At 42.8% G+C, this 144,179-nt stretch overlaps 1 long non-coding RNA gene across 1 annotated transcript; it reads right to left on the bottom strand.

Annotated features, from left to right (window-relative positions):
* Positions 1-46,093: 46,093 nt before the first annotated feature.
* Positions 46,094-111,571, bottom strand: LOC143793708 (uncharacterized). Its single transcript, XR_013220211.1, has 4 exons — positions 111,524-111,571; positions 65,506-65,667; positions 48,280-48,312; positions 46,094-46,187 (listed from the first exon to the last, which is right to left on the bottom strand). It is a non-coding gene; the product is annotated as an uncharacterized LOC143793708 (long non-coding RNA).
* Between the last annotated feature and the right edge of the window lie 32,608 nt (positions 111,572-144,179).

Genomic DNA, 144,179 nt, shown 5'->3' with positions numbered 1-144,179 from the left:
GAAGATGGCCCATATATAAAATTAATGTACATTTTCTAAAGTCGTACATAGGTTGGTATGCAGTATAGTGCAGGCAACTTGGTAGATTACGGAGCAGGATCTGTTTTATGATCAGTGTGGCCATATGTAAGTCCTGAAGTTGTGGCCAAGCAGCGCAAGTTTCGTGAGTGTAAGCCACAACCAATATGGCGATCTCGTATGCCTATGCACGTGTGCGCAGGCGCACTGCATTGGTATGGCGTCTCTATGCGCCTTTGCACGAGCACATTGCAATACACACCCCATGGCTTTTGATTGGTCGGCAATCCTCTACACTCATGACGCGCTTGGACATGCGCAGTCACTACTATCAGACGCTGAGCAAAGCTAATGGCGTCCGTCATGCAGTACATGAGCTCTCCACAATCAATATGTATGTAAGTGAAATATTAAGATGAATGATCGATTAGCATATTAAACAAGTGACCCGAACAAAGGGATAATTTTATAGAAAAATGTTTACAGGAGCACGGAGCACTTTACACTGATGCACCTTATGATATTGGTTTAGGATTATGAGTATAATAGGTAAAAAAACACACTATATGATATGTATATTCTCTATGGCTGTAATTATTGTTGGGATTACTATAAATTGGCACTGTATTGTAACACCCATTGCTTGAGAAAGGCTCAGTCTGAGCCGAAACGTGGCCCAGACAAGTGGGTTGATTAAAATCCTGCACGTCTAAACACTGCAATGAAGGAGTGCTGCCTCGTTTTTTCTAAATGTGTATATATATATATATATATATATATATATATATATATATATATATATATACAATATGTGCATCAATACTACTTTATTGTGTCAAAACATAATAATTGATTCATAATTATTATGTATAAATTTTAAACAAAATAGAAATAGACACAATATATAGTAATAAATTATTAGTCTTTTCCCTATGTAGCGGAATTGGAGGGAGTGCTGCATATAGTTATTTTAACCTTTCTCCATTCATAACATAATCTAATATGGTAACAGAAGAAAAAAAAAGCCTTAGAGAAAGCATTCTTATCCCAGCGTGAGCAAGATGACATTCATGGTTGAAGCAGCCCCTCTCAGCAAGATGTGTAATTGAAAAAGCCAAGGGAAGCGACCCTAATCCCAGTGCCCTGCTGGTGTCAAAATGCATTAATCTCACATGGACAAATGACCGGCTTCCGAGGTTCACCCTGTGTCACACTTTCAAGATCCCAATATACTATGTATACTGTACGTAACATTTACAACTATGAGTCATTTTGTTCAGAAGAGCTTTCTGTTTGTATGCAAATAAGACTTAAAGAGTAGCTAAACTTTCAAGCTGTTTCTTAAACTTTGGTAAGCTCTTTAATTGCCAGCAGATAGGTAAGGTCCAGGCCCTGAGACCATCCACTGATTACTCAATAGACATTGAACAGTGCACCGCTCAGCCGACTGGAGTCTACATATCTTGGTTAAGCTCGAAACATTATGGATTCAATAGCCAGCATTGACTTTTAAGCCCATAATTTACAGTGTTCATTTTTTTTTTTTTACAAATTTCTGAAATGTATTAAGCCAATAAATACCTAAATAAATTGTATGCATGTTTGGCATAACCATATCTGTCCTGACCTGGAGAAACATTTTTATAGATCATTTTTACTGCATTAATTTTTACTGCAAAAGTAAAACTGTAAAAATGAAACCCAATAACATTGGAAAAATTGTAGGATTTTGTTCACTTTTTTTCATTTTAAGGTACTTGGAATTTTTTTTGCTATTCTTTCTTACTCTATATGTTCAAATTAATGATGTCATTCAAAACTACAAAAAATGCTCTCAGTGAGAAAAACAATTTAATCTTGTAGTTATGATTAGTGAGGAGCGAGTATACTCGTTGCTCGAGTGATCTCCGAGTATTTATGACCGCTCAGAAATTTAGCTTTCCTTGCCTCAGCTGGATGATTTATGGCTACTAGCCAGCCTGAGTACATGTGGGGGTTGCCTGGTTGCTAGGGAATCCCCACATGTAATCAAGCTGTCTAGTAGCCGAAAATCACCCAGCTGGGGCAAGGAACACTAAATCTCCGAGCAGTTACAAATACTCGGAGACCACCCAAGCGTGCTTGGGAAAACGCGATCAAGGAGCACACTCGCTCATCACTAGTTATGATACCTTTTTTAAAATTGCAACTCATCCCGCAAAAAACAAGTGGCTATTTATTAAGGAGAGGAGAAAATTAAAACACAATAATGAAAATTGGCTGTTGAGGGAAGGGATTAAAAATGTTAATCTACGTGTGGTGGGATTTGCAAACCCAAATTCAGGAATAATAATAAAAATACTCCTTATAAGCTTTAGTGCTTTCTTCTTCCTAAACTAGGCTATATTTCTTTTTATTTGACATCAGATGCAGGAGCTGGCATTAACTCTTGTGTGTGTAGATGTGATGGAATCTTTTGAGATTCAGTTTCACCAGGTTCAGTGAATTTTTCAACATTTGATGCCAATCACAACTACTCTAATTGCCCTGAAAAAATGTGGATAATACTCCAAGGACTGCATCCAATCACTTTTAATTACATTAACGTAAACACAGTCTTGGAAATGTCAAAGTGACAATCATAGAAACATAGAAATGAATGGTAACATGATAATATTACCCATTGTTAAAAGCAGTGCACCACCAGAATTTTTATTTTTCTTTAAATTAACTATCCACAATTACTTTCTTAGTCATTTGTGATCAGGCACACTGTTCTGTGCAGAATACTAACTTATACTGCCGATGTCGCTGCCAGAGATAACATCATCCTACTTTGACATATCACACTCCTCTTCCTCTACACTAATATACTTGCAAGAGGCAAAGTAGACCTGTGTTTGGTATTACTACTGCCCAGTAGCGAGTGTGCTCTTTACTAAAGTTGTCCGAGCATGCTCGGGTGTTATTTGAGTATTTTGGGCGTGCTTGTAGATTATGTTTTTGTCTCCGCAGCTGAATGATTTGCAGCTGCTAGACAGCCTGAATACATGTGAGGATTCCCTAACACCCTCTGTGGAATATCTTTCAGAAATTCAAAATTTATTTAAGATGCAAAGGTCAATCAGATAACTTATGTACACCGGAAAATAATAATATGCAACACAGATTACTGACGTTTCGACCCCTCCCGGGTCTTAATCATAGGTCGCTGCAAAAAACAAAAGGAGCATATGTAAAATAAAATAAAACTGTTTTATTTTATTTTACATATGCTCCTTTTGTTTTTTGCAGCAACCTATGATTAAGACCTGGGAGGGGTCGAAACATCAGTAATCTGTATCGCATACTATCATTTTCCGGTGTAAATAAGTTATCTGATAGACCTTTGCATCTTGAATAAATTTTGCATTTCTGAAAGATATTCCACAACAAGTGTCATGATTCTCAATGGCGAGAGAACATAGCCCAGCATATATGAGAACTAGCTCTTGGAAGATGGAAACTATACTGACCATGAACTAAACCTGCCGCACAACTAGAAGTGGCCGGGTAGCATGCCTACGTTTTTTATCCCTAGATGCCCAGCGCCAGCCGGAGAACTACCTAATCCTAGCAGAGGAAAAGACAGTCCTGGCTCACCTCTAGAGAAATTTTCCCAAAAGGCAGACAGAGGCCCCCACATATATTGGCGGTGATTTTAGATGAAATGACAAACGTAGTATGAAAATAGGTTTAGCAAAAATCGAGGTCCGCTTACTAGATAGCAAGAAGACAGAAAGGGCACTTTCATGGTCAGCAGAAAACCCTATCAAAACACCATCCAGAAATTACTTTAAGACTCTAGCATTAACTCATAACACCAGAGTGGCAATTTCCGCTCACAAGAGCTTTCCAGACACAGTAACGAAACAGCAGCTGTGAACAGGAACAAGATGCAAAAACACACAAGGACAAAAGTCCAACTTAGCTGGGAGTTGTCTAGTAGCAGGAACATGCACAGAAAGGCTTCTGATTACATTGTTGACCGGCATGAAACTGACAGAGGAGCAAGGTTATATAGCGACTCCCACATCCTGATAGGAGCAGGTGAACAGAGGGGATGATGCACACAAGTACAATTCCACAAGTGGCCACCGGGGGAGCCCAGAATCCAATTTCACAACAGTACCCCCCCCCCTCAAGGAGGGGCACCGAACCCTCACCAGAACCACCAGGGCGATCAGGATGAGCCCTATGAAAGGCACGGACAAGATCGGAGGCATGAACATCAGAGGCAGTGACCCAAGAATTATCCTCCTGACCGTATCCCTTCCATTTGACCAGATACTGGAGTTTCCGTCTGGAAACACGAGAGTCCAAGATCTTTTCCACAACGTACTCCAACTCACCCTCAACCAACACCGGAGCAGGAGGCTCAACGGAAGGCACAGCCGGTACCTCATACCTGCGCAACAATGACCGATGAAAAACATTATGAATCGAAAAGGATGCAGGGAGGTCCAAACGGAAGGACACAGGGTTAAGAATCTCCAATATCTTGTACGGGCCGATGAACCGAGGCTTAAACTTAGGAGAAGAAACCCTCATAGGGACAAAACGAGAAGACAACCACACCAAGTCCCCAACACAAAGCCGAGGACCAACACGACGACGGCGGTTGGCAAAAAGCTGAGTCTTCTCCTGGGACAACTTCAAATTGTCCACCACCTGCCCCCAAATCTGATGCAACCTCTCCACCACAGCATCCACTCCAGGACAATCCGAAGATTCCACTTGACCGGAGGAAAATCGAGGATGAAACCCCGAATTACAGAAAAACGGGGACACCAAGGTGGCAGAGCTGGCCCGATTATTGAGGGCGAACTCCGCCAAAGGCAAAAAAGCAACCCAATCATCCTGATCCGCAGACACAAAACACCTCAAATATGTCTCCAAGGTCTGATTAGTCCGCTCGGTCTGGCCATTAGTCTGAGGATGGAAAGCAGACGAAAAAGACAAATCTATGCCCATCCTAGCACAGAATGCCCGCCAAAATCTAGACACGAATTGGGTCCCTCTGTCAGAAACGATATTCTCCGGAATACCATGCAAACGAACAACATTTTGAAAAAACAGAGGAACCAACTCGGAAGAAGAAGGCAACTTAGGCAAGGGAACCAGATGGACCATCTTAGAGAAACGGTCACACACCACCCAGATGACAGACATCTTATGAGAAACAGGCAGATCCGAAATAAAATCCATCGAGATGTGCGTCCAAGGCCTCTTCGGGATAGGCAAGGGTAACAACAATCCACTAGCCCGAGAACAACAAGGCTTGGCCCGAGCACAAACGTCACAAGACTGCACAAAGCCTCGCACATCTCGTGACAGGGAAGGCCACCAGAAGGACCTTGCCACCAAATCCCTGGTACCAAAGATTCCAGGATGACCTGCCAACGCAGAAGAATGAACCTCAGAGATGACTCTACTGGTCCAATCATCAGGAACAAACAGTCTACCAGGTGGGCAACGATCAGGTCTATCCGCCTGAAACTCCTGCAAGGCCCGCCGCAGGTCTGGAGAAACGGCAGACAATATCACTCCATCTTTAAGGATACCTGTGGGCTCAGAATTACCAGGGGAGTCAGGCTCAAAACTCCTAGAAAGGGCATCCGCCTTAACATTCTTAGAACCCGGTAGGTAAGACACCACAAAATTAAACCGAGAGAAAAACAACGACCAGCGCGCCTGTCTAGGATTCAGGCGCCTGGCAGACTCAAGGTAAATTAAATTTTTGTGGTCAGTCAATACCACCACCTGATGTCTGGCCCCCTCAAGCCAGTGACGCCACTCCTCAAAAGCCCACTTCATGGCCAAAAGCTCCCGATTCCCAATATCATAATTCCGCTCGGCGGGCGAAAATTTACGGGAAAAAAAAGCACAAGGTCTCATCACGGAGCAGTCGGAACTTCTCTGCGACAACACCGCCCCAGCTCCGATTTCAGAAGCGTCGACCTCAACCTGAAAAGGAAGAGCAACATCAGGCTGACGCAACACTGGGGCGGAAGAAAAGCGGTGCTTGAGCTCCCGAAAGGCCTCCACAGCATCAGGGGACCAATCAGCAACATCAGCACCCTTCTTAGTCAAATCAGTCAATGGTTTTACAACATCAGAAAAACCAGCAATAAATCGACGATAAAAGTTAGCAAAGCCCAAAAATTTCTGAAGACTCTTAAGAGAAGAGGGTTGCGTCCAATCACCAATAGCCTGAACCTTGACAGGATCCATCTCGATGGAAGAGGGGGAAAATAAGTATCCCAAGAAGGAAATCTTTTGAACCCCAAAAACACACTTAGAACCCTTCACACACAAGGAATTAGACCGCAAAACCTGAAAAACCCTCCTGACCTGCTGGACATGAGAGTCCCAGTCATCCGAAAAAATCAGAATATCATCCAGATACACAATCATAAATTTGTCCAAATAATCGCGGAAAATGTCATGCATAAAGGACTGGAAGACTGAAGGGGCATTTGAAAGACCAAAAGGCATCACCAAATACTCAAAATGGCCCTCGGGCGTATTAAATGCGGTTTTCCACTCATCCCCCTGCTTGATTCGCACCAAATTATACGCCCCACGGAGATCAATCTTAGAGAACCACTTGGCCCCCTTTATACGAGCAAACAAATCAGTAAGCAGTGGTAACGGATATTGATATTTAACCGTGATTTTATTCAAAAGTCGATAATCAATACACGGCCTCAAAGAGCCGTCTTTCTTAGACACAAAGAAAAAACCGGCTCCTAAGGGAGATGACGAAGGACGAATATGTCCCTTTTCCAAGGACTCCTTTATATATTCTCGCATAGCCGCGTGTTCAGGCACAGACAGATTAAATAAACGACCCTTAGGGTATTTACTACCCGGGATCAAGTCTATGGCACAATCGCACTCCCGGTGCGGAGGTAGTGAACCAACCTTGGGTTCTTCAAAAACGTCACGAAAGTCAGACAAGAATTCAGGAATCTCAGAGGGAATAGATGATGAAATGGAAACCAAAGGTACGTCCCCATGAGTTCCTTTACATCCCCAGCTTAACACAGACATAGCTCTCCAGTCGAGGACTGGGTTATGAGATTGCAGCCATGGCAATCCCAGCACCAAAACATCATGTAGATTATACAGCACCAGAAAGCGAATAACCTCCTGGTGATCCGGATTAACACGCATAGTCACTTGTGTCCAGTATTGTGGTTTATTACTAGCCAATGGGGTGGAGTCAATCCCTTTCAGAGGTATCGGAGCCTCCAATGGCTCCAAATCATACCCACAGCGTTTGGCAAAGGACCAATCCATAAGACTCAAAGCAGCGCCAGAGTCGACATAGGCGTCCGCGGTAATAGATGACAAAGAACAAATCAGGGTCACAGATAGAATAAACTTAGACTGTAAAGTGCTAATTGAAACAGACTTGTCAGGCTTCTTAGTACGCTTAAAGCATGCTGATATAACATGAGTTGAATCACCACAATAGAAGCACAACCCATTTTTTCGTCTAAAATTCTGCCGCTCGCTTCTGGACAGAATTCTATCACATTGCATATTTTCTGGCGTTTTCTCAGTAGACACCGCCAAATGGTGCACAGGTTTGCGCTCCCGCAGACGCCTATCGATCTGAATAGCCATCGTCATGGACTCATTCAGACTCGCAGGCACAGGGAACCCCACCATAACATCCTTAATGGCATCAGAGAGACCTTCTCTGAAAATCGCCGCCAGGGCGCACTCATTCCACTGAGTAAGCACAGACCATTTGCGGAATTTTTGGCAGTATATTTCAGCTTCATCTTGCCCCTGAGACAAGGACATCAAGGCCTTTTCCGCCTGAAGCTCTAAATGAGGTTCCTCATAAAGCAACCCCAAGGCCAGAAAAAACGCATCCACATTGAGCAACGCAGGATCCCCTGGTGCCAATGCAAAAGCCCAGTCTTGAGGGTCGCCCCGGAGCAAGGAAATTACAATCCTGACCTGCTGTGCAGGGTCTCCGGCAGAGCGAGACTTCAGGGACAAAAACAATTTGCAATTATTTTTAAAATTTTGAAAGTGAGATCTATTCCCCGAGAAGAATTCAGGCAAAGGAATTCTAGGCTCAGACATAGGTGCATGAACAACAAAATCTTGCAAATTTTGTACCTTTGTGGCGAGATTATTCAAACCTGTAGCTACACTCTGAAGATCCATTTGAAACAGGTGAACACAGAGCCATTCAAGGATAAGAAGGAGAGAAAGAGAGGAAGGCTGCAGTATAGGCAGACTAGCAAGTGATTCAATTAAGAGCACACTCAGAACTAGAGGAAAAAAAAAAAAAAAAAAAAAATTGTAGCAGACTTCTTTTTTCTCTCCTTTCTCAGCCAGTAATTTAACCCTTTTTTTTGGGCCGGTCAAACTGTCATGATTCTCAATGGCGAGAGAACATAGCCCAGCATATATGAGAACTAGCTCTTGGAAGATGGAAACTATACTGACCATGAACTAAACCTGCCGCACAACTAGAAGTGGCCGGGTAGCATGCCTACGTTTTTTATCCCTAGATGCCCAGCGCCAGCCGGAGAACTACCTAATCCTAGCAGAGGAAAAGACAGTCCTGGCTCACCTCTAGAGAAATTTTCCCAAAAGGCAGACAGAGGCCCCCACATATATTGGCGGTGATTTTAGATGAAATGACAAACGTAGTATGAAAATAGGTTTAGCAAAAATCGAGGTCCGCTTACTAGATAGCAAGAAGACAGAAAGGGCACTTTCATGGTCAGCAGAAAACCCTATCAAAACACCATCCAGAAATTACTTTAAGACTCTAGCATTAACTCATAACACCAGAGTGGCAATTTCCGCTCACAAGAGCTTTCCAGACACAGTAACGAAACAGCAGCTGTGAACAGGAACAAGATGCAAAAACACACAAGGACAAAAGTCCAACTTAGCTGGGAGTTGTCTAGTAGCAGGAACATGCACAGAAAGGCTTCTGATTACATTGTTGACCGGCATGAAACTGACAGAGGAGCAAGGTTATATAGCGACTCCCACATCCTGATAGGAGCAGGTGAACAGAGGGGATGATGCACACAAGTACAATTCCACAAGTGGCCACCGGGGGAGCCCAGAATCCAATTTCACAACAAACAAGTGTGTGGTGAATCTTAGTCTATTGATATTAGACCTTTATGGTCCATTACACTAGCACTCCGCATTATTACAGAGAGCAGGCCAAATTTTGTGTAGGATTACCTAACAAACAGGCAATCCCTGCATGTGTTCAGGCTGTCTAGCAGCCACAAATCATGCAGCTCTGGAGACAAAAACATAATCTACGAGCATGCCCAAGATACTCAGATAACACCTGAGCATGTTTGGAAAACTCGATTAACGATCACTCTCGCTCATCACTACTTCCCAGACGACTGATGCTAATGGTGATGGTGGTGCTTCTGCTGCTTTCCTGTTAATTGCCGCTTTTTGTTTTGTCATAAATTTTGAACAACACTATAATAAACATTGAACAAGCTTTTCAACCCTAATTATTTAATCCTTCCAAAAAAGGACAAAATAAGAAATGATAGATAGATAGGTAGGTTCATGCATGAAAAGCAAAATATGGTGGCATTCCACAGTATAGCTGAGGCATTTATGGTAAAATTGGACTATTGAAACAAGTGTGCAAAAAACAGACTTGCACAGTTAAATGTGAAAATAAAATTCAATACAATTCAACCTGTTTCCAAAAATGATGTCATAAGAAATTCTAAGTAGGTACATGATTAAAAAATGTCCACCTTTTAAAGGACCTTGCATTGGTGTAACCTTTATAGATGTAAAACTTGACTAGAAAGACAGAAAGTTGCAGTTAAATGTCAGGATTTTGGGGAATTTAATTCCCCCTTTACAAAAATGATTACAAGAAATGCAAAAACTAAGTACAGTTGCTGGTGACAAGCAAGAAAACCATCCAACACTGATTTCAGATAATTTTTTATTGTGCTGTCCTGCTTCTCCTTTTTAGTACATTAAAAAGTAAGAAAATATAAGTGCAGCAAGACAAGTGTTGGCTACTCCTTATCACTGGTAAATCACACTGAGTCTGGCCCTGCTTCTGGCATCCTCTCCTATTTCAATCTTTCCTATCAATTGAATCTTTTTATTTATTTCCAGACTTCTACACTCATATTTTTCAGCTGCATACAACTGTTGGGAGTATTTTTTCAATGTTTTAGTTTTTTTGGAATTCCTATTCGTATTGGTCCCTATTGATTGGTCCAGCTTTACCATTTGATATGATAGTTGCAAGGCATTATTGGGAAGCCTGCCCTTTGTGCCTAAAGTCATCTTTTAATGACCGATGAAGTTATCTGAAATGTGTAAAACGTCATCAGGAATTGTTTCAGTGTTTCATGTTAATTGAGTCAAGAATTGTTCAAATTTACCAAGACCTGCTAATTTTAAGACTTGAATTCGATTTGCACTGAATTAATTCAATCATCACTAGTTGTCAGGCAGATATATTAATAATAATAATAATAATAATAATGATATTAATTATATATATATAACATTCTTTTCATTCTAACATTTTAAGTATTTCATCCAAATGTGATGAACATTTGCTGAGATGTATTGTCTTAAGTGAAACACAAAAGGTTTTTACATGAAAAGCTACTACATTGCAAAAGTTTACATTGAATAGAGTTTACTGTATATACAAGTTCTGCATTGCATGATGTTGATGCACTGAGTAAATTTTCATGATATGATATTATTATCAGGACCCAGAATAATAAAGGCAATTAACCCTAGAACGCATACCTGGGGCCTCGCAGGCCTGCCAGGTTACTTGTTTTCTATTTTCTGTAAAAGTAATTTAGTTAGAATTTTGAAAATCTAGGTAATCCTCAGGTATATAGTTGTTAGTAATTTCCAGTTATTCATATATTTTTATGTTACAGACATTTCGGTATAACAACCTTTTTTGGGGACTACCCCATATTCACGCACCTGGGGCCTTTTAGGCCTGTACTAGGTTTACGTGTGATACACAGATTTGCTTATCAAGGCAAATTACGGAGGCAATGATCCGATGTGGAATACGCTTTCTGGAACATCCAGAGCAAAGAGAAAAAAAAAGAAAGCGCTGCTATATTTGTCCAGCAAAGAAGGAAGGAAAATCGGAGCGTTTCTATTCTACTTGCGGACAAAATGTATGCAAGGAACATTCAGCCGAAAAAATAATATGCGAGAATTGTCGGGGGAATATGTAAAGTTACAAACAGGAATATGTAAAGTTACAAATAAATATTCCTGCACCACGTTTGCTACAACCAAAAAATGTTTTCATAAAAAATTGCATATGGAATGCCTATATTTGGTGTGCCCATTTACTTACTTTTTTGTTGTTTTATGCACATAATTATGTTTTGAAATATACACATCTAAGGCTGTGTTCCCAGTAGCGCTGGGGTTCGCCAGAAGGGGATCCATAATGGATCTGACCTCCTGGGAACTCCAGCTAAGGCTGCCGGAATGGCGGGATTCCGCCAGCCTTAGCTGGGGTCACCAGGAGGTCAGATCCATTACGGAACCCCTCCTGGCGGACCCCAGCGCTAGTTGGAATGCATCCTTACCTTGCAATTGTAAAATAAATTTTGAAAAGTATTTTTATTTGAGTTATTCCATGATAATTGTAAACAGGCCTAAAAGGCCCCAGGTGCGTGAATGTGTAGATTTCTATGGGTATGCGTTCTAGGGTTGAACCCCCAAAATGTAAAATATATTTGTGTTGGACACAGACATTTGTCATTAACTTCAAACTTGTAATGATCTTCATTTTACTTCTGATATTGATAAATTCAAGTGACTGCAATTTATAAAAGAATATTGTCTGTCTTTTGGGATTAGATTTTCCTTCAGGTGCTCGAAACGGCTGCTCGACACATTATGTGGGGTTGGCAGAAGTATTTTCTGACTCCTGTCACTGTTCAAGGATCTTGATGCTTACTTGAGAAAGCAAAGCTGATGTAGAAAAAGTGAAAAGCAATAAATAAAAGATGGTAAAAGAGCAAAATTAGGTGCTGATATTATTGGTCTCTGCCCTCTAGTGGAAAGGTGGGAAATTCTGGCCCCAGTTTACGATTCCCGGGGACAGCAGTGCTCGTGCCATCAGCTCTATGTGTTGTATATACAGAAATCTCAGTGTCTACTATTTGATGCATATACAGTAGTCTTGGTGTCTCACGTGAAGTATTTACAGCAGCGTCTCTTGTTTGATGTGTACAGCAATTTAGGTGTCTCTTTCGTGATATATATACAGCAGTCTGGATATCCCTATGTGTCACGGGTGTGAAAGATGTAACACACTGTCGCTCTGCATCTGGCTGCAGAAGGTCTCTGCATTTGACATTACAGACACATACTTGTTCCTTCTGACTCTTGGACCTCCCTCTGGCTGTAGTTGACACACCTGGACCTGGCTGTTCATAAATCCCCAGTCTGCTTCAGGGAATCACTGGTGATATTCACATTTTTCCCTTGTGAAGGCTTGGAGCTATCGCAGTCAGCTAACTTCTCTGGAGCTGTTTGAGGACATTTGATGTTAACTCTCTATGTCTGCTCAAGCTACGTTTATTCTAGTTGTCTGTCTCTTTTTGTCTTTAGTTTACAGTGCGGACTGACTAGTGCTTATCCCACCCCCTGCCTATCCAGGGCTTAGCTCTAGAATCTTGAATCTAGAATCTAAAATCTTGAAAATCAGTTGTGAGTAGGAATATCATCACTACCACCTAACATCTCATGTCTCACCAGAGACAAGTAGTTTCAGCCACCACATTATGGGTGAGGTAATTAATTGTTTGACATAATATATCTTCATAATTTTCAAGATGATAATTTTGCACAGCCCCCAAATTATGGTATAAATATCCAAATGGTCCTTGGTAGAAAAAAGGTTAATCACCCCTTCTTAAGAGTAATAAAAATCAGCATTATCTACCAGGGTATTTTTCCCGTTTCAAGTGGCAATATACATAATGTTAAACCTTCTTGGTGAGGTTCATCCTCCAAAACCATGTTCTGGATGAGCTACTTTGAATAGCAAATACTCTTCAGTGGAATTTGGAATGGAAATTCAAACCCAACATTGCTCAATCTTTGCAATGTTCCTGAGCTTAAATTAATACAAGTCCACACACACTCATTCTATGATTCAGTGCAAATTGCTTCTAAACGTTAAATGACCTTATTACAGAAAAATAAACATAGTAAAGAAGCTGTCCATTACTTGGAAAATGTTTCCCATGCCTCTCGCTTGGCCCCCATAAAATAATAAAGACTATACTCACCTCCCATGACGATGTTGTACCCGCGGTGTCAGCACTCACTGTCCCCATGGCTCTTGTGCTGTGTTATGACTTGTGATACCATTGCCCTATTAGAGCTGGTGACACTGTTGCCGCCTACTGTCGAATTGAGCATGAGATTAGTTGTAGCCCAGACTTTATCTTCATGTTCAAGTTGTCTGAAGGTGGGGACAGTAACTCCAGACCTGATTGGGCACCAATGTCACAACACAAAACCATGGGATCCGTGCCAGCACATTAGGTTAGTATAGGATGTATTATTTTATGGGAGCCAAACATTTTGATCAAGAAGTAGTTGTCCTAGTAGTGGACAAACCCTTTAATGTGCAATAACTAGTATATACTTTAAGGTTTCTTCCTTTGGTCAAATGGCTGTCACAAATATATTTGGCATCTGTCTGATGCAGTACTGATTGCAGATGTATTGTGTTCCAAGGAAATAACTAACAGTGGGTTTGAACATGTGAATGTGCCAGGATATAACTGTCTCAGATGATTATTGATTTGTTTATAGAGTATACTGTACCACTCTATGGTCCATCTATCTATAAACTCAATTTGAATCATATGAATTTTGGTATGGCAGCTATAATTGAATTGAAACATAGTTTAAATTTGTTTTTTGTGACTACCATGCCTCCCTGCATTTCCCCTGGCTCAATCTCCAAATTTTATCCCATCACAGAAAAAGAAGTCTCCAAGCTCCTCTCTCCTTCTCATCAGACTACATGCACTATCAACCCCATTCCCTCTCATCTCCTCCAGTCTCTCCAGTCGTCACAACTCACCTATCTACAATCTTTAATCTCTCCCTCTCTGGCATTTTTCCCTCGTCTTTGAAAAACTCTATCAATACTCCATTACTAAAAAACCCGCCCTCGACCCATCCTGCACAAACAACTACAGACCAGTCTCCAATCTCCCCTTCATCTCTAAACTCTTGGAGCACCTAGTCTACTCCCGCCTTACCCGGTACCTCTCCACTCATTCCCTCCTAGACCCTTCACAGTCTGGTTTCCGCCTCCTACATTCAACAGAAATTGCACTCATCAAGGTGACCAACAACCTTCTGACAGCAAAATGTAATGGTGAACACTCTCTGCTCATTCTTCTTGACCTTTCTGCAGCTTTCGACACTGTTGACCACCATCTACTACTCTCTAGGCTCCAGTCACTAGGCATTAAGGGCACTGCTCACACCTGGTTCTCTTCCTATCTTTCTGACCGCTCCTTCAGTGTTCTGTTTGCTGTCTCCACTTCATCTCCTCTTCCTCTCACTGTTGGGGTACCTCAGGGCTCAGTCCTTGGCCCCCTCTCTTCTCCCTCTACACAGCCCCAATTGGTCAGACCATCAGCAGATTTGGCTTTCAGTACTATCTTTATGTTGATGACACACAACTATACACGTCATCCCCTGACCTTACCCCCGCTGTACTACAGAACGCCAGTGACTGTCCGCAGTCTCCAACATCATGTCCCCTCTCTATCTGAAACTCAACCTCTCTAAAACTGAACTTCTTCTGCTCCCACCATCTACTAAACTCTCTAAATCTGACATTTCCCTCAGAAGGCACTTTGTCTAGGTGTTATGTTTGACTCCAATCTCTCCTTCCCTTCCCATATACAATCTCTTGCCCACTCATGCCACTTACACCTAAAGAACATCTCTAGAATTCACCCTTTTCTCACCATGAAAAACAACAAAAACCCTCACTGTCGTCTTGATCCACTCGTGCCTGGATTACTGTAATGCTCTATTAATTGGCCTCCCCCTCACTCAACTTTCCCCTCTCCAGTCTATCCTTAATGCAGCAGCCATGGTTGTCCATCTAGTTAATCAGTATTCAGATGTGTTCGCTCTTCGCCAGTCGTTACAGTGGCTGCCCATTCATTATAGGATCCAGTTCAACATACTTGTTCTCACCCACAAAGCTCTCCACAGTGCGGCACCTGTTGTGAATTCTGTTCTCGGGCTCCCTCCTGTGGTTGTGAGTGGTACTTCGGCGAGTTCTGTTCATGGACTCCCTCTGGTGGCTGTGAGTGGAGCTGCTGGTTCTGAGATTCCTTCTCCAGCTGATCTCGTTCAGGTCTTGGCTGGCTGCACTATTTAACTCCACTCAGATCGTTACTTGATGCCAGCTGTCAATGTTCTAGTACTGGTTCAGTTCTTTTGGATCTTTCAGATGACCTGTCTACTTCAGCCAAAGCTAAGTCCCTGCTAGCTCATTTGTTACCACTGTGTTTTTGTCCAGCTTGCTATTATGATTTTATCTTGTTAGCTGGAAGCTCTGGGATGCAGAGTGGCACCACCGCGCTGTGAGTCGGTGCGGTGGTTTCTTTTGCACCCTCTGCGTGGTTTTTTGTTAGTTTTTATGCTGACCGCAAAGATACCTTTTCTATCCTCAGTCTTAGTTCAGTCTGGCCTCCTATGCTGAAACCTATTTCATTCCTGTGTTTGTGACTTCCATCTTAACTCACAGTCAATATATGTGGGGGCTGCCTATTTCTTTGGGGAATTTCTCTGAGGCAAGGTAGGCTGTATTTTCTATCTTTAGGGGTAGTTAGCTCTTAGGCTGTGAAGAGGCGTCTAGGCCGAGTCAGGAACGCTCCACAGCTATTTCTAGTTGTTGTGATAGGATTAGGGCTTGCGGTCAGCAGAGCTCCCACTTCCCAGAGCTCGTCCTGTATTGCTAGTTTGCTCAACTGGTCATTTCTAGTGCTCCTAACCACCAGCTCAACATAACAGGCACCCCCTTACATCTCATCCCTCATTTCGGTCTATCGGCCTAACCGACTGCTGCGCTCTGCAAACGACTTTCGACTAACCTCTGCACTAATCCGTACCTCCCACTCCCGACTCCAAGACTTCTTCCGTGCTGCGTCAATCCTAAAGAATGCACTACCCCAAGATATTAAGACCATCCTCAATTTGCATAGCTTTAGGCACTCCCTCAAAACACATTTGTTCAGAGCGGCCTATCACATTCACTAATCAAAGTCATTTTAAGTTTGTGTGTGTGTAGCCCATTCACTACTTCCATCTATCACCCACCCCCTGAAGATGGCTGGACCATCAATGTAAATACATCATTGTAAATACACACCTGTACTTTGTATCTCCCCCACCTCATTGTAGATTGTAAGCTCTCACCAGCAGGGTCGTCTTATTTTGCTTTAATTATTGAATTGTTAATGTTGTTACTTATGACTGTGGTGTTTGAAATTGTTAAACTGTAAAGCGCTGCGGAATATGTTGGTGCTATATAAATAAAGATTATTATTATTATTATACCTACTGGACAGTCGCTTTTTACATTAAGTAGTTCATTTTGTAAAATTAAATGTTGTATATATACATCCTTCATCAGCATTATTATTTTCCTTTTTTTGCACAAACTTTTGAAAAACAAAAAAAAGTGAGAACCCTGCACGCCAATAGCGTCCGCTAATGGCTGCAGGGCACATGTGGCATAACAATGTCATGCAAGTCTCAGAAGATCTAGAGTCAATATTGCTAGAATGGTTGCTGTCTAAGAGGTAAGTATATGTTATTTTTATTTTACAATGTGGACTACTTCACTAAAAAAGTGTTTTTTTATCAGTAGTGTACACATTTTATAAAGAGATTCTCCCAAAATCAAAGCTTATCATCAAACCATTGCAAAGTTCAAAATGTCTCATAAAGAGGTTTCACTGCTTCAAATGGAGCACAGATTTAGCATGAACTCAACAACCACAATCCATCAAACTCTTACTAGAGGAAAAATGCACTACTCCACCTCCAGGACTCTAGAACCTTCAGTGATCAAATACTTATAACCTATCCAGTGAATAGTTGAAAAATCTTGATTCTGGGAAACCTTATTTACTTCATACAAAGCATTGTAATTTTGGGAGGAAATCTCCTGAAATATTTTCAAAGACTAGGGTCAGATAGTGGATTTTTTACAGTGGCATGTGAAAGTTTGGACACTCCTGATCAAAATTACTGTTATTGTGAACAGTTAAGCAAGTTGAAGATGAAATCGTCTCTAAAAGGCTTAAAGTTAAATGATACATTTTCTTTGTATTTTAGACAAAGAAAGAAAAATATATAAAAAAAATATATTTAACTTTTTTACAACATTACAAAACTTAAAATGAGCCCATGCAATAATTTTGGAACCCTGCCTGTTTAGTACCTAGCAGCAACCCCTTTGAAAGTATCACAGCTTTAAAAGCTTTTTGTTGCTAGCCAAGAGTCTTTAATTCTTGTTTGAAGGATTTTGATCCATTCTTCCTTAGAAAATTCTTCCAGCTCTGTGAGATTACTGGGTCATCTTGCATGCACTACTATTTTGAGTTTTCGTCACAGATTTTGATTGATGTAGAGATCAGGGGACTGTGAGGGCCATACTAAAACCACCAGCCTGTGACTTTTGAGAAAATGTATTGTGGATTTTGACGTGTGTTAACAATCATCCATTTGTAGAAGCCATCCTTTTTTCAATTTCAGCTTTTTTACGGATGGTGTAATGTTTGCATCAAGAATTTTTTGAACTTTCATTGAATCCATTCTCTCTAACAACAAAATGTTTCCTTTATCATTGGCTGCAGCACAACTCCAAAGTATGATTTATTCACCCTATGCTTAATGGTTGGCGAGATGTTGGTTTCCTGAAATTCTGTGTCTTTTTTACTGCACACATACCTTTGATCATTGTGGCCAAAGAGTTCTATTTTAACCTCATTGGTCCACAGGACTTGTTTTCAAAATGGATCATGCTTGTTCAGAGGTTCTTTTGCAAACTTTTAAAGGTGATTTTTATGGGTATAAGGTGAGGTTTTCTTCTGATGAGTTTTCCATGAAGGCCATATTTGTGCAGATGCCTTTGAACAGTATAACAATGCACCACAACTCCAGTATGCTAAATCTTTCTAAATATCTTTTGTAGTCAAGTGGGGGTTCCGATTTGCCTCTCTAGCAATCCTACAAGCAGCACTCACTGACATTTTGCTTGGTCTTCAAGACCTTATCTTGACCTCCACTGTTTCTGTTGAAACGGTGGAGGTCAAGATAATTAATAATCAATGTATTACATTTCAAACTGAGGAAAGTGCAACTTGAAAACACTTTGCTATTTTCTTATAGCCTTCTCCTGCTTTGTGGTCTCCACCATTTTCAGTTTCAGAGTGCTGGGCAGCTGCTTAGAAGAAGCCATGGCTGTTGTTTTTTGGCACAAGGTTAAAGGAGGCTGGGTTTTCATAAAGCTGGTAAATTTGCATCACCTGGCCTTCCTAATGATGATAATAAACAAGCCATAACCATAACAGGCTAATTAAGGTCTGAAAACTTGCTCAAAGTTATCTGAGCACACAAATCTCCAACGGTGCCAAACTTTTGCATCAGCCCATATTTCTTTTTGCAATTGTTAAAATTACAACAGCTACAATATATATTTTTAGTACCTGCTTTTAGAGATAGAAACAGAAACATTACATCTTTTTTATTTTAAATGATTCTCTATCTGGATTAAAAGTTGGCTAGATATGCACCCTCAAAGAAGACTTCTCTATAAAACAATTATTACAAATAGAAAGAGATACAAGGAAACTGACCAATAAGACATTTCAATCATATGTTTCCCATTTTTAAACATAACCTGTTATTACGCTAAAATGATATAATTAAACCAAAATAAAAACCTCAAAAATGTGTTCAATTCCATAAAAAATAAATTAGTTTTAAAAAGTTTTAGTGCTCAACATTTTAGCGAACAACTAAAATGGTTGTTTAGAGACCAAAAGAGCAATTTTGAGTCTGATGTTGATTGGTTACATTTAAAGTGCATAAGACAGGAATCTTTCATTCTGTGATTTTATTACTTTCAATGAAAAATGAAAATCTTTCAGATTGCATCCAGTAGTTCCATTGCCTAAAGACACGGATGGCATTGCTTTACTTCAGGTTTCCTCATTTATGATGGCTAGACCGTCATTAGACACATTTATCTCACACATCACATCCTCAGATGAAATACAATTAATAGGACAGCAGAGAAATATATATTGAGCCTTAACCATCTTCTAAACTTCAGAGCGGATACATTGCAATGCACCACCAGGCATGTCTAGACTTCTGAATTTCATTTCACAATGGCAAATTTTATGTTCTTGTGATGACTTTGGTAAATGCATTTAAAAAGGTTAGAAATTGATCATAATTAGTCTAAAAAGGACCAGCATTTAATTCTACTTCGTGTACTCATTTGTTTTAATTTACAAGTATCCTTGATGCATTCTAAAAATGACAGCCATAAATATTTACACAAAAGTAACTGGATTTTCTATTGTGCAACCTTTATTTGTGGACTTTGAAACTTTTCAATATGAAATCAAATAGCCTAGTATGGCACTCAATCAAAAATATGCCTTACATTGTTTTATATGATGGCTAAGGTCCCCTTATAACTGTCAATTATGGTTGGACTGGCTAAGGGTATGTACTCAAAGTGTTTTTGGTACAGATTGTTCCCCACTAAGTAGTATGAGCAAAATATGCAACAAACATGCTGAATTTGACATGTGTTGCTGGTATCAGCAAACTCTTCAGGTTTTGTGCCAAATCTGTGCATGAAAAAACATGACAAATCACAATGTGTGCACAGGCCCTAACAAACTTACATAGATGTAGCAAAGGTTATCATGACCGATAACACTTCATATTGAACTTGCAGCAGAATGTAAATGTAATCTAACTTTATTAAGATGAAAATAACTCTACATTGCAGAAAACATTAACTGAGGTCGAGCTATATATTGAATTAAAACTTTTTGTTCTGTTATTTCCCAGCGTACTGTTATCTGAGTCATGGTAACTGTTGGTAAATCTCTATGGATGTGTTAGGCATTGGGATTCTTCCTTTGCACAGGATAGATCTCAAGCCTTATTTCCTCTGCGGTCTCCCATTCAGTCTTGACTGCAGTGAATGCTGTTCAGCAAAGACATCAGTCTCAGTGTCTTGCTCAGACTCGGGCTATGCACATTGATACCGCTGCCTCTCCAGGTTCAGCTTTGGTAACTAATAATAGACAGCAGCGAGCTGTCATTACTGAGAGTAAGTCCAGGATTCGCTCTGCTAAGCATGCTCGTGAGGTGGCGACCTCTCATTGGTGGTTGGTGGTCAGCTGGTCAGGTCCTGTGCCTGCTCTGGATTGGCCCGCAAGCAAGGTCCTGTCTGATTGGCACAATCTATGAAAGGATATTTGGCTTACCCATCAGTGCACTAAGATCATTTATGTTTTGTGAGTGTGTGAATCCTAATGGTAATGTGGACTTTTCTGCGTGTGCTCAGGGCATGCGTTAAGTATTTAGAGTTCCGGCACCTCTGGAGAGGAGTTTGTGTGTGGGCACATGCTGTGTTTGTGTCCACTACCTGTTCCCTTGCCCCAGTGAGGGTAGCGTCCCCCTGTGAAGTTAACAGGGTTCATTTTTAGAGCCTACCTGCTCTATTACTGTGTGAGAGTTGAGGGGAGGAAAAGGGAGACACAAAGCGCAAATAGGGTCTTATCTCACAAAAAGAATGGAGGAATCAACAAGAAAGTCGCTCACCTGGTGAAACTGAAAGCAGGCATGTGAAGATTTCAGCTGCTGCAGATCCACAGGCCGGTCACTGACCATATGAAGCAGTGTACTATAGGAACTGTGGATTAAATCCGCGCTGCCGCAATAATGATGATGAGGTTCCAGTTGATAGTAGAATTAAAGCAGTGGTTTATTCAATGCATTTCAGGACTCCTATGGCCCATTCTTCAGAAATTACCACATACAGCAACATGCAAGATGTTGTATGTGGTATTTCCTGAAGAAAGGGCCATAGGAGTCCTGAAACACGTTGAATAAACCACTGCTTTAATTCTACTATCAACTGGAACCTGATCATCATTATTGTGGCAGCACGGATTTAATGCACACTTCCTATAGTATACTGTGTGAGAGTGACACAGCTCTACTGCAGAGCATCTTTTCTGTTGCTATGTGCGATTGCAGCCTCATGTGCTATTCACTGAGTGACCGTTAACTTAGTGCGAGCTAACTTGCGTTCGCTGTCTTGTTCCGCCATTGTTCATATTAGCTGCAGTTTTCCATCCCTGCACGGTGGACTCCGGGTTGCGATCGCACTTCATCTTAATTTATATTTAGTGCGATCAGCCAATCCTAACAGTATGGGACCTTTAAATAATAAATAACCAGAAAAAATTAACACTACTACTACTACTACTACTACTACTACTACTACTACTAATAATAATAATAATAATAAGCAAACAGAAGTGTCTAGCAGAGACTTACTCTCCTTTCTTCATTGAAAAAACATGCATGTTCAGCGAACTAGACCTTGCATCTGTATGAGACAATTGGAAGGAATAGCTGTCAATTGATGACTATTGAAGGTAAATTGTCACCATTAGGCCAAAGCTGTCTGTTTCTCAGATTTTTAAAGCTTATAGCCCATTATAGCCCATTGAGGAATCTCTAGTCTCAACTCACTCAAAGGAATTTGAATTTGACAGCAGTGGAATTCCCATGGCATGGTCCTCAGATTATATTCCAAGTACTGGATGTTGAGGTAGGAATTAAATAATAATGCATCTATGGATTAACCAATTCCACAGTAGAAGGATAAAACTGAAAGTCCATCCATGAGAGCAGAACACAATTAAAGAGTCCTCAAGCCAGGAATTGGAAGCAAAGACAAAAGTCAAGTTGTGGGATAAAATAACATTTATTACAGGTTGGTAAACCAGAGAAACAATAGCAAAGTCATAGTATCATGAAGAGTATCAATGGGGAAAAGTTATATTGTATAAGACATGGCATAAATTGAAGAATGTGAGGTTTGGTAATATGGTTTGAGGACTACATATCTGCTTCTTTGCTGTGCTGGCAACCATATACAATAGCACAGATCCTCTTGGTGTAGATGTTTGTCCATGTTGAGTTATAAATATGATTATAAAACTTTTATTTACCTAAAAGGCTTTGGAGAACACTGGATAATATGCAAGAAGAACAAATATCCTTGGTGTTAACTGAGTAATGACAGTGGCGTATCCAGGGGGGGCAGCCGGGGCATGTGCCCCAGGCACAGCCGACAGGGGGGCGCCAGCAGGCCACCTGATGATGCGGCGGTCCAAGGAGGCTCCTCATCCTGTACTGAGCTGTCACATGGTACCGCTCATTACAGTAATGAATATGCGGCTCCACCTCCCATAGGGGTGCAGCCACATATTCATTACTCTAATGAGCGGTAACGGTGACCGCTCAGTACAGGAAGAAGCTGCCGGCGCCTGGGAAGCAGCGACTGCCCCGCGCCAGGAGCAAGTGAGTATAACGGGGAGGGGAGTGCAGCACGATATTCACCTGCTCCTCGTTCCAGCGCCGCTCCGTCTTCAGCAGTGATGTTGAGGTCAGAGGGCGCGGTGATGTAGTTAGGGCGCGCCCTCTGCCTGAATGTCAGTGCTAAAGATGGAGCGGTGGCTGGAACGAGGAGCAGGTGAATATTGAAAGTCCCTGGGGCCTGAGCGACGGAGAGGTGAGTATGTGATTTTTTTTATCGCAGCAACAGCAAATGGAGCAAGTGTCTGTATGGAGCATCTTATGGGGCCATAACGTTTGTGCAGCACTATGTGAGGCAAGTGTCTGTATGGAGCATCTTATGGGGCCATAACGTTTGTGCAGCACTATATGGGGCAAGTGTCTGTATAGAGAATCTTATGGGGCCATAACGTTTGTGCACCACTATATGGGGCAAGTGTCTGTATAGAGCATCTTTTGGGGCCATATCGTTTGTGCAGCACTATATCGGGGCAAGTGTCTGTATGGAGTATCTTATGGGGCCATAATCAACGTTTGTGCAGCACTATATGGGGCAAGTGTCTGTATGGAGTATCTTATGGGGCCATAATTAACATTTATGCGGCAATATATGGGGCAAGTGTCTATATGGAGCATCTTATGGGGCCATAATTAACGTTTGTGCAGCACTATATGGGGCAAATATCTTTATAGAGCATCTTATGGGGACATAATCAACATTTCTGCAGCACTATATTGGGCAAATGTGTCTATGGAGCATCTTATGGGGCCATTATTAACCTTTATGCAGGATTATATGGGGCTCCTGATATTCAATATGGATATTCAAAAACACTTAACCTACTGATGTCTCAATTAATTTTACTTTTATTGGTATCTATTTTAACATTATGGGCATTCAGGAATGTTCCTTGGCTTGGTCATACAGTTTCAATAGAGTTAAGGTTCAAATGGGGGAGGTTGGGGGGGGCGCCAAACTGATCCTTTGCCCCGGGTGCAGGAAAGGCTAGATACACCTCTGAGTAATGATTTATATCAAATATTTTTAATATTTAAATTGGTGGTGCAGCATGGTGGCACAGTGGTTAGCACCGCAGCCTTGCAACGCTGGAGTCTTGAATTTAAACCCCACCAAGGACAACATCTGCAAAGAGTTTGTATGTTCTCTCTGTGTTTGCGTGGGTTTCCTCCAGGTACTCCGGTTTCCACCCACATTCCAAAGACATACTGATAGGGAATTTAGATTGTGAGCCCCAATGGGGACAGTGATGATAACGTGTGCAAACTGTAAAGCGCTGCGGAATATGTTAGCGCTATGTAACAAGATTATTATTATTATTTTTCTTATCACCGTTAATTCAAGTCTTATACTGTTGATGTGATATACGTGATATATCTACTTATGAAATTGGTAAAATTATAAGTCACATACATGAATATGAATGTTTAAAGGGGATATCTGGGACTCAAAAAAAAGGCATTTTGTTACTAACAGAGGCAACTACCTGGCTGTTTTATCCGGCACCAGTCATTGACCGCTCCTGCTAGAGATTCAGCTACAAACTGTCAACAGAAAGAGTAAAAAAAGGAGAAAGGACAATAGACTAGTCCAACATAGGTGAGCAAAATATACTTTATTAATAAAATATTAACAACTTGCAAGGGGGAAAGGGATATGTATTGTAAGTCACAAATTACATGCTGTAACAACGGGAGCACCTCCACCTGTGCAGGTGACAAAGTGGAATTTAACACATCATCCTGTTTATAATATACCTAATATAATGATATACACTCACCGGCCACTTTATTAGGTACACCATGTTAGTAACGGGTTGGACCCCCTTTTGCCTTCAGAACTGCCTCAATTCTTCGTGGCATAGATTCAACAAGGTGCTGGAAGCATTCCTCAGAGATTTTGGTCCATATTGACATGATGGCATCACACAGTTGCCGCAGATTTGTCGGCTGCACATCCCAAAGATGCTCCATACAAGGCAGGATGGATCCATGCTTTCATGTTGTTTACGCCAAATTCTGACCCTACCATCCGAATGTCGCAGCAGAAATCGAGACTCATCAGACCAAGCAACGTTTTTCCAATCTTCTACTGTCCAATTTCGATGAGCTTGTACAAATTGTAGCCTCAGTTTCCTGTTCTTAGCTGAAAGGAGTGGTACCCGGTGTGGTCTTCTGCTGCTGTAGCCCATCTGCCTCAAAGTTCGACGCACTGTGCGTTCAGAGATGCTCTTAGGCCTACCTTGGTTGTAACGGGTGGCGATTTGAGTCACTGTTGCCTTTCTATCAGCTCGAACCAGTCTGCCCATTCTCCTCTGACCTCTGGCATCAACAAGGCATTTCCGCCCACAGAACTGCCGCTCACTGGATTTTTTTTCTTTTTCGGACCATTCTCTGTAAACCCTAGAGATGGTTGTGCGTGAAAATCCCAGTAGATCAGCAGTGTCTGAAATACTCAGACCAGCCCTTCTGGCACCAACAACCATGCCACGTTCAAAGGCACTCAAATCACCTTTCTTCCCCATACTGATGCTCGGTTTGAACTGCAGGAGATTGTCTTGACCATGTCTACATGCCTAAATGCACTGAGTTGCCGCCATGTGATTGGCTGATTAGAAATTAAGTGTTAACAAGAAGTTGGACAGGTGTACCTAATAAAGTGGCCAGTGAGTGTATATATATATATATATATATATATATATATATATATATATATATATATATCACAATTGACAGAAAATATTAGCAGAGGGTAAGTGACTGAAGGTAAAGTCCCTGCGTAGCATAAAGGTGCTGACCACTGTTGCAATGACCGCAGCATCCATACAATTAATTATCATATACTGTTCAAATGGAAACAGATACTGGAAAAATCAGTACCTATGCAGCTCACAGCCCAGAGAGATGCATGGGGTGGACAAAACTATACCCATCAAGGCATGTACATAGATATGTGGTGAGCATTAGTGATGAGCGAGTGTACTCAATGCTCAGGTTTTCCTGAGCACGCTCGGGTGACCTCCAAGTATTTATGACTGGTCAGAGATTTAGTTGACATCACAGCAGTGGAATGATTTACTGCTACTAGCCTGCTTGATTACATGTGGGGATTCCCTAGCAACCTGGCAAACCCCACATGTACTCAGCCTGGCTAGTAGCTGTAAATCATTCAGCTGCTGCGATGAAAACTAAATCTCCGAGCAGTTACAAATACTCGGAGGTCACCCGAGCGTGCTCAGGAAAACCCAAGCAATGAGTACACTCAATCATCACTAGTGAGCATCTCAAACCCCCAAGTGTTTCATCAAATTTTATAACATTCAGCTGTGAAATTTAAAAAAAATCACAATTTTACATAAAAAATGTTGCTTTATCCCAAGTTTTTTATTGCCACAAGGTTAACTCAAGAAAATGGACACCAAAATTAGTTGTGCAATTCTTCCTGAGTGTGTTGATATCCCGTATTTGGTAGGAAGCTACTGTTTGGACAAACTGCTGACCTCTAAAAGGAAGGAGTGACATTTTGGAATTCAGATGTTGATTGAATGGTCTACAGATGCCATGTCGCATTTGGAGAGACCATGACTGCGTATCCCAAGATTGGTCCTTCGAGATGCCGCATAATACCTACCCCCGACCACATACCCCCAAAGAATATACCTCTTACCCTCAATTAAGACATGACAATTATTTCTTTGGATAATTTGGCCACAGCGGCCATTTTTATTAACAAAACAAACATAAATAACACCATTTATACATTTGTATAAAAAACTTGAGGGGAGGGTTCTTGAAGCTAATAAATCTGGCACCCAATAGGCAATAGCCCAAACCAACTTTTTAAACGAAAATCTTCTTTACCCTCAGCCGTAACCGCCAGCTCGAGGGCACCATGTAACCCGTTTTCCGGGCAAGCAAGACCCAAAGCTCCCAAGGTAAACTCCCCGTCCAGAGCCAGTAAACCAAAGCCAGATCAGCCCCATAAAACACCAACTCCAAGAACCCCACCCCCCGCCAACCACAAGCAGCACTGAACACCTCTGGCTCGCGAGTGCCCCTCCACCACCATGGCTCTCTCAACACCTTCCTGTATGGCCAACATCCACAAATCCAGACCAATATCGTTCAAATGAACACCATCATTCCTCCAAAAATTTCCCACACCAGCCTCCAATTCAAAATGCCGAACTGCCACACCCCCATTCCGGGAGACAAAGCTTGCCACAGCCATGGTCAGCTTCACCCGGGCCCTATTGATCCCCTTAAGGGAACGTACCGCCCTCCAAGTTTTCCTAGGCACGATGTCAGACCAAACTGTCACCATCCCTGGAAAGGATACCCACAATCTCAAAAAATCAAAACGGATATCCCGAATCAACTCACACACCAGCTTAGACACCACAACAATGTCCGGGGAACGATCCAAACTAGCCACGTGGGCAAATTCTGATAGTATCCTGGACCACAACATGCACCAAACCCAAACCAGCAGCCTCAGATGCCACCCCAATCCGAAATGAGTGTGACCCAAAGGAACACGGGTCAAGGCCTAACGATGCCAGCCCTCTTCTCAATACCGCCGCGAACTGAAACCGAGACAAAAACTCACCCTGTCGGTGCCGTAAAAGTGGACCAGACCTGTCCGGCCACAATCCCCAATAATCCTCCAAACACCGATGAGTAGTGTTGAGCAATACCTTCCGATACTCAAAGGTATCAGTATCAGATGGTATCGGCCGATATCAAAAAAATATCGGATATCGCCGATACCGATACCCGATACCAATGCAAGTCAATGGGACACAAGTATCGAAGGTATCCTGGATGGTTCCCAGGGTCTGAAGGAGAGAAAACTCTCCTTCAGGCCCTGGGATCCATATTCATGTAAAAAATAAAGAACTAAAATAAAAAATATGGATATACTCACCCGTCCGGCGGCCCCTGGACCTGGGAACCATACACTGGGAACTTCCGATTCCGATTTCCGATATCACAAAAATATCGGAACTCGGTATCAGAATTCTGATACAGCAAATATCGGCCGATACCCGATACTTGCGGTATTGGAATGCTCAACACTACCGATGAAGGCATATCAAACCCCCAACCACCTTCCCCAAAACCACACGTTTTCCTTTACCCAACTGATCGGTCTTTGACCTGATCCAAAAGGCGATTCCCCCAGCCCAAAATTCCATATCCTCCGCTAACAAACCCCCACTTTAAACCTATTGGGGTACACCAACTCTCCGAGTCTTAAAGCCCCGAAAAAGGCCAATGAAAAAGCCAACCGAAACAAAACAGCCTCAAAGTGAGAACTACAAATTCCCCCCAGAGCCTCCCCCAAATGCTCCAATGTCCCAAAAGATATGGGCCTACGTGCATCGCAAGTTGACAAACCCTTCCGAAAACCTTTCAACGCCTGCCGAATCAAGAAATCCTTAGTAACATCCATGGAACACTGAAGCTTGAAACCAAAAGCCAAACCAGCTATAAATTTGTTCAGCTTTGACAATTACCAACCCCATTCCGCCACCGACCCAATCAAAAGCAAAATCGCCATCACTCTGTCACCATCCGATTCAACTGAGCCCAGCTGTTCCAACCACCCTTCCCAGATATGCCATGATGATTCTTAACCTGACCACGTTCTTCCCGACACCGAGGCCTGTATCAACCGACCTCCTCATCTGCAACAATCTGCCACAAATGAGAAGGGCATGCTGTTCCTGCATCGTCCGCTTCTGGAGCCAACTCCTGGAAGCGCTCCCACTGCAAACGAGACAAAGCATCGGCTATAGAGTTTTGAACGCCGGGAACATGAACAGCCAAAATCCAAGTATTCAACTCCAGGCACCGCAAGACTAACTCCCTAAACAGTCTGATTACCGGAGAAGAGGAAGAAGAAAGATTATTAATCACCGCCACCATGCTCAAATTATCGCAATGGAAACGTACCCGCCTATCCTGAAATGTACTACTCCAAATAAACACAGAAACCACAATTGGAAACAGCTCAAGCAACGCCAAATTTTTAGTTAAACCAGTTTCGCGCCACCAATCAGGCCATCCTCCAACACTCCATTGTCCTGCAAAATAGGCCCCATAGCCAACACCGCCAGCCGCGTCCGTAAAAATTTTGCAATCGAAATCATTCAAATCTTCCTGTTGAATCAATGCCCTGCCGTTATAATTATCCAAAAAACGCCGCCAGATGACTAAATCCTCCCTATGCTCTTTATTCAGTCGTATGAAATAATGTGCCGACCGCACTCCAGCAGTCGCCCTGGTCAATCTCCTGCAAAATATTCTACCCATAGGCATGATACGGCACGCAAAATTCAAACGCCCCAACAACGACTGCAACTCTTTTAACGTAACCTTGCGCAACTTTTCACATCTCAGCACCTCCTGCCGTAAAGCCAACAACTTCTCCTCAGGCAACCTGCACTCCATCCTCTCCGAGTCTATGAGAATACCCAAAAAACTCAAAACCGTGCAAGGGCCCTCCGTTTTTTCCCACGCCAAAGGCACACCAAACTGTCCCGCCACTCACTCCATGCTAGCCAACAAATTTCCACACAACAGAGAATCCGGCGGGCCGACAAAGAAAAAATCATCCAAATAGTGGATGACAGACGGAACCTGGGAAACATCCTGAACAACCCACTCAAGAAAAGTACTAAAGGACTCAAACAAAGAACATGAAATCGAACAACCCATCGGCAAACACCTATCCAAATAAAACCCCCCATTCCAAAAACAACCCAACAACGGGATACTATCAGGGTGAACCGGAAGCAATCGGAAAGCCGAATCAACATCCGTCATAGCCATTAACGCCCCAGCTTCATACTTACGCACCCATTGTACCGCAGCATCAAAAGAAGTATATACCACAGAACAAAGCTCTTCAGCGATGCCGTCATTAAATGACTGACCCTTTGGATATGATAGATGCTGAATCAGATGAAACTTATTAGGCTCTTTCTTAGGGACAACCCCCAGAGGCCTGACTGCCTTCCTTTGCCGAAACTGCTCATCATAGCCACGCCTGGCCCCTGTACGCCCTGTATGCCTCCCCTATAGCATCCTGGTAGCAAAACAGGCCAGAACAGTTCTCCGGAAACTTCTCCCCGATAACACTTGCCAAGATTGAAAACGCCTGCTGCAATTCACAAACGTCTGCGGAATTAATCGCCAGCGCCTCTTTTCTTCCTCCTCATTTTTAGTATCCTCCTTCTTACCCTTGTCTAAATTAAAGTTCTCCAAAGGCAGGAGAGAGAAAATCTCCACATATTCATCTTTCCAAATTTTTTCTTTTACATCTTTCTTTAAATGAGCCCCCAACAGCCCCTTAAAACACACATAAACCTCCCCCTTAGCTCTATCATCCAATTTAATCATAACCCTTTTTCCTTTTCCGTTTGAACTGACACCGACACCCCTGCCGCCGACGCTTGCTCTACACGACTCACTCGATTGGACCCCACTGCCACTGCTGCACCCTGGCAAGACGCCGACAACCATGCCCCTACTGGAGACGACCGCGCACTATCAAGGCCCCACCATCCATTCTCCTCAAAATCTGAGACATACCCACCAAAAGCTCCCTGACCCCCGGAACCCAAACAGTGCTAGCCCCTCCTCTCCCTGCCAAATCAACCCTCCCATGCCAGCTATCCCCAGACCGAACTCCACTATCCATCACCGCAAAAGAATCAGCCTCATACTCACAAAGCTGCGCAGGTGCTGTGTCCCCACCAGCCGTGCGATCACCGAATTCGCGTGGGTCACTCCCGGATCCGGAATCCTCCGCGCCGCTGTGTTGCTCCTGGCCCACGTCCCTGGCCTCCTCATCACCAGAGGGGACTGGAGCAGAAGAAATGGACCTCTCCCTCGACCTTCTGGGCAACCTGGACCTGGCAGCTGCCAGCCCGTCTCCAAGCCTGTCTTCCTGCTGGGCCCTGCCATGAGCCCCAGCCTCTGCCGAATTGCAACCCCTCCAAACTGGGCCAGGCTGAGGGGTTGAGAGACGCCTGCCCATCACCCTTCCTCTCGAAACGCTGCTCCTGCCAGGCACCCGGGGTGTGTCAGACCCCGGGTAACCCGCCGCCGAACCCCTGCTGCCATCACTGCTGAACCTCTGCGCCGCCGCTGCTCCCTGCAGGCTCCTCCTCGTCGCCGGAGCCACAGACCAGGCTGCTCCGCGCCGGGTAATGCTCCTGCTCACCGCCACCATGTTTGGTCCTTGAACCGGATCCACTGCAGGTACTTCCGGTGCGGTACGCACCTCACTTATGGCCTGCACCGCTGTTGCTCCCGATTGCCGCCCAGCACCAGCAGCGCCAGCCAGAGGATTCCTGCCGGAGGGCGGGCCGGGGTGGATTAGTGACCCGCGGCCTGCTCCCTCCGCAGGGTCCCGAGAGGGGCTCCGTCGCCGTTGTCTGCCGCGCGCTCCCAGCTCCGGGGACAAACGCTCTGGGGGACGGGTCCTCCTCAATCTGGTCCCCTGGACACCGGAACCACCCAATAAAGATGCCAGCTGGTCCTCCAGCCAGCCGCCATGCCGGGACCACGCCATCTCCCGAAGCTGCCCCAATATGGCATTCACAGAGGACATCATGCCCGTCTTCTCTCTTTGCTGGCTAAAAGGTAATGCCCCCCTTTCCCGCACTTTTCCCTACAGGCCCGCCCTACAATCTACAGACCACCCCTTTCCTCCTACCTCTTAAACCAATCCCCACTGTCCCTGCCTTATTTTAAACGATGCTCCCGAGTCCCCTTGGCAACGCAGTCATGGGGAGCTTTTGTTTAACTGCGTTCCTACAGCCCCCCACTTGATGTGCCTATTTAGTGGAAACCCCCACATGTGACCCTATTTTGGAAACTAATTTATCAAGACGTGTGGTGATCACCTTCAACCCAGGTGTTTTAGAGAATTTTACAATGTTGAACCGTGAAAAATGAAATTGAAAAAAAAAAGATTTTCCCACAAAAATGCTGCTTTAGCAGCATTTTTTTTCATTTTCACAAGGGTATCGGGAGAATATGGAACCTAAAATGTGTTGTGAAACTACTCCTGAGTATGTCCATGTCCCACATGTGCTGGGAAACTACTGTTTGGACACACTGTCTAAATCAGAAAGGGAGGAATAATGTTTTAGAAAGTAAACTTTGATGGAATGTTCTGCGGATGCCATGTGCCTAATCAGTGGAAACCTGTGACAAGTGACCCCAATTTTGGAAACATCCCTGAAGAAAATTATTTTGAGGCATAGTTATAGTAATGATAACAATGCTTTTAGCTTTACTTATGTATGAATTTATAATGTGGTGGCATGTGTAAGGTGTGCAGAGAACTACAGACTATAAAAGGGTGTTGTCTTAAACCAGGTTTTATTAATTTATGGACTCGTGGTACACTTTGAAGCAATCCTTCATGTAAAGACAAGGTTCTCAGACAAAGTTTTAAAATGATAAATTGTATCCTTTCGCATTCCTTTCTTGGATCTTATGCAACACCTTTTCTGTGTTCTTTCCTTCCTCGAAATTTGGGTAACCTCACTGGGAAAATGTTGCACAGGCGCAATACAGACGATACAGTTTTAGAAGTACTGGAACCCTCACCTTCTGACTGCCAACCCTTAGGGCCTTGATAACAACCTCCTGGAACTGAAGGAAGGTCCTCATATTGCCTGCACATTGAAATAGCACAAAACAATTGAACAGTGCCAACTGTACAATGTGCACAGCCAACTTTTTGTACCCTACTTTTGCTTTTGCATGGCACTGTATAGTTTAATGACCTGATCTGAGAGATATACACCCCCTATGAACTTATCATAATCCAGGTTACAATCTGGGTTGGGGATTTCTGTGGTAGAGCCTTGGACAGTCATTGGGAGGTGTGGACACAGTGTTTTGTGGTCAAGATTATTATTACTTTTTGTTATTATTTATTATTATAGGGCCATTTATATCATGTCGCTTTATATATGAAAAGGGGTATACATAATAAAAAACAAGTACAGTAATCTTAAACTAAAAGTAATCCTCCCTGCCCATGAGGGCTCACAATCTACAAGATAATGACATCCCTCTTGTCATTATACTTGATCACTGGCATATTGTTGCTACATTGGGCTCTGCTCTCATCCTTTCTCAGCAGTTTCCCATTCAGCGTCTTTGGGAGGCCTTTCTGATTTCTTTACATGGTGCTGCTTGCAACTGTTCCTCTGGCACAAAGGGTCTTAAAGAGTGAGATGCTGGTGTAAGATTATCTACGTAGAGATTATGATCCTTATCCAACAGTGGGTGCTCCAATTTCCCTACAATTTTCTCACTCACCCCTAGGACAAGAGGACATTCAGGGGGAACAACAAAACCAAAGGGAACAACGATGTTTAAAATATAACTTTTAATAGACAAAAGGTTACAAGCATGTTCAAATTTGTGGGAAGGAATGTTCGAAAAAAGGAGTAATCAACAGGGAAAAATTAAATGTATCCTAATAAACCTTAGTAAACCACTGAGCTGAAAGCAGCGAAAAAAACATTCAGGGGGATCAATATGAGTGTCCTTCTCTACATAAACACCAAAGCTTCTGTGTGTGTACCCTGAGGTACCCTTGCACAGCTTATACAGTTTAACTCCTTTCTGACCTCGGACGGGATAGTACGTCCAAGGTCAGATCACCTGTTTTGATGCTGGGCTCCGCGGTGAGCCCGCATCAAAGCCGGGACATGTCAGCTGTTTTGAACAGCTGACATGTGCCCGCAATAGCGGCGGGTGAAATCGCGATTCACCCGCCGCTATTAACTAGTTAAATGCCGCTGTCAAATGCAGACAGCGGCATTTAACCGGTGCTTCCGGCCGGGCGGCCGGAAATAAGCACATCGCCGACCCCCGTCACATGATCGGAGGTCGGCGATGCTTCAGAACAGTAACCATAGAGGTCCTTGAGACCCCTATGGTTACTGATCCCCGGCAGCTGTGAGTGCCACCCTGTGGTCGGCGCTCACAGCACACCTGCATTTCTGCTACATAGCAGCGAACATCAGATTGCTGCTATGTAGCAGAGCTGATCGTGTTGTGCCTGCTTCTAGCCTCCCATGGAGGCTATTGAAGCATGTCAAAAGTTAAAAAAAAAAAGTAAAAAAAAAGTGAAAAAAAAATATAAAAGTTTAAATCACCCTCCTTCCGCCTCAATCAAAATAAATCAATAAAAAAATCAAACCTACGCATATTTAGTATCGCCGCGTTCAGAATCGCCCCATCTATCAATGAAAAAAGCATTAACCTCATCGCTAAATGGCGTAGCGAGAAAAAAATTAAAAACGCCAGAACTACGTTTTTTGGGTCGCCGTGACATTGCATTAAAATGCAATAACGGGCGATCAAAAGAACATATCTGCACCAAAATGGTATCATTAAAAACGCCAGCTTGGCATGCAAAAAATAAGCCCTCACTCGACCCCAGATCATGAAAAATAGAGACGCTATGACTATCGGAAAATGGCGCATTTTTTTTTTTTAGCAATGTTTGGAATTTTTTTTCACCACTTAGATAAAAAGTAACCTAGTCATGTTAGGTGTCTATGAACTCTTACTGACCTGGAGAATCATAATGGTAGGTCAGATTTAGCATTTAGTGAACCTAGCAAAAGTGCCAAACAAAAAAAACAATTGTGGGATTGCACTTTTTTTGCAATTTCACCGCACTTGGAATTTTTTTCCCGTTTTCTAGTACATGTCATGGTAAAACCAATGATGTCATTCAAAAGTACAACTTGTCCTGCAAAAAATAAGCCCTCACATGGCCAAATTGATGGAAAAATAAAAAAAAGTTATGGCTCTGGGAAGGAGGGGAGCGAAAAACGAACACGGAAAAATGGAAAATCCCAAGGTCATGAAGGGGTTAATTTCATACCTTGCCCTCTTAAATGGCAAGTATTGTCGTAATTTTAGCCTCCCTTTGACAGCGACCGGAGATTAATCTATACAGGTATCCCTTTGGTGGATGTATGCCTCAGCAAATTTTCTGCTGTAGTGTTAAACTGCTGGCCAAATTTATAACGCAAACATTTTTGGATTGCTTAAAATTGTGTCCTTGTCTTGGCCATCAGGAATACTGGTGTGCTGCAGAGTATTTCAGTGATCCAATATTGCCATTGGATTTGCTCCATTTTTTCACTGTCCACATGCAGCACAATGCCACCAAATTGTCATAATTTCTGCTACATTTCCAGGGGTCGATCTGGCATATAATGATGTTGTATTTTTGGGGAAAAATTGATGGGCATATACATTTAGGTCACCATAATACTTAATAAATACTCACTGAAGAAGACTGAAAAAAGTCAATTTCAGTGAGACCTGCAGGGTCAAATTCGATTCCTGAGTTGCCCCTGAAATCCATAATAAGATCTTGAAAATTTTTGGGTGGTGGAATCTATATGGGATTAATTGCTGAACTTGCATGTACTGCCATACTTGTATTGGCCATCATTAAACTGCCAACACATCCCTGTTTTGTCCTTAGCCCCCTGTGACCCCTGTCCCCTGACTCCCTGTCCTGACTGCTGACCGCTACTCCCTCCCCCCATGAAAGGACTGCCCAAACCGTGTTGGAGCCATAACTTTCAACCACAACCCTATATCATTTTGATCCCATTTTATCTCCGGCCTGACCGCCTTCCTTTGCCGAAACTGCTCATCATAGCATAGCCACGCCTGGCCCCCGTACGCCCTGTATGCCTCCCCTAGAGCATCCTGGTAGCAAAACAGGCCAGAACTGTTCTCCGGAAACTTTTCCCCGATAACACTTGCCAAGATTGAAAACGCCTGCTGCCAATTCACAAACGTCTGCGGAATTAATCGCCAGCGCCTCTTTTCTTCCTCCTCATTTTTAGTATCCTCCTTCTTACCCTTGTCTAAATTAAAGTTCTCCAAAGGCAGGAGAGAGAAAATCTCCACATATTCATCTTTCCAAATTTTTTCTTTTACATCTTTCTTTAAATGAGCCCCCTACGGCCCCTCAAAACACACATAAACCTCCCCCTTAGCTCTATCATCCAATTTAATCATATCCCCTTTTTCCTTTTCCATTTGAACCGACACTGACACCCCTGCCGCCGACGCTTGCTCTACACCACTCGCTCAATTGGACCCCACTGCCACTCCTGCACCCTGGCCAGATGCCGGCAACCATGCCCCCTACTGGAGACGACCGCGCACTATCAAGGCCCCACCATCAATTCTCCTCAAAATCTGAGACGTACCCACCAAAAGCTCCCTGACCCCCGGAACCCAAACAGTGCTAGCCTCTCCTCTCCCTGCCAAATCAACCCTCCCATGCCAGCTATCCCCAGACCGAACTCCACTATCCATCACCGCAAAAGAATCAGCCTCATACTCACGAAGCTGCGCAGGTGCTGTGTCCCCACCAGCCGTGCGATCACCGAATTCGCGTGGGTCACTCCCGGATCCGGAATCCTCCGCGCCGCTGTGTTGCTCCTGGCCCGTGTCCCTGGCCTCCTCATCACCAGGGGGGACCAGAGCAGAAGAAATGGACCTCTCCCTCGACCTTCTGGGCAACCTGGACCTGGCAGCTGCCAGCCCGTCTCCAAGCCTGTCTTCCTGCTGGGCCCTGCCACGAGACCCACCCTCTGCCGAATTGCAACCCCTCCAAACTGGGCCAGGCTGAGGGGTTGAGAGACGCCTGCCCATCACCCTTCCTCTCGAAACACTGCTCCTGCCAGGCACCCGGGGTGTGTCAGACCCCGGGTAACCCGCCGCCGAACCCCTGCTGCCATCATTGCTGACCCTCTGTGCCGCCGCTGCTCCCTGCAGGCTCCACCTCGTCGCCGGCGCCGGAGCCACAGACCAGGCTGCTCCACGCCGGGTAATGCTCCTACTCACCGCCACCATGTTTGGCCCTTGAACCGGATCCACTGCAGGTACTTCCGGTGTGGTACGCACCTCACTTATGGCCTGCACCGCTGCTGCTCCTGATTGCCGCCCAGCACCAGCAGCGCCGGCCGGAGGATTCCTGCCGGAGGATTCCTGCCGGAGGGCGGGCCGGGGTGGATTAGTGACCCGCGGCCTGCTCCCTCCGCAGGGTCCCGAGAGGGGCTCCGTGGCCGTTGTCTGCCGCGCGCTCCCAGCTCCGGGGACAAACGCTCTGGGGGACGGGTCCTCCTCAATCTGGTCCCCTGGACACCGGAACCACCCAGTAAAGATGCCAGCTGGTCCTCCAGCCAAACGCCATGCTGGAACCACGCCATCTCCCGAAGCTGCCCCAATATGGCATCCACAGAGGACATAGTGCCCGTCTTCTCTCTTTGCTGACTAAAAGGTAATGCCCCCTATTCCCGTACTTTCCCTACAGGCCCGCCCTACAATCTACAGACCACCCCTTTCCTCCTACCTCTTAAACCAATCCCCACTGTCCCTGTCTTATTTTAAACGATGTTCCCAAGTCCCCTTGGCAACGCAGTCATGGGGAGCTTTTGTTTAACTGCGTTCCTACAGCCCCCCGCTTGATGTGCCTATTTAGTGGAAACCCCCACATGTGACCCTATTTTGGAAACTAATTTATCAAGACGTGTGGTGATCACCTTGAACCAACAGGTGCTTTAGAGAATTTTACAATGTTGAACCGTGAAAAATGAAAATGAAAAAAAAAAAGATTTTCCCACAAAAATGCTGCTTTAGCAGCATTTTTTTCATTTTCACAAGGGTATCGGGAGAATATGGAACCTAAAATGTGTTGTGAAACTACTCCTGAGTATGTCCATGTCCCACATGTGTTGGGAAACTACTGTTTGGACACACTGTCTAAATCAGAAAGGGAGGAATAATGTTTTAGAAAGTAAACTTTGATGGAATGTTCTGCGGATGCCATGTGCCTAATCAGTGGAAACCTGTGACAAGTGACCCCAATTTTGGAAACATCCCTGAAGAAAATTATTTTGAGGCATAGTTATAGTAATGATAACAATGCTTTTAGCTTTACTTATGTATGAATTTATAATGTGGTGGCATGTGTAAAGGCCCCGTCACACATAGCGATTTACCAACGATCACGACCAGCGATACGACCTGGCCGTGATCGTTGGTAAGTCGTTGTGTGGTCGCTGGGGAGCTGTCACACAGACAGCTCTCTCCAGCGACCAACGATCAGGGGAACGACTTCGGCATTGTTGAAACTGTCTTCAACGATGCCGAAGTCCCCCTGCAGCACCCGGGTAACCAGGGTAAACATTGGGTTACTAAGCGCAGGGCCGCGCTTAGTAACTCGATGTTTACCCTGGTTACCAGCGTAAATGTAAAAAAAACCAAACATAACATACTCACCATCTGATGTCCGTCAGGTCCCTTGCCGTCTACTTCCTGCTCTGACTGAGTGCCGCCGTACAGTGAGAGCAGAGCGCAGCGGTGACGTCACTGCTGTGCTGTGCTCTCACTGTACGGCCGGATCTCAGTCAGAGCAGGAAGCAGACGGCAAGGGACCTGACGGACATCAGATGGTGAGTATGTACGTTTTTTTTTTTTTTACATTTACGCTGGTAACCAGGGTAAACATCGGGTTACTAAGTGCGGCCCTGCGCTTAGTAACCCGATGTTTACACTGGTTACCAGTGAAGACATCGCTGGATCGGTGTCACACACACCGATTCAGCGATGTCAGCGGGACCTCAACGACCAAAAAACGGCCCATGCCATTCCGACACGACCAGCGATCTCACAGCAGGGGCCTGATTGCTGGTATGTGTCACACATAGCGAGATCGCTATGGAGGTCGCTGTTGCATCACAAAACTTGTGACTCAGCAGCGATCTCGCTAGCGATCTCGCTATGTGAGACGGGGCCTTAAGGTGTGCAGAGAACTACAGACTATAAAAGGGTGTTGTCTTAAACCAGGTTTTATTAATTTATGGACTCGTGGTACACTTTGATGCAATCCTTCATGTAAAGACAAGGTTCTCAGACAAAGTTTTAAAATGATAAATTGTATCCTTTCGCATTCCTTTCTTGGATCTTATGCAACACCTTTTCTGTGTTCTTTCCTTCCTCGAAATTTGGGTAACCTCACTGGGAAAATGTTGCACAGGCGCAATACAGACGATACAGTTTTAGAAGTACTGGAACCCTCACCTTCTGACTGCCAAACCTTAGGGCCTTGATAACAACCTCCTGGAACTGAAGGAAGGTCCTCATATTGCCTGCACATTGAAACAGCACAAAACAATTGAACAGTGCCAACTGTACAATGTGCACAGCCAACTTTTTGTACCCTACTTTTGCTTTTGCATGGCACTGTATAGTTTAATGACCTGATCTGAGAGATCTACACCCCCTATGAACTTATCATAATCCAGGTTACAATCTGGGTTGGGGATTTCTGTGGTAGAGCCTTGGACAGTCATTGGGAGGTGTGGACACAGTGTTTTGTGGTCAAGATTATTTAAAGCCAAAGCTTCTGTGTGTGTACCCTGAGGTACCCTTGTACAGCTTATACAGTTTAACCCCTTTCTGACCTCGGACGGGATAGTCCCCTGTTTTGATGCTGGGCTCCGTGGTGAGCCCGCATCAAAGCCGGGACATGTCAGCTGTTTTGAACAGCTGACATGTGCCTGCAATAGCGGCGGGTGAAATCGCGATTCACCCGCCGCTATTAACTAGTTAAATGCCGCTGTCAAACGCAGACAGCGGCATTTAACCGGCGCTGCCGGCTGGGCGGCCGGAAATGAGCGCATCGCCGACCCCGTCACATGATCGGAGGTCGGCGATGCTTCAGAACAGTAACCATAGAGGTCCTTGAGACCTCTATGGTTACTGATCCCCGGCAGCTGTGAGTGCCACCCTGTGGTCGGCGCTCACAGCACACCTGCATTTCTGCTACATAGCAGCGAACATCAGATCGCTGCTATGTAGCAGAGCCGATTGTGTTGTGCCTGCTTCTAGCCTCCCATGGAGGCTATTGAAGCATGGCAAAAGTTAAAAAAAAGTGAAAAAAAGTGAAAAAAATAAAAAAAATATAAAAGTTTAAATCACCCCCCCTTCCGCCCCAATCAAAATAAATCAATAAAAAAATCAAACCTACGCATATTTAGTATCGCCGGGTTCAGAATCGCCCGATCTATCAATAAAAAAGCATTAACCTGATCGCTAAATGGCGTAGCAAGAGAAAAATTCAAAACGCCAGAATTACGTTTTTTTGGTCGTGGCGACATTGAATTAAAATGCAATAACAGGTGATCAAAAGAACGTATCTGCACCAAAATTGTATTATTAAAAATGCCAGCTTGGCATGCAAAAATAAGCCCTCACCCGACCCCAGATCATGAAAAATGGAGGCGCTATGAGTATCAGAAAATGGCGCATTTTTTTTTTTTTAGCAAAGTTTGGAATTTTTTTCTCACCGCTTAGATAAAAAGTAACCTAGTCATGTTAGGTATCTATGAACTCATACTGACCTGGAGAATCATAATGGCAGGTCAGTTTTAGCATTTAGTGAACCTAGCAAAAGAGCCAAACAAAAAACAATTGTGGGATTGCACTTTTTTTGCAATTGCACCACGCTTAGAATTTTTTTCCAGTTCTCTAGTACATGTCATGGTAAAACCAATGATGTCATTCAAAAGAACAACTCGTCCTGCAAAAAATAAGCCCTCACATGGCCAAATTGACGGAAAAATAAAAAAAGTTGTGGCTCTGGGAAGGAGGGGAGCGAAAAACGAACACGGAAAAATGGAAAATCCCAAGGTCATGAAGGGGTTAATTTCATACCTTGCCCTCTTAAATGGCAAGTAATGTCGTAATTTTAGCCTCCCTTTGACAGCGACCGGAGATTAATCTATACAGGTATCCCTTTGGTGGATGTATGCCTCAGCAAATTTTCTGCTGTAGTGTTAACCCCTTTCTGACATCAGATGTACTATCCCATCGAGGTGGGGTGGGCCCGTATGACCACCGACGGGATAGTACGTCATACGCGATCGGTCGCGCTCACGGGGGGAGCGTGGCCGATCGCGGCCGGGTGTCAGCTGCATATCGCAGCTGACATCCGGCACTATGTGCCAGGAGCGGTCACGGACCGCCCCCGGCACATTAACCCCTGGCACACCGCGATCAAACATGATCGCGGTTTACCAGCAGTATAGGGAAGCATCGCGCAGGGAGGGGGCTCCCTGCGGGCTTCCCTGAAACCCCCGGAGCAACGCGATGTGATCGCGTTGCTCCGAGGGTCTCCTACCTCCCTCCTCGCCGCAGGTCCCGGATCCAAGATGGCCGCGGCATCCGGGTCCTGCAGGGAGGGAGGTGGCTTACCGAGTGCCTGCTCAGAGCAGGCGCTGGTAAGCCTGCAGCCCTGCACAGCAGATCGTCGATCTGAAAGAGTGCTGTGCACACTGTCAGATCAATGATCTGTAATGTCCCCCCCTGGGACAAAGTAAAAAAGTAAAAAAAAAATTCCCCACATGTGTGTAAAAAAAAAATAAAAAAAATATCCTAAATAAAGAAAAAAAAATATTATTCCCATAAATACATTTCTTTAGCTAAATAAAATAAAAAAAAACAATAAAAGTACACATATTTAGTATTGCCGCGTCCGTAACGACCCATCCTTCAGTAAACACCCTAAGAAAAAAAAAAAAAACGAGGCAAAAAACAACGCTTTATTATCATACCGCCGAACAAAAAGTGGAATAACACGCGATCAAAAAGACTGATATAAATAACCATGGTACCGCTGAAAACGTCATCTTGTCCCACAAAAAACGAGCCACCAAACAGCATCATCAGCAAAAAAATAAAAAAGTTATAGTCCTGAGAATAAAGCGATACCAAAATAATTATTTTTTCTATAAAATAGTTTTTATCGTATAAAAGCGCCAAAACATTAAGAAAATGATATAAATGAGATATCGCTGTAATCGTACTGACCCGACGAATAAAATTGCTTTATCAATTTTACCAAACGCGGAACGGTATAAACGCCTCCCCCAAAAGAAATTCATGAATAGCTGGTTTTTGATCACTCTGCCTCACAAAAATCGGAATAAAAAGCGATCAAAAAATGTCACGTGTCCAAAAATGTTACCAATAAAAACGTCAACTCGTCCCGCAAAAAACAAGATCTCACATGACTCTGTGGACTCAAATATGGAAAAATTATAGCTCTCAAAATGTGGTAACGCAAAAAATATTTTTTGCAATGAAAAGCGTCTTTCAGTGTGTGACAGCTGCCAATCATAAAAATCCACTAAAAAAGCCGCTATAAAAGTAAATCAAACCCCCGTTCATCACCCCCTTAGTTAGGGAAAAATAAAAAATTTAAAAAATGTATTTATTTCCATTTTCCCATTAGGGTAGGGTTAGGGTTAGGGCTAGAGTTAGGACTAGAGTTAGGGCTAGGGTTAGGGTTAGGGCAAGGGTTAGGGCTAGGGTTAGGGTTAGGGCTAGGGTTAGGGCTAGGGTTGGGGCTAGGGTTAGGGCTAGGGTTAGGGTCAGGGTTGGGGCTAGGGTTAGGGTTAGGGCTAGGGCTAGGGTTGGGGCTAGGGTTAGGGCTAGGGTTAGGGTTAGGGCTAGGGTTAGGGCTAGTGTTACGGCTAGTGTTAGGGCTAGTGATAGGGCTAGGGTTATTGCTAGGGTTAGGGCTAGGGTTAGGGCTAGGGTTGGGGCTAAGGTTGGGGCTACAGTTAGGGTTGGGGCTAAAGATAGGGTTAGGGTTTGGATTACATTTACGGTTGGGAATAGGGTTGGGTGTGTCTGGGTTAGAGGAGTAGTTAGGGTTACTGTTGGGATTAGGGTAAGGAGTGTGTTTGGATTAGGGTTTCAGTTATAATTGGGGGGTTTCCACTGTTTAGGCACATCAGGGGCTCTCCAAACGGGACATGGCATCCGATCTGAATTCCAGCCAATTCTGCGTTGAAAAAGGAAAACAGTGCTCCTTCCCTTCCGAGCTCTGCCATGTGCCCAAACAGGGGTTTACCCCAACATATGGGGTATCAGCATACTCAGGACAAATTGTACATCACCGTTTGGGGTCCAATTTCTCCTGCTACCCTTGGGAAAATACAAAACTGGGGGCCAAAAAATCATTTTTTTAAAAAAAAAAGGATTTTTTATTTTCACGGCTCTGCATTATAAACTGTAGTGAAACACTTGGGGGTTCAAAGTTCTCACAACACATCTAGATAAGTTCCTTTGGGGGTCTAGTTTCCAATATGGGGTCACTTGTGGGGGGTTTGTACTGTTTGGGTACATCAGGGGCTCTGCAAATGCAACGTGACGCCTGCAGACAAATCCATTTAAGTCTGCATTCCAAATGGCGCTCCTTCCCTTCCGAGCTCTGTCATGCGCCCATACAGTGGTTCCCCCCACATATGGGGTATCAGCGTACTCAGGACAAATTGGACAATATCTTTTGCGGTCCAATTTATCCTGATACCCTTGTGAAAATACAAAACTGGGGGCTAAAAAATCATTTTTGTTAAAAAAAAAGAATTTTTATTTTCACGGCTCTGCGTTATAAACTGTAGTGAAACACTTGGGGGTTCAAAGCTCTCAAAACACATCTAGATAAGTTCCTTAGGGGGTCTACTTTCCAAAATGGTGTCACTTGTGGGGGGTTTTAATGTTTAGGCACATCAGGGGCTCTCCAAATGCAACATGGCATCCCATTTTAATTCCAGTCAATTTTGCATTGAAAAGTAAAATAGCGCTCCTTCCCTTCCGAGCTCTGCTATGTGCCCACACAGTGGTTTACCCCCACATATGGGGTATCGTCGTACTCAGGACAAATTGTACAACAACTTTTGTGGTCTAATTTCTTCTCTTACCCTTGGGGAAATAAAAAAATGGGGGCGAAAATATCATTTTTGTGAAAAAATATGATTTTTTTATTTTTACGGCTCTGCATTCAACTTCTGTGAAGCACTTGTTGGGTCAAAGTGCTCACCACACATCTAGATAAGTTCCTTAAGGGGTCTACTTTCCAAAATTGGGTCACTTGTGGGGGGTTTCAATGTTTAGGCACATCAGGGGCTCTCCAAACGCAACATGGCGTCCCATCTCAATTACAGTCAATTTTGCATTGAAAAGTCAAATGGCGCTCCTTTCCTTCCGAGCTCTGCCATGCACCCAAACAGTGGTTTACCCCCACATATGGGGTATCAGCGTACTCAGGACAAATTGTACAAATTTTGGGGTCTATTTTCTCCTGTTACCCTTGGTAAAATAAAACAAATTGGAGCTGAAGTAAATTTTTTGTGAAAAAAGTTAAATGTTCATTTTTATTTAAACATTCCAAAAATTCCTGTGAAACACCTGAAGGGTTATTTAACTTCTTGAAAGTGGTTTTGAGTACCTTGAGGGGTGCAGTTTTTAGAATGGTGTCACACTTGGGTATTTTCTATCATATAGACCCCTCAAAATGACTTCAAATGAGATGTGGTCCCTAAAAAAAATGGTGTTGTAAAAATGAGAAATTGCTGGTCAACTTTTAACCCTTATAACTCCGTCACAAAAAAAAATTTTGGTTCCAAAATTGTGCTGATGTAAAGTAGACATGTGGGAAATGTTACTTATTAAGTATTTTGCGTGACATATGTCTGTGATTTAAGGGCATAAAAATTCAAAGTTGGAAAATTGTGAAATTTTAAAAATTTTCGCCAAATATTCGTTTTTTTCACAAATAAACGCAAATTATATCAAAGAAATTTTTACCACTATCATGAAGTACAATATGTCATGAGAAAACAGTGTCAGAATCGCCAAGATCCGTTGAAGCGTTCCAGAATTATAACCTCATAAAGGGACAGTGGTCAGAATTGTAAAAATTGGCCCGGTCATTAACGTGCAAACCACCCTTGGGGGTGAAGGGGTTAAACTGCTGGCCAAATTTTGTATAGGCAATCAAAGTTGGGATCGTCTCAGGAAAGATGAATATAATGCAAACATTTTTGGATTGCTTAAAATTGTGTCCTTGTCTTGGCCATCAGGAATACTGGTGTGCTGCAGAGTATTTCAGTGATCCAATATTGCCATTGGATTTGCTCCATTTTTTCACTGTCCACATGCAGCACAATGCCACCAAAATGTCATAATTTCTGCTACATTTCCAGGGGTCGATCTGGCATATAATGATGTTGTATTTTTGGGGAAAAATTGATGGGCATATACATTTAGGTCACCATAATACTTATTAAATACTCACTGAAGAAGACTGAAAAAAGTCAATTTCAGTGAGACCTGCAGGGTCAAATTTGATTCCTGAGTTGCCCCTGAAATCCATAATAAGATCTTGAAAATTTTTGGGTGGTGGAATCTATATGGGATTAATTGCTGAAGGGGTTTCACGGTCCCAGGGCACCTTGCTCTCTCTTCCTCCTCACTAGATGAGAGGAAAAAAAAAAAAGAGGATTGTGGGTTCTTCGTTACTGCCTCAACCTGCGTATGTGGCAAATAAAGTGAAGGCCATTTTTATTATATTTTTCTAACTAGTGGGGATAAATGTGTAAGTGGTGCTTCTACATGTGCATTCTGTAGGGAGTGTATAAATGGTACTATATATTATTAAATTTACTGGGAAAAAATAGAGAAAAAAAATCTCAGACAGCACCAATCACAGTCTGGCTTAAAATATTTTTTTTATGGTAAGGAAGAGTTAATGAGATAGAACAATCGGTCTTCATTGAGAACAAGGATGAACTACACACCGAACACTTTGGACTACTTTAATGAACATCAGCATTAATAGACAATATTATTGTCTGCTGATTCCAGCAAAACATATGCTGGTGGAAATAAGCAGATGCTATAGCCTAATCCTACAGGTTATCCTTAAATTGTAGAGATGCAAACTGTTTTTTTATTAAAAATGTAGTCATGTTATAGTGGGGTGGGGGCAAGCGCGCCAACATCTTCTCACAATAGTAGTTAATGCAGAAGACTTATGGATAAAATCATGTGGAGCTGGGAATTAGTCAACAGAGACCTCACAAAGTGCTTCCTACTCATGCTGTTCTGTCAGGCTGCACAGCGTCTTCTGCTTCAGAGGTAATTACATAGATTTTCTGTCTTGTACTTTCGAATACACAGCGCAGCACAGCACTTCACCAGTGCTCGTAGCTCTGGGCTCCAGATGTATGGTGCTGGTGGAGGTTTGCATATTGCATTTCAACATTTTCAAACCACCATAAAACATGAATCTGCAAATTCTCTTCCTTTCATTGTTTTATTCCAGGGAATGGATCCTTTATCCATACTTTGCGTTTAAACACTCATTTGTTTAGGATGTCGACTCCTCCGAGTCCACAGACCAGTACTGAAATGAATGCACATGTTTAATATGGTCGTCTCCAGACAGGTGTTTCATTATTCATGTTGCGCTGATAGCAGGGCACTTTTGTTTTCTTTAAAAAATAAAACATGCACAGTTTACAAACATTTTGCAGAGCAGTTACGTAATGTCAGAAGGAATTAAGAGATGAGTTTGGATAAATGTTGGCAACAATGTATCATACTGGATTATTACCCTTTATATTTTATGAATTCGGTAAGAATTTGTATTTTGAGATTATTTTTTTTTTGTTGACTTCGTAAAACCTTCTCACTTAGCAAGTGATGATGTCAGTGAGGTGACCGGGGTTCAATGGCTATGAACTCCGGTGACCTTTCTCATGTCAGTGCTAGACACTGCAGAAGAGTAGTTGCGCTCCTGTCTCAGTGTGTTCCTGCTGGCATCATGCCACCGCTCAACAAACCACCCAGATGTAGCAGAACTGGAATTCTACATGGGATCACATAGGGATTATCAGTTGATAGATGAGGAATATGGTGGTTTATTAGTTTTTATTTATGCTGTAATAAATGGGAAAAAGAACTCCAGAGAGTATTTATTTAAAACAAAGGACTTTGTGTGTTACTTTCAACTAATGTACTTTACTCTGTGTCTTTATTACGTTTCACTCTAGGGTTAGGAGTGGATATGTCTTATAGATACCTCTCCATTACTAACCCCTGGGCTTGATGTCAGCTTACAATACAAAGCTGACATCAATCCCAATACTATTACTCCCCACTTACCACAGCACCAGAGAAAATGATGAGCGGAGGCTAAGCAGCAAAATTGGCACATCTAAAGAATGTGCCATTTCTGGGGTGGCTGAGAGCTGATGTTCTTAGTCTGGAAGGGGGAAAATATCCATAGCCCCTTTCTAGGCTATTAGTATCAGTCTGCAGCTGTCTGCCTGATCTTTTCTGGTTATCATCTTTTTTGTGGAAAGATTTAGCATGGGAAGCTTCATGGGTATTACCCCCTTCCCATTCTATAAACATCAGCCCCCAGCTGTTGGCTTTCCCTCAGCTGGTTATTAAAAGTTAGGGGGGCCACACACATTTTTTCTTTTACGAATTTAATTATGAGCTAAGTACATGTATATTATATATCCCAATTACATCTATCCATTTATCTGTCTATCTATCTATCTATCTATCTATCTATCTATCTATCTATCTATCTATCTATCTCTCTATCTATCTATAATAATTAAAGAAAATTTGGCAGTACTACTAAAAAAAATGGGTGCAGTTAAACCTGTTAAGGTGATATTCAAACCTTCAAAGTAGAAAATCAGAAAAAAACAGGCAGCATTCCAAAAATCAAAATGAAAAACCGTGGCATTACTAATCCATTAGCAGCAATGTTTCAGCAGATTTATCTGCCTTTCTCAAGAAGTGGACAAACATCAAGTGAACATTTAAATAGTGTTTCCACGGTATACATCCATCAATTATGTAAAACAGTGTTAATTAACACTTCAGGTGCTCATACCAGCACATTCAGTGATACATGTGAACAAGTCACCCAGTTGATATACATCTGTTTCTAAAGTGCAGCAGAGTAATAAAGTGCTAGTGAGTTCATACAAAGAAAGATACCATATTCATATGGGGGTACTAAAAACAGTCACATTACAGAAAAAAATCTTACTATACATCTATGTTAAAGACACCTCCATCACCCACGCTGCTTATTCATTGCTGCACTGAGCATGTCTGTGACGTCTCCTCGAAACCAACCAATCGGTACAGTGTGCATGAGCATGCACAGTGTTCATCTTCCATGGCCACCATTTTGCTTATGGGCAAGTTTTCCCACAACATTCTGGCTCACAATACATGCATGCTTAAATATAAATCAATTAGACCACGTAGGTCATATTAAGAGCGCAACTAGTCCTTAGGAGCAGAGGATAGGACGTTATGGATGGATTACATCCACACTTCCTCCGCATCTCCTAGGAGCCTTATGCACAGTATAATCATATGAACAAAAGCCTCCAAAGCAAGAATACTCCACTCCATAGCATTCCATATATCATGGCCCTTTAGAGAACGCAACTGCAACCGCATAAGGCAGCACGGGAGTGTCCAAAAAATACTTCTTAATTAAACATTTTTTTTTCAATATTATTACATTATATACATAATAATAGTACTCACCATACTTCCATGGATATTTTCTTTTTCCCATATCTGAAAAAAGGCAAAAATAAAAACATGTGAATATATGTAATAAAATACATCGTAAAATATGTTACATAAAATATTCCACAAGCTCATATACAGAGAATCAAAGCATTCGGCTCCCATATCAAGGAGGGATTTATACTATTGAATGTAATTTAAAGTCAATATTAAGTCCTCCAGGCTTGAGAGTCTTAAGCTCATAAATCCACCTGAGTTCTAACTTTTTGAGAGTCTCCGTGCTGTTACCACCTCTCCTATGTATGGGCACATGGTCAATAATACGGAATCTCAATTCCTTTTCTGAATGACCTTTTTCACAAAAGTGCTTAGGCACATGTAGGTCATTTCTTTCTATACGAATATCACATCTATGTTGGTTGAGACGTATTTTAAGATCACAAGTCGTCTCGCCAACATAGTACTGTGGACAAGGGCATTGGCACATATAAATCACATACTCAGATGAGCATGTCAGGTAGTGTTTAATCTTAATTTCTTCTCCTGTTGCTGGATTGGGGAAGGAAGGGCCTTTTAGCATCTGTAAACAGTTGACACATGAGAGGCACGGAAAACACCCTCTCCTTTGTGTCCCTGCCATTGATGTTTGTATAACCTTTCTAAGAGGACCTACATCAGATTTCACCAGTTTATCACAAGGCATTTGCTTCTCTGCTACACCATAATTGGGGGATTTTGGATCTCACTTACCCCAGGATGTCCCCTACTCAGGGTTGGCCAATGTCATCTGATGATTTTTGAAATAGCGTCACTCTCTTCACAATACTCACTAACAAAAGGATTTCTTTTTGCACTATTTTGTTCCTTTTGTACAAATATATCCTTGCTCTCCACATTGTTAGCCTTAGCGCTTTGTCTATCCAGAATCTTTTTTGAATAACCATGCACTCTAAACTTAGTTTCCATTGCATTTAAGGTCATATCCCACAATTCTTTTTGCCCTTAAGGACTGTCCATAAAGTATCGCCTCTAACATCTTTTTAGCTAGGGTGATGACTTGAAAAATGTAAAACATTGTTCCTATCGTTTTTTTTTTTTAGAAAAAAGTCCTGTACTCATTTTTACCACTTCTGTGATCAGAAGCAAATCAATAAATTATAGTCCATTCTTAGAGCTTTCCATTGTGAAATTTACAGTTGCATTAATCATGTTCATATACTCCAAAAACATTTCAAGCTCGGTTACAGTACCACGGTTTTTCATTTTGATTTTTGGACTGCTGCCTGTTTTTATCTATATCTATATTTTTGATTATTTATCTACGGTACCTATCTATAGCTGTGTCTAACTTGGTGCTATCAGGGTTTCCACAAACACTAGTAAAAAATACATAGGAGGAGCATTGGGTTTACAGGTTATTACTAGAGATGTGCTAATATATTTGAAGTTAATTGAATTTGCCTTAACATTATCTCCGTCAAGATGGAGGTATTTTCGCTATTGCGTTTTTGTTTTTTGCTCCCCTTCTTCCCAGAGCCATAAGTTTTTTTATTTTCCCATAAATATGGCATGTGAGGGCTTGTTTTTGTGGGATGAGTTGTACTTTTGAATAACACCATTGGTTTTAACATATCGTGCACTGGAAAACATGAAAAAAATTCCAAGTGCGGTTAAATTGCAAAAAAAGTGCAATCCCACATTTGCTTTTTTTTATTTTTTTTACTATGTTCACTAAATGCTAAAACTGTAAAACTGACCTCTCTTTGTGATTCTTCAGGTCATTTCGAGTTCATAGTCAAGCAAATAAGGCAGCACACTGCAGCGCTGAAACATGCAAACATGAAACACGAAAATTGAACTGCATTACTGCACTAGAAATATGAAAAATGAGAGCGTTTAGCGCATAAAAATGGCCAATTTTATGTGTACCTGGTAGCCACTTTACGGCATCTCTCTTATACCAGGTCCTAAGCCTTCCTTTCCTCGCTGAGAATAAACGTCTCCATCTGAATGGGTACCTATGAAAACCTCTTCTTAGACTAACATTCTCACTTTCTGTGGAGGGGTAATGGACCTGTTGCACTTAAAACACCTGTGGCTAGGAGGCGGAGTGCTCGTTCAGAAGGCGAAATAATACATTTGAAAAAACTGACCGTCACATCCAAACATAGACTAAGTGTGAACAGGTGCTGAACATAGAGTCACCAACTCTTATATAGTCAAGCAAATAAGGCAGCACACTGCAGCGCTGAAACATGCAAACATGAAACACGAAAATTGAACTGCATTACTGCACTAGAAATATGAAAAATGAGAGCGTTTAGCACATAAAAATGGCCAATTTTATGTGTACCTGGTAGCCACTTTACGGCATCTCTCTTATACCAGGTCCTACGCCTTCCTTTCCTCGCTGAGAATAAACGTATCCATCTGAATGAGTACCTATGAAAACCTCTTCTTAGACTAACATTCTCACTTTCTGTGGAGGGGTAATTGACGTATTGCAATTAAAACAAATTTCGAGTTCATAGACACTAAACATGTATAGGTTCTTTTTGGTGGTGAAAATTAATTTCAAACTTTGAAAAAAAAAAAAATCACGCCATTTTCACATAAGCATAATTCTGTTATTTTGACTTTTTTTCTTTCTGCGCCTTTTAGCAATCAGGTTAATCCTTTTTTTATTGATACATTGGGCCATTCTGAAGGTGGCAATACCAAATATGTGTATGCTTGATTTTTTTATTGTTTTATTTTGAATGGGGCGAAAAGGGGTGATTTGAACTTTTATATTTTTAGAAACATTTATTTTACTTTTGGCACGCTTCAATAGTTTCCATGGGAGACTAGAAGCTGCCATAATCCAATCATCACTTCCACACACAGGCGATGATCATATCACCTGTATGTAGCAGAATTACTCACCTGCTATGAGCGCCGACCAACGGGCAGCGCTCATAGCAATCTAGTAGTGACAACCATAGAGGTCTGCACTAGAACTCTGGTTGTTATGCCAACCCATAGGTGACACGCGATGACGTGATGGAGGTTACCGATGGTCGGATTTCTGGCACACTTGCTGGAAGCGATTGTTAAATGCCACTGTCGGAGTTCATGGGTTAACAGATGAGGGAGTATCGCGACTCCTCCAACCACTGTTAGCAGCACATTTCAGCTGTTCAGAACAGCTGACATGTGCCTGAAAAGATGTGGGCTCACCGCCGGAGCCCACATCAATGGAGGGAGTCCAACATCGGTGTAATATTACGCCCGATGTTGGAAAGGGGTTTAAAAAAATGATTTCTCCAGAATCAATATTTCATTTTGCAATTTGCTTTGTGTGAATTCAGTGAAATGGTGATGACCATCAATGTTTTTATCTCCTTAACCCCTTAACGACCGCCGATACGCCTTTTAACGGCGGCCGCTAAGGGTACTTAAACCACAGCACCTTTAATTAACGGTGCTGTGGAAAAAGTGAATAGCGCCCCCCAGAGTTGGATTTTCTCTGGGGTCTCGGTTGCCGAGGGTAGCCGATACCCCAGAGAACATGATTCGGGGTTTTTTTACCGACCCCCGAGTTGCGATCACCGGTAATTAACCATTTACCGGCGGTCGCAACAAAAAAAAAAAACGTGATGTGCCGTTTAATTTCTCTGTCCTCCGATGTGATCGCACATCGGAGGACAGAGAAATAGGGTCCCCGATGGCCCCCAATAGCCCCCCGATACTTACCTACCTCCCCCGGTGCTCCTCGTGGGTCCCCATGGGCGCCGCCATCTTTTTTCCGGGAAAAAATGGCGGGCGCACGCGCAGTACGCCCGCCTCCCGGCACCCGGAAGATCTTTGGGGTCTCGGCTGCCGGGGGAAGCCAAGACCCCAAAGAACATGATCGGGGTCGGTTTGCACCAACCCCTGTTTTGCGATCGCCAGTAATTAACAGTTTACCGGCGACCGCAAAAAAAAAAAAAAAAAGCGATCTGTATTTCTCTGTCCTCTGATGTGATCACACATCAGAGGACAGAGAAATAGGGGGATTCGGGGACCCTAACATACTCACCCGGTGTCCCTGGGTCCTCTTCTGTCTTCTCCTGCCAGCCGGCTTTTTCCTTATGGCGGGCGCATGCGCAGTGCGCCCGACATCTGCTGCCATCTGCCGGCCGGCAGGAGAAGACGAGTTGGGGCTAAAATTAGGGTTAGGGTTAGGGTTAGAGTTAGGGTTAGAGTTAGGGTTGGAGTTAGGGTTAGAGTTAGGGTTAGGGTTAGGGTTAGAGTTAGGGTTAGAGTTAGGGTTAGGGTTAGGGTTAGGGTTAGGGCTAGGGTTAGGGCTAGAGTTAGGGTTAGGGCTAGGGTTAGGGTTGGGGCTAAATTTAGGGTTAGGGTTAGCGACGCATTGCGACGGATTGCCACATGTCGCATCCGTCGTGCGACGGATGCGTCGTGCTTTGGCGGACCGTCGGCACAAAAAAAGCTACATGTAACTTTTTTGTGCGACGTGTCTGCCATTTCCGACCACGCATGCGCGGCCGGAACTCCGCCCCCGCCTCCCCTCACAATGGGGCAGCGGATGAAAAAACAGCATCCGCTGCACCCGTTGTGCGGCGCTTACAACGCTAGCGTCGGTACGTCGGCCCGGCACACTGCGATGGGCCGAGTACGACGCTAGTGTGAAAGTAGCCTTAGGCTTCTATCACACTTGCGTCGGTATGGGGCGGTCGCAATGCGTCGGCCCGACGTACCGACGCACGTTGTGAAAATTGTGCACAACGTGGGCAGCGGATGCAGTTTTTCAACGCATCCGCTGCCAAGTCTATGTCCTGGGGAGGAGGGGGCAGAGATACGGCCACGCATGCGCGGAAATGGCGGACGCGACGTACAAAAAAAAGGTTACATTGAACTTTTTTTGTGACGACGGAGCTAAAGTTATGGTTAGGGTTGGGGCTAAAGTTAGGGTTAGGGTTGGGGCTAAAGTTAGGGTTAGAGTTGGGATTAGGGTTTGGATTAGGGTTGGGATTAGGGTTACGTTTGGGATTAGGGTTAGGGGTGTGTTGGATTTAGGGTTTTGATTAGGGTTATGGTTAGGGTTGAGATTAGGGCTGTTTTGGGGTTAGGGTTGTGATTATCGTTAGGGTTGTGATTAGGATTATGGATCGGGTTAAGATTAGGGTTAGGGGTGTGTTGGAGTTAGGGTTGGAGTTATAATTTGGGGGTTTCCACTGTTTAGGTACATCAGGGGGGTCTCCAAACACGACAGCCAATTTTGATCTAAAAAAGTCAAATGGTGCTCCCTCCCTTCTGAGCTCTGCCATGCGCCCAAACAGTGGTTTACCCCCACATATGGGGCATCAGCGTACTCGGGATAAATTGGACAACAACTTTTGGGGTCCAATTTCTCCTGTTACCCTTGTGAAAATAAAAACTTGGGGGCTAAAAATCTTTTTTGTGGGAAAAAAAATATTTTTTTATTTTCACTACTATGCATTATAAACTTCTGTGAAGCACTTGGGCATTCAAAGTTCTCACCACATATCTAGATAAGTTCCTTAGGGGGTCTAGTTTCCAAAATTTGGTCACTTGTGGGGGGTTTCTACTGTTTAGGAACATCAGGGGCTCTGCAAACGCAACATAACACCCACAGACAATTCTATCAAAGTCTGAATTCCAAAATGGCGCTCCTTCTCTTCCGAGCTCTGCCGTGCGCCCAAACAGTGGTTTACCCCCACATATTGGGTACCAGCATACTCAGGACAAATTGGACAACAACTTTTGGGGTTCAATTTCTCTTGTTACCCTTGTGAAAATAAAAATTTGGGGGCTAAAAAAATCTTTTTTGTGGGAAAAAAAAATATTTTTTATTTTCACTACTATGCATTATAAACTTCTGTGAAGCACTTGGGCATTCAAAATTCTCACCACATATCTAGATAAGTTCCTTAGGGGGTCTAGTTTCCAAAATTTGGTCACTTGTGGGGGGTTTCTACTGTTTAGGTACATCAGGGGCTCTGCAAACGCAACATAACACCCACAGACAATTCTATCAAAGTCTGAATTCCAAAATGGCGCTCCTTCTCTTCCGAGCTCTGCCGTGCGCTTAAACAGTGGTTTACCCCCACATATTGGGTACCAGCATACTCAGGACAAATTGGACAACAAATTTTGGGGTCCAATTTCTCTTGTTACCCTTGTGAAAATAAAAATTTGGGGGCTAAAAAAATCTTTTTTGTGGGAAAAAAAAATATTTTTTATTTTCACTACTATGCATTATAAACTTCTGTGAAGCACTTGGGCATTCAAAGTTCTCACCACATATCTAGATAAGTTCCTTGGGGGGTCTATTTTCCAAAATGGGGTCACTTGTTGGGAGTTTCTACTGTTTAGGTACATTAGGGGTCTGCAAACGCAACATAACGCCCGCAGACAATTCTATCAAAGTCTGCATTCCAAAATGGCGCTCCTTCCCTTCCGAGCTCTGCCGTGCGCCCAAGCAGTGGTTTACCCCCACATATGGGGTACCAGCATACTCAGGACAAATTGGACAACAACTTTTGGGGTCCAATTTCTCTTGTTACCCTTGTGAAAATAAAAACTTGGGGGCTAAAAAATCTTTATTGTTAAAAAAAAAATATTTTTTATTTTCACAACTCTGCATTATTAACTTCGGTGATGCACTTGGGCATTCAGAGTTCTCACTACACATCTAGATAAGTTCCATGGGGGGTCTAGTTTCCAAAATGGGGTCACTTGTGGGGGGTTTCTACTGTTTAGGCACATCAGGGGCTCTCCAAACGCGACATGGCGTCCGATCTCAATTCCAGTCAATTTTGCATTGAAAAGTCAAATGGCGTTCCTTTGCTTCCGAGCTCAGCCATGCACCCAAACAGTGGTTTACCCCCACATACGGGGTGTCGGCGTACTCAAGACAAATTGTATAACAACTTCTGGTGTCCATTTTCTCCTGTTACCCTTGGTAAAATAAAAATTTGGAGGCAAAAAGATCATTTTTGTAGAAAAAATGCGATTTTTTTATTTTCACGGCTCTACGTTATAAACTTCTGTGAAGCACCTGGGGGTTTAAAGTGCTCACCACACATCTAGATAAGTTCCTTAAGGGGTCTAGTTTCCAAAATGGTGTCATTTGTGGGGGGTCTCCACTGTTTAGGCACATCAGCGGCTCTCCAAACGTGACATGGCGTCCGATCTCAATTCCAGCCAATTCTACATTGAAAAAGTAAAACGACACTCCTTCTCTTCCAAGCTCTGTGGTGCGCCCAAACAGTGGTTTACCCCCACATATGGGGTATTGACGTACTCAGGAGAAATTGCACAACAACTTTTGTGGTCTAATTTCTCCTGTTACTCTTGTGAAAATAAAAATTTGGGGGCAAAAAGATCATTTTTGTAGAAAAAATGTGATTTTTTATTTTCACGGCTTTACGTTATAAACTTCTGTGAAGCACTTGGGGGTTCAAAGTGCTCACCGAATATCTAGATAAGTTCCTTAAGGGGTCTAGTTTCCAAAATGGTATCACTTGTGGGGGGTTTCCACTGTTTAGGCACATCAGGGGCTCTCCAAACGCGACATGGCATCCGATCTCAATTCCAGCCAATTCTGCATTGAAAAAGTCAAACGGTGCTCCTTCACTTCCAAGCTCTGCGGTGCGCCCAAACAGTGGTTTACCCCCACATATGGGGTATTGACGTACTCAGGAGAAATTGCACAACAACTTTTGTGGTCTAATTTCTCCTGTTACCCTTGTGAAAATAAGAATTTGTGGGCGAAAAAATCATTTTTGTGAAAACAAATGCGATTTTTTATTTTCACGGCTCTACGTTATAAACTTCTGTGAAGCACTTGGGGGTTCAAAGTGCTCACCACACATCTAGATAAGTTCCTTAAGGGGTCTAGTTTCCAAAATGGTATCACTTGTGGGGGGTTTCCACTGTTTAGGCACATTAGGGGCTCCCGAAACGCGACATGGCGTCTGATCTCAATTCCAGCCAATTCTGCATTGAAACAGTCAAACGGTGCTCCTTCACTTCCAAGCTCTGTGGTGCGCCCAAACAGTGGTTTACCTCCACATATGGGGTATCGGTGTACTCAGGAAAAATTGCACAACAAAATTTGTGGTTAAATTTCTGTTTTTACACTTGTGAAAATTAAAAAAATGGTTCTGAAGTAAAATGTTTGCAAAAAAAAGTTAAATGTTCATTTTTTTCTTCCATATTGTTTCAGTTCCTGTGAAGTACGTAAAGGGTTAATAAACTTCTTGAATGTGGTTTTGAGCAGCTTGAGGGGTGCAGTTTTTAGAATGGTGTCACACTTGGTTATTTTCTATCATATAGACCCCTCAAAATGACTTCAAATGAGATGTGGTCCCTAAAAAAAAATGGTGTTGTAAAAATGAGAAATTGCTGGTCAACTTTTAACCCTTATAACTCCCTAACAAAAAAAAAAATTGTTTCCAAAATTGTGCTAATGTAAAGTAGACATGTGGGAAATGTTATTTATTAACTATTTTTTGTGACATATCTCTCGGATTTAAGGGCATAAAAATAAAAATTTTGAAAATTGCAAAATTTTAAAAATTTTCGCCATATTTCCATTTTTTTCATAAATAATCGCAAGTAATATCGAAGAAATGTTACCACTAACTTGAAGTACAATATGTCACGAAAAAAGAATCTCAGAATCAGTGGGATCCGATAAAGCGTTCCAGAGTTATAACCTCTTAAAGTGACACTGGTCAGAATTGTAAAAATTGGCTCGGTCATTAAGTACCAAATTGGCTCTGTCACTAAGGGGTTAATATATTGCAATCATATTATAGAATAGCAAAAAGCGAGAAATAGAAAAAGGGCACCAAACTGTTGACTGCAGTCTAATCAGTCCTATGAAGCACACCACATAATTATGTGCAAGGTGGTACATGAAAATGTGTTAAGGACCAAGTGTGTTCAATATTGAAAAAAGAAACAGTACTCACTATTCTTAAAATAGTTAATGTCCTTTATTAAACGTGGTGGGACAATCCTTTAACATACAGCGGGAGCTGGGAAGTGAAGCTAAACGGCTGTTGCCCTTTTACACTTCCTCGCTCGCCCTCCATGTTGAAGGATTTTCCCACCACATGGAATAAAGGACATTAACCTTTTTTAAAAACCAATTGTGAGGGCTGTTTCTTTTCTCAATATTATATTATTGAGTACTTTGTACTTACAATTGCTCATTTTGCCTTTCTACCTAGCTAATTATTCTCTTTTCTCTGCTCTATGTACAAATAGGAAGTATCCTTTTCCTGCAAAAATCTGTCACAATCAATTTTTGGATATGTGGCAGTTCTGGTTCTACTATGATATAAATGTAGTTTTTTTTTCCTTTCAGGCCAGTAGGGGTTAATGTCAGTCTCCCTTGCTGGCAGCTTGCTGCAACTGCAGAGTTGCTAGGTCAGCTGATGTGGGTGGTGGTCATTCCCACCATCCTTTAACTGGTCACCTAATGCATCAGCTGACTGTTGGTGATAGAGTTATTCTATGGAGACCAGCATTGCAGTTACAGATCTCTGGTGTCAGCGCTGTATCAGTTATTTCTGGAGTTTAGGTTCTGCTTACGTGTCCTCTGTGGTGTGGAGCTTGTAGTGGAGTCTGGAAGATAATTGTTGTGTTGTTTCCTTGTCTGCCTTGTGCTTGTCACCCCCTTGTGCAGTACCATCTGCAGTGGTGATGCTAGCTCACTGTTATGATCTGGTGGCCTAAGAGCAGCATGAGACGTACTCTGGAGAAGGTGGTACCTGTACTGACCGCAGACCCTGAACTTAACACCGCAACTAGAAGTAGCCGTGGAATGTACCTATCACTCCCTAGACGTCTCGACACAGCCGGAGGACTAATTACTCCTAGAGATAGAAAAGGGAAAACTATCTTGCCTCAGGGAAGATCCCCAAAGGATAGACAGCCCCCCACAAATATTGACTGTGAGAGAAGAGGGAAAAAACATACACAGACTGAAATCAGAATTTAGCAAAGGAGGCCACTTCTAGCTAAATAGAAAGGATAGGACAGAGTACTATGCGGTCAGTATTAAAACACTAGAAAATATCCACCACAGAAAATACAAAATATCCACAGCTAACTAAAGATATGGAGGGTGCATATCGTGCACTGGAAAACATGAAAAAAATTCCAAGTGCAGTTAAATTGCAAAAAAAGTGCAATCCCACATTTGCTTTTTTTTATTTTTTTTACTATGTTCACTAAATGCTAAAACTCTAAAACTGACCTCTCTTTGCGATTCTTCAGGTCATTTCGAGTTCATAGTCAAGCAAATAAGGCAGCACACTGCAGCGCTGAAACATGCAAACATGAAACACGAAAATTGAACTGCATTACTGCACTAGAAATATGAAAAATGAGAGCGTTTAGCGCATAAAAATGGCCAATTTTATGTGTACCTGGTAGCCACTTTACGGCATCTCTCTTATACCAGGTCCTACGCCTTCCTTTCCTCGCTGAGAATAAACGTATCCATCTGAATGAGTACCTATGAAAACCTCTTCTTAGACTAACACTCTCACTTTCTGTGGAGGGGTAATGGACCTGTTGCAATTAAAACAAATTTCGAGTTCATAGACACCAAACATGTATAGGTTCTTTTTGGTGGTGAAAATTAATTCCAAACTTTAAAAAAAAAACCTTCATAGGAACATGACGGGAAGACAACCAGACCAAATCCCCAACCCGAAGCCAGGAACCAACACACCGACGACGGTTAGCAAAACGCTGAGCCCACTCCTGAGACAACACCAAATTGTCAACAACATGAGCCCAAATTTGCTGCAACCTGTCAACCACAGAGTCCACCCCAGGACAATCAGAAGGCTCAACCTGCCCCGAAGAAAAACGAGGATGAAAACCAGAGTTACAAAAGAAGGATGAAACCAAGGTAGCAGAACTAGCCCGATTATTAAGGGCAAACTCGGCCAATGGCAAGAAAGCCACCCAATCATCCTGATCACCAGACACAAAGCATCTCAAATAAGTTTCCAAAGTCTGATTAGTTTGCTCGGTTTGGCCATTTGTCTGAGGATGAAATGCGGAAGAAAAAGACAAATCAATGCCCAGCCTAGCACAAAAGGCCCGCCAAAACCTAGAAACAAACTGGGAACCTCTATCGGACACAATATTCTCCGGAATGCCATGCAAACAAACCACATGCTGAAAAAACAATGGAACCAAATCAGAAGAGGAAGGCAACTTAGGCAAAGGTACCAAATGAACCATCTTAGAAAACCGGTCACAAACCACCCAGATAACCGACATCCTCTGGGAAACCGGAAGATCCGAAATAGAATCCATAGAAATATGCGTCCAAGGCCTCTCAGGGACCGGCAAAGGCAAAAGCAACCCACTAGCGCGGGAACAGCAAGGCTTGGCCCGCGCACAAGTCCCACAGGACTGCACAAAAGAACACACATCCCGTGACAAAGAAGGCCACCAAAAGGACCTACCAACCAAATCTCTGGTACCAAAAATCCCAGGATGACCAGCCAACACAGAACAATGAACCTCCGAAAACACTTTACTAGTCCATCTGTCAGGAACAAACTGTTTCCCCACTGGACAGCGGTCAGGTTTATCAGCCTGAAATTCCTGAAGAACCCGTCGTAAATCAGGGGAGATGGCAGAAAGAATCACCCCTTCCTTCAGAATGCCGACCGGCTCAAGGACCCCAGAAGAATCAGGCAAAAAGCTCCTAGAGAGGGCATCAGCCTTAACATTCTTAGAACCCGGAAGATACGAGACCACAAAATCAAAACGGGAGAAAAACAGGGACCATCGGGCCTGTGTAGGATTCAGCCGTTTGGCAGACTCGAGGTAAATCAGATTCTTATGATCGGTCAAGACCAAAATACGGTGCTTGGCCCCCTCAAGCCAATGTTGCCACTCCTCAAATGCCCACTTCATAGCCAACAACTCACGATTGCCGACATCATAATTGCGTTCCGCAGGCGAAAACTTTTGAGAAAAGAAGGCACACGGTTTCATCAAGGAACCAGCAGAATTCCTCTGATACAAAACGGCCCCTGCCCCAATCTCAGAAGCGTCAACCTCAACCTGAAAATTAAGAGAAACATCCGGCTGATGCAACACAGGGGCAGAAGTAAATCGGCGTTTAAGCTCCTGAAAGGCAGAAACAGCCGCAGAGGACCAATTCGTCACATCAGCGCCTTTCTTCATCAAATCGGTCAGGGGTTTAACCACACTGGAGAAGTTGGCAATGAAACGGCAATAAAAATTAGCAAAGCCCAAAAATTTCTGAAGGCTCTTCATGGATGTGGGCTGGATCCAATCATGAATGGCCTGAACCTTAACCGGATCCATTTCTATAGATGAGGAAGAAAAAATGAAGCCCAAAAAAGAAATCTTCTGTACTCCAAAGAGGCACTTAGACCCCTTCACAAACAAGGCATTATCACGAAGGATCTGAAATACCATCCTGACTTGTTTCACATGAGACTCCCAATCATCTGAAAAAATCTAAATATCATCCAAATATACAATCATGAATTTATCAAGATAATTCCGAAATATATCATGCATGAAGGACTGAAACACAGATGGAGCATTAGAGAGTCCGAATGGCATCACAAGGTATTCAAAATGGCCTTCAGGCGTATTAAACGCAGTTTTCCATTCGTCACCCTGCTTAATACGAACAAGATTATATGCCCCTCGAAGGTCAATGTTAGTAAACCAACTAGCCCCCTTAATCCTAGCAAACAGATCAGAAAGCAAAGGCAAAGGGTATTGGAATTTGACCGTGATCTTATTCAAGAGGCGATAATCAATACAGGGTCTCAAGGAGCCATCTTTTTTGGCAACAAAAAAAAAACCTGCTCCCAATGGTGAAGAAGATGTCCGAGTATGCCCCTTCTCCAAGGACTCCTTAACATAGCTCCTCATGGTGGTATGTTCTGGCACAGACAGGTTGAAAAGTCGGCCCTTAGGGAAATTACAGCCTGGAATCAAGTCAATAGCACAATCACAGTCCCTATGCGGTGGAAGGGAACTGGACTTGGGCTCATTGAATACATCCTGGAAATGTGACAAAAACTCAAGAATTTCAGAAGAGGGGGAGGAGGCAATTGACATCAAAGGAACGTCACCATGAACCCCCTGACAACCCCAACTAGTCACAGACATAGATTTCCAATCTAATACCGGATTATGCACCTGTAACCATGGGAAACCCAGCACAATAGCGTCATGCAAATTATGCAACACCAGAAAACGACAATATTCCTGATGGGCTGGCGCCATGCACATGGTCAGCTGTGTCCAAAACTGAGGTTTATTTTTAGCCAACGGTGTAGCATTAATGCCCCTCAAAGGAATAGGACTCTGCAAAGGCTGCAAGGGGAAACCACAATGTCTGGCAAATTCTAAGTCCATTAAGTTTAGAGCGGCGCCTGAATCCACAAATGCCATGACAGAAAATGACGATAATGAGCAGATCAGGGTCACAGATAACAGAAATTTAGGTTGTACAGTACTGATGGTAACAGAACTAGCGATTCTCTTGGTACGCTTAGGGCAATCAGAAATAACATGAGCAGAATCGCCGCAGTAAAAACACAACCCATTCTGATGTCTGAATCCTTGTCGTTCAGCTCTAGACACAATCCTATCACACTGCATAGGCTCAGGACTCCGCTCGGAAGACAATGCTATAGTGTGCACAACTCTGCGCTCGCGCAAGTGCCAATCAATCTGAATGGCCAGAGACATAGAATCACTCAGACCAGCAAGGTGTGGGGAACCCCACCATAACATCTTTAACGGATTCAGAAAGACCCTTTCTGAAAATTGCCGCCAAGGCATCCTCCTTCCATTTAGTCATTACAGACCATTTTCTAAATTTCTGGCAATATGATTCTGCTGCTTCTTGACCCTGACACAGGGCCAACAAGGTCTTCTCAGCATGATCCACTGAATTAGGTTCATCATACAATAACCCAAGCGCCTGAAAAAAGGTGTCTACATTAAGCAACGCCGGATTCCCAGGTTCCAGGGCAAATGCCCAATCCTGGGGGTCACCACGCAGCAGAGATATAACAATTTTAACCTGCTGGATGGGATCACCAGAGGAATGGGGTTTCAGAGCAAAAAACAGTTTACAGTTATTTTTGAAGCTCAAAAATTTGGACCTGTCCCCAAAAAACAAATCAGTTGGAATTCTAGGCTCTAAAACCGGAGTCTGAACGATATAATCGGAAATACCCTGTACTCTAGCAGCAAGTTGATCCACACGAGAAGCCAATCCCTGAACATCCATACCAGCGCCGAACTCCTGAGCCACCCAGAGGTAAAGAGGGAAAAAAAAAACACAACAGACTACAGAAAAAAAAATGGCTCTGCACTTTCCTTCCCTTCTTCTGAGATGCGGTTAACTCATTGTTGGCCAGTTGTACTGTTATGATCTGGTGGCCTAAGAGCAGCATGAGACGTACTCTGGAGAAGGTAGTACCTGTACTGACCGCAGACCCTGAACTTAACACCGCAACTAGAAGTAGCCGTGGAATGTACCTATCACTCCCTAGACATCTCGACACAGCCGGAGGACTAATTACCCCTAGAGATACAAAAGGGAAAACTGTCTTGCCTCAGAGAAAATCCCCAAAGGATAGACAGCCCCCCACAAATATTGACTGTGAGAGGAGAGGGAACAAACATACACAGACTGAAATCAGAATTTAGCAAAGGAGGCCACTTCTAGCTTAATAGAAAGAATAGGACAGAGTACTATGCGGTCAGTATTAAATCACTAGAAAATATCCACCACAGAAAATACAAAATATCCACAGCTAACTAAAGATATGGAGGGTATATCTGCATCTCCAGAGATACCAGCTTGGCTAAACAAATCCTTATACAGACCAAGCTGGACAAGACAAAAACATGGAAAAGAACTGAACAATAAGGCCACAGCATGTGGACAGCAAAAATCAAGGCCAGAACTTATCTTTGTTGAAATGAACAGCAAAGCAGGAGAGACCAGGCAGGGATGTGAATCCACCGGGAACAATGGACAATTGGCACTGACTAAAGGGTCAAGCAAGACTAAATAGCCCAGTCAGAATTGCAAAAACTGAACACACCTGATAAATGCTGCGATTCAGAGTCAGCAGTGCTACCACTTATAACCACCGGAGGGAGCCCAAGAGCAGAATTCACAACAGCTCACTTGCCGGCCAGTTCTCTAGCCAGGACAGTGCGAGGTGACAGCTGTTCAAGGTACAAGGTTCTTGGCGATGGTGGTGGGGGAAGGACCCACTTAGGGCAATAGGGGAGTGCAGGGACAGGCTTTGGTTGGAGTTCAGGAGGTGTCCATCGTTCATTCCCTATCGGTAGGGCTTTCCTCTCGCCATTTCCATCCCGTTAAGTGTGTGCTGTGCCGTCCACTGACCGACCCCGTTGAGTCATTACATTTTGTGACATTATTATTCCCTTCAACTCCTGACGCTGCTTCCCCCTTTCACCTGCTAGAAACTTTTGCAGTGTCATATGATTCATGCAGGTAAAATTGATCTCCTGTTGCTTAGAAGGGTTCAGCTAGTTAGTTTTTAAATCATGTAAAGTCATAGAACTAATGGAAGAGAGAAGAATTAAGTGGGTAGAATGGCAAAATGAGCAATTGTAAGTACAAAATGCTATGTAATATGTTAGCAATATACTTAGAGGATAAACATTTTTATGGGAAAGCTTTTTTAAATACCACACCATTTACTTGTCCCATTGCCAGAGCACACTGTTTGGTACTCACTACATCCATTCACATCTTCTGCTTCAGTCTTCACTCAGTGTTAGTGTTCTGGTGCTGGGTAGATTTGACATGTCATGATGAGTATTGCCAGTTGACTAATAAGTTCCTTGGGCAATGTGTCTCATGATATTACGTCCTTCATCACCCAAGTTACTGCCTAGACCCCAGGCAATGTGTGTTGTGATGTCATAAAGTCCATGATGTCTAATTATTACTCTGCAGACTGAAAATTGTGGAATAAGCTGCAAAATGAGGTGCTGAACACCAAATAGTCGGCTGACAGGTGTGTGGCAAGGTGGATATTTTTTTGGGCACTAAATAATAAGGAACATTCGATTCACTTTTAATAACTTCAATGAAAATCAAATTTACCTGCCATATTCAAGTGATCTGCCAAACTTATATTTTGGCAGATTCGCTCATCTCTATTTATCACAGTACACATTAGAGCTCATTCAGATTAGTCTGAAGCAGACTGATCTCAAACAGTTCATAGTAAGCACACGCAAATATAGTGACCTATTAGGCTATTTTTACATACAAGATATTTGTTGCAGAAATTACTACAACTGAAAAGCATTTTTTTTTTACATGGGCGAGTTTTGGATACAAGTACATGGATTTCTGCAAGTCAAATTCATGAGTGGACCAGATTTGATACATGTGAACGTAGCCTTGGGAAGGCTTTTTCTGCTTGCAACCCTTTTTGTCAGGAAGCATGGAAAACCACTGCTAAGGAGGACTTTGTGGGGAACCAAGTTTTAGGCTGGCATCATACTTGAGAGTTCAATGAGATAATCTCATGTGAGTCTCTCATATCAGGTCCTGGCATTGAAATACATGCAGCCGCACAATCCATACCCAAGTGCTGGTGGCAGTGCTGGGACTTGATGCGAGAGACCCGTGTGAGTTTCTCGCATTAAACTCTCAAGTGTGACCCCAGCCTTATGGTAATTAATATGCAACCCATTGATTTCAATACATGTGTGTGAGTGTGTGTGAGCAGTGTGTGTGTTCCTTTGCAAGTATGGCCCACCTCTGCCATAATATTGCAACTCATGATGCTAATGGCTTTCCCAAGAGGGGGAAAAAGGCCAACAGTGTGTCGATGGCTCAAGGGGGCATGTACACTTCTCCCACCAACTGATGAAACACTCTGATGTTCTGAAGTTTCACATCTCGTTTGTGGATCCTGGAGCTTGTGATGTTGCTGGTTGGGGCAGAGGAGGTACAGGTGGATTACCTGCTGCTGGGTGCTGATCCTGAAGCTGGGGCATGAGAGGATAGTTCTGGTCTTACAGTTGCCACCTTTTCAGGAATTCGTAAACCAACTAGGCGTCATTTGTATTGGCCACCACAATTTGAAGTTCATAACTTGCTCCCAGATTGACTGGCCTGGAAATGTCCTGCATAAAACTTACCAGGTTGCAGCAAAATGCCTTTTGACAATGTTCCCTATCTTTGTTCAGGGGAAGCGATGTGGTGACCCGTATAGCCCAGGTGTCTAGAAATGTAGTCAGGATCCTCCTGCTCCTGCTGCAATGGGAAATGGTGTCAGCTTGATACTTTTTGTGCTTACGAATCTGAAAGGGCAAAAAAGAATCACAATAAAAACATTATAAACATTAAGCACGTTGCAACAATGCAATGCACAGCAGCTAATCGATCTTAGGGACACTGATCAATAACTGGGTCTAGAAATTGGAACTAGTCCAGGTACAATTAAGGCTTTTTATTCAAGAGTGCAGAATCTCATTTGATGTGCTATAGTCACTTGCAACGGTATTGGTAATGGTAGCTCTGCCACAGTTTGTTCACATCAGTCACTGCAAATAAATGGAGAGACTAATAAAAGCACAACATATTACACAAATTATTATTATTATTATTATTATTTATTGTTATAGCGCCATTTATTCCATGGCGCTTTACAAGTGAGGAGGGGTATACATAATAAAAACAAGTACAATAATCTTGAAGAATACAAGTCATAACTGGTACAGGAGGAGTGAGGACCCTGCCCGCGAGGGCTCACAATCTACAAGGGATGGGTGAGAATACAGTAGGTGAGGATAGAGCTGATCGTGCAGCGGTTGGTTGATCGGTGGTTACTGCAGGTTGTAGGCTTGTCGGAAGAGGTGGGTCTTCAGACTCTTTTTGAAGGTTTCGATGGTGGGCGAGAGTCTGATGTGTTGTGGTAGAGGGTTCCAGAGTAGGGGTGATACGCGAGAGAAATCTTGTATACGATTGTGGGAAGAGGAGATAAGAGGGGAGTAGAGAAGGAGATCTTGTGAGGATCGGAGGTTGCGTGTAGGAAAGTACCGGGAGATGAGGTCACAGATGTAAGGAGGAGACAGGTTGTGGATGGCTTTGTACGTCATGGTTAGGGTTTTGTACTGGAGTCTCTGGGCAATGGGGAGCCAGTGAAGGGATTGACAGAGGGGAGAGGCCGGAGAATAGCGGGGGGACAGGTGGATTAGTCGGGCAGCAGAGTTTAGAATAGATTGGAGGGGTGCGAGAGTGTTTGAGGGGAGGCCACAGAGCAGGAGGTTGCAGTAGTCAAGACGAGAGATGATGAGGGCATGGACTAGGGTTTTTGCAGATCCTTGGTTGAGGAATGAATGGATTCGTGCAATATTTTTGAGTTGAAGTCGGCAGGAAGTGGAAAGGGCTTGGATATGTGGTTTGAAGGAGAGATCAGCATCAAGGATAACCCCGAGGCAGCGAGCTTGTGGGACTGGGGAGAGTGGGCAGCCATTTACTGTAATGGATAGGTTCGTTGGGGGGGTCACGTGAGATGGGGGAAAGATGATGAATTCTGTTTTGTCCATGTTAAGTTTCAGAAATTTAGCGGAGAAGAAGGATGAAATAGTGGACAGACATTGAGGGATTCTGGTTAGTAGGGAGGTGATATCTGGTCCAGAGATGTAGATCTGTGTGTCATCAGCATAGAGGTGATACTGAAAGCCATGAGATTCTATGAGCTGTCCCAGGCCAAAGGTGTAAATGGAGAAGAGCAGGGGCCCAAGGACTGAACCTTGTGGGACTCCGACAGAGAGGGGGCGAGGTGAGGAGGTGGTGTGTGAGTGGGAGACGCTGAATGTCCGGTCTGTTAGGTATGATGAGATCCAGGATAGGGCCAAGTCTGTGATGCCAAGGGATGAGAGGGTCTGTAATAATAGGGAATGGTCCACTGTGTCAAAGGCAGCCGACAGGTCGAGGAGGAGGAGAACAGAGTAGTGTCGCTTGCTCTTGGCGGTTAAAAGGTCAGTGGTGACCTTAGTTAGGGCAGTTTCAGTGGAATGGTGTGACCGGAAGCCAGATTGTAAGCGGTCAAAGAGGGAGCAAGAAGAGAGATGGGAGGACAGTTCAAGGTAGACGTGTTGTTCCAGTAGTTTTGAGGCATAGGGGAGAAGTGATATAGGGCGATAGCTAGATACAGAGGATGGGTCAAGAGAGGGCTTTTTGAGGATAGGTGTGATGGAGGCATGTTTAAAGCTTGAGGGGAAAACACCATTTGTTAGTGATAGGTTGAAGAGATGGGTTAGGGTTGGGATGAAGATTGTGGTGAGGTTTGGGATGAGGTGGGTTGGGAGCGGGTCAAGTGCACAGGTGGTGAGATGCGATCTTGAGAGTAGAGTGGCGAGTTGATCTTCTGTAATGGTGGAGTAGTTGGTTTTGGAGGTGGAGGGTAGGGAAGTTGGGAGGAAGGGCTCTGGGGCTTGTTGACCAAAACTGTCTCTGATGTTATCAATCTTCTGCTTGAAGAATGAGGCAAAGTCTTCAGCAGAGATAAGTGAGGAGGGAGGAGGTGCTGGGGGACGGAGGAGAGAATTGAAGGTGTTGAATAACTGTTTAGGGTTGTGAGACAGGGAGGATATGAGAGATGAGAAGTAGGTTTGTTTAGCTGTGGCGAGTGCGGTCTTGAAAGTAGTGAGGGACTGTTTGAATGCGATTAAGTGGTCGTTGGAGTGGGATCTTTTCCATCTGCGCTCAGCAGCCCTGGAAGCTTGCCTCAGTTCTTTGGTCAGGCTGGTGTGCCAGGGCTGTCTGTTGATTTTGCGAGCTTTGGTATGTGTAAGTGGGGCAGCAGATTCCAAAGCTACAGCTATTGTGGTGTTATATAGAGCGGCAGCGTCATCCGCATTGTGTATGGAACTTATGTCTGTGAGAGGGAGGAGGGATTCAGAGAATGAATGTAGGTCAAGATGTTTAAGATTTCTGCGAGGGTGTGAAAGTTTGTGGGGTGGGGACTCTAGACATGGAGTGGAGAGAGATGAGAATGTGAGAAGGTTGTGGTCAGAGAGAGGAAGAGGCGAGTTAGAGAGGTTAGATAGGGAGCAGAGGCGGGTGAAGATGAGGTCCAGTGTGTGACCATCTTTGTGAGTGGCTGCAGAAGACCATTGAGTGAGGCCGAAGGAGGAAGAGAGAGATAGAAGTTTAGTGGCAGCTGAGAGGGAAGTGTCAATGGGTATGTTGAAATCGCCCATGATGATAGTGGGGATGTCCGCAGAAAGGAAATGAAGTAGCCAGGTGGTGAAGTGGTCAAAGAAGGTGGTGGCTGGCCCTGGGGGGCGGTAAATGACAGCCAGTTGGAGGTTGGAGGGGGAGTAGATGCGCACAGAGTGCACCTCAAAGGAAGGGAGGGTAACAGAGGGTGGCAGTGGGATTGGGGTGAAGGAGCAGTTATCTGACAGGAGAAAACCAACTCCTCCACCATGCTTGCTGCTGGGGCGGGGTGTGTGAGAAAGGTGGAAGCCACCGTAAGAGAGTGCAGCAGGGGAGGCCGTGTCAGAAGGGGTGAGCCAGGTTTCGGTGATGGCGAGGAAGGAAAGTTTGGTAGTAACAAAAAGATCATGGATGTAGGAAAGCTTGTTACAGACAGAGCGAGCGTTCCACAGAGCTCCTGTTAGTGGGACTGGGGAAGCGGGGGCTGGGCGAATGGGTATAAGGTTAGAGAGGTTACGGAAGTTTGTGATGGAGCGTGGATGGGAGGTAGAAATGACTGTGGTAATATGGTGAGGAGGACCAGGATTTGGAGAGATATCACCAGCAGTGAGAAGGAGCAGAGATAGTGTTAGCAGGTGGGAGCAGGAGAGAGCGTGAGGGGGCTGCCTGTGCTTTGAGACAGAGGATTGTATGTTAAGGAACAGTTCTGAGGAGGAGGTGGGATGGATGGGGAGGATTGAAGAGGAGATGAACAGTTCCTTACTTGGTGTGGGGATTGGGGGAGGTTGCAGAAAGTGAAAGATTATAGGGGTAAAAGTGACAACAAACAGAAACATTGTTTGCAGTGATTGGCCAGTTACCTTCAGTTCCCTTCAGGTTCAATTCAGGTTTTAATTCTAATGTAATCCACACTTTTAGAACACACTTCTAGAAATCACACAGCAGACTAAAGACCTGCAGACTTGTGCTATGCAATATATGGAAAACTAAGTGATTTTGGACAACTTTCTGTTGTGTTTTGCACGAACAAAGTTTGTGGTTCTCCAGGCAAAAATGGGATATCAGTGGACATGTCCCCTCTAATTCAAGTATCTAACTTATCAGGGCAACTTAGAATTCTCTTGTTGTTTTGATTATGTCTATTCTATTTTGACTACTTATATGTTTGGCAGAATAAAATTCTATACATAGTACCGTATATAAAAGCCGTTCTTACTGAGTGCATTTTGAACTTCTATTTTGCTGCTCTTATAATTTGGGAATAGCCTGAGGCATATCTCAGACCACATGCAAGGTGGCTGACATGCCACAGTACAGGTTTATCCTGTATTAGAACTATAAGTGGCTTGACATTTCTGTTCCTCGGCATGTTGGGCTTTTTGAGTCTGTGGAGGCTTGTGTCTTTTTGGGGGTATGTCTTGGTTGCAAGGAGGCTTCTGGCTAGGAACATTCTGTGGACGATGCAAGTTCCTGGTTCTTTTGAGTTGTGTTGTGTAAAAAAAGGTACACCATATGGATGGTTCATGTGGCAACTAGTCTTGAGCGATAACGTCCGATATTTGAAAGTATCGGTATCGGATTGGATCGGCCGATATCCAAAAAATATAGGATATCGCCGATACCGATACCCGATACCAATACAAGTCAATGGGACACAAATATCGGAAGGTATCCTGGATGGTTCCCAGGGTCTGAAGGAGAGGAAACTCTCCTTCAGGCCCTGGGATCCATATTCATGTAAAAAATAAAGAATAAAAATAAAAAATATCGATATACTCACCCCTCCGGCGGACCCGGGACCTTAGCGGTGTAACCGGCAGCCTCCGTTCCTAAGAATGCAGTGAGTGAAGGACCTTCGATGACGTCGCGGTCACGTGAGCGGTCACATGAGCGGTCACGTGACCAATCACAAGACCGCGACGTCATCGCAGGTCCTGTACACTCACTGCATTCTTAGGAACGGAGGCTGCCGGTTGCACCGCTAAGGTCCCGGGTCCGCCGGAGGTGTGAGTATATCCATATTTTTTATTTTTATTCTTTATTTTTTACATGAATATGGATCCCAGGGACTGAAGGAGAGTCTCCTCTCCTCCAGACCCTGGGAACCAAACACTGGGAACTTCCGATTCCGATTTCCGATATCACATAAATATCGGAACTCGGTATCGGAATTCCGATACAGCGAATATCGGCCGATACCCGATATTTGCAGTATCGGAATGCTCAACACTAGTGGCAACTGTTTTTTTTCCCACACCCATGGACTTGCATTGTCAAGTATTGTCCTATACACGCAGTCACTCACTGGGATTCAGCTGAGAAAGAATACGCGGATCTGCATTGCCTCATTGAATAACATTGGTCCTAGTGCAATGCCGTTTTTTCTCTCATTGCACATGTCCGATTTGTACCCTAGTGTGAGCGAATCCTTACACGGAGTAGACATCTGCATTGACTATTATCAGAATAAAGTCTTAGAATTTTTTTTTCTAAAATGTAATTAACACTTTTGTAAAACTCTTGCTAAGACCAATTAATCAGAACTTTTTAATGGTAACACTACTTGCCACCTGCAGGTTTTTATTCATCCTGTTATCCTAATTGTAATTAAATGACAATACCTACTACTGTATATTCCCAGTTCCTGATGACAACTGAGTTTCATTTTAGAAAAGTTTTACGTTAATATTAGTTGCTTAAAGTTGAGTTCTATATAAAATAGATTCATGCTCTTCTGAAACTTTGTGTATCAAGTAAACTGAGATGTTCTTTCAGCTTTGGCTGCAATAGAATATTATCTTAAGCTCAAAATAGGTCAGACACAAACAGGCATTCATCCAATCTTCTATGTAGTAAAGATAAATATCAACATTGCTTACATTTTGCCACAGATCTGCCAACATGGTATCTAAAGTAGTGCTAATTAGTGGTTTCAATAAAGTTGTAACTTAATGGTAACACCACTTATTAAATCCTAATGGCACCACAAATCTCCAAATAAATCCCCCCAAAACAGCATCATACTATGCAGCTAAAAAGTAGTAATAGCAAAAAACAGACTTCATGATAGGCTCTCCTATGACGTAATGTTAAAAGGAATCTATTAGTAGGAGTAATCTTCCTAAGCCATCTATAGAGGTATGTAGGTAATAGGAAGTTGAATGAAATGATAACTTGATATTTATGTCTTGAACCTGAGAAATGTTTTCCTTAATATGCAAATGAGCTGTTGAGATCAGTGGGCCGGACATAGATCTCTCTGAGAATCTGGCTCCAGAGCTTAGTTTAAAGAAAGGCGACGTTACTCGGCTCTCAGGATATACATGTCTCACACTGACAACAAACTCATTTATTTAGTATAAACCCTGGAGTCAGATTCTCTAGGAGATCTATGCCTGGCCTGTAGATATTAACAGCTCATTTACATATTTAAAAAAAAAACATGGATTTCTTTGGAATAAGTTATTCTATTGCAGATATCAAGGTATCATGTTATTCAACTATCTATGACCAACATGCCCAGATAGACGGCTTAGGAGGGTTGGTCCTACTGACAGATTCCCTTTAAACTAGGTTACATCGCAGCAGATCTAACATGGTCTCATGCAGAATGCAGGTGTCAATTTACTTTGCCTTACGTAATCATACATTAATATCATGAAATTACAGACACATTTCAAATATGTGTCTTATGTTATAATAGGATTTATTTTATGCCCTACTTTTTTAATTAACTGAAGCAACTATAATTAATTTTCTCTTAACGAGTTTATGAATCAAGCTGTTTCATAGACCAAAAACTGTAGAGAATAATTTCAGAGACTCATACAATAAAAAGTCAGCGACAGTTACTTTTTTTCCACTTAAATCGGAGATAAGTGCATTACATTCTAGTCGACACTAAACAGAAAACAGAATCTTTCTGCTCCGGCTCCATACACTGCTCACATCCAGCTGCCGGAGCAGATAACAGTTGGTTGTCAGACTTTAACTCCCTCAGGCCAGTCTCACACGTCCAGATAATTCCGGTACCGGAAAAATTGGTACCAGAGTTATCCGTGTCCGTGTGTCTGTGAGCTCATCAGTGTGGCACACGTGCGGCAGCTGTGTGCCGCCCATGTGCCGACTGAGTACCACACGAACCGTGCAGGAGACAGCGCTACAGTAAGCACTGTCCCCAGCATGGTGCTGAAGCCGCTATTCATCCCTTCTCTCCAGCAGAGTTCGCTGGAGAGAAGGAATGAAAAATCAATGGTTTTTTTGTGTGTTTAAAATAAACTTCCAGGCAACCTCCCACCCCCTGTGCGCCCGCCCGCTGAAAATAAAATATTCACCTAGCTCCCTCGCTGCTTCCTCTCAGCGCCGCAGCTTGTCCTGTATGAGCGGTCACGTGGTACCAATCATTACAGTGATGAATATGCGGCTCCACCCCTATGGGTGAGTTAAGTCCTCTTTTTCTCAGAAGAGGCAATTTGCATATTTAATTTCCCAGAGGAGCATTGCACGGTGAATAAGCCTCCTTACCTTGACAAGCCAGCTGGTATGTCACTCTCCATAAGGAGAAACGTTACCCCTTAGACCCCAGTCCAGAGGCTCTCACCTAGCCAAATCAGTTCTCATGCTTCGCACTGACGAGGGCCAACAGCCCGAAACACCGTGTCTGCGAATTGAGATACTGATTTGGCTTTTATCCTAAGTCATATTGCACGTCTCGTTTAAGGGTTAATTGTGACTTGTAGGATCGCTACTTCCAACAGGTGGCGCTATAGAGTTAAGTCCTCTTTTTCTCAGAAGAGGCAATTCGCATATTTAATTTCCCAGAGGAGCATTGCACGGCGAATAAGCCTCCTTACCTTGACAAGACAGCTGGTATGTCACTCTCCATAAGGAGAAACGTTACCCCTTAGACTACATTAAACTGAGCACTGCGGAATTAGTCTGGATATTAAAGTGAATATGAATTCAAAGGCACTTACTGTTGGATATCGTTGGTGATAATGTAAGTAAGTTGCAGATCCTATTCGATACCAGTTTACAAGTTTTTACAAGTAGAGTCTTATAAAAAATATATAAAAATCCTTTATTCTTTGTATATTTTTATTAGATTCTATTTGTAAATTGGTATCAAATAGGATCTGCAACTTAGGCTGCTTTTCACACTAGCGTTGGTATGGGCCCGTCGCAGTGCGTCGGGCCGACGTACCGACGCATGCTGTGAAATAAATGCCCGACTTGGGCAGAAGAAGCAGTCTTACGACGCTTCAGCTGCTTCATTTTAAGGTCCAGGGAGGAGGGGTGGAGTTTCGGCCACGCATGTGCGGTCGAAAATGGCGGACACGACGCGCTAAAAAACGTTACATGTAACTTTTTTTGTGCCGACGGTCCACCAAAACACGACGCAACCGTCGCACAACGGTTGCGACGTGTGGCGATACGTCGCAATGCGTCGGTAATGTAAGTCTATGGGGAAAAAACGCATCCTGCAGACAACTTTGCAGGATGCGTTTTTTCTCCTGAACGACGCATTGCGACGTCCGCCGAACAATGCTAGTGTGAATAGTGTGAAAGTAGCCTTGCTTACATTATCACCAACGATATCCAACAGTAAGTGCCTTTGAATTCATATTCACTTTAATATCCAGACTCATTCCGCAGTGCTCAGTTTAATGTAGACAGCGCAAGTGAATACTATCTATACTAGTAACCCAAAAAGATCTTAATGTAACTCAATCATGTCCCAAAATGTTGAAACTTTTGGAATTCTGATGCTGGGGCGAGATGAGATGCATCAGGGGTATGACACCATGATGAGCTGTTACACTTTGTGTGCCAGAAATCTTACTCCAGTTCCTAACTTGAATAAGATTTCGGGAGTAGTGATCGGAGACCCACGCCACTTGTGGGATGCTCTAGATTCATACAGAGGAGGGCAGCTCTTCATGAATCAGGCGTGTTTGATTTCTTCACACTGTTCTGGATGAATAGAGTCCAACGAGGTAAAAGTTGGCAGTATTTAAAAAACAAAAAAACATTTCAATTGCATTTATGGCAGCTCCATCTCAACAATTTGTTTCTCTTTAGTTTAAACTATAATTAGCGAATAGCTTCCTATTTCAAAACCTTGTTGCAAAAAAAATTGTTATATGAACAACAATGTAGATTTCCTATTAAAATCAAATGAGCATCAAAGTGTTAAAGCCCCACTCAAATGTCAGCTTTACACATCTGTGTTCTTTGCGTGTTTGTAAAAGATTGATCATGTACCTCTTATAGTATATGGCTACTCACATAGCCATGTTTTTTGGGGTACTGTGTGCAGTCTGTGTACTCACCGTGATTAACAATGCAATGTATTGGGTGAAAATTTCCAAGTCATATATTTCGTAAAATCATAGAATCATAAATGTTAGAGTTGGAACGGACCTCTGGGGTCATCATGTCCAACCCCCTTCTCAAAGTAGGATTCACTAAACCATCTCAGACAGATGTCTTTCCAGCCTCTATTTGAAGACGTCCATTGAGGGAGAGCTCACCTTTTCTAGTGGTAACCTTTTCCACTCGTTGAATTTTTTTTTTTCATATATGAAAATCACTGATGAAACACTACTGGTAAAAAATGTAACACCAGCTAAACACTGAAGAAAATAAGATCAAAAACAATGTTGAAACTTGGATCATATTTTGCTTACCAGAAAAATAACACCGGAATTTAATTGAGGGCTAAAATAGTTTTTGATGTGGCTTTAAAAGCAGATCTGCTTCAAAATCCACATGTAGAAATTTTTTTTGTGTGAACGTACCCTTATTAACAAATCTCAAGGATACACTGAGGTAGAAGTTATAAGAAATCTGCTATGCGGCACTAATTGTAAAGGCTCATTGTGCCATCCATGCCAATTGGTCTGAACATCTAATTCCTAATGCACGGACCAGCCGCAACTTTCCTGTTATGACCCCAATGGCGAGGGTCTCAGAGGAACGTGGAAGTCTGCAGAATACAAAAATCCAGCTCATAGGGCAGTGGTAACTGGGTTGACCATATATCTACTCCTAACGCCAACACTAGAAGTAGCCGGGGATCATTCCTACGTTGATTCTAGATGACACGCGCCAGCCGGAGAATCTAGCTACCCCTAGTAGAGGAAAACAAAGACCTTTCTTGCCTCCAGAGAAGGGGACCCCAAAGCTGGATAGAAGCCCCCCACAAATAATGACGGTGAGGTAAGAGGAAATGACAAACACAGAAATGAACCAGGTTTAGCACAGAGAGGCCCGCTCACTGATAGCAGAATAAAGAAAGGTAACTTATATGGTCAACAAAAACCCTATCAAAATCCACACTGGAAATTCAAGAACCCCCGAACCGTCTAACGGTCCGGGGGGAGAACACCAGCCCCCCTAGAGCTTCCAGCAAAGGTCAGGATATAGATTTGGAACAAGCTGGACAAAAATACAAAACCAAAACAAATAGCAAAAAGCAAAAGGCAGACTTAGCTGATATAACTGGAACCAGGATCAGTAGACAAGAGCACAGCAGACTAGCTCTGATAACTACGTTGCCAGGCATTGAACTGAAGGTCCAAGGAGCTTATATAGCAACACCCCTAACTAACGACCCAGGTGCGGATAAAAGGAATGACAGAAAAACCAGAGTCAAAAAACTAGTAACCACTAGAGGGAGTAAAAAGCAAATTCACAACAGTACCCCCCCCTTAGTGAGGGGTCACCGAACCCTCACCACGACCACCAGGGCGATCAGGATGAGCGGCATGAAAGGCACAAACTAAATCGACCGCATGAACATCAGAGGCGACCACCCAGGAATTATCCTCCTGACCATAGCCCTTCCACTTGACCAGGTACTGAAGCCTCCGCCTGGAGAGGCGAGAATCCAAGATCTTCTCCACCACGTACTCCAACTCGCCCTCAACCAACACCGGAGCAGGAGGCTCAGCAGAAGGAACTACAGGCACAATGTACCGCCGCAACAAGGACCTATGAAATACATTGTGAATAGCAAACGACACAGGAAGATCCAAACGAAAAGATACAGGATTAAGGATTTCCAATATCTTGTAAGGCCCAATAAAACGAGGTTTAAATTTGGGAGAGGAGACCTTCATAGGAACAAAGCGGGAAGAAAGCCATACCAAATCCCCAACGCGTAGTCGGGGACCCACACCGCGGCGGCGGTTGGCAAAGCGCTGAGCCTTCTCCTGTGACAACTTCAAGTTGTCCACCACATGATTCCAGATCTGCTGCAACCTATCCACCACAGAATCCACCCCAGGACAGTCAGAAGGCTCCACATGACCCGAAGAAAAGCGAGGATGGAAACCAGAGTTGCAGAAAAAAGGCGAAACCAAGGCGGCGGAACTAGCCCGATTATTAAGGGCAAACTCAGCCAACGGCAAGAATGTCACCCAATCGTCCTGATCAGCAGAGACAAAACACCTCAAATAAGCCTCCAAAGTCTGATTGGTTCGCTCCGTCTGTCCATTAGTCTGAGGATGGAAAGCAGACGAAAACGACAAATCAATGCCCATCCTACTACAAAAGGATCGCCAGAACCTGGAAACGAACTGGGATCCTCTGTCTGACACAATATTCTCAGGGATGCCGTGCAAATGAACCACGTTCTGGAAAAACACAGGAACCAGATCGGAAGAGGAAGGCAGCTTAGGCAAAGGAACCAAATGGACCATCTTGGAGAAGCGATCACATATCACCCAGATAACGGACATGCCCTGAGATAGCGGAAGATCAGAAATGAAATCCATGGAGATATGTGTCCAAGGTCTCTTCGGGACAGGCAAGGGCAAGAGCAAACCGCTGGCACGAGAACAGCAAGGCTTAGCTCGAGCACAAGTCCCACAGGACTGCACAAATGACCGCACATCCCTTGACAAGGAAGGCCACCAAAAGGACCTGGCCACCAGATCTCTGGTGCCAAAAATTCCCAGGTGACCTGCCAACACCGAGGAATGAACCTCGGAAATGACTCTGCTGGTCCACTTATCCGGGACAAACAGTCTGTCAGGTGGACAAGACTCAGGCCTATCAGCCTGAAATCTCTGCAACACACGTCGCAGATCCGGAGAAATAGCTGACAAGATAACTCCATCTTTAAGAATACCAACAGGATCAGCGACTCCAGGAGCATCAGGCACAAAGCTCCTAGAAAGAGCATCGGCCTTCACATTCTTTGAACCTGGTAAATACGAGACAACAAAATCAAAGCGGGAGAAAAACAATGACCAGCGGGCCTGTCTCGGATTAAGGCGTTTAGCAGACTCGAGATACATCAGATTTTTGTGATCAGTCAAGACCACCACACGATGCTTAGCACCCTCGAGCCAATGACGCCACTCCTCAAATGCCCATTTCATGGCCAACAACTCCCGATTGCCCACATCATAATTTCGCTCGGCAGGCGAAAACTTCCTAGAGAAAAAGGCACAAGGTTTCATAACAGAGCAACCAGGGCCTCTCTGCGACAAAACGGCCCCTGCCCCAATCTCCGAAGCATCCACCTCAACCTGAAAGGGAAGTGAGACGTCAGGCTGGCACAAAACAGGCGCCGAAGTAAACCGGCGTTTCAATTCCTGGAAAGCCTCCACGGCAGCAGGAGCCCAGTTAGCTACATCGGAGCCCTTCTTGGTCATATCCGTCAAAGGTTTCACAATGCTAGAAAAATTAGCGATAAAACGACGGTAGAAGTTAGCGAAGCCCAAGAACTTCTGAAGACTCTTAACTGACGAGGGCTGAGTCCAATCAAGAATAGCTCGGACCTTGACTGGGTCCATCTCCACAGCAGAAGGGGAAAAAATGAACCCCAAAAAGGGAACCTTCTGTACACCAAAGAGACACTTTGAGCCCTTGACAAACAAAGAATTTTCACGCAAAATTTTAAAGACCAACCTGACCTGCTCCACATGCGAATCCCAATTATCAGAAAAAACCAAAATATCATCCAGATAAACAATCAAAAATTTATCCAGATACTTCCGGAAAATGTCATGCATAAAGGACTGAAAAACTGAAGGCACATTGGAGAGCCCAAAAGGCATCACCAAGTACTCAAAATGACCTTCGGGCGTATTGAATGCGGTTTTCCATTCATCACCTTGCTTAATGCGCACAAGGTTGTACGCACCACGAAGGTCTATCTTGGTGAACCACTTGGCACCCTTAATCCGGGCAAACAAGTCAGACAACAGCGGTAAAGGATACTGAAATTTGACAGTGATCTTATTTAAAAGCCGATAATCAATACAAGGTCTCAAAGATCCGTCCTTTTTTGCCACAAAAAAGAATCCCGCACCAAGAGGGGAAGAAGACGGACGAATATGTCCTTTCTCCAGAGACTCCTTGATATATGAACGCATAGCGGTATGTTCAGGTACCGACAGATTAAACAGTCTTCCCTTAGGAAATTTACTGCCTGGGATCAAATCTATAGCACAGTCACAGTCCCTATGAGGAGGCAGTGCACTGGACTCAGACTCACTGAAGACATCCTGATAATCAGACAAATACTCCGGAACTTCCGAAGGCGTAGAAGAAGCAATAGACACAGGCAGGGAATCCCCATGAATACCACGACAGCCCCAACTTGAGACTGACATAGCCTTCCAGTCCAGGACTGGATTATGGGTCTGTAACCATGGCAGCCCTAAAACAACCAAATCATGCATTTTATGTAAAACCAGGAAACATACCACCTCGCGGTGTTCAGGAGTCATGCACATGGTAACCTGTGTCCAATACTGCGGTTTATTTGCTGCCAATGGTGTAGCATCAATACCCCTAAGAGGAATAGGATTTTCTAATGGTTCAAGAGTAAAACCACAGCGCTTAGCAAATGAGAGATCCATGAGACTCAGGGCAGCACCTGAATCTACAAACGCCATGACAGGATAAGATGACAGTGAGCAAATCAAAGTTACAGACAGAATAAATTTAGGTTGCAAATTACCAACGGTGACAGGACTAACAACCTTAGCTATACGTTTAGAGCATGCTGAGATAACATGTGTAGAATCACCACAGTAGTAGCACAAGCCATTCCGGCGTCTATGAATTTTCCGCTCATTTCTAGTCAGGATTCTATCACATTGCATTAAATCAGGTGTCTGTTCAGACAACACCATGAGGGAATTTGCGGTTTTTCTATCACATTGCACCGAATTAGGTGTCTGTTCAGACAACACCATGAGGGAATTTGCGGTTTTTCTATCACATTGCACCGAATTAGGTGTCTGTTCAGACAACACCATGAGGGAATTTGCGGTTTTGCGCTCCCGCAACCGCCGGTCAATTTGAATAGCCAGTGCCATAGTATCATTCAGACCTGTGGGAATGGGAAAACCCACCATAACATTCTTAATGGCTTCAGAAAGGCCATTTCTAAAATTAGCGGCCAGTGCACACTCGTTCCAATGTGTCAGCACGGACCATTTCCGAAATTTTTGGCAATACACTTCAGCCTCGTCCTGCCCCTGAGACATAGCCAGCAAGGCCTTTTCTGCCTGAATCTCAAGATTGGGTTCCTCATAAAGTAAACCGAGCACCAGAAAAAACGCATCAAGATCAGCCAATGCCGGATCTCCTGGCGCCAGCGAAAAAGCCCAATCCTGAGGGTCGCCCCGTAAGAACGAAATAACAATTTTTACTTGCTGAGCAGAATCTCCAGATGAACAGGGTCTCAGGGACAAAAACAATTTACAATTATTCACGAAATTCCTAAACTTAAACCTGTCTCCGGAAAACAGTTCAGGAATCGGTATTTTAGGTTCTGACCTAGGATTTCTGATAACATAGTCTTGTATGCCCTGCACACGAGTAGCCAGCTGGTCCACACTTGTAATCAAGGTCTGGACATTCATGTCTGCAGCAAGCATAGCCACTCTGAGGTAAAGGGGAAGAAGAAAAAAAAAAAAAAAAAAAAAAACTCAGAATCTTCTTTCTTATAATCCCTCTTCTGCAATGCATTAAACATTTAATACTGTCCTGGCAAACTGTTATGACCCCAATGGCGAGGGTCTCAGAGGAACGTGGAAGTCTGCAGAATACAAAAATCCAGCTCATAGGGCAGTGGTAACTGGGTTGACCATATATCTACTCCTAACGCCAACACTAGAAGTAGCCGGGGATCATTCCTACGTTGATTCTAGATGACACGCGCCAGCCGGAGAATCTAGCTACCCCTAGTAGAGGAAAACAAAGACCTTTCTTGCCTCCAGAGAAGGGGACCCCAAAGCTGGATAGAAGCCCCCCACAAATAATGACGGTGAGGTAAGAGGAAATGACAAACACAGAAATGAACCAGGTTTAGCACAGAGAGGCCCGCTCACTGATAGCAGAATAAAGAAAGGTAACTTATATGGTCAACAAAAACCCTATCAAAATCCACACTGGAAATTCAAGAACCCCCGAACCGTCTAACGGTCCGGGGGGAGAACACCAGCCCCCCTAGAGCTTCCAGCAAAGGTCAGGATATAGATTTGGAACAAGCTGGACAAAAATACAAAACCAAAACAAATAGCAAAAAGCAAAAGGCAGACTTAGCTGATATAACTGGAACCAGGATCAGTAGACAAGAGCACAGCAGACTAGCTCTGATAACTACGTTGCCAGGCATTGAACTGAAGGTCCAAGGAGCTTATATAGCAACACCCCTAACTAACGACCCAGGTGCGGATAAAAGGAATGACAGAAAAACCAGAGTCAAAAAACTAGTAACCACTAGAGGGAGTAAAAAGCAAATTCACAACACTTTCCCAACCCAAGCATGAAAGCTTCATATATTTCTTTAAGGCATTTTTCACACGTTCATTTTTTATGAAGTCCATTTTGGAAGGACTGCAAATACGAACATGCACCAACCCATCGTATTCAATGGTGGTGCGCACATGTCAGATTTTTCATATGAACCATTGCTCCCGCTCAATTTTGATAACCAGCAGAGGGAAAGCCCATGGCTGGGGGCTGATTTTCATAATCTCGGACAATGAACAACATGCCATAAGGTTCCCAGGCTATGTCTATTTATATTTGTGATTTTAACAATGGATTTCACCTTTTGCAATTTATGACACAGTGTCTGCAAATTGAGATTCTGGTTGGCTTTTATCCTAAGTCATGTGACAAGGCTCGTTAAAGGGTCGACATTGACTGTTAGGATTGCTACTTCCTATAGGTGGCACTAGAGTTCTAGTCCTCTTCCTCTCTGAAGAGACAATTAGCATATTTCCCAGAGGAGCATTGCAGCTTTAAGTCTTCTCATCTTGACATGCTTAACATGCCACTCTCCGCAAGGAGAAACGATACTTCTTGGATCGCATTTTATGACAAAAACTACTGTGAGATTGACCTAAAGAAATGTCACTGTATATTTGCCCATAAAGTACTTTTTATTAAAATGTGCAATTTGACCCACAAAGCAAATGTAGCCCAAATTTTATTTCTCTTAAAAGATAGGAACTTCAGTTCACAGTAATAGTCACTAAACATTAATATAATGACTGCGTTGATGCCATATAAGTGGATAACCTTTAACATTTCTTTATTTGTATTCATTTTTTAATATTTTGCATATTTTAAACTATTAAATAACAGTAATATATTTCCAATCAGATTTAATACATTAAAGAAACAAAAAAAAAGAAATTCTAATTTTTGGATCATATTTATATTATTTTCTATAATATTTCACAAAATTTCCTATATTTCTTTAAAAATAACTTTTCTCTTCCATTTCGAAATAAACTATAATGGACAGGCTATTAGCAGAGGCAGCTGGTAAACCCTTCAGTCCGGGCTTCTCAAACTCAACACCTCCCTAAAAAAATAAAATTCTACCGCTAATTACTAGAACACATTGGTGTTGTAAAAATGGACATTCTCCATCTGTACTGCAAAGTGTAACGTCATGTGCTTAAGTGGAAAGGCCAAGTGTTCATTAGCAGAGAATTCTATCACAAAATTCACAGAAAATATATTTTTGGACTTGAAATGATGGAGAATAAACTGAGGAGTAAAGTTATGGTTAAATATTAAAAAAAAAAAAACGTAAATTTACAAAATCCATAAAGATCAAATCTGTTACCTTTTAAGTATTTATTTAAAATTTTGGATTGTAGTAATGCTGTATTATCTTTTATCTTTATGAAACATCATATTGTATCAGTTTTTTCTCCAATTATTGTATCAGTTTTGCTTTAGCCAGAAATTTGAAAATAAAACGAAATTCGAGCAGAAGATGGTAGATGCTGACAAGATACAGCAGGACATGAATTTAAAGTGTAAAGACTATGACAGGCTTGTTGAAAGGCTTGTTAGAAAATGACATGTTTGAACTTAGCTGGATGCTCAAAAAGTGTACATCCAACATAAAATACACAGGGAGGTCAAGGAACCATTGTTTACTGCTGGTTATGCAGCATTTGGAGTGCTGTGATCAGATATGGAAACCTCATTATCACAAGGCGAAGGGAATATCCTAGAAATAGGAGCAATAGTAAAGTTACGTGAGGAGGCACTCCTCCTATCAAAGTTGTATCATCTTGGTATGCTGCAGTCATCATATTATATGGCACTGTGTACTTACAATTGCTCTCTTTCCCTTCTATCCAGTTAATTCTTCTCTTTTCCATTAGTTCTTTGAAATTATGAGATTAAAAATTGACTAACTGAATCATTTGAGCCATCATTAAAATTACAAATCCTTGGCATCCAAGGTTCACCTTCTCGTCAACTGTTGACCGAGCTGCTCTACTCCTCTTCCCTGCAAGTGATTTTTTAGTGATGTAGAATTGTAGTTCTAATAGTGACTCAAACTAGGAAAAAAGACTTCTTGTTTCTACATAGAGCTTAGAAGGATTCAGCAGGTCAGTTTTTAATCATGTGATGTCATAGACCTAATGGAAAAGAGAAGAATTAGCTGGGTGAAAGGGCAAAAATGAGCAATTGTAAGTACACAGTGTTATATACTATGATGATTGCAATATATGCTTCTTTAAATATTTTACTTGCTCATATAGCATCACTAATTCCTCAGCACTTTACAGTCATCATCAACACTGTTCAATTGGGGTGCACAATCTAAATTTCCTATAAGGATATGTTTGGAGTCTGGGAGGAAACTGGAGACCCCGGTGGAAACCTACGCAATCACATCGAGATCATACATACTCCTTGCAGATGTTGTCCTTTTAGCTACCATGCTGCTATATATTTATTACATAAGGGTATAACTGTAATATCCCCATGTTTTTCTGTATTAGCCTTTTTGAGCCCTCATTGATCAGATTTCTATCTTACTTATCATTGTTACCGCTTTTTACTCTGATGGAGCTGTACAGAAACTGCTTATTTTAGAATACCCATGGGGAGAATAATGTGCACTGTTTATCCAAAAAATAGAAAACACCTGATAATATTGTATACTGTTTAGCTGCATAACCCTGTAATGCAAAAAGTTTCATTCAATTTGTGTCTCTCTATTTACATATGTACATGATTATTTGCACAAAGAAAAATACAAGACAACACACAAGAGAAAATTGGGGGAAAAAATCCCATTACATTTATATTAACCTAAGTCATGTGACAAGGCTCGTTAAAGGGTCAACATTGACTTGTAGGATTGCTACCTTCCAATAGGTGGCAGTAGAGTTCTAGTTCTCTTCCTTTCTGAAGAGACAATTTGCATAATTAGCATATTTCCCAGAGGAGCATTGTGGCTTTAAGTCTCCTCATCTTGGCATGCTTAGCATGTCAATCTCCGCAAGGAGAAATTATACTTCTTGGATATTTATATTAACGTAATGATTTGTAGTCATTGTTATAGTGGTAGAGTATAGCACTCATCTGTCCACATAGCAGCGATCACACTCTACAAAGAGACATTTATACTGCAAGATAATTGTGAATGCGCACTGTTAAAAATGCTTGCTTCATGATTATCTTACCTTGCAAACAAGTTGTCAATAACCCGAAGAACAAGAAACATCATCCTGTGTGGACAGGACTCGCACTGCCAACACCTTAGGCAGCCTTTATGCACTGAAAAATCTACCTTAGTCTGCCTGTGCAAAAAGGTTTGTAAACTACTGCCGATTGGTTAAAGTTTGCCGATCGGCAGTCGTAACGTGCCACCAGTTGGTATGTGAAAAGGGAACTTTACTGTTAACCTCAAAGCAGCATCAGCATTATAGGGAATAAATCTGCTTGATTTAAAAAAAAACATTCACAGCGCCCGTCCATCAGAGAAAGCTAAGCTACAATGCACCAGGAGATCTGACATCTTTCTATCATAGCCAGAAGTAACTTTTTCAGTTCCTTTGAAAAGTAAGATGTAATCAATTACAAACTGGATACTGTCACGCTAAACAGCTATTGAACAGATATGGGGGAAGGAACTTGAAATGATAAATATATAATTATGAATTGCATGTATAAAGTAATGCTCAGATGATCCTTTTGAAAATCATGGCAATTCAAATGATGTGAGTCAGATTGCTGAAAGAGCGTGTTAGGAGTTGAGTTCCCGCTGCTGCACAGGGGGAATCTCGAGCCGTGTCTGCTGCGGTCTCCCATTCTGTATCAGCCGCAGTGGAACCTGCTCAGCGGAGACGTCAGTCCCAGCGTCTCACTGAGTCTGATACTGTGCAAAGGGTTACTGCTGTCTCTCCCGGCTCTGATATTGTACCCTGCACTGATCTGCAGTGAGCAGGCTTTTCTGGGACTAAGTCCTGCTTTGCACACACTGAGCATGCTCAGGGTAAGATCTCTCAGTGGAGATCAAGGGTCACATGCTCAGGTACTGCAGCAACTTCCATTGGTCCTCCAGGAAGGTCCTGTACCTGATCAAGTTCTGTGGCAGCCTTCCATTGGTCCTTCTTGGAAGGTCCTGTAGGTGCTGCAGCTATATAAGGTTCTCATGACCGCACGGCCATGCGCTAGTGTCAAATATGTACGAGCTCAGCGCCAGTGTGGTCGTGTGTGTGGTCAGGGACCCGGCTGAAATAAGCCCCTAGAATGCTAGCACCTCCAGCGAGGAGTTTTGTGTATGCAGTCAGGGACCTGGCTGAAATAAGCCCCTAGAATGCTGGCACCTCCGGCGAGGAGTTTATGTGTGAATTCAGGGCTGGCTAATAGCTGATAGAATTCCGGTTCCACCGGAGAGGAGCTGCGTGTTGGTTGGACTGCTTGACCACTGTCGGCTCTACACAATAGCTGTGTCCCCTGTGAGCTAAACAGGGCACAGCATTCTCTTTACTACGGGCTCTGTGAAGTAACAGAGTTCGTTTATTCTAATTTGCTTCGCCGCCTTACTTAGTAGCAGGTTCTTTCCTGCATGGTGGATCCCGGGTTTCGAACGCACCTATCCCATCTAATAAATATATTCGGTGCGTTCCAACAACTCTAACGGTACACTAGGGCCAGGATCTGGCTACGTAATGGCAGATGAACAATGATTGCAGGGGTACATCCAGCTTTCTGGAGGGCTGGTTGGCGTCTCTTGAGCGTGCAACCTCGGCGGTGGATGTTACCGCAATAGCTGATCAGGCTGCTAGCCTGGCTGCAGCAGCTTTACCCACTGCCACCTCTGTTCCGACTTTATCTCACCTCCCATTGCCTGAGAGATACTCTGGGGACAGTAAGTCCTGTAGGGGTTTCGTGAGCCAGTGTGATGTACACCTCGAGCTCCTGGCTGTACGTTTTCCCACAGAGCGGGCAAAGGTGGGATTCATAATCTCTCTCCTGTCGGACAGAGCATTGGAGTGGGCTACGCCGCTGTGGGAGCGCAACGTTCATGTGGTGCGGAGTGTTCCTCGATTTCTGGACACTCTGAAACAGGTCTTTGTAGGACCTCAAGTCACCCATGATACAGCTCTCCAACTGCTTGTTTTGACTCAGGGTTCAACCATGGTCAGCCATTTTGCCGTTCTCTTCCGGACATTAGCGTCTGAGTTGGAATGGCCAGATAAAACCCTCATTCCCATATTTTGGAGGGGGCTGTGTTGTGAAATTGGATTTTGGGCTCCCCCGGTGGCCACTGGTGGAATTGAACTTGTGTGCATCATCCCCTCTGTTCACCTGTTCCCATCAGGATGTGGGAGTCGCTATTTAACCTTGCTCCTCTGTCACTTCCATGCCGGTCAACATTGTAATCAGAAGCCTTTCTGTGCATGTTCCTGCTACCAGACAACTTCCAGCTAAGTCGGACTTTTGTCCTTGTTTGTTTTTTGCATTTTGTTCCAGTTCACAGCTGCAGTTTCGTTTCTGTGTCTGGAAAGCTCTTGTGATCTGAAATTGCCACTCTGATGTTATGAGTTAATACTAGAGTCTTAAAGTAATTTCAGGATGGTGTATTGATAGGGTTTTCAGCTGACCATGAAAGTACCCTTTCTGTCTTCCTGCTATCTAGTAAGCGGACCTCGATTTTGCTAAACCTATTTTCATACTACGTTTGTCATTTTCATCTTAAATCACCGCCAATATATGTGGGGGCCTCTGTCTGCCTTTCGGGGAAATTTCTCTAGAGGTGAGCCAGGACTATATTTTCCTCTGCCAGGATTAGTTAGTCCTCCGGCCGGCGCTGGGCGTCTAGGGATAAAATGCAGGCTACGCTACCCGGCTACTGTTAGTTGTGCGGCAGGTTTAGTTCATGGTCAGTTTAGTTTCCATCCTTCCAAGAGCTAGTTCCTATGTATGCTGGGCTATGTTCTCTTGCCATTGAGAACCATAACAGTTTGACCGGCCCACAAAGGGTTAAATTAATTGGCAGAGAAAGGAGAGAAAAAAGAAGTCTGCTGAAATTTTTTTTTTTTTTTTTTTTTTTTTTCCTTCAGTTCTGAGTGTGCTTTCAATTGAATCACTTGCAAGTCTGCCTATATTGCAGCCTTCCTCTCTCTCTCTCCTTCTAATCCTGGAATGGCTCTGTGTTCACCTGTTTAAAATGGATATTCAGAGTTTAGCTGCAGGTTTGAATAATCTCACCACGAAAGTTCAAAATTTACAAGATTTTGTTGTTCATGTTCCTATATCTGAACTTAGAATTCCTTTGCCTGAATTTTTCTCGGGGAATAGATCTTGCTTTCAAAATTTCAAAAATAATTGCAAGTTGTTTTTGTCCCTGAAATCTCGCTCTGCTGGAGATCCTGCTCAGCAGGTCAGGATTGTGATTTCCTTGCTCCGGGGCGACCCTCAAGATTGGGCTTTTGCATTGGCTCCAGGGGATCCTGCGTTGCTCAATGTGGATGCGTTTTTTCTGGCCTTGGGGTTGCTTTATGAGGAACCTCATTTAGAGCTTCAGGCGGAAAAAGCCTTGATGTCCCTATCTCAGGGGCAAGATGAAGTTGAAATATACTGCCAAAAATTCCGTAAATGGTCTGTGCTTACTCAGTGGAATGAGTGCGCCCTGGCGGCGAATTTCAGAGAGGGTCTCTCTGATGCCGTTAAGGATGTTATGGTGGGGTTCCCTGTGCCTGCGGGTCTGAATGAGTCCATGACAATGGCTATCCAGATCGATAGACGTCTGCGGGAGCGCAAACCTGTGCACCATTTGGCGGTGTCTACTGAGAAGACGCCAGAGAATATGCAATGTGATAGAATTCTGTCCAGAAGCGAACGGCAGAATTTTAGACGAAAAAATGGGTTGTGCTTTTATTGTGGTGATTCAACTCATGTTATATCAGCATGCTCTAAGCGTACTAAGAAGCTTGATAAGTCAGTTTCAATTGGCACTTTTCAGTCTAAGTTTATTCTATCTGTGACCCTGATTTGTTCTTTATCATCTATTACCGCGGATGCCTATGTCGACTCTGGCGCCGCTTTGAGTCTTATGGATTGGTCCTTTGCCAAACGCTGTGGGTATGATTTGGAGCCTCTTGAAACTCCTATACCTCTGAAGGGGATTGACTCCACCCCATTGGCTAGTAATAAACCACAATACTGGACACAAGTAACTATGCGAATTAATCCGGATCATCAGGAGATTATTCGCTTTCTTGTGCTGTATAATCTACATGATGTGTTGGTGCTTGGATTGCCATGGCTGCAATCTCATAACCCAGTCCTCGACTGGAACGCTATGTCTGTGTTAAGCTGGGGATGTAAGGGGATGCATGGGGACGTACCTTTGGTTTCCATTTCGTCATCTATTCCCTCTGAGATTCCTGAATTCTTGTCTGACTATCGTGACGTTTTTGAAGAACCTAAGCTTGGTTCATTACCTCCGCACCGGGAGTGCGATTGTGCCATAGATTTGATTCCGGGTAGTAAATACCCTAAGGGTCGTTTATTTAATCTGTCTGTGCCTGAACATGCTGCTATGCGAGAATATATAAAGGAGTCCTTGGAAAAGGGACATATTCGTCCTTCGTCATCTCCCTTAGGAGCCGGTTTTTTCTTTGTGTCTAAGAAAGATGGCTCTTTGAGGCCGTGTATTGATTATCGGCTTTTGAATAAAATCACGGTTAAATATCAATATCCGTTGCCACTGCTGACTGATTTGTTTGCTCGCATAAAGGGGGCCAAGTGGTTCTCTAAGATAGATCTCCGTGGGGCGTATAATTTGGTGCGAATTAAGCAGGGGGATGAGTGGAAAACCGCATTTAATACGCCCGAGGGCCACTTTGAGTATTTGGTGATGCCTTTTGGCCTTTCAAATGCCCCTTCAGTCTTTCAGTCCTTTATGCATGACATTTTCCGTGATTATTTGGATAAATTTATGATCGTGTATCTGGATGATATTCTGATTTTTTCGGATGACTGGGACTCTCATGTCCAGCAGGTCAGGAGGGTTTTTCAGGTTTTGCGGTCTAATTCCTTGTGTGTGAAGGGTTCTAAGTGCGTTTTTGGGGTTCAAAAGATTTCCTTCTTGGGATACATTTTTTCCCCCTCTTCCATCGAGATGGATCCTGTCAAGGTTCGGGCTATTTGTGATTGGACGCAACCCTCTTCTCTTAAGAGTCTTCAGAAATTTTTGGGCTTTGCTAACTTTTATCGTCGATTTATTGCTGGTTTTTCTGATGTTGTTAAACCATTGACTGATTTGACTAAGAAGGGTGCTGATGTTGCTGATTGGTCCCCTGCTGCTGTGGAGGCCTTTCGGGAGCTTAAGCGCCGCTTTTCTTCCGCCCCTGTGTTGCGTCAGCCTGATGTTGCTCTTCCTTTTCAGGTTGAGGTCGACGCTTCTGAAATCGGAGCTGGGGCGGTTTTGTCGCAAAGAAGTTCCGACTGCTCCGTGATGAAACCTTGTGCTTTTTTTTCTCGTAAATTTTCGCCCGCCGAGCGGAATTATGATATTGGGAATCGGGAGCTTTTGGCCATGAAGTGGGCTTTTGAGGAGTGGCGTCATTGGCTTGAGGGGGCTAGACATCAGGTGGTGGTATTGACCGACCACAAAAATTTAATTTATCTTGAGTCCGCCAGACGCCTGAATCCTAGACAGGCGCGCTGGTCGTTGTTTTTCTCTCGGTTTAATTTTGTGGTGTCATACCTACCGGGTTCTAAGAATGTTAAGGCGGATGCCCTTTCTAGGAGTTTTGAGCCTGACACCCATGGTAATTCTGAACCTACAGGTATCCTTAAGGATGGAGTGATATTGTCTGCCGTTTCTCCAGACCTGCGGCGGGCCTTGCAGGAGTTTCAGGCGGATAGACCTGATCGTTGCCCACCTGGTAGACTGTTTGTTCCTGATGATTGGACCAGTAAAGTCATTTCTGAGGTTCATTCTTCTGCGTTGGCAGGTCATCCTGGAATCTTTGGTACCAGGGATTTGGTGGCAAGGTCCTTCTGGTGGCCTTCCCTGTCACGAGATGTACGAGGCTTTGTGCAGTCTTGTGACGTTTGTGCTCGGGCCAAGCCTTGTTGTTCTCGGGCTAGTGGATTGTTGTTGCCCTTGCCTATCCCGAAGAGGCCTTGGATGCACATCTCGATGGATTTTATTTCGGATCTTCCTGTTTCTCAGAAGATGTCTGTCATCTGGGTGGTGTGTGACCGTTTCTCTAAGATGGTCCATTTGGTTCCCCTGCCTAAGTTGCCTTCTTCTTCCGAGTTGGTTCCTCTGTTTTTTCAAAATGTGGTTCGTTTGCATGGTATTCCGGAGAATATCGTTTCTGACAGAGGAACCCAATTCGTGTCTAGATTTTGGCGGGCATTCTGTGCTAGGATGGGCATAGATTTGTCTTTCTCGTCTGCTTTCCATCCTCAGACTAATGGCCAGACCGAGCGGACGAATCAGACTTTGGAGACATATTTGAGGTGTTTTGTGTCTGCAGATCAGGATGATTGGGTTGCTTTTTTGCCTTTAGCGGAGTTTGCCCTCAATAATCGGGCCAGCTCTGCCACCTTGGTGTCTCCTTTTTTCTGTAATTCGGGGTTTCATCCTCGATTTTCCTCCGGTCAGGTGGAATCTTCGGATTGTCCTGGAGTGGATGCTGTGGTGGAGAGGTTGCATCAGATTTGGGGGCAGGTGGTGGACAATTTGAAGTTGTCCCAGGAGAAGACTCAGCTTTTTGCCAACCGCCGGCGTCGGGTTGGCCCTCGGCTTTGTGTCGGGGACTTGGTGTGGTTGTCTTCTCGTTTTGTCCCTATGAGGGTTTCTTCTCCTAAGTTTAAGCCTCGGTTCATCGGCCCGTACAAGATATTGGAGATTCTTAACCCTGTGTCCTTCCGTTTGGACCTCCCTGCATCTTTTTCTATTCATAATGTTTTTCATCGGTCATTGTTGCGCAGGTATGAGGTACCGGTTGTGCCTTCCGTTGAGCCTCCTGCTCCGGTGTTGGTTGAGGGCGAGTTGGAGTACGTTGTGGAAAAAATCTTGGACTCCCGTGTTTCCAGACGGAAACTCCAGTATCTGGTCAAATGGAAGGGATACAGTCAGGAGGATAATTCTTGGGTGACTGCCTCTGATGTTCATGCCTCCGATCTGGTCCGTGCCTTTCATAGGGCTCATCCTGATCGCCCTGGTGGTTCTGGTGAGGGTTCGGTGCCCCCTCCTTGAGGGGGGGGTACTGTTGTGAAATTGGATTTTGGGCTCCCCCGGTGGCCACTGGTGGAATTGAACTTGTGTGCATCATCCCCTCTGTTCACCTGTTCCCATCAGGATGTGGGAGTCGCTATTTAACCTTGCTCCTCTGTCACTTCCATGCCGGTCAACATTGTAATCAGAAGCCTTTCTGTGCATGTTCCTGCTACCAGACAACTTCCAGCTAAGTCGGACTTTTGTCCTTGTTTGTTTTTTGCATTTTGTTCCAGTTCACAGCTGCAGTTTCGTTTCTGTGTCTGGAAAGCTCTTGTGATCTGAAATTGCCACTCTGATGTTATGAGTTAATACTAGAGTCTTAAAGTAATTTCAGGATGGTGTATTGATAGGGTTTTCAGCTGACCATGAAAGTACCCTTTCTGTCTTCCTGCTATCTAGTAAGCGGACCTCGATTTTGCTAAACCTATTTTCATACTACGTTTGTCATTTTCATCTTAAATCACCGCCAATATATGTGGGGGCCTCTGTCTGCCTTTCGGGGAAATTTCTCTAGAGGTGAGCCAGGACTATATTTTCCTCTGCCAGGATTAGTTAGTCCTCCGGCCGGCGCTGGGCGTCTAGGGATAAAACGCAGGCTACGCTACCCGGCTACTGTTAGTTGTGCGGCAGGTTTAGTTCATGGTCAGTTTAGTTTCCATCCTTCCAAGAGCTAGTTCCTATGTATGCTGGGCTATGTTCTCTTGCCATTGAGAACCATAACAGGGCTGGCTGACCAGGTGAAGGACGCTTTGGCCACTAGGGAGATTCCCGCCACACTGGAGGAGCTCATAGCTGTATCAACTCGCATAGACCTTCGTTTTCACGAGCGAAGGTTGGAGCGAGCCCAGTGTAGGCAGAGGTTTCGGATGGCTCCCAACTTCACCAGACCTTTGGAATCTCCAGTCCAGGCGTCCAAGTCACATGAGGCCATAGAGGTGACACGAGCGGGATCCAAGTCCCAGTCCGCTCGTGCACTTAAGGTCTGTCATGTTTGCCGGCATTCAGGACATCTTGCCTCCAAGTGTCCTCAGCGGTCAGGGAAACATCAGCGTCTAGTGGCAGTTGGAGGAGGAACACTAGACACGGTGACATTTGCCTCTAACTTGTCCTTCAAGGGGACAATTACCATTGGCCCATCCACTCTTATGGTAGAGCTATGCGTGGACTGTAGGGCGGAGGGTAATTTTATGTCATCCGCTTTCACCCAGCATCACTCAATACCCCTGGTGATGCTCGCCAAACCAGTTACCGTTCGAGTGGTAAATGGGTCGACACTACCCTCACAGATTACCCACCAAACCATTCCTTTCACTCTTTCTGTGTCTCCATCACATCAGGAGATTATCTCCCTATTAGTCGTTCCTGGGGGAATTGATGAGGTCCTGTTGGGGATACCATGGCTACGCTATCATTCTCCTCATATAGAGTGGTCCTCAGGGAGAATTCTGGGATGGAGTAAATCCTGTGAGGGTAGATGTCAGAGGGAGTGCGTTCAGTTTGCTACAACAGAGGTACCCGCAGATCTTTCCTCTCTCCCCAAGCACTATTGGCCCTATGCGGACGTGTTCTCCAAAAGGGCTTCGGAGACCCTTCCGCCTCACCGCCCCTATGACTGTCCTATTGACCTCTTGCCTGGTGCTGAGCCTCCCCGGGGTCGATTTTATCCGTTATCTCTCCCGGAGATGGAAGTAATGTCTCAGTACATCCAAGAGAATCTGGCAAGAGGATTCATTAGGAAGTCAGTGTCACCTGCAGGGGCTAGGTTCTTCTTCGTACAGAAGAAGAGTGGAGACTTACGTCCATGCATAGACTGCAGGGGTCTTAACGCCATCAACGTTAAGAACAAGTACCCATTACCCCTGATATCTGAGATTTTTGATAGGCTACGGGGAGCAAGGGTATTTACAAAATTAGATCTGCGGGGTGCTTACAACCTGAATCTCATCCGTGAGGGGGACGAATGGAAGATGGCTTTTAACACCATGGATGGGCACTATGAATATCTGGTGATGCCCTTCGGGCTCTGTAATGCCCCAGCCGTTTTCCAAGACTTTGTGAATTACATCTTCCGGGATATGCTCACCACCTCGATCGTAGTCTGTCTGGATGATATTCTCATCTACTCTCCAGATATTGACTCCCATCGGAGAGATGTTCGCAAAGTCTTCGACCTCTTACGGGCAAACTCCCTCTACACCAAGTTGGAGAAGTGTGTGTTTGAGCAGGATTCTTTGCCTTTCCTTGGTTATATCATCTCTGCCCAGGGTTTGGCTATGGATCCTGCCAAGCTACAGGCTGTGAAGGACTGGCAGGAACCCCATTCACTTAAAGCGGTGCAGCGCTTTATGGGGTTCATTAATTACTATCGTCAGTTCATTCCATACTTATCAACTTTGGTAGCTCCCTTGGTTGCCCTCACCAAGAAGGGAGCATTCCCAAGTTGTGGTCAGAGGATGTCTCCAAGGCCTTCCTCTCGGTTAAGTCACACTTCGCTAGCGCTCCCATTCTACATCGCCCCAATGTAGATAAGCCATTTTTCATGGAGGTGGATGCCTCATCCGTTGGTGCTGGAGCAGTCATTTTCCAAAAGGATGCTCAAGGTCGAAAGCATCCATGCTTCTTCTTCTCCAAGACCTTCACACCAGTGGAGAGGAATTATTCCATCGGGGACAGGGAGTTGCTAGCCATGAAGTTGGCTTTCTCAGAGAGGAGACATCTCTTGGAGGGAGCTCGCTTTCCCTTCCAGGTTTTCACTGACCACAAAAACTTGGTATATCTACAGATGGCCCAGCGGCTGAATTCTTGCCAGGCTAGATGGTCCCTGTTCTTCTCCCGGTTTCATTTTACTCTTCATTTTCTCTCCGGGGAGAAGAACATTCGCGCCGACGCTCTCTCCTGCTCCATAGTGTCATCTGAGGAGGAGGAGGAGCTTCTGAGAGCCTGAGAACTGTAGCTCCGGTTTTGCTAGAGTCTGTGCCCCCGGGCAAGACTTTCATGCCAGCGAATTTGCAACCACAGGTTCTCTCTTGGGCTCACTCGTCCAGAGTGGGTGGGCATTTTGGGACCAAATGGACATCTGAGCTTTTGGCGAGAACGTACTGGTGGCCGCATATGGCCCGTGATGTCGGGGACTATATTTGGGCGTGCGTTTCCTGCACCCAGAATCGGTCTCCTCGGCAACGGCCTGCTGGGTTGCTTTACCCCCTACCGGTGGCAGGCAGGCCTTGTGAAATGGTCGGGATGGACTTCGTGGTGGGCTTACCCAAGTCGCGTAGCTGCACCGTTATCTGGGTTGTCACCGATCATTTCTCTAAGATGGTGCACTTGGTGCCTCTTCCACGGTTACCTTCTGCACGGGCCTTGGCGGCGTTATTCATAAAGCACATTTTCCGTTTACATGGAATGCCAGATAAAATTGTCAGTGACCGGGGTCCCCAGTTCACATCTTGGTTTTGGAGAGAGCTCTGCCGTTTACTCAGCATAGAGTTGAATCTCTCCTCTGCATACCATCCCGAGACGAATGGGTTGGTAGAGAGGACCAACCAGACTCTGGTGACATACTTGCGACATTTTGTCTCTGCTAGGCAGGCTGATTGGGCATCTTTGCTACCTTGGGTGGAATTTACCTTGAACAACTGCCACTGGGCAGACTCCTTCTCTCCTAAATTACGGCCAGCATCCGCGTGTCCCTGTGCCCATGCCCGTGTTATCCACCGATTCTAGGGTGGCAGACTGGGCAGTGGAGGCACGTGACATCTGGTACCGCACACAGGATGCCATCCAGGCCTCCAAGGAGAGAATGAGGGTTTCTGCTGATAAACACGGGCGCCCCGCTCTGACCTTTGCTCCTGGCGACTTAGTGTGGCTCTCCGCCCGTAACATCAGGCTGCGAGTTGAGTCCACTAAGTTTGTGCCTCGCTATATTGGCCCGTTCAAGGTTCTGGAACAGGTCAACCCTGTGGTCTACCATTTGGCTGTGCCTCCACGCCTTAGTATCACCGACACTTTTCACTTTTCCCTCTTAAAGCCCGTTCATTTGTCCCGGTTTTCTGAGTCATCTGCTGGGACATGGGGTTCATCCTCAGATGAGTTTGAGGTGAATGCTATCATGGGGTGCAAGGTGGTACGTGGCAAGAAATTTTATCTGGTGGACTGGAAGGGTCCAGAGGATAGAACCTGGGAACCTGTGGAGCACATTCGGGCTCCACTGCTCATTGCAGCTTTTGAGCGTAGCAAGGCTCAAGGAGGGGGGCCCTAGGAGGGGGTGTAATGTTAGGAGTCAAGTTCCCGCTGCTGCACAGGGGGAATCTCGAGCCGTGTTTGCTGCGGTCTCCCATTCTGCATCTGCCGAAGTGGAGCCTGCTCAGCGGAGACATCGGTCCCAGCGTCTCACTGAGTCTGATACTGTGCAAAGGGTTACTGCTGTCTCTCCAGGCTCTGCTATTGTACCCTGCACTGATCTGCGGTGAGCAGGCTTTTCTCGGACTAAGTCCTGCTTTGCACACACTGAGCATGCCCAGGGTATGATCTCTCAGTGGAGATCAAGGGTCACATGCTCAGATACAGCAGCAACTTCCATTGGTCGTCCAGGAAGGTCCTGAACCTGATCAAGTTATGTGGCAGCCTTCCATTGGTCCTTCTTGGAAGGTCCTGTAGGTGTTGCAGCTATATAAGGTTCTCATGACCGCACGGCCATGCGCTTGTGTCAAATATGTACAAGCTCAGCGCCAGTGTGGTCGTGTGTGTGGTCAGGGACCCGGCTGAAATAAGCCCCTAGAATGCTGGCACCTCCGGCGAGGAGTTTATGTGTGAATTCAGGGCTGGCTAATAGCCGATAGAATTCCGGCTCCTCCGGAGAGGAGCTGCATGTTGGTTGGACTGCATGACCACTGTCGACTCTTCACAGTAGCTGTGTCCCCTGTGAGCTAAACAGGGCACAGCATTCCCTTTACTACGGGCTCTGTCAAGTAACAGAGTTTGTCTATTCTAATTTGCTTTGCTGCCTTACTTAGCAGCAGGTTCTTTCCTGCACGGTGGATCCCGGGTTGCGAACGCACCTATCCCATCTAATAAATATATTCGGTGCGTTCCGCCAACCCTAACAAGTAGTTCCAGCTCTGAGCCATGGGACATACCTCTTAAATAAAGTAGACCATTCAGAGCACCAGTCATTTGCCACAACTCTCTGGGTGCGGTCTTTGAGACAGTTTTTGATCCAATTACAAACCTTACTTTCTGAATCTACATATCCTAATTTTCCTATTAAGAGGCTTTGTGAGACAGCATCAAAAGTCCATAAACCATACATCAACAGCTATGCAAATACATAAAACTGAAATGTCTCCTCACGAAGTATGGGGAAGTCATCTATTTTTTTTAAAGGCACTAATTTGTTTCAGTCATCTTGAGATGTGTTGATGTTCGAAGAGGAAAGGTAGAAAAGGTGACACATGTATGTGTTTTCTAAACTGATATATACAGTGGGTACGGAAAGTATTCAGACCCCTTTAAAATTTTCACTCTTTGTTTCATTGAAGCCACTTGGCAAATTTAAAAAAGTTCATTTTTCACATTAATGTACACTCTGCACCCCATCTTGACTAAAAAAGACAGAAGTGTAGACATTTCTGCAAATTTTTTAAAAAAGAAAAACTGAAATATTACATGGTCATAAGTATTCACCCTTTGCTCAGACTCTCAAATTTAATTCACTTGTTTCAATTTCCTTGTGTTCCTCCTTGAGATGGTTCTACTCCTTCATTGGAGTCCAGCTGTGTTTATTTAAACTGATAGGACTTGATTTGAAAAGGCACACACCTGTCTATATAAGACCTTACAGCTCACAAGCATGTCAGACCAAATGAGAATCATGAGGTCAAAGGAACTGGCCAAGGAGGTCAGAGACAGAATTGTGGCAAGGTGCAGATCTGACCAAGGTTACAAAATAATTTTTGCAGTACTCAAGGTTCCTAACAGCACAGTAGCCTCCATAATTCTTAAATGTAATAATTTTGGACCACCAGAAGTCTTCCTAGACTTGGCCATCCAGCCAAACTGAGCAATTATGGGAGACAAGCCTTGGTGAGAGATGTAAAAAAGAACCCCAAGATCACAGTGGCTGAGCTCCACAGATGCAGTAGGGAGATGGGAGAAAGTTCCACAAAGTCAACTATCACTGCAGCCCTCCACCAGTTGCACCTTTATGGCAGAGTGGCCCGACGGAAGCCTCTCCTCAGTGCAAGACATTTGAAAGCCCACATAGAGTTTGCTAAAAAACACATGAAGGACTCCCAGACTATGAGAAATAAGATTCTCTGGTCTGATGAGATGAAGCTAGACTTTTTTGTGCGCAAACTGCCTCTTCAGAGAAAAAGAGGACTTGAACTCTATAGCACCACCTGTTGGAAGTAGTGATCCTACAAGTCACAGTCAACCCTTTAACGAGTCTTGCAATATGACTTAGGATAAAATACCAAATCAGTATCTCAATTCGCAGACACAGTGTTTCGGAGTGTTGGTCCTCGTCAGTGCGATGCATGAGAACTGATTTGGCCAGGTGAGAGGCTCTGGATTCTAAGCGGTATGTGTGGAAAAAAAACAGGCACTGTTCATCACCTGCCCAATACAATCCCAACAGTGAAACATGGTGGTGGCAGCATCATGCTATGGGAGTGTTTTTCAGCTGCAGGGACAGGACAACTGGTTGCAACAGAAAGAAACATGAATGTGGCCAAGTAAAGAGATATCTTCATTGAAAATCTCATCCAGAGTGCTTTGGACATCAGACTTGGCCAAAGGTTTACCTTCCAACAAGACAATGACCCTAAGCACACAGCTAAAATAACAAAGGCTTGGCTTCAGAACAACTCTGTGACTGGCCTAGCCAGAGCCCTGACTAAACCCAATTAAGCATCTCTGGAGAGACCTGAAAATGGCTGTCCACCAAAATTCACCATCCAACCTGACAGAACTGAAGAGAATCTGAAGGAAGAATGGCAGAGGATCCCCAAATCCAGGTGTGAAAAACTTGTTGCATCATTCCCAAGAAGACTCAAAATGGTGCTTCTACTCAATACTGAGCAAGGGTCTGAATACTTATGACTATGTGATATTTCAGTTTTTCTTTTTTAATAAATTTCCAAAAATTTCTAGATTTTGTGTTTTTACCGGTCAAGATGGGGTGCAGAGTGTACATTAATGAGAAAAAAATGAACTTTTTTGAATTTATCAAATGGCTGCAATGAAACAAATAGTGAAAAATTTAAAGGGGTACCTTCCGCACCCACTGTATATATATATAAAAGCTATATGAGCAATTTTTTAAGTTCATGCATATCAGAAAATGTTAAGATTTTAGAAATAAAAAATATTAGATATTAGAAATAAAAAAATAACAAAAGATAACTCGTTTAATAATTTACTTTTATGCCCATATCCAGAAATGCTAGAAGGTTTTTTCAGTTTGTTAGACAATCTAGTTTTCCAAGTACTTTCCCTGTCTTACAAAATACCCTATAGTCAATAGAGTAAAAATAACCCCATAATCACAGAACTATAAGACTCAAATTATAATGTAAAATATTTCCAGTTCCAAACACCACAGGTTTCTGATGAGCCCTATTTACTTTTCCAATGCTAGTATATATTTCTCAATCTCTGCAGGGTTCCAAAGTTATTTGACTAAAGACCTAAAGTCTACATCTCACCTTATTCCATCTCAGAATCATACGTGATGTTGGTTGAAATAGAATATTGTTATTTATAACACCATTTTATCTATACTTAATTCTATATTCGTATACCAAGTAATTTTCTCAGTATTTAGGGACTTTGCCAATATCACAGATCACACATGACCATTGGTCAAAACGTCCATATCATGTATTTGTATGAAAGTATCTCTTTCATTGACATGATAGATATCAAATAGCTAAACTACAGGGACACTTCTACTTTCAGTAAAGAATAAATCTTTTATAACCACTTTGATTCATACTATTTCAGTCTTAAAATGCTTCCATTCTTTCCCAGCAAGACACACCATGTAAATCTTTAATGATCACAGTGGGAAACTGAATTTATCTTAAGGTAGAAGGTAAAATGCTCCGGAGTCAAATTGCTTGAACATATTTGGCATTTTGATTTCACAGTTGAAAGTGTTTATTAATACAGTCTGACTGTAGTTGCTTTGTTTCATTTTTAACTTGATGGTGGGTCTTGTACGATGTTACCGAAAACATATTAGATTTTACTGTTATTTGTATTAACCAGAGGAGGTTTGGAATACCTTAGGATAGCTATCGTTTTTTAAACTTTTCAAAATAAAGATTGCTTCAATTTTGGAATTTTCATCCTTTACCATCTAAAAATTAATATTTTGTTTGTTTTTTTTCGGGACGGGTGAATTTAATATAAATTTATGGTGCTTAAAGCCAAAATCAATGTGACCCTATTCTTTTTATGAACATACTTATTTTATCATTTGCTCTGATAAAGTCACAAGATACGATACCGAGATAAGCCAAAATGTCAACTCTTGTTAAAAGTTAGAAGCCAAAATACGGGAGCTTCATAAGTAGTTAAAGGCAATTTTAAAGTTAAACATTACAGTAGATAAGCAAAACAAAATGGTGAAAAAAGTTTATTTAGAGTTCGATATGTATAATGTACCTCAATAAAGGATTGATAATATATGCCAACCATATGCAGCAGGGTCCCTATTTGCAACTTTAATAGTACATTTTTTTTTCTTTGAAAATAACAAAATCATTGTTTTTTACCTCTTGCTACTCCAGGAGTCCCCAATCTTTCTTACCGTGAGGGCCACAGTCAGCTTTGAGATATAGTTTTAAATCACATTCAGTGCCCCTATGATCACAGTAGTGATACTTAGATTCTGGTAAAGACAGCCAAGGATGCCCCATTAAAAAATCACACTGAAACCTTGTGCCTTCTGCCTTATGAGTATTATATTTACATCCAAGAGTGCCCACCTTACCCCAATTAAATTCTCGTATCAAGCATAGTCATCACACTATTGCATCCAGCGTCAATCACCTCTCCAACTGGTAGTATTATCTGATATACAACTTATTATATTTATTTCTCCCTCAGATCCGTAAAATCATCATCTGGAGGCGTACTCTACATAGCGAATCGCTAGACATGGTGTTAACGCACTAAGCTGAAAGACTGCAGTGAACCAAACATTTGTGGCCCAGGAGCCAAATGTGGCAGGCTGGGAACCCCTGTTCTTCACAATTGCTGCTTCTCTGCTGCTCCTTTCCGGACTCTGAGAGGGCAGCACGGTGGCTCAGTGGTTAGCACCGCAGCCTTGCAGCGCTGGAGTTCCTGGGTCCAAATCTTGCCAAGGACAACATCTGCAAAGAGTTTGTATGTTCTCTCCGTCTTTGCGTGGATTTCCTCCGGGCATTCCAGTTTCCTCCCACATTCCAAAGACATACTGATAGGAAATTTAGATCGTAAGCCCCATTGGGGACAGCGATGATGATGTCTGTAAAGCGCTGCGGAATATGTTAGCGCTATATAAAAATAAAGATTATTTATTATTATTAAATAGCTTAAATGATGTTTTCTACAGTCTACAGCTTATAACCATTACAGCCAATCACTAAACTGATAAATAAATATGGAAAAGCATCTGAACCTACTGGATGAAAATGGAGATTGCTTAAAAAAGAGTGAATAAAGTTGTTTTTTTTAATTCTTGAGACTGCTGAGAATTAATTGTCAATTTGTTCAGAAGAGAAGCAGTCTTTTTGGAACTTCTTTTTTATATTTCTACTTCTTCAACTTTTGGTAGATGCCGCTATGCATCCCTGTATGTACTGTATTTTTGGCTCATAAACAAAAAATTCCTTTAAAGGGATTCTTTCACTAGGATTTTACCATCTCATTTAAGAGCAGAATATTGTAGGGCCAGAGACCCTGATTCCAGTGATGTATCACTTAGTTGTGACCCAATCAGAGTTCTTGGATTTAACACGAAGCAGCGCTCAGGAAGTTGACCCCACCCACAGTAGGCTCTCTATTAAATTAACTATTGACAGTGAGCTGCTTATGAGAGGAGGTGGCTTGGTCGAACAAGAGCTCATGTGCTCTGTGGTCAGGGCAATAATAATCTCTTGGGCCTCTGTCACACTTCCGTCTTTCTTTTTCTGTCACAATCTGTCGTTTTGTGAAAAAAAAAGGATCCAGCAAATGGTGCTGCTGGATCCGTTTTTTTCTCATAGACTTGTATTAGCGATGGATTGTGATGGATGGCCTCACGTTTCATCAGTCATGCAGTGGATCCATTGTAAAATTGCTGTCCATCGGGTGGAGAAAACGCACAGAGGAACGTTTTTTCTGTACGTCGGAAAATTGCTCAGCGATGGATCCTATGCTGTCCGTCGTTGGCTATAATGGAAGCCTATGGGTGCAGGATCCATCGCTGACTGTGAAAAGCAGGAATCCAGCGACGGATGCGGTCTTTTCAAACTGAGCATGCGTGGAAGAATTTCAGGGAAATTCTCTCTCACTCTCTCTCTTTATACTATTGATGCTGCGTATGCAGCATCAATAGTAAAAAGATATAATGTTAAAAATAAAAAATTTAAAAAAATTGAGATATTCTTACCTTCCAGCATCCCCCGCAGCCTTCCCGCGGCCTTCCTGATGCTCGCAATGCTGCCGGCAGCTCCGCTTCCCAGTGATGCACAGCGAAATATCCCGATGATGTAACAATCTCGCGAGACCACTACGTCATCACAAGTCATTGTCTCACTATGCATAACTGGGAACGGAGCATCGCGAGCATCGGGATGGCTGCAGGGGCTGCGCGGGACGCTGGAAGGTAAGAATATCATGATTTTTAATTTCTTTTAATTATTTTTATCATGGGTTGTGTTGCGTATGCTTTTTTGCAGTGAAAAACTGCAGCGAAGACACATACACAACGTGTGCACATAACCTTTTAGGATGCAGTGGAACCGTCAAAAAAAACAACTCCAGTGCATCCGTTTTTTACAATCAGCACAGGATCTGTCTTTTCAACATTTTGACGGATTGTGACTAGTGTTGAGCGATACCGTCCGATACTTGAAAGTATCGGTATTGGAAAGTATCGGCCGATACCGGCAAAGTATCGGATCCAATCCGATACCGATACCCGAGTATCGGACGGTATTCCTGATGGTTCCCAGGGTCTGAAGGAGAGGAAACTCTCCTTCAGGCCCTGGGATCCATATTAATGTGTAAAAGAAAGAATTAAAATAAAAAATATTGCTATACTCACCTCTCCGACGCAGCCTGGACCTCACCGAGGGAACCGGCAGCGTTGTTTGCTTAAAATTCGCGCTTTTCCTTCCTTACGTGAAGTCCCGGCTTGTGATTGGTCGCGTGCCGCCCATGTGGCCACGACGCGACCAATCACAGCAAGCCGTGACGTAATTTTAGGTCCTTCAGGATTTTAAAATTACGTTCTGGCTTGTGATTGGTCGCGTCGCGGTCACATGGGCGACGCGACCAATCACAAGCCGGGACTTCACGTAAGGAAGGAAAAGCGCGAATTTTAAGCAAACAACGCTGCCGGTTCCCTCGCTGAGGTCCAGGCTGCGTCGGAGAGGTGAGTATAGCAATATTTTTTTATTTTAATTCTCTCTTTTACACATTTTTACATTAATGTTGTTTCGATACCGATACCCGATACCACAAAAGTATCGGATCTCGGTATCGGAATTCCGATACCCGCAAGTATCGGCCGATACCCGATACTTGCGGTATCGGAATGCTCAACACTAATTGTGACTGATTGTAAAAAACAGAAGGGTGAAAGAGGCCTTAATGATAAAACCTTCATTGTAAGTAAACAACAGAACACAGCCTTACAATTAAAAAATTGCTGAATTCAATGTTTTAACCCCTACATCAGGCAGTCCTTAGATTACATGGCAAAAATCTGCTGACAGATCAATTTAATTATTGACCAATCTAGCTAGATTGTTGGTAATGGGGTCCTTTTGATGCATCTATGTCAATGTTCCATTTTGTCAAAGGATTAACAACCACTCAGAAAAAAATGAACTAATAGAGTAAACTCTTAAGGGGACTAATAATTTTCCAATAGTCTATACTGAGATTGTAATGAAAGGAAAAAAAGGCATTCCATGAACCATCTGATTTCCCGTGGTATCAGCTAATTCCACATTCTTCAATTCTATAAAAGAGATTTATTAGTTTCTAGCTGACATATTTAAAACCCAGGAGTAACAAAGAAAAGTTTTAGGAGAAATGTGTTGTACTGTGATAATATGGGTGTCAATATTTGATATTGTGACACCTTTAATGAAGCACATATGTGCCGTGTTATCACTAAATACAGCTATACCCAGCTGACTTGAATGGAAACTTTTAAACAAACTCAGCATTCTTTTGCTCATTACACCGGCCTGTCAGAGATGACAGCTTAGCTGAGTTTTGTTATTTCGTTCTGACAAGGAACTGTATATTCACGGCTTTTTAGAATAATGTCAGCTTTTAGAGGTGCAATGCGCTGCACTAGACCTAAGAAATCTCATTTCTCTTTTACTTGGTCCAAACAAACACTTTTACTGACAGCTTCAAAGAAGAGTCTTTTCTGCTGTGTCTGTTGACAATTATTAAAGGTGTACATGTTCAGATCTTCCATATACTGTATATATACATATATACATATATATATATATATATATATATACACTGTATATATATATATATATATATATATATATATATGTTACTGTGCAAATGTAATAATGCTTTATAAAAAGAAATCAAAGTTGTACTATATTTACAATATGACACAAACCCCAACAGACCTGTCGCCAATATCGCTGGATCGGGAGGTAAGTACCCATTTTTTTATTTTAAAAAAGGGAGTGTTTACTGTACAAAAGGAGTGTCCAAGTAGTGGACAACCGTTTAATATAATCCCACATTGTCTACATGATTTTGAGATGAGAACTCTGTAAAGGCCATAGCATGACTTATGGGAGTCCTTACTCTTTTTAATGGATAAATGGTTCGTTATGACATAGGCTGAATCTTTGGGGCTCTTGTTTTGCTACAGAATAAATTTGGAACCAATCAGATGTCTCCCTGAAGATATTGCATGATAAGCATGCACTGATCTCCACTATGCTTCACTGTTTCCTGCCAGGTTTGCCAACTTTATTTTTTATTTTATTCTGGACAGCTTCTGAAAAGAAATCAATGACTGTATAACAGTACAGTACATGAAGACATCATCTGCATTCACTGTGAGCTATAAGAAGATGATTATTACATTTATAATAATCTTTGAGCTCATCTAGTTTAAAAAAATTCACAGATGCAACACATTTTTCTATGGATGGGAAATAAAAGTGCCCTATTTTTACTGTCTGTCCACAAATTTCTGGACGGTTGGCAACTTGTGGCGTAACTTGAAACAAATGGGCCCCGATGCAAAAACTTCAACGGGGCCCCCAAATATTTTAAATCTTTAATAGCAATAGTCTTTTTCTATAGGCCAAATGGACTTTTAGAGCCCACTAGGCTCCAGGGCTCTGGTGCGATTGCAACCCCTGCACCTGTTGTAGTTACGCCCCTGCCGCATACACTGATTATTATGTAGCATTCCAGCTCTTCGATGAACAGATTTCGGTTACAGCTAAGTATTTCCAATTTTAACTCCTTCATGACCTTGGAGGTATAGGCATCAGCCCAACTAATCAAAAGAAGAGCCTGGAATTCCTGGAGGTGGGAATATTCACAGACTTCACATCTAGTTTTCTTGCTTCTTGTATGATCCTATATGACTGTGATTTTCCTCTTCCACGTTGACCATGTAGGTCCTTTTTATCTGCTTTTTATTTCCATGTTTTACTTTTTACTTTTGTTAAAGTATTTTTGGTATGTGGGTCCCCATTGTTTATTCTAGGTATTACTTATTCTTATATGTAAAGAAGCATTCTCCCATTGATCTGTAAGCTACAGGTGCATAAAATCCCTACAAGCCCTACCTTTTCATTTTTCTGCTAACGAAAATAGAGTAAATTAAAATGTTTTAGCTGAAGGATTTCTTTCAATATGCAGTAAATCCTTAGATACCAAGGACAATCATTTTAAGTTGGCATGGTTCTTAATGAATACTTTAAGAATATAAGTTATGGTGGGTGAAATTGTTTAACTACTTTTTTTCTGGAATATACCTTTATTTAGGCAAAAAGAACCCTAATCCATCACTACAGGCACGAACCATGTTTCCAACATTTCTGTTAATAGAAGGACATGATTAAATAGTCTGAATTCTGATGATTCAGCAAATGGGTCTAACGATGACAGTAGATGAGACGAAGCTGAAAAGTTAAAATTGAACACTAAAGAATAAGACCCAAGGGCAAAAGTTCAGGTTGGCAGATACTTGACATGATGAAATGGGGAATGTGACAAAAACTACCATGAGAAAAATGTGTACAGGAGCATGATATTTTGTGAAAAACGCAATTGACAATGTAGGTATCAAGTGAATGTTCTTAATATTCACTTTGTTTTTCCTAATTATGTCACACCGAAGTACTTTCATTAAAATATATCCTAAAGGGTAATGTAAGCATACAACAATGACTGAATCAGTCTATTGAAAAATTTAACTTTTCTATCATTAAATTAAACTTTGAGAATCTATAAAATTGCACTAAACTTTTAATTTCTCTTCATAAAACACTGCCCCTGGTGGCCGGATAATAAAATATTACCGTATATTTTCTACAAGCCCCCATAGAGTTTAATATCTATTACACACACACACTGGGTCCAATTAAATAAAAGCCAATTAAAAATCAATTAAATTATATATTTACCCCCTACAATGATATGAAGAATGCTGCAGCTGTCCTAGAATCAAGGCAATACTTGTTTACATAGGTTGCAAATAATCCATGATTATAATGTGTCCATAGTGGCTGCACAAAACGCTTTTATTAGAAGTTGAGATGTCATGAGATCTAAAGTGTTGAAGACTTGATGTGGTTCCCATGGACATGTAGATGAAAAACAAAACTCTTGTCAACTTCACATTAGCTAAAGACATATATCCGTGATTGTAAGAGGGTTTTTTGTCCTTGGCATGTGCACAAGAACTTTGGCAGGGGGTCTCATCACGTAGGCAAGAGAGATCTGTCAGAAAGTGGGGGGACACTTTACTCAGATGCCATTGGATTGGAATAGAAAAACCTGCTGACAAGTTCCCTTTAAAGGGGTTTTCCCCATGAACAAAATACATTTTAGTCAGTACACCTTGGAATAATAATTAGTTCCAGAACTGGATGTGTTAAAAAAATATTCCTGTGCTGAGATAATCTTGTAAATGTGTCCCTGTTGTCTACTGTGTAATGGCTGTGTCGGACCATGCAGTGACATGGGCTGATCATACCACAGCTCCAGAGCAGGTGGGGTCACAAAAGAGAGTATACAGATATTATTATACAGAAATGATTCTTTCTGTGTGGTAAAACATTTCCCTGTCTGTTTTTAAACTATGCTTTACCTCACAGAAAGAATAAGCTGTGATCCCGAGCTTTCCATCTGTATACTCTCCTTTGCGTCCTCCCCTGCACAAGAGATGTGGTACATTTGGGCTATGTTCCTGGATGGTCAGACACAGCCATTACACTGTACACAGTAGAGGCACATTTATAAGATTATCTCAGCACAGGGACATTTTTTTAACACATCCAATTGTAGAAGCTATAATTACTCCGAATATGTTGGCGCTATATAAATAAAGATTATTATTATTATTATTACTCCAAGATCTATAGATTAAATGAACTTTGTACGTGAGAAAACCCCTTTAAAGGTAAGTAGCTAATGGGGAAACAAGAAGCACAATGCAGTTTGAATAGTCAGATAATCATGAAACATGGATTTTTTTGTAGGGTTTAGACTGAAAGATGTAGATAACAGAAGTAGGCCAGATTTGTAACAAGTAGATAAGGTATAAATTGGGAACACACAGAAAATGTAGAGAAACCTATTTTCTGACATCATGGTAATCATTGTTATTCATTGAGGATTATTTGGGAGTTATATCTCAGTGTCCTAGTGCATAATTATAGAACTTTAGTCCCTCTTCACACCTCCTGATATTTCTGTTAATGAAAAAAACAGTACTTGTTTGTCCGTGTATATGTGTGTGCCATCTGTGAGGCAATTGTGTGCTGTCCATATACACCATCCTTTCGACACATACTGGAATATAATGCAGAAGATAAATAATAGATGTTTAGGTGTTAGATGTGCAAAGCTATAGATATGTAGCTAGATATATAGATAGATGACTGCCATCAGGGCATTACTGCCCTTACTGAGTGTGGGTACCGGTGAGCAGAAGCAAAAGCTTACAAAGATGCATGTTCAGATAAAATCTATTGCCATGCAGGAAGTCCATAACTTTGTGTTATTTTCTGGACAGATGAGTCCTGGCTGGAAAAAGTTATGTCGGCCTGCTCTGGATGAGACACATGGGGCCAGGAATGAGACACATGAGGTCAGGAATGAGATACAAGGGTCCAGGATTGAGACAAAAGAGGACAAGAATGAGACATGAGGGGCCAAGAGTAAGACACAAGGAGCCAGAAATGAGGTAAAAGGGGCAAGCCAGTATTGGCGATGGCATTACAGGAAGTGGCCATGATGTGGGACATTATTACTGTGGTGGCTAATTAAAAGATATTATTACTGTTATTATTTTTGAGGATACTGCTTTCAGTGTGTTGGAGCAGAGGTCCTGTTACTGTGCAAGGGGACATTATGTCGCTTTTTTTATTCATCTGGCATAGTGTAGAAGTTCGGGAAAAATTGAGCAATGTGATGGAAGTAGTGCTCTAGATAACTGTGCATTATTCTCTGCAGAGATGAATCCTGGCTGGAAGAACTGATGGTGGTCTTCTCTGGATGAAGAAGAAAAGCAAAGTTGAGTATCTTCAACTAGAAACATCACTTGTGAGTAAGGCTGGAGTCACACTCAGCGTAAGACAATACGGTCCATTTTTTGGAGAAATGTTGCCAAAATAGTGATCCATATGTCCTCCGTAGGCAGGGTGTGTCAGCGTATTTTGCGCATGGCATCCTCCGTATGTAATCCGTATGGCATCCGTACTGCGATATTTTCTCGCAGGCTTGCAAAACCGACATCTAATGGATTTATGTGCTCAAATGTTCGGTAAAACATATATACAGATATATATATGTCATTGAGACACATATATATTCTGTATTTATATTTAATTCAGCGCGAGATAAGTGAAAAGCCGGTAATTCAATTGCCGGCTTTTCATTTCTCCTTCACAAAAACCTGACAGGATATGAGACATGGTTTACATACAGTAAACCATGTCATATCCCTTTTTTTTTGCATATTCCACACTACTAATGTTAGTAGTGTGTATGTGCAAAATTTGGGCGCTGTAGCTGCTAAAATAAAGGGTTAAATGGCGGAAAAAATTGGCGTGGGCTCCCACGCAATTTTCTCTGCCAGAGTAGTAAAGCCAGTGACTGAGGGCAGATATTAATAGCCAGGAGAGGGTCCATGGTTATTGGCCCCCCCTGGCTACAAACATCTGCCCTCAGCCACCCCAGAAAAGGCACATCTGGAAGATGTGCCTATTCTGGCACTTGGCCACTCTCTTCCCACTCCCGTGTAGCGGTGGGATATGGGGTAATGAAGGGTTAATGCCACCTTGCTATTGTAAGGTGACATTAAGCCAGATTAATATTGGAGAGGCGTCAATTATGACACCTATCCATTATTAATCCAATTGTTTGAAAGGGTTAAAAAACACACACATGATTAAAAAGTATTTTAATGAAATAAACACACCGGTTGTTTTAATATTTTATTGCTCTCTCAATCCATTTGAAGCCCCTCCCTTGGCAAAATAATAAACCCACAATATACATACCCTCTGAAGAACTGTCAGGTCCCACAAGGTAATCCATCTGAAGGGGTTAAAATATTTTACAGGCAGGAGCCCTGCTAATGCAGCTGTGCTCGTGACTGTAAGCCCCGGCGAATGAAGGAAATATAGGTCAATGACCTATAGTTACCTTCAGTCGCGGTGATGCGCCCCCTGGTGGATGTCCTCATGAACTGCAGCCTGGGAACTTTTTCCCACGCTCCAGGTCATATAAGGACATCCAGCAGGGGGCGCATCACCGCGACTGAAGGTAACTATAGGTCATTGACCTATATTTCCTTCATTCGCCGGGGCTTACAGTCACGAGCACAGCTGCATTAGCAGGGCTCCTGCCTGTAAAATATTTTAACCTCTTCAGATGGATTACCTCGTGGGACCTGACAGTTCTTCAGAGGGTATGTATATTGTGGGTTTATTATTTTGCCAAGCGAGGGGCTTCAAATGGATTGAGAGAGCAATAATATATTAAAACAACCGGTGTGTTTATTTCATTAAAATACTTTTTAATCATGTGTGTGTGTGTTTTTTAACCCTTTCAAACAACTGGATTAATAATGGATAGGTGTCATAATTGACGCCTCTCCAATATTAATCTGGCTTAATGTCACCTTACAATAGCAAGGTGGCATTAACCCTTCATTACCCCATATCCCACCGCTACACGGGAGTGGGAAGAGAGAGGCCAAGTGCCAGAATAGGTGCATCTTCCAGATGTGCCTTTTCTGGGGTGGCTGGGGGCAGATGTTTGTAGCCAGGGGGGCCAATAACCATGGACCCTCTCCTGGCTATTAATATCTGCCCTCAGTCACTGTCTTTACCACTCTGACGGAGAAAATTGCGCGGGAGCCCACGCCAATTTTTTCCGCCATTTAACCCTTTATTTTAGCAGCTACAGCGCCCAAATTTTGCACATACACACTACTAACATTAGTAGTGTGGAATATGCAAAAAAAAGGGGATATGAGATGGTTTACTGTATGTAAACCATGTCTCATATCCTGTCGGGTTGGGGAAGGAGAAATGAAAAGCCGGCAATTGAATTACTGGCTTTTCACTAATACCGCTGCGTATTTCTCGCAAGTCAAACTGCTGGTCCGTGTGGAATCCGTATTTTTCTCGCCTCCATAGACTTTCATTGGCGTATTATTTGTGCAATACGCTGACAAACGCAGCATGCTGCGATTTACTACGGCCGTAGAAAGCCGTATAATACGTCGCCGTAATATACGGCTGATAGGACAAGACCCATTGAGAATAATTGTGCCGTTTGTTTGGCGAGTTTTACGGACGTATTTTCTGCGCTCATACGTCCGTAAAACTCCCTAGTGTGACTCCAGCCTAAGTGTGTTACCAGTACACTTACACTATACAGTGTATACTATATACATGGCTCCTGAGTATAGTGTCACCGGTGATCACTGTATTACCTTTACACTGAAACCATATACAGAGGTGCTGCGTATAATGTCAATTGTGAACACTGTATTACCTGTACATTATACACTATATACAGAGCTAATATATATATATATATATATATATATATATATATATATATATATATATATATAAACTCAAAAAAAGGAAAAGCAGCACAAAATAATTGAAAAAAAGTGGACTTTAATGCCTGAACGGTGTGGCAACGTTTCGGATGTGTTATCCTTTGTCAAGCAATGAATACAAGGGTGAGACCACATTTTATATCCAACACAAACATATCTCATTAGAAAATCATTAAATATAATAAAGTCAATAGTATTAAACAGTGTTATTGTGCATCATCAGTGTAACAGTGCAATTGTGCAAGTTACTCAGCCCATCAAACCACAGCTATTGACGGGTATTATGAATACCATACTGCGTGAAAATAATTAAAAATAGCTTAATAGCCAATTGTTATTAAAAACAAATCAGGTGTCCTTACTAACGATATTATAATCTGAGTACACTTACATACACAGCTCAGTAATGGCAGCCATGATCACGGCGTTCCCACGTGCCTACTGCACATGTCTGTGACATCACAGTCAGGGACCCACAATGCTCTGCCCTGCTGCTGCTCAGAGCCATCCGAGGACCATGGCGCCATATTAGCTAGGGGCGGCTTTGCCCACACGGAGGACAGGACCACATAACTATTGCAATAGCAATATAAAAAATACAATAGCGATCCTAGTAACCCCGAACTCTGCATTATTCAGGAATTATTGTACAGAATATGAAAAACATAAAAAATATATAAAAAATAAAATATATATATAAAAAAAAATTATGTACATAATTAAACTACTCCATACACGGTCATATATATAAGAATAGTCTTCTCTACTCTGGAACATACTCGATGTGCTGCCGTATTTAAAGGGACCCAGACATAAGTCTGTAATATGTCACCAAGGTCCAGGAAGCCCCCCTTATTAAAACTTTAGGGCAGAGCATTGTGGGTCCCTGACTGTGATGTCACGGGCATGTGCAGTAGGCCCGTGAAAACTCCGTGATCATGGCTGCCATTACTGAGCTGTGTATGTAAGTGTACTCAGATTATAATATCGTTAGTAAGGACACCTGATTTGTTTTTAATAACAATTGGCTATTAAGCTATTTTTAATTATTTTCACGCAGTATGGTATTCATAATACCCGTCAATAGCTGTGGTTTGATGGGCTGAGTAACTTGCACAATTGCACTGTTACACTGATGATGCACAATAACACTGTTTAATACTATTGACTTTATTATATTTAATGATTTTCTAATGAGATATGTTTGTGTTGGATATAAAATGTGGTCTCACCCTTGTATTCATTGCTTGACAAAGGATAAAACATCTGAAACGTTGCCACGCCGTTCAGGCATTAAAGTCCACTTTTTTTCAAATATTTTGTGCTGCTTTTCCTTTTTTTGAGTTTATTACTTTTTGACCATTGGATTGCTGGTCGGAAGAGCTCTGCATGCCTTGTAAGGTAGTAATTTGATGCTGTTCCAATTTTTTCACTTTATATATATATATATATATATATATATATATATAGGGACGGCGGGCATCACAGGGCTCCAGGCACTTTCAGGTAATTACCATGATCATTTGATCAGATCCAGTCATCTTTTGTTTAGTTTTCTCTGGATGTGGTATACAGCTCCTCTGGAGTTCATCTGCTCTGGTATATACTTCCCTACGTTAGATCTTATACTATCATTATTATTGGGTATATACAAACTATCGAGCAGCGCATTCAATCTCTAATTGTCATACATCTGTTTGTGTCTGGTGCTTATTGTGGTCCCACCCATTTTTGGGCTTATATCGGTCACATCCTTGTATTTTATATTACTGCTTATAATAAAGCTTTGATATATTCTTTTATCTACTGATTCGTGGTGGTGCTTGTTCTCTATATGAGTTTCATATATATATATATATATATATATATATATATATATATATATATATATACACTCACTGGCCACTTTATTAGGTACACCTGTCCAACTTCTTGTTAACACTTAATTTCTAATCAGCCAATCACAGTGCATTTAGGCATGTAGACATGGTCAAGACAATCTCCTGCAGTTCAAACCGAGCATCAGTATGGGGAAGAAAGGTGATTTGAGTGCCTTTGAACGTGGCATGGTTGTTGGTGCCAGAAGGGCTGGTCTGAGTATTTCAGAAACTGCTGATCTACTGGGATTTTCACGCACAGCCATCTCTAGGGTTTACAGAGAATGGTCCGAAAAAGAAAAAAAATCCAGTGAGCGGCAGTTCTGTGGGCGGAAATGCCTTGTTGATGCCAGAGGTCAGAGGAGAATGGGCAGACTGGTTCGAGCTGATAGAAAGGCAACAGTGACTCAAATCGCCACCCGTTACAACCAAGGTAGGCCTAAGAGCATCTCTGAACGCACAGTGCGTCGAACTTTGAGGCAGATGGGCTACAGCAGCAGAAGACCACACCGGGTACCACTCCTTTCAGCTAAGAACAGGAAACTGAGGCTACAATTTGTACAAGCTCATCGAAATTGGACAGTAGAAGATTGGAAAAACGTTGCTTGGTCTGATGAGTCTCGATTTCTGCTGCGACATTCGGATGGTAGGGTCAGAATTTGGCGTAAACAACATGAAAGCATGGATCCATCCTGCCTTGTATGGAGCATCTTTGGGATGTGCAGCCGACAAATCTGCGGCAACTGTGTGATGCCATCATGTCAATATGGACCAAAATCTCTGAGGAATGCTTCCAGCACCTTGTTGAATCTATGCCACGAAGAATTGAGGCAGTTCTGAAGGCAAAAGGGGGTCCAACCCGTTACTAGCATGGTGTACCTAATAAAGTGGCCGGTGAGTGTATATATATATATATATATATATATATATATATATATATACAGTATACAGAGGTGCTGCGTATAATGCCACTGGTGATCACTGTATTATCTGTCCATTTACACTGTATACTCTGTACAGGGCTCCTGTGCATAATGTCACTGGTGATCATTGTATTACCTGTATACTATATACATCCTGTGTATAACGTTACTGATGCTCCCTGTAATACCTGTACACTGTAATACAAGGACTCACCAGTGACCTTGTACACAGGATACAGAGCTCCTGTGTACAAGGTCACTGGTGAGTCCTTGTATTACATGCACACTTACACTATACTCTATAATAGTATAGAACTATATACTAGGATAGAATAGGGTCTTGACAAAAGAGTCTATCTTGTCATTGTGGCAGGCTTAAAAAAATCTTTTGACCAAACCAAAAGCTGATTGCTATGTATGTCGTAACTATTAATATGTCATTAGTGAGGATGTGGTGCAGAAGACAGTGTTTCCAAGAGTGAATAGTGAGACTATGACAGGTTCTAGTGGTGAAAGCTGAGCTTCGGTGGAGCCTCAGCAGAGTCTCAAAGGGCCCCAAAAATGTTTCCAGTACAAGGACCTGAAATTTCTGTTGGCAGCCCTGTCTGTTAGATATAAAACTAGAGATGTGCATCTGTAGTTCACTGTACATGTATTTAGCTAATAAATAGGGATAAGCGTACCTTTGTGTGTACTAGGCAACCCTGCCTGAGGGAGTACTATTGTGCTTTTAGGCCTCTGTGTGTACACTGCATCTTTGCCTGTGAGAGTACTGTTACTATAAATCTGTGTGTACTCTGCACCCCTGCCTGTGGGACTACTGTGCCAAAAAGTCTCTGTGTGTACCTTGCATCCCTTGCCTGTGGGAGTAGTGTGCCTTTAAACCTCTGTATGTACTCTGCACCCTTGCCTGTGGGAATACTTTGCCAAAAAGTCTGTGTGTACTCTGCACCCTTGACTGTGGGAGTGCTTTGTCAAAAAGCATCTGTGTATTTTGCACCCCTGCTATGGGAGTACTGTGCCAAAAGCATCTGTGTGAACTCTGCTTCCCTGTTTGTCAGAGTACTGTGCCAAAAATCCTCTGTGTCTACTGTGTACCCCTGCTTGTTGGACTACTGTGCCTTTACACTTCTGTGCATACTCTGCACGTGTTTCAATGGGAGTACCTTGCCAAAAAGCTACTTTGTACTCTGTACCCATATCTGTGGGAGTGCTGTGCCTTTAAGCTTCTGTGTGTACTCTGTATGCGTTTCAGTGGAGTACTGTGTCAAAAAGCCTCTGTGAGTACTCTGCAACCCATCTGAGAGAGTACTGTGTCTTTAAGTCTTTGTTTGTACTCTGAACCCCTGCCTGTGGGGGTACTGGGCCAAAAAGACTCATTGTCTTCTCTGCAGTGTGGGAGTGTGGGAGTACTGTGCCAAAAATCTGTGGGAGTAATGTGCCTAAAAACACTTATACTCTGCAGCTGTCTCTTTTCGAATAGTGTGTCTAAAATGTATTTATACTCTGTTGTCTTGTATGTACAAGAAATGAGCCTAAAAATAATTATACTCTGCAGCCTTGTCTGTATGAGTAGTGTGCCTAAAAAATAATTATACTCTGCCGCGTTGTCTGTGCCAGCTGTAGTCATCTGTGTCTGTGCTAGTTGTGGGTACTCTGCAGCCATGTCTTTGAAAGTAGTGTGCCTAAAAAACTATACTCTGAAGCCATTTCTGTCATGGTAATGTGCCTAAAAAATAATTATGCTCTGCAGCCATCTCTTTGAGAGTAGTATGCCTAATATATATATATATATATATATATATATATATATATATATATATATTCTGTAGCCTTGTATGTATGAGTAATGAGCCTAAAATATAATCATACTCTGCAGCTTTATCTTTATGAGTAGTGTGCCTAAAAAATAATTAAAATCTGCAGCCGTGTCCATACTAGTAGTGTGCCTAAAAATAATTGTACTCTGTCTCTTTTCTGTACCAGTTGTGGGCCTCTGTGTCTGTGCCAGTTGTGGGTACTCTGCAGCTTTGTCTTTGCGAGTAGTATGCCTAAAAATATCTATACTTTGCAGCCATGTCTGCATGAGTAGTGTGCCTAAAAATGTGCTCTGCAGCCGTTTCTGTACGAGTAGTGTGCTTAAAAGTAATTGTACTCTGCTGCTGTGTCTGTGCTAGTTGTGGGCATCTGTTTATGTGCCAGTTGATGGTACTCTGCAGCCGTGTCTTTGTGGGTAGTGTGCCTAAAAAGCACTATATTCTATAGCCATGTCTATACGAGCAGTGTGCCTAAAAAACAATTATACTTTGAAGTTGTGTCTATGCGAGTAGTGTGTCTAAAATTAATTATACTCTGCAGCTGTGTCTGTATGTGTATCTGCCTAAAAATATCCTCTGCAGCAATGTCTGTAGTATGCCTATAAATTAATTATACTCTGCAGCCTTCCCTTTTTCAGTAGTGTGTTTAAAAAATAATTATACTCTGCAGCTGTGTCTGTATGTGTAGTGTGTTTAAAAAGTAATTACACTTTGCAGCCATGTCTTTGCAATTAGTGTGTCTGAGCAATAATTATACTCTGCTGCTGTCTCTGTATGGCTGCTTTCACATTTGCAGATGGAGGGCTGCGTACATCCTCAGTGAAGCTCCGCCCAGCGCTGCACCTCCTTCAGTCAGCTCCGCCTATGTCAGCATGCAGCGTGCGTACCCTATCTTTACCATTAGGTACACAGGCCATGCCGATGTATGCGGATGCCATCTTTGTATTTTCAGGTGATATTAACCTCAGCAGTTAGTAATGGAGTAGCGTCTATAAGAAGCCTATCCATTACTAACCCTATAGTCATATGGCCAGTAAAAAACACCCTGAACAAAGTCCTTTATCTGAAATAAAAATAAACACCATTTTACATGTTTATTTAATGCAAGCACATTTGTACTCATCTTAAGCCCATTCCATTGAAGCCCTTGTCACCTGTAAATAAAAAAACTGAAAATAATAAACAACAAAAATACTTACTTAATGCCCATTCACTTAACGACAGAGAAATTCTAATTTCAGCCCGGCAATATCAGTCTATGTGCTAGAAGTCATTAGAAGTGGCTGCGTTATGCTTTTCCTTTAACATTAATAGAAGCAAAGAACATTTGAAAAGAGCAATAAAACTTTTGGGAGGGTTTTATTCATTTGGGGCTAAAACAAGACACAGGAGAGTCGGAGATACAACTTGACATTCCAATGTAAAATCTGTCCAAGCCCTAGATGTTCTGTGGCAAATATAATATTACAATGGCAGATACTTATCCCTGAAATATCCAGGTTAAGGTATCACCTGTTAAATATTACAACCTATAGATATACCCCTTAGAAACAGGGCTATTTACAAAAAGGTTACATTGACACATTGACGTGTTGATGCCTTTCTCTTCTTTGGTCGGAGCACTATCTTGTAATTAATTATTCATGTTTCACTGCTTGTATCATTGATTGTCACAGATGATACTCAGTGAACTGAACTCTTACATGTCTGAGTACGCAAAGTGACAAACAGAAAAACAACATCTCTAAACATATTATTTTCTTATGTATAATTTCTAGAAATAACAACATTTAATAAAAGTATATTGTTAGGGAAATATAGCGGACCTGCTAAATTCTTTTACAGATTCTGTACATTGAGTACATGGTGTCACTCAAATTTGCATGTGTTTTAGAGACTATTTAGATAATAAATAATTTTTAATCAGTTTTAGAATTACAGGAATGGAAAATTTAGTAATGTAGCACATGTCCATTAAAGTAAATTTTTTAGGTCAACAGTAAGAGGTTATTGAGTGTGAAAAAAATTAAAATACACTAAATTGTGCAGATTTTACTAGGAAATTCAATTAGCAGAGAATCTATTCTACATGAATTGAATATCTCTTGAGTATCTCTTAGTATGATATGGGATCACATAATAAACGTAAGAAGTACAGCACAGCAGTCATTTTTTTTTGCTAACTTTATGTGTGCACATTGCAGCTAGCCAATCAGGGTGCAGGAAATACCCAAAATGTTCTGACACTACGGCTTGTGTCAATGGCTGCTGAAATCACATATCCCTCTCCATAGAAATAGGGGACATCTTGTTTAGCGCCATTTTGACACTATAACAGCACAGAAAGGCTGTTGATGACGCTGCCACCGTTAACCGTTATACAGTAAAGGACCTGACTTTAAAATAGCTTGTAGCCTCCAGTGTGTTATAGAGGCCTGATACATAGGTCACAAAAAAGTCTTTTGATTTTAACGTCATACAGTAAGGGACCTGACTTTAAAATAGTTTTTAGAATCTAGTGTGTTATAGAGGCCTGATCCATAGGCCATAAAAAAGTGTTCTGTTATTAACGTCATACAGTAAGGGACCTGACTTTAAAATTGTTTGTAGCATAACTTCTTTGTCACACAGGCTTCATCCACACTTAAACAATTATTTTTTCTGTGACTAACATGATGCTGCATGCCATATTTCAACTTTGAATTTATTGTCGCTGAAATTCAGCTGTTTGCAGAGATGGTGCAGAGCTTAAAATTTTATTTTTTGTTGCTAATACTGTGGTCCTATCACACTATCAGGGGAAGAGTGAGGCGGTGGTGGAAGGGGTATTAGGCTTGGTGTTCAAAATGTATGTGGGGTAGGTTTTAATGTTTGTGAAAGCACTTGTGAAGCAACGTGACGTCCTCTGCAAAGACAACTGAAAACTTATGTTACTGGAGAGGCTACACCACTACCTTTTGTTTGGCAGAAGCACAGCAGTACGCTTTATCGATGATGCCCAGAAAGAGCATGTAATCGAGTGGATGGCAAGTGCAGCTTCAAGTGGCCTCTCCTCCTCTTCCTCCACCTCTACATCACACCCAGTACAGTCCACAGATGTGGCACCAAAATTTCCCTTGATTCCCCTCGCATCCCAACTATCCAACCATTCAACTGACTGTATGGAACCACAGATGGATGAGCTGTTCACACATTCTATGCCATATTCATCAGAAGTGTACTCAAAAGCATAGCAGAGTCAAGAGGAGGAAATCTGCAATGATGCCCAAAATTTTTTTAGCTTGAATCTGGGGCAGGACGAAGTACGGTCCGAACAGCATCCTGACCCTGATCATCAGCCGTTAATTCTTGGGGGGAGGATACCCTGATGAGACTCAGATATCTGAGGCTCACAAGGACTGTACTGTGCTGTCAGGGTAAGAAGAGGAAGAGGGTGAATCCAATGGCCAAGAATGTGATACCACAGAGGATGATGATGATGAGGTGTTAGATCCCAGTTGGCGTAACATAGAGACACACAGCTCAGTAGGTCATGTGAGGAGGAAGACAAGGAGGATACGTTGTGCTGTATATCACAGACACTTAGTGAGGAAGCTAAGACGAGCAATGCATCCTCATCTCCGACTTTTCATCTGACCAGCAGCGTCTGAGGGTATGTAGCTCTCAGGGGTGGCAGGTGCTGTCTAGCCTGGGCCTTTTTTGACACTGCAAAGGATAAGCCAACTCATGTAATCTGCTAACTTTGCAAAAAAAAACTGAGTCGAGGTAAAAAGCAATAATTTGACTACTACATGTATGAACCTTCACATGCACAATCAACATGCTTTACTGTGGGAATCCCACTGTGCAAAAATGTTGACCAGCGGACCTCAACAACCATCAGCCACCCCATCAATTACATCTGCTGCTTCTTCCTACTCTGTTACCATGTCAACTATTGAATCTTAGGTCTTTGACAACAGAACCTCAAGTTCTTTACCCACTCTAGTTACGCTGACTGAGAGGACTCCTTCAACTGTAATGGAATCGGATATGTCTGCTGTTTTTGATCGATCTCAGAGAATGATCATGCCGCAAGTTTCTCAAGCCACAGAAACATCTCTGCCTGCACCTCTCTCACAGTCCAGCAGTTTGTCTGGTTCACCGTACTCCACCCTCTCACAGTACTTGCAGCCAGTCCACGGTTCCGCAGTTGTGGTCACGTAAAAGATTGTTTGGAGTGGTGCCAGAGTGCTAGACATGAGGCCAGAGAGTAGCAAGTTGCAGTAGTCAAGGCGGGAGATGATAAGGACATGCACTAATGTTTTTGTGGTGTCACAGTCAAGGAATGCACGGATCCAGGAAATATTTTTGAGATTGAAATGGCAGGAGGAGGCATGGGCTTGGATATGTGGCTTGAAAGAGAGGGCAGATTCGAGGATCACCCCGAGGCACCAGGCATGTGGGACTGGGGAAAGTGAGCAGCCATTGACATTGATGGATAGGAGGGGTAGAGTGAGATGGGGAAAGATGATGAATTCTGTTTTGTCCATGTTCAGCTTTACAAAGCGAGCAGAAAAGAAGGCCGAGATAGCAGACAGACAGTGTGGGATTTTGGTAAGTACGGAAGTGAGGTCATGTCCGGATAGGTAGATCTGCATGTCATTGGTGTAGAGATGATACTGCATACCGTGGGATTCTATGAGCTGTCCCAGGCCGAAGGTGTAGATGGAGAAGAGTACGGGTCCTTGAACAGAGCCTTGAGGAACCCCAACAGACAAGGGGCTAAGTGACGGGGTGGCGTGGGGGAGGGAGACACTGAATATTCAGTCTGTCAGATATGATGATATCCAAGAAAGGGCCAAGTCTGTGATGCCAAGAGATAAGAGTATCTGTAGCAGAAGGGAGTGGTCCACAGTGTCAAAGGCAGAAGACAGGTACAGGAGAAGGAGGACAGAGTAGTGTCGCTTGTTCTTGGCAGTTAGTAGGTCATTGGTGACTTTAGTTAGGGCAGTTTCAGTTGAGTGATGGGGTCGGAAGCCAGACTGTAACCGGTCAAAGAGGGAGCAGGAGAAGAGTCAGGAGGACAGTTCAAGATAGACGTGTTGTTCCAGTAATTTTGAGGCATAAGGGAGAAGAGATATTTGGCGATAGCTAGACACAGAGGATGGGTCGAAGGAGGGCTTTTTGAGGATTGGTGTGACCTTGGCATGTTTGAAGGATGAGGGGAAGACACCTGTTGTGAGTGAGAGGTTGAAGAGGTGTGTTAGGGTTGGGATGAAGACCGTGGCAAGGTTAGGGATGAGGTGGGATGGGAGCGGGTCAAGCGTGCAGGTGGTGAGGTGTGATTTTGACAGGAGGGTGTACAGCTAATCTTCTGCCATGGTGGAGAAGCTGGTTTTGGGGGAACAGGGTTGAGCAGCTTAGAGGGGCATTGGGCGCTTTGGGCCAAAGCTTTCTCTGATCGTATCGATCTTCTGTTTAAAGAAAGAGGCAAAGTCTTCAGTAGAAATGAGAGGTGAGGGAGGGGGTGAAGGGGATGTATTAGAGAATTGAAAGTGTTGACAAGCTGTTTAGGGTTGTGAGACAAGATGGATATGAGATGAGAAGTAAGTTTTGTTTTGCCGCAGTGAGTGTGGACTTGAAGCTGGCGAGGGACTGCTTGTATGCAGTGAAGTAGTTGGCAGAGCAGGATGGCTTCCATCTTCGCTCAGCGATCCTGGAAGCCCGTCTCAGTTCTTTGGTCAAGCTGGTCAGCCAGGGCTGCCTGTTGAGTGTACGAATTTTGCTGTGCATGAGTGGGGCGGCAGAATGGTGTGTTGCTGTTATTGTGGTGTTATAAAAAGCGGCAGCAGCATCTATGTCATGAAGGGAGGCTATGTCTGTAAGAGGAAGAAGAGACTCAGAGAGTAATTGTAAATTGAGGTGTTTGAGATGTCTGCGAGGGTGAGTGAGTTTGTGGAGTGGGGATTACATACTAGGAGAGGAGAGGTTTCCGAAAGCTGATGGCCATTGCAGTCCGCCAGTACCAATTACAAAGTGGAGATTACTTTTCTAAGAAAGCTGTGCCTGTGCAACACAAGCATGTCACAGACAATATCGCCCATTCCTTAACAAAATCTCTGTCTGCCAGGGTGCACTTCACCATAGACACTTGGACAAGTAAGCATGGCCAGCCAAGGGCGTTACATCTCGCTGACTGGGCACTGGATGACTCTGGTGGCTGTTGGGATAGGTGCTGCTCCAAGAGTCTTGGAATGCCCAAGGCTTGCAGGACAAACCTCTACATTTAACACTTCCTCCACTGCTTCTGTCTCTTCTATCTCCTCTAGGGCCTCCACCTGTGCCCTCAACATCTGCCTTAATGAGACACACGTTCCAGCAGTGCAGAGTGAACCCCCACCTCCTCCGTACTGTGCAGCCAGGGCTCACTGCAATCAGGCAGTCTTAAAATTGATATGCCTTGGAGATCTCAGTCATACAGCTGAAGAGTTGTGGACAGCTCTCCAGGCTGAGTTTGATCAATGGATGTCTCTGCTAAACCTGTATCCAGGGAAGGCCATGTCTGATAATGGTGCGAACCTGGTGGCGGCCCTACAGCAAGGCAAGCTCACACACATGCCTTGAATGGCTCACATTTTCAACCTGGTGGCTCAGCATTTTCTCAGCCACTATCCTGGCCTGGGTGAGCTGCTCCAGAAAACACGCAAGCTGTGTGCTCATTTCCACCGTTCGCATCCCTCTGCTCAGAGGTCTTTGTCCAGGCCAGTAAATATGCGATGTGCTGACATGGTGGAATTCTACTCTGCACATGTTGCAGCGACTGTGGCAACAGCAACAAGCCCTGATGCAGTATGTCATGTCATACAACTTGGGCCAATGCAGTATGGACATGGCGCATATCACGTTTACAGAGTGGGCACAGATTAAGGACCTCTGTACCCTTCTGCACAGTTTCAAAATGGCTACTAAGATGGTCATCTATATGCTGGAGCAGAGTTGGAATAGCCTGTGGGAGGTGATGGTGGTCCCAGAAGAAGAGGAGGAAGCAGAGGAGGATGCAGAAGTTATAGCATTGTCTCTAAGTTCAAGACTGTTGTCACACAGGCGGGTGCCAAGGTAGGGTGTCTTACTGCAATTAAGGGGGGCTGGTAATAACAGACAAACTGTAATCGAAGGTGCAAGATCCAAGGAACAAATAGAGGAAAAGGTGATGGGTGAGCAACTGTCAGATGAAAAGGATAATCCTCACCTCCCTGTTGTTTGTGGTTGGTGGGAGGGGATGGAGGAAACGACCTCATTGTTAACCAGCCACCAACACAGCATGGGCTTGGACCTCATGGTAGAGCCCGACATATGAGTGCCTTCTTGCTGCACTATCTGCAAAATGATCCCTGTATAGTTATGATAAGGAATAATGCTGACTACTGGGTTGCCACTTTATTAAATCCACATTATAAAACCAACTTTTGCCAGATGATTCCCCCCCTAGAAAGGGACCCTTGAATGCTGGAGTATCCAAACACACATTTACACATCCTTAAGACAACTTTTCCCCAAGACAACAGGGAAGCACACAGTTTGCATCGCAGCTGTAGACTTCCAACCTCCGGCACATCAGTTCATCAACGCTAAAACATTAGCAGCAGCAGCGATGGAAGTGGAAGAAGCAATTTCTGTGAGTCCAAGTCTTACATGTGGTGAACGATTGGAGAGGATGGTGCAGGCGTATCTAAAACTAAATATCAATACCATCAGGGAGGGTTTGGACCCTTTCACATTTTGGTCTTCCAAAATTGAGGAGTGGCCTGAGCTCGCTTCACAGGAGGTAGGAGAAGATTGGGGTGGACCAGATTGGACTTGAGCTGAATGGAAAAGTGGGGAAGAATCAGCAGTGGAAGGACAGGTATGGAGAAAATAAAATAAACGTTAGTAATATTATATATATATATATATATATATATATATATATATATATATATATATATATTTTTTTTTTTTTTTTTTCTAATCAGTACTTGACTTTAGGAGATAACAAAATGATGGCCAGCAGGACAACAGTTTGTTAGATTCATAGATTCATGTAAATCCGTTCCTCAAAGTTCAGTTTCATTACAATCCAAAATTTTGAGGAAACTTGTAGTGAATGCGATTAAACCCTAAATGACCGCCGATATGTCTTTTAATGGCAGCAGTTAAGGGTATATAAACCACAGTGCTGCGTTTTAATGTCGGTGAGGAATAATTGTATAACGTCCCCTAGAGTCCAAATTTCTCTGGGGTCTCGGCAACTGGGGGTAGCTGAGACTCCAAAGAACATGATTTGGGTCGGTTTTTACCAACCTCTGTGTTGTGATCGCCGTTATTAACGGTACATCAGCGACCGCAAAAAAAAGTCTGATTTTCCAACTAATTTCTCTCTCTTCTGATGTGGCCGCACATCAGAGGAGAGAGAAATAGGATGCCCTGACCCCCCTACCCGGTACCTCCACTGTCCCTGCAACCCCCGTGAAATCCCCAGGACACCGGCATTTTCTTCCAGGAGAAAATCACGGTTGCATGCACAGTGTGCCCGCCGAGATCTGCAGGCCAGCACCCGGCAACAATAGGACATTTTTCCTATTGGTTCATTTTGATCACTGTGACAGACCCTATTAAAGTGATCAAAATAAAAAATAGTAAATAAAACCCACTTTTATCAGCCCCTTAGTTAGGTAAAATAATGAAACAAAAGATATATTGTTTTCCATTTTTCCATTAGGATTAGAATTGGGCTAAAGTGATTTGGGATAAAGTGAGTTGGGGTACTGTTAGGGTTAGGGTTGAGAAAAAGTGAGCTGGGCTAAAGTTAGGGTTATGGTTGGGCTAAAATGAATTGGGCTAAAGTTAGGGTTGTGCTAAAAGGAGTTGGGCTAAATGTAGGGTAAGGGCTAGGGTTAGGGTTGGGGTTGGGGTTAGGGTTATGGTTAGAGTTAGGGTTGTCGCTATGGTTGGGATTACAGTTAGGGTTGGGATTAGGGTTAGGGGTGTGTTAGGTTTAGGTTTATGGTTAGGGTTGGGATTACGGTTAGGGGTGTGTTGTGTTGGGGTTAGGTTTGTGGTTAGGGTTATGGTTAGGGTTGGGATTATGGTTAGGGGTGTGTTGTAGTTAGGTTTGTGGTTAGGGTTATGGTTAGGGTTGTATTAGGGGAAGAGGTGTGTTGGGGTTAGGGGTGAGGTTAGTGTTATTTTTAGGGTTGAGATTAGGGTAAGGGGTGTGTTGTTGTTAGGGTTGGTGTTAGAATTGGGGGGTTTCCACTGTTTAGGTACATCAGGGAGTCTCCAAATGTGACATGGCACCACAATTGATTCCAGCCAATTATGCATTCAAAAAGTCAAATGGTGCTCTCTCCTTCTGAGCCCTGCCATGCACCCAAACAGTGGCTTTTCCCCACATATGTTGTATTGGTGTACTCAGGTGAAATTGCACAACAAATTTTGTGGTCCATTTTCTCCTGATACCATTGTGAAAAAAATTGGTTCCAAAGTAATTTTTTTGTGAAAAAAGTAAGATGTTCATTTTTACCTTCCACATTGCTTTAGTTCTCGTGAATCACCTGAAGGGTTAACAAACATCTTGAATATGGTTTTGCGCACCTTGAGGGGTGCAGTTTTTAGAATGGTGTCACTTTTGGGTATTTTCTGTTATATTGACCCCCAAAGTCACTGCAAATGTGACGTGGTTTTGTAAATTTTGCTGGAAAAATGAGAAATCGCTGGTCAAATTTGAACCCTTATAACTTCCAAAATTGAGCTGATGTAAAGTACACACGTAGGAAATATTATTTATTAAGTATTTTTTTGTGACATGACTCTCTAAGTTAGGCCGGGTTCATACATATGCGAGAAATACGTCTCGCATGTTAATACCCGGCATTGCCGCCGTCACTCAGGAGCGGAGCATGCGGCCGCATAGCAATACATCTTTTTTCTCGCATGTGTGATCCTGGCCTTAAGGTCATAAAAAATCAAAGTTTGAAAATTGCAAAATGTTCAAAATTTATGCCATGTTTCTGTTTTTTTCATAAATAAATGCAAGTCATATCAAAGACATTTTACCACTAACATTAAGTACAATATGTCACGAAAAAACAATCTCAGAATCAGCGGGATCCGTTAAAGCATCCAGAGTTATAACCACATAAAGTGACAGTGTTCAGAATTGTAAAAATTGGCTTGGTCATTAAGTACCAAATACGCTCTGTCACTAATATTTCATGTAAAACTGTGTGCTTTTATGTTCTTTGTTAATCATATTTTTTTCAGGTCAACATAACAGGTGCCTCGTGGATCTTTAGAATTTAGTGAACTTGATAACTGTAACTCTTGAACTTTTTCCTCAACAAAAGTAGTAGCTTCAGTTTTTTACACAATAATCCATTGAATAAAAAAAGGTTAAAGACATTGAATATTATAAATATAAAAACATTAGAAACTTCTTGCTAAAGATCTCCTCTAAAAGATAACCTCATCTGCATTATGTGGGCCACCAAAGTACTTTGTTAGAAGCACTTGAGACAAACAATTTATTTTCTCAGCTTATTTTTATAAGACAAAAATCATCAAAACCCAATTACAAAACCCTACAGACTAATGGGAATGCAAAACTCACATCAAAATGTGAAAATATTGTAATAGTCAAAAGTTGTAATAGTTTCATTGGGTGACATAGAAAATTAACTGTGCTGAACTCCAGAATATAACTCTGGCACAATAATATATTGATATCATAAAGCACAAAGCCACAGATAGAGATTATCTCCAGACCTTCCAATGCCATTCAGTATATAATCGTAATCACAGAACTGTTGGGAAAATGTTTAATTATTCACAAGACTAAAAAAGCTTTTTTTTTTGTTAAGTACTTGAAGCTTGAAATCTCGAGATTTTATTCTCGCAATGTAATTTTATTTTTAAGCAATGAAATTCAGCAAAGTTACATCTAATGTAAATCTATTTAATGGTAATGGGTTTGTGTCTCAAATCTCACAAATATCCACAAATGTAATTATATTTATATAATGACTACACTTTCATTGGTAAGAAATGAGATAGCGGCAATGGCGATAAATTAAATTCTTTTCTATTAAATTATTTCTGATTTTTCCGCATGGTGTTTTATGGTATTGTTGCTATAACTTAATTATTTTGCTGGAGCATGGGGTGTTTCTGTAATATTGCCTTAAATAATTGTAGCATGTTTACCACTGGTGCTTGTAGACACTGGGAATGTAACAACTACAAAAGTCTAAATTGCCCTCTGGATGGGATAGCGAGTCCTTAAAATGGAAGGTGAAGTAATATATATGTCAGGTTTTAAAGGTTTACTTCTTTGCTATTTCTTTTATCTCCTAACATATTTGCCCTATCTAATTCATTGTTAAATAAGCTTTAAAATTAATGACAATATAACAACCACAATTCTTTTTTACAATACACCAATTTGATTCTCAGTATTTTCTCAGTATTTTCAATTAAAGTAATTATTGCATAATTATTTTTTTTTACACTGTTGGATCACTCAAGCACGCTATTGTTAAATTAGAAGATTTTAAAATGCTCCTCTAAATAGATATTCTAGTTACATATTTTTTTTATGGTGACTCCTTCTTAGAATGCCCACCATTCCCTATAGTCCATGAGCCAAGAACCAAATTTGACGATATCGGTACCAAGCGGAGTGACTAATTCTCTTTGGTATTTTTAGGTAGATGCATGTCTGTAGTTTATTTTTTGATATGATAGCCCTTACATATACGTAGCTTATTAACCCCTTCAGCCCTAGGCCTATTTGTACCCAAGTGCCTAAGCCAATCTGACCTGTGCCACTTCATGGGCTAATAACTTTGGAACGCTTTCACCTATCCAAGCCATTCTGAGATTGTTTTCTCGTGACATATTGTACTTCACGTCAGTGCTAAATGGGAGTCAATATATTTTACCTTTCTATATAAAAAAATGCTAAATATTCGGAAATTTTGGAAAAATCGGCAATTTTTTAACTTTGAAATTCTCTGCTTTTTACAAAAATACTGATACCCCCCATAATAGTTATTAATTTACACTCCCCACATGTTTACTTCATATTGGCATCATTTTGAAAATGAAACCTTATTGTTTTACGACGTAATAGGGCTTATAGTTTTATGCGCAATTTTTCACATTTACAGCAAAACCCACTTTTCAAAGGACCAAGTCACTTCTGAAGTCACTTTAAGGGGCTTACATAACAGAAACCACCCATAAATTACCCCATTTTGCAAACTACACCCCTCAAGCTGTTCAAAACTCATTTTTAAAAACTGTTAACCCTTTAGGTGTTCCACAGGAATTTTAGCATGAGCCAAGAACCAAATATGACGATATCGGTACCACCCGGAGTGACTAGATGTAGTATTTGTAACAAAATTTAATCCAAGTTATGTAAATACACACTGAACATGTCATGTGCATATATATATATATATATATATATATATATATATATATATATATATATATATATGTTACTCCATAATATCTTCAACATCGGACTCTGAATCTGACTGTTGTTCTACTGGCTCGTCTTCAGTACCCTTGTTCTGGCATGTCTGTAATCTGCACATGTCTGTGCACTTCAGGCCATTGCTGAGGCAAGTACACTGAGGAAGTTCACATGACCGCACACACTTGCAGGACAGTAGCTGTATAATAGCTTCTGGTGCTGGTGCCCCTTGCATCCACTTGACAACAAGCTTTCCGTCGTTATCTATCATCCAACCGCAGTCTGTTGGGTTTGCAACCCATGGCTGGCTCTGCAGACTTCTCCTCCAGATCGCAGCCTGGTAGTTTGCACGCAGTGCATGCATGAAAAGGCAGTCCTGGCAAGGAGGGAGTTGACTTGACTCTACCACTCCACGTCTGGCACAGAACAGCTGATAACAGAGCCTGTTTACCTCAGTTGTTTGGGTAGTTGGCAGGTACATGTGGCAGGTGATTTCCTGTAACTTCTCAAAAAGTTCGGTAGACACTTCCCATGAACGACCAACTTCCTGAAAGGCATCCTGGTATGTCTTGTTCATCTTCAACTGCTTGAGTGTCGTCATCTTCCCACGGCCAGCGAATGCACTGACGGTGTCACAGCCTGTAAATGCATGCATACCAATCAATGAATCACATACGCTGCCTCCCAATGTTCGGCTCAGAGTGGTGATATCCAGGAATCTTGTCCGGTTCTGTGTACCGCATTTCTGGAACAGGTGGGATGGGATTTTGTGGCACATGCCCAGACACAGGACCATGACATCAGTATCCTCCGAAGTGATGATGACCGACTTGTAACCAGATTCTGCTGCATGAAGAGCATGGAGAAGGAGGCGTGTGTCTGCTTCTTCTTGATTTGACTTAAGGTCAGCAGCCTCTTCCCACTGTTCTTTGGTGATCTTAAAGCAGAGCTGCTCACATGTGACATACAGCTCCTTCTCCTCAAGCTTCTCCCTGTGGTGTTTCGCCTTCCATTCTTCTACCAGAAACTTTATGAGACTTGCCTTGTTGGAGGAACTACTTAGAAGCTTTTTCCACTGCTGGATGTTGTGCCCATGTTGAATGTTCTTGAAATGGATCCCTGTGCCTTCATATCTGTTGACTCTTTCTGTATCTTTGATGGATGTCTCCTTGTAGACGTCAAAGACAATATCAATGCGCTTGCTCTTAGCACCCTCATGGATAGCGCGACTCATTGCTGTGCCTGCTAGCTGGCCAAATGTTGCATTGTTTCCCTTCAGTTTCTGAACCAGGCTCATCCCATCAATGATGGTTGCAGAGGGCTCGGGGATCACTTCTGCAGGACGAGCATTCCTCTCCAACTCCCTTGCGAGGGCAGCCTTGTTGGTCTTGCGGATAGACCCATCACCATTGGCAAGTGCCCATGGCAATGGACCCAGGGGATGAGTCAAGACATCACTCATTTGTAGCTTTCTGTTCTCAGCTACAAGTATCATCTGGCCAAATAGGTTTCTGTCAGCCTTCAAAATTACCTCCTTGCCAAGACCTTGTCTGCGTGTCTTCATTTGGATGTTAGAGAACGTTTTAAGTTTGTTCTTCGTCATCTTGTCATGAAACAATGTAGTTGGCTTATCGGTACCCAAACGCTCATCCTTGAATGTTTGATATGCATCCTCTCCTATACTGTATGCCCCTTGAAGGTCTTTGGCTACATCTGGTGGTGCTACAGTCGCTGTTGACAAACTGATAAGTTCACCATTATGCTCTTTGTTGAAGGGGTTCACCCAACCTGTCTCCAGCAGTTGAACGAAAGATTGGACATCGGCTTCATCTCTTCTAATCCTAGACACCTGTAGGTCTGAATGGCTGAAGTCAGTATATTGTTGGCCTACCAGGGCCCTCAGCTGCCTCAAGTACATACTGCGGTACTCTGATGTCAGGTAGAACCTGGAAACAGCTCCAACTTTGAGGCTGAAGCCTTTTGTGCCCCCTGGTGTCTGGGTGTCTTTGTTGATTGTCTCTTCAATGGTCTGGTCCACAGGAATTCGTCCAAAAGGATTCTTGCTACCGATCTGGACCGAAAAGCCACCTTGCATGAAGTATTCATGATCCTCTGGGTGTTCTATGGGCAGCCGAGACATTGTGGCATAGTAATAGGTTAGGTATCGGGCATAGTTGACCTTGTCATAGGCAAAACACCATGGTATCATCTGTCGGATTGCTCCTAGGTGAAGCATCCAGTTGCCTTCTCTTGAAGCTCGAACCAGGGCCAGCATGGTCTCGACCATGTCCAAGTATGACATCCAGAATGCTGAGAGTTGTTCATTTCTGAGGGTCTCAAGATAAACTTGAAAGAGCTTCAGGGTAAGTGTGCAAGATTCATTATCCAAGAGCTTTTCGAAGGATCCCTGCGACACACTGATGCGAAAGTTTGTGATGTTCTTCAGTGTTTCATCCAGATGGTGAAGGTCCCTTGCATGGTTTTCTTCTAGCCATGGAAGGAAGTTTTTCCATGCAAGCCTCATAAGTGCTTCATAGACCAGCTTGTGTAGTCTCACTGCTCTGTTGTACCTCCGGCCGTCCATCACTCCAGACACTGATCCTTCAGCGATTACACCGGATTCAACACACAGATCTCTAAGGCCTGCATCCTGAAATCTGTTCCCTATGATAGAGAGGAGATTACAGATTGTGTGGAAGACACCCAAAAACCACATAGCGCTCCTTCCGTGTTGAGCTGTGCTGTGTGCCCATACTTTAGTTTACGAGTACATGTGGGGTGTTTCTATAAACTGCAGAATTAGGGTAACCAAGTTTGGGTTTGCCGTTAACCCTTGCTAGGTTGCAGGTAAAATTGGATTACAATGTAATATCTGGAAAAAAAATGAAATTTTGAAATTTCGCCTTCATTCTGCTAAAATTCCTGTGGAACACCTAAAGGGTTAACAGTTTTTAAAAATGAGTTTTGAACAGCTTGAGGGGTGTAGTTTGCAAAATGGGGTAATTTATGGGTGGTTTCTGTTATGTAAGCCCCTTAAAGTGACTTCAGAAGTGACTTGGTCCTTTGAAAAGTGGGTTTTGCTGTAAATGTGAAAAATTGCGCATAAAACTATAAGCCCTATTACGTCGTAAAACAATAAGGTTTCATTTTCAAAATGATGCCAATATGAAGTAAACATGTGGGGAGTGTAAATTAATAACTATTATGGGGGGTATCAGTATTTTTGTAAAAAGCAGAGAATTTCAAAGTTAAAAAATTGCCGATTTTTCCAAAATTTCCGAATATTTAGCATTTTTTTATATAGAAAGGTAAAATATATTGACTCCCATTTAGCACTGACGTGAAGTACAATATGTCACGAGAAAACAATCTCAGAATGGCTTGGATAGGTGAAAGCGTTCCAAAGTTATTAGCCCATGAAGTGGCACAGGTCAGATTGGCTTAGGCACTTGGGTACAAATAGGCCTAGGGCTGAAGGGGTTAATAAGCTACGTATATGTAAGGGCTATCATATCAAAAAATAAACTACAGACATGCATCTACCTAAAAATACCAAAGAAAATTAGTCACTCCGGGTGGTACCGATATCTGGCCCGGCTCATGGACTACTAGTGTTTAGAGGCAAAACCCAAGGAAAAAAAATAAAAATAAAATGAGCATATCCTTACAGCAAGCAAATAAGTAAATATAAATAGTAAATAACTTAGTTAAATGGGTTTTTCTACAAACAAAAGTTCATTTTAATGAATTGATCTTAGAATAATAATCAGTTCCTCATTTGTTTGTGTTTAAATAAAATAAAATAAAAAGGGTACAGTCAGCTCACCACTGGGTAGATTCCTTGCTGCCAGTTGCGGTCCAGCATGGTTCCAAATGAGCAACCATAAAACAAAGCAGGAGGTAAGAATCCAGCGATATCAGTACCAGTTAAAAAATAACTTTCAATCTTGACAAAGACTTTTGGTCGAAACGTGTTGATCCATCCCACAATGTTTTTCATACCTGACATTATGTTCCTGCTTCCATGCTTTATTCAAAATAGATTAAAAGTTATTTTTTAGTTGCTACTGATATTGCTGGATTCTTCTCTCCTGCTTTGCCTTATGTTTAAATAAAATGTTCCTGTGCTAAGATAATCCTATAAGTGTGCCCCTGCTATGTACTGTGCATTGTATAACCGTACAGGCACGTGGTTGGATCATAGGGGCAGGAGGGGAAGCAAAAGAGAGTATACAGACATTACAGCAGAGGATCGCAGGTGTTTTTTGTGACATAAAACATTTCCATGCCTCTTTTTAAACAATGTTTTACTCCAAAGAAATAATCTTTTGAGATTCCGTGCTGCAATGTCTGTATATTTTTTTTTCTCCCATCCCGCCCAGCAGCTGCGGTATTATCGATATTCCTGCATTGTAGGACACAACCATTGCACAGTACATAGCAGGGTCACATTTATAAGATTATCTCTGCACAGGAACATTTTATTTATACATATCCAATTGTGGAACATGTTGTTATTCCAAGATCTATTGATTAAAATTAACTTTTGCTCACAGGGGCGTGATAACATACTAAGTGGGTCCACTAGTTTTGGGACACTAATGCCCCATCAACTAATCAAAGGCCTCATTTACATATCATGAACATACTTTAAAAACACTTTTTTATAAAAATCTGTGTATGTGTGTGTACTGAAATAACGGGATTGTTAGGCAGGATACTAAGCTATGTAGACACAAATGCTGGTGGTTCTGGGGGCAAGTGGGGTCTAACAATTTACCTTTAATGATTCAAAAATAACAGGATCTGTTCCAGTGACTTAGTGCATAGCAAATGGGAAATCAATTTTCAAAAAGGGGTCAAATACTGGAAACTACAGGCGAGTAAGTTTAACCTTTACTGTGGACACAATCTTTGAAGGTCTGGAAGGCCAGCCACCCATGACTCCTTGGCTGTGAAAGATTGCCAATACCAATTCTTGGTCATGTTCTACCCCATATAAACTTAACTATTGAACAAAGAATACATAAGAAGGAATTAGTAGCAACTATTTGGATTGATTGAAACAAATGGAGAAAACGTGTCAGAATGTCCATTTTGAGAGCTTTCATCCTTCCACACCACAGCAGATGTCTCCTGTGATATCAATGGGAGAATATTATCTAATTAATTCTGATAGTGTATAGTGAACAGCCTGCTATGGACTGTCAGGATGGACACCTGCAAGTATTTGATTAGACATCCGCTATTTAAACGAAAATGTTTCCTAACTATGCTTAACTTCCTCTAAGAGTAAGGATATATTTAATGCTTCTATTTTTATGTAATTGACATAAAAGTTACTAAGATGACTACATTTTTCAGTCTCTACCATGAGAAATGGAAGAGAGCTCTGAGAATGTGAAATATACATTAAAAGATCAATCACGTATAAAGTAGTCTTATATTCCATTGACCACCACTTTAAATCTTTAAATGTCAATATTATTATGTATATCTGTGGCAAGCTACTTCATCATGATTACATAAAAGATCGGAGATAAAGGGAATGTGTCATGTAAAAGAACGTTTTAACCTGCAGATATGGGGTCAATCTGTAGGTTAATAGTGTTTTGAACCTGCCCGGTGCCCTACAAAGTGTACGGTGAGTGGCGGCTGCAACCACGCCCCTGACCCTTGGCTCACCATTAGAGCTAGCTGTCAGTCACTGCCAAAGGCCTTGTTTTAGCCACCACTCATTATGCACTAATCAGCTAATGGGTGGATCCAGATCATGCCATGTAGTCAACGAATGGAAACCTGAAAAACACAAAAAGAGAGAAATAAAAACCAGACACTGTCCCTCGTTCACAAATTTATTTAAAGAAAAGTTCCCATGCTGGTCTAACGTAGTCCAGTGATTTCCATGACGTTCCCCAAATCTGGCCCTGGTGCCTGTAAATAGCAGTAACATTACTGACATGAACGCTCTTCACAGTCGCCGGGAACTAATATTACCACTCATCAGAGTCATCGGCGTTATTGCTAGGCACAGACGCTGGGACCAGATTTGAGGAACATAGTTTTGCCCCTATTCAAGTCAGTAGTGCGTCCATACTTAGATATTGTGTATGATTTTAGTTTTCTATGCATAAGAAGGACATAGGTGAAATAAAGCTGGCCCAGAAAACAGCGACTAAGGATAATAAGGGAGTAGGTCAACTGAAATACCAAGACAGGTTATCAAACTTGGACACAAAAAGGCAAAAATGTTCATCAGTACTCAAGTGCCATACAGAAAAATGTCTAACAGAGGAAAATGGAAAATGGGCTGATGTTCGGATGTCTCAGGGTCTGAGTCACTTACAGCAGATTTAGAAAAATAACATGGCAGATTCAGCACCAGAAAAAATCATATATTAAAAGTCCATTTATTAGAAATGGTTAAAATCCATAGAAAGGGATGCAAAAACACACAAGTACATGGGTTACAATAGGATGGGGGGGGGCAACCCAAGCTGACATGTTTTGGACAGAATTATCCCTACTAAAATGTGTATAAGGTATATTAAACTTGAGGTTATTCAGGTTGAAAAAAACAAATGCTTATGGGTGATCTTATTACAATGTACAAATATGAAGGGGTAGTGCAGAGACCTTTCCAAATATGTTTTCACCCCTAATGATGACAAGGTAGCATCTTCTATGTCTAGAGGAGACTAGTGTTGAGCGATACCTTCCGATATTCAAAAGTATCGGATTGGATCGGCCGATATGCAAAAAATATCGGATATTGCCGATACCGATACCCGATACCAATACAAGTCAATGGGACACAAATATCGGAAGGTATCCTGGATGGTTCACAGGGTCTGAAGGAGAGGAAACTCTCCTTCAGGCCCTGGGATCCATACTCACATAAAAAATAAAGAATAAAAATAAAAAATATGGATATACTCACCCTCGGACGAGCCCTGGACCATAGCGGTGCAACCGGCAGCCTCCGTTCCTAAGAATGCAGTGAGTGAAGGACCTTCGATGATGTCGCAGTCACGGGAGTGGTCACATGAGCGGTCATGCAACCAATCACAAGACCGCGACGTCATCATAGGTCCTGTACACTCACTGCATTCTTAGGAACGGAGGCTGCCGGTTGCACCGCTAAGGTCCAGGGTCCGTCGGAGGGGTGAGTATATCCATATTTTTTATTTTTATTCATATTTTTTTACATGAATATGGATCCCAGGGCCTGAAGGGGAGTCTCCTCTCCTCCAGACCCTGGGAATCATACACTGGGAACTTCCGATTCCGATTTCCAATATCACAAAAATATCGGAACTCGGTATCGGAATTCCGATACAGCGAATATCGGCCGATACCCGATATTTGTAGTATCGGAATGCTCAACACTAGAGGAGACATATTTACAGATGGAGATTCTTTACTCTAACAGCAGTGATACTATAGATTATTTACTGTAAGAGCAGTGCGACTGTGGAATTCTCTGCCACATGATAATGTAATAGATGATTAAGTACAAAAGTAAAAGAAAGGCCTGGATGTCTTTCTTGAAAAATATAATATTGCAGGTTTTGGTTACTAAATTCTGTGATGGGATGTTGATCCAGAGAGTTAGTTTGATGGCTGCATGTACTGTAGAACCAAGAAGGAATTTTTCTCCTACTAGAGGGCAATTGGTATCTATCTCATGGGGATTTTGGCTACTTCTGGATAAACATGTTAGGGTACAGGTTCAGCATAATGGACTTATATCTACCTTCAATCTTAAAAAAGCATCTATTAAACTATGGCATACAGGGCCATTACATTGGTTATCATATTGTTGTATGTTGCTCATTTTCCCTGAAACCGTGCAATACATAGATGTCAATTGGATTAGTTTCACCATTGTGGAAAACCAATGTTGACATCTTCATAGATTACTTTGTAGATTATTTGTACCTAACACAGAATAATAACAAAATGTGCATATACTATGTAGTAAGTAAACAAGCAAATATTAATAGTACATGTGCATAACATAGGGTACTTAGCTGACACTAATTTCCATCTGCCAGAAGGTTTCAATAGATGGGGTAAAGCAGGGCCCAGACTGTTTACACACTTGCCTGTGGAAGTCTGTCTAAACTAAATTACCAGTACAAATGAGTTTGAACAAATTTTGGTATAAGTGCTATGTGTGGGTTCATACATTCAGAGCTGCCACTAGGAATTTCAGGGCCCCATACTGTAAACATTTTTTGGCCCCCTTGAGACTCTGCCCAGGCTCGACCCCAACTCTGCCTCCACCCAGCTCCACCTCTACCCCTCAACAAATCTTCCACAGTCCCACCGCCCACTCTTCTTCTGCACCACGTCATCACCAGTCACACATTAACAGTTCCAAGATCATATATATAGCCATCAGCTTTTGTTCTGGCCAAAGAAATTTTAAGCCTCCACCACGACAAGGTAGACTCTAGCCTATTAAACCTTTGTTAACCCCTTCGCGCCACGCGCCGTACTAGTACTGCGCTGCCGGCACTGCATTTGTGCCAGCCGCAGTACTAGTACGGCGCACCGATCACCGCGGTCTCACGCTGAGCGCCACGGTGATCGGGTGTGGGTGTCAGCTGTATATGACAGCTGACACCCCGCAGCAATGCCCATGATCGGCGCTAGCACCGATCGCGGGCATTTAACCCCTCTGATGTCACTGTCAGTAGTGACAGCGGCATAGAGGGGGATCGCGCAGGGACGGGGGCTCCCTGCGCTCTCCCACCGGAGCAACGTGATCTCATCGCGTTGCTCTGGTGATCCGGGATCCAAGATGGCCGCGGGACTCCTTCCGGGTCATAAAATGACCTGGCTTGCCGGCGCCTGCAAGAGCTGCTGAGAGCAGGCGCCGGAAAGCCTCCCTACACTTGCCTGTCAGATCGTTGATCTGGCAGAGTGCTATGCACACTGTCAGATCAACGATCTGATGTAATACAGTGATGTCCCACCCTGGGACAATAGTAGAAAGTAAAAAAAAAAAATAGAATGTATAAAAAAAAAATAAAAAATCCCAAAATAAAGGAAAAAAAAAACATTTCCCAGTAAATCCATTTATTTATGTAAATTAAAAAAAACAATAAAAGTACAAATATTTGGTATCGCCGTGTCCGTAACGACCCACTCTATAAAACTATCCCGCTAGTTAACCCCTTCAGTGAACACCGCAAAAAAAAACAAGGCAAAAAACAACGCTTTATTATCATACAGGCGAACAAAAAGTGGAATAACACGCGATCAAAAAGACGCATATAAATTATCATGGTACCGCTGAAAACGTCATCTTGTCCTGCAAAAAAAAAGCCACAATACAGCATAATCAGCAGAAAAATAAAAAAGTTATAGCTCTCAGAATAAAGCGATGCAAAAACAATTATTTTTTTATATAAAACAGTTTTTATTGTGTAAAAGCGCCAAAACATAAAAAAATCATATAAATGAGGTATCGCTGTAATCGTACTGACCTGAAGAATAAAGCTGCTTTATCAATTTTACCACATGTGGAATGCTATAAACGCCTCCCCCTAAAAGAATTTCAGGAATTGCTGGTTTTTGTTCATTCCACCTCACAAAAATCGGAATAAAAAGCGATCAAAAAATGTCATGTGCCCGAAAATGTTACCAATAAAAACATCAACTCGTCCCGCAAAAAACAAGATCTCACATGACTCTGTGGGCAAAAATATGGATAAATTATAGCTCTCAAAATGTGGTGATGCAAAAACTATTTTTTCCAATAAACAGGATCTTTTAGTGTGTGACGGCTGCCAATCATAAAAATCCGCCAAAAAAACGCTATAAAAGTAAATCAAACCCCCCTTCATCACCCCCTTAGTTAGGGAAAAATAATAAAATTTAAAAAAATGTATTTATTTCCATTTTCCCATTAGGGTTAGGGCTAGGGTTAAGGCTAGGGTTAGGGCTGGGGTTAGGGATGGGGTTAGGGCTAGGGTTAGGGTTGGGGTTAGGGCTAGGGTTAGAGTTGGGGTTAGGGCTAGGGTTAGGGTTGAGGTTATGGTTTCAGTTAGAATTGGGGGGTTTCCACTGTTTAGGCACATCAGGGGCTCTCCAAACACAACATGGCGTCCGATCTCAATTCCAGCCAATTCTGCTTTGAACAAGTAAAACAGTGCTCCTTCCCTTCCGAGCTCTGCCATGTGCCAAACAGTGGTTCCCCCCCATATACGGGGTATCAGCGTACTCAGCACAAATTGGACAACAACTTTTGTGGTCCAATTTCTCCTGTTACCCTTGGGAAAAAAATGTGGGGGCTAAAATATCATTTTCGTGGAAATTTTTTAATTTTTTTTATTTTCACGGCTCTGCGTTATAAACTGTAGTGAAACACTTGTTGGTTCAAAGTTCTCACAACACATCTAGATAAGTTCCTTGGGGGGTCTAGTTTCCAATATGGGGTCACTTGTGGGGGGGTTTCTACTGTTTAGGTACATGAGGGACTCTGCAAATGCAACATGATGCCTGCAGACCAATCCATCTTAGTCTGCATTTCAAACGGCGCTCCTTCCCTTCCGAGCTCTGCCCTGCGCCCAAACAGTGGTTTCCCCCCATGTATGGGGTATCAGCATACTCAGGACGAATTGGACAATAACTTTTGTGGTCCAATTTCACCTGTTACCCTTGGGGAAAAAAATTGCAGGCTAAAACATCATTTTGTGGAAAAAAAATGATTTTTAAATTTTCATGGCGCTACATTCTAAACTTTAGTGAAACAATTGTGGGTTAAAAGTGCTCACCACACATCTAGATAAGTTCCTTAGGGGGTCTTCTTTCCAAAATGGGGTCACTTGTGGGGGGTTTCTACTGTTTAGGCACGTCAGGGGCTCTCCAAACGCGACATGGGTTATGATCTCAATTCCAGCCAATTTTGCATTGAAAAGTCAAATGGCGCTCCTTCCCTTCCGAGCTCTGCCATGTGCCCAAACATTGGTTTACCCCAACATGTGGGGTATCGGCGTACTCAGGACAAATTGTACAACAACTTTTGTGGTCCAATTTCTCCTGTTACTCTTGGTAAGATAAAACAAATTGGATCTGAAGTAAAAATTTTGTAAAAAAAAAGTTAAATGTTCAATTTTTTTTAAACATTCCAAAAATTCCTGTGAAGCACCTGAAGGGTTAATAAAATTTTTGAATGTGGTTTTGAGTACCTTGAGGGGTGCAGTTTTTAGAATGGTGTCACTTTTGGGTATTTTCTGTATAGACCCCTCAAAGTCACTTCAAGTGTGAGGTGGTCCGTAAAAAAAATGGTTTTGCAAATTTTGTTGCAAAAATGAGAAATCGCTGGTCAACTTTTAACCCTTATAACTCCCTAACAAAAAAAAATTATGTTTCCAAAATTGTGCTGATGTAAAGCAGACATGGAGGAAATGTTGTTTATTAACTATATTATGTGATATAACTTTCTAATTTAAGGGCATAAAAACGAAAAATTTGAAAATTGCTAAATTTTCATAATTTTTGACAAATTTCTGTTTTTTTCACAAATAAATGCAAGTCATATCGAAGAAGCTTTACCACTATCATGAAGTACAATATGTCACGAGAAAACAGTGTCAGAATCACCAGGATCCATTGAAGCGTTTCAGAGTTATGACCTCATAAAGTGACAGTGGTCAGAATTGTAAAAATTGGCCCTGTCACTTAGGTGAAAACAGGCTTCAGGGTGAAGGGGTTAAAATACCCAATACTCTTTTTAGGTATACTTTTATTTTTCTTTAAGGGAATGAGTCACATACATTTTTTTTTAATAATTCAAGCCTGATTGTGACTTTTTTATAATCTGTATTTCTGATTACAGATTATTGTATTCTATTTTCTGTATATTTATGGAAGCTGTCAGTGGATATCGGTCTGCACTTAGACGGCGGTGCATGGATGGGCCGCTGGTCTCCTGACTAGAACTTAGCATGTATGAGGATGCGAGCCGGGAGATCGGTGCACTGCAGTGCGAGCGCAGACCAGTTTCCCAAATAAAGATGTTACCCAATCATATATACCTACTTTTTATTTTTCTATCAACATGGCTATGTGGGGGCTTGTTTTTAGCGGGACAAGTTGTACTTTTGATTGACATGATTGGTTTTACCAAATAGTGTACTGGAAAACGGGAAAAAAATTGTATGGTGAAATTGCAAAAATAGTGGAATTCTACAATTGCTTTTGGTAGTTTTCATTACCATGTTCACCAAATGCTAAAACTGACCTGCCATTGTGATTTTCCAGGTCATTACGAATTTGTAGATACCTAACATGTAAAGATTATTTTTTATTTATGTGGTGAAAAAAAAAATCCAAAGTTTGTCAAAAGAGAAAAAAAAGTAATTTTCTGAGACCCGTAATGTTTCCATTTTTTTTGTGATCTGGGCCTGGGTGAGGGCTTATATTTTGCATCCCGATCTGGCGTTTTTATTGATACCATCTTGGTGTAGATGTGATCTTTTTATCGCCCATTATTGCATTTTAATGCAATGTTGCAGCGCCCAAAAAAAGTAATTCTGCCGTTTTTTGATTTTTTTTTTCCACGTTACGCCGTTTACCGGTCAGATTATGTTTTTTTTTGTATTGATAGATCGGGCGATTCTGAACGCAGCAATGCCAAACATGTGTATTTTTTATTTTATTGTTTTAAGTTGAATGGGGCAGGCGATTTAAACTTTTATATTTTAGAAAAACAAAAACTTTTTTTCACTTTTTACTAGATTCAATAGTCTCCATGGGAGACTAGAAGCTGCGATCATCCGATTGCCTCTACTACACAAAGCAGGGCCACAGCCTTGCTCTATGTAGCAGAAATGCTCACTGGCTAACCACTGGGTGAAGCTCATAGCAGAGCAATGACAACTAGGGTTGAGCGACTTTCATTTTTTTCAGATCGAGTAGGGTTTTGGGAAACCCGATTTTGTCCAGAGTCGAGTCGAGTGCATTCGGCCGATTATCGCTAAAAGTCGGGGATCGACCGAAACACGAAACCCAATGCAAGTCAATGGGGAAGCATAGTCGGCAGTGAGTGGAGGCCAGGAAAACACCTACAGTGCCCATTTTAATGCCAAAAACATCCATTCTTGTTTCTGAAGCTTGCCAATCGTAATTAACTTTATAATAATAGTTGGGCATAGGGAATTGGGGGTCATTTGGCAAAAGTTGTGGGGGGAGTAGGGCTGGCTCAATTTTTTCGTGGGCCCAGGAAATGCGGACTACGTCACGGCGGTGTTGCAGGGAAAGGTAAGTATTTAAACGTTGCAAGTGCTGTGATCCTGAGCAAGCAGGGGGGGGCCCACTCGTTCGCATTGGCACTGGCACAGGGCCCCTCAAAGTACGGCGGTGTGTTTGCATGGCGGGGGCGCCTCCCACCAGCAGCGACACTTTTGCGTACTCTGAGGGGCCCTGTGCCAGTGACGTCGCCAACGAGTATGCCCCCCCCACCTGATGAAGGAACCTGCACTTTCATCTGCACCTTCCTCTTTGTCCCTGTGTAAGGTGGTATAACATGCGAGAAGGGGAACCTTACTTTCAGCAGGGTCAGATTCTGGCTGTGTAGAGTACGAGGGGAATGTAGTGGTCTAGGTCAATGTACCAGCAGACTCATTTAGCAGTGGCTGGGCAATGGGCAGGATGAGGAGGAAACAGATACAGGTCCTTCTCAAAAAATTAGCATATAGTGTTAAATTTCATTATTTACCATAATGTAATGATTACAATTAAACTTTCATATATTATAGATTCATTATCCACCAACTGAAATTTGTCAGGTCTTTTATTGTTTTAATACTGATGATTTTGGCATACAACTCCTGATAACCCAAAAAACCTGTCTCAATAAATTAGCATATCAAGAAAAGGTTCTCTAAATGACCTATTACCCTAATCTTCTGAATCAACTAATTAACTCTAAACACATGCAAAAGATACCTGAGGCTTTTAAAAACTCCCTGCCTGGTTCATTACTCAAAACCCCCATCATGGGTAAGACTAGCGACCTGACAGATGTCAAGAAGGCCATCATTGACACCCTCAAGCAAGAGGGTAAGACCCAGAAAGAAATTTCTCAACAAATAGGCTGTTCCCAGAGTGCTGTATCAAGGCACCTCAATGGTAAGTCTGTTGGAAGGAAACAATGTGGCAGAAAACGCTGTACAACGAGAAGAGGTGACCGGACCCTGAGGAAGATTGTGGAGAAGGACCGATTCCAGACCTTGGGGAACCTGAGGAAGCAGCGGACTGAGTCTGGTGTGTAAACATCCAGAGCCACCGTGCACAGGCGTGTGCAGGAAATGGGCTACAGGTGCCGCATTCCCCAGGTAAAGCCACTTTTGAACCATAAACAGCGGCAGAAGCGCCTGACCTGGGCTACAGAGAAGCAGCACTGGACTGTTGCTAAGTGGTCCCAAGTACTTTTTTCTGATGAAAGCAAATTTTGCATGTCATTCGGAAATCAAGGTGCCAGAGTCTGGAGGAAGACTGGGGAGAAGGAAATGCCAAAATGCCTGAAGTCCAGTGTCAAGTACCCACAGTCAGTGATGGAGTGGGGTGCCATGTCAGCTGCTGGTGTTGGTCCACTGTGTTTCATCAAGGGCAGGGTCAATGCAGCTAGCTATCAGGAGATTTTGGAGCACTTCATGCTTCCATCGGCTGAAATGCTTTATGGAGATGAAGATTTCATTTTTCAGCACGACCTGGCACCTGCTCACAGTGCCAAAACCACTGGTAAATGGTTTACTGACCATGGTATTACTGTGCTCAATTGGCCTGCCAACTCTCCTGACCTGAACCCCATAGAGAATCTGTGGGATATTGTGAAGAGAAAGTTGAGAGACGCAAGACCCAACACTCTGGATGAGCTTAAGGCCGCTATTGAAGCATCCTGGGCCTCCATAACATCTCAGCAGTGTCACAGGCTGATTGCCTCCATGCCACGCCGCATTGAAGCAGTCATTTCTGCCAAAGGATTCCCGACCAAGTATTGAGTGCATAACTGAACATTATTATTTGATGTTTTTTTTGTTTGTTATTAAAAAACACTTTTATTTGATTGGACGGGTGAAATATGCTAATTTATTGAGACAGGTTTTTTGGGTTATCAGGAGTTGTATGCCAAAATCATCAGTATTAAAACAATAAAAGACCTGACAAATTTCAGTTGGTGGATAATGAATCTATAATATATGAAAGTTTAATTGTAATCATTACATTATGGTAAATAATGAAATTTAACACTATATGCTAATTTTTTGAGAAGGACCTGTATAGGGCCAAAGAATAAAGTAGGCTAAATGCAGTTCAAAATTGGTAACAGGACTAAACAGGCGGCATTGCTTTGTTCAGTGGAGTAGCAAACCCAAGAGCAGCAGACACTGTTTCAAGGGCCTAACCACACTAGTAGGCCAAATGCAGTTTAATATCTGATAGTATAGGGTGAAAGGCAGAATGTGGAAGCTCAGCTTTGTTCAGTTGAGGACAACACCAGGGAGGGGCAGAAGCCGTTAGTAGGCCCTAACCACCATTTTGTTTTTTCAAAACCACTTAATGAGAGCCGGAAGGTTGAAGCTCAGCTTTATTTAGTTGTGGGCAACACCAGGGAGGGGCAGAAGCCGTTAGTAGGCCCTATCCACCATTTTGTTTTTTCAAAACCACTTAATGAGAGCCGGAAGGTTGAAGCTCAGCTTTATTTAGTTGTGGGCAACACCAGGGAGGGGCAGAAGCCGTTAGTAGGCCCTATCCACCATTTTGTTTTTTCAAAACCACTTAATGAGAGCCGGAAGGTTGAAGCTCAGCTTTATTTAGTTGAGGGCAACACCAGGGAGGGGCAGAAGCCGTTAGTAGGCCCTATCCACCATTTTGTTTTTTCAAAACCACTTAATGAGAGCCGGAAGGTTGA

This window comes from Ranitomeya variabilis, chromosome 1 (genome assembly GCF_051348905.1).
Source record: "Ranitomeya variabilis isolate aRanVar5 chromosome 1, aRanVar5.hap1, whole genome shotgun sequence".
Taxonomy (NCBI): domain Eukaryota; kingdom Metazoa; phylum Chordata; class Amphibia; order Anura; family Dendrobatidae; genus Ranitomeya; species Ranitomeya variabilis.
This window is presented reverse-complemented; position numbering and strand designations above follow the sequence as displayed.